Genomic DNA, 119,739 nt, shown 5'->3' on the forward strand with positions numbered 1-119,739 from the left:
GCAATTACCGGAAACAGTTAATTAGAATATATAAAAATAAGGAAAATGGCTATTTAACATTATCTCATGCAATTTTTCAGTTTCAGAAAAAATCAGATAATTTTCGGAGCTGAGATTGAATTGTCTGCCATAGTTTTCTTTCTTAAGAGCTAGGCTTCGAAAATACGGAAAATAGTGTCAACGAGTGTAGTCAGGCGGAAAAAAATGGTAACTAAGGCAGGTAATTCAGTCTATTTCGATACTCCAGGGGCAACAATCACTTTCTCTGCCCAGAACAAAAGTGATTGTAACTGTTGGAGTATCGAGGATAATTTCGAAGCTTTCGTCTATTAAACATCACATAAGGGGTCTTTTCTCTCCTTCTTGATAAACCAGCGTCTTCTTGATGTAACAGACTTCTTCAGACTCTAGCACACATTAATATTAACGTGAAGATGTGTGATCTGTTGAAGTAATTAACTAGAACAATGAGAAAATCATAGAGAGGTCTTTAAGTCAATACTTAATGATGAAAACTCACTTCGGCGAACACATTTAAAATGTCATCGATTGTCACTATGTTCTTCATCACAGGGTATAAAACATTAGTTTGTGGTTGTTATGGCGCTACTGGAACACCTTACAGTCACACAAAAGATATTTTACCGCAAGAGGTACGATTCTGTTGGATGCAGTTCTCATTGCCTCGTTTCATTTGTTGTGTTACTACCACAGTTTTAATAGTACTTAGACTTCAATGGTGTACCCGGATTCTCCATCATGTTACGGGGGCGGGGGGGTGTTCTTGCTTGAGGACTCGCTTTGTGGAGGAGGAAACACACATGACCTCTTTCTCAGATTTTTATTCTCTCCCTCTCTTTCTATCTCCTTCCTCGAGAGTTCTCAACATAGGGTTTCCACGACAGAGTTACGTCCCTCGCACTACAATATATATGTAAAGCATAAAGTCCCTGTATTTACTAAAACAACAAAAACTACTGACATGTTAACATACAAGTAATAATAATACAAATCAAATTCAATAATACTAGGGCATAAATATGAAGTAAGGCAGGCAATAAACAAAAAAATACGAAAATAAGACTAGATGTTCCAGAACGTTCAACATCTTTTTCTCCATCGACATCTGAAACGTAAATTTTGGTTAACCCATTAAAGTGTAATATGAAATAGGCACTGCCTTAAAGCGAGCTCAAGTTGGTCAACAAGATGCACATTTTGAACAGCGTGATCCGTGTCTGCACTGAAGCGTGTTTTTAAAATTGTTCATTTCGCAAGATTTTAACAAAACATTTGCACATACAAATGTACCAATCTATCATCATCATCATCATCATGATCATCATCATCATCATCATCATCATCATCATCATCATCATCATCATCATCATCATCATCATCACATCTTGTTGATCTTCTAGAAAACAATGTATCAAAATGATCAGTCGTGGCACAGTTGTAACACACTTGTCTTTCACCTCGCCGTCCGGGGTTCGATTAAAAAATTCCATACAAAGTATTGAAATTGAGAACTTTTGCTAAAGTACTAGCTTGACGCCTGCACAAAGTTTTGAGTACCGGGTAATTACCTTGAATGGTTTAAGAGAACTGGCCTGAAAAAAAACTGAACTTTGTGATTTGGCCTATCTGTTTCCATGGTAACAGAGAAAGTATTTAAATGGTGAACTTCCCCAATAGCAAAAAATACTACAAGTCTAATAAGTGTAAAAAATGTGAACAATTATCTTGAATGGTTTCAGAGCATTTGCCCAGAAAAACTGAAATTTGTGATGAGGGTCATCGGTTTCAATGGTAACAGTAAATGTATCGATAAAGTCTTTGACAACATATCTAGACTTAAAAATTGATAAAAAAAAAGTTTTCAAAATAAATGTACAAGAGTTTTCCTTTCAGAGTTACATATATTGCAGAGAGGGCTATATATCGATTTTGCTTTTAAAAAAGAGTTTGTAGTCCAAACATTGTGAAATACAATATATTTTTAGTCGGATTTGTAACGGTGGTGGTTATATGTTTAACAAATTCTCATTTATTAACAACAGAATGTTCTCTACCATCGTTTTCTTTTCTCTTTGCTATTGAAGTTTTCGACTAATAGTTATCTTCTCATCGTGCCTTATAAGTGTCTGCTGGAAAATTTCTAAACATTCATATACTTGATCATAATTAATTTCAAACAGTTATCAAAAGAATATCCACATCTAGCAGAATTAATATTGTGAGAAGACAAGACCGGGTTTTCGCCAAATCGGTACCTTTCGGCTGCTTTCGTGTAAGAGACGATGTCGTACGGAAAGTGACGAAAGTTCCCGAAGGTTAAACCGGAAATCAGGTACAGCGGTGCACAATCGTGCTCATATCTTGAATGGTTAAAATTGTAATTTTTCAACGAGATATTCGTTATATGCGTTTAAAACCATTAAAGTATATATTTGTTAAATCCATTTGAAATATTTAAGACTTTTAGTATGATTTCATTTCCACATGACAGCTTGAAACGACAATTTGTCGGTCAAAATCATTTTAATCCATTCAACGGGTCGGCAGTTCTCATTGCGTGCTGCGGTAAGTGTATTGTGGGTAATGAAGTTCCAGCCACACTTCCGTTTAAAGTTGATCGTATGGACAGTTCGTTGGAGTTGAATAACAACACGCACAATACCTTAAAGCGCTCGCTATTAGTATCATTCACGTAGTTTCATTTTACATGTTTGAAATACAGTAAAACTAGTCGATTCCAACGCTTTTCAAAAGGAACTGAACGATATACGAGTTTACCAACAAAATGTTATATTGTGTTTAATACAGTCATAGACACTGTAACCTCTTCGTATGTCATGCATGTTGCTAAAGAGTGAACAGAAGGGGAAGTAACTCTGATCTGAGGGTTCAAATTTTCGCGCTTTTACCGGAACTTTCGAGCAGAAATGATGAAATTTTTCACGGATGTCTTGAAATGGACTGGGATTTTCTCTATTTTATTTTCGCGATTTCAGATTAAAGATTCATACTTTAAGCATACATTACTTATAACCAGTCAACGACGGAAACCAGCGTGCTGCTCTTATGCATTGTGTAGTCATTAAAAAATGAGTATTTAATAAGCAAATAAATTTAACATGCAAAAAAATACTGACATTTTCACGTTATTGTCAATTAACAAACGAAAAACGAACAGAAAAAAAATTTGTAATACTAACCGGGCCGATCTGCCGTTCCCAGATATTGATACGCTGTACTACATGAAACATTCATAACGACAGCGCTTCGCTCACCAACCATGGCGAGTGGCTGACGACATATTATTAATTCAAACCGTTCTTTCATTGTGACAGAGATAAACTGAACAGTACAGAATCGGTTCGGAATGGTGGATTCTATATGTGTATTGTTCTTGTATTTTTTATAACCATTCTGTCTGAAGTGTCTCCATGTCACCCACGTCACAAAGTCCCTCGGCAGGCGAACTGCTGGATTTGATTGGGTGAATGTGTTAATCAGCATTGCTGGTTGTCTTTGAATGTGGTTTCGGTTTGATAAACACTGCCTTCTCGTCGATGACATCTTTTTATTTAGAACATTTTCCGAACATCGCGTGATGGTAATCACCTAGCTTGTCTTGATACTGCTGTATTTACAATAGAAAGTCGGACTGTTGTCTCTCATCATTAAGTTGAAATGATACCAACGCCAATATATTGACTTTTTCGCGGTATCTGAAACCTAAAGGGAATTAAAAACAGACCTGGAACTTACCATTTTTTAGATAACAAACAGACAATAAAGTGATATTCATTAGTGATATTTAACAGGTGCTCTACTAAACTGCCGGACACAAAGAACTGGCTGATGACAAGTCAGACCTCCGTCATCTATCGCAAACTATATAAGTCCTGACAATCACAGGTCTTAACAGTGAAATGTGACGGTTTACGAGGACGATCTTGTATCGATATTGATCAAATATTGTATCCGACTATTTCAAAGTGATTTTATTCTATATTTCTAGTGTCGAACTATTTCTGCCTTTTGAAACGTAAAAGTGGATGAGTTCATCGTGAGGCCTTGCAAAAAGTACGATTTATATTTGCAAGTAGGTGAATAATTCTTGATGATGTAGCCAATCAAAATATGTAATTTGATGATACAAAACATACAAAATAATAGCCATTTTCAGGAAGAAACTGTCGAACAGAGTAAAGTTTGAAGTTGGGATTGAAGGTTTTCAGTGCTAAAGACAGCGTTCAAAGGTATGGGTAGCTTTTGTAGTAAGGAGGTTACCACCTGTAAACAAAACCTCATCACGACCTTTCAAGGTCACAGTGATGGCATTAACTGTATGGCTTTAAGTGACAATGGATATATACTGGTTACAGCTGGGGATGACAAAACAGGAAAGGTTTGGGACGCTAGGTACGGAAAAGGTTTCCGAAGAATGGGCGAACTCACCGGACATACCGGTTACATTACATGTATCCTTATCGTCGGAGGATATATTTTGACCGGAAGCAGTGACAAGACAGTTCGAAAGTGGGATGTGGAGAATAACTTCCAGTCAATTACAATATGTAAAGGCCATATTTCGTTGATTCACAGAATGATTTGTACAGGTGATTTTATCTTTACCAGTAGTTTTGACCATACCTCTAGATGTTTCGATTTCGACACAGGAGAATGCCTGAGGGTGTTCAAAGGACATAAGCGCGCCATCTACCCCCTCGTGTTCATACCAACGCTTGATGAGGATGATGAAGAAGCTGAAGAACAGGATGAAGATATGTCTATTGGGATCCTTTTGACGGGGTCAGCAGATGGCACAGCAAGGTCGTGGAACTGTGATTCAGGACAAACAATTAATATCTTCAAAGGGCATACAGGGCCTGTTACATGCATGGCAACAGATGAATCGAGAACGTTTCTGGTTACCGGAAGTGTAGATACTGATATCCATATTTGGAAGATTTCCTCGGCGAACCTTCTCAAGACCTGTAGTGGACACACAAACACAATTATCTGCTTGCAGGTAGGTCTTCAATCGTGTATTTTCATATCATTCAAATTGTGTGTGTATATATAAAGAGTTAAAAAACATTTTTCTTAAAACTACCAAAACAAAGCATTTTATTTAAATTGTTTAGATGGTCCCTTCTTTTCTATGTCATCTAAGATATCATACTAATTTAACTAACGTTAATTTTAAAAGAACGACAGAAATAATTTCCGAAGTTATACAAGTACTGTTTGACAGCATTTTGATTATAAGTGGTTATATCATAGACATAAACCTATTCTTACCGAGGTTATGATAATAATAAACTTTATTTATTTTACAACAATTGCAAAGCAAGTTTTACCTTTTATAGATATAAACCTATCCATACCATGATTACATCATAGATATAAACCTATCCTTACCGTGGTTATAGATATAAACCTATCCTTACCGTGGTTATAGATATAAACCTATACTTATCGTGGTTATAGATATAAACCTATCCTTACAGTGGTTATAGATGTAAACTTATCCTTACCGTGGTTATAGATATAAACCTATCCTTACCGTGGTTATAGATGTAAACATATCCTTACCGTGGTTATATTATAGATATAAACCTATCCTTACCGTGGTTATAGATATAAACCTATCCTTACCGTGGTTATAGATATAAACCTATACTTACCGTGGTTATAGATATAAACCTATCCTTACCGTGGTTATATCATAGATATAAACCTATCCTTACCGTGGTTATAGATGTAAACATATCCTTACCGTGGTTATAGATATAAACCTATCCTTACCGTGGTTATATTATAGATATAAACCTATCCTTACCGTGGTTATAGATATAAACCTATCCTTACCGTGGTTATATTATAGATATAAACCTATCCTTACCGTGGTTATAGATATAAACCTATCCTTACCGTGGTTATAGATATAAACCTATCCTTACCGTGGTTATATTATAGATATAAACCTATCCTTACCGTGGTTATAGATATAAACCTATCCTTACCGTGGTTATATTATAGATATAAACCTATCCTTACCGTGGTTATAGATATAAACCTATCCTTACCGTGGTTATATTATAGATATAAACCTATCCTTACCGTGGTTATAGATATAAACCTATCCTTACCGTGGTTATAGATATAAACCTATCATTACCGTGGTTATATTATAGATATAAACCTATCCTTACCGTGGTTATAGATATATATCTTTTACATCTGGAATGTATTGATTTTCGAACGTGCACAATGTTTTATATTTAATTTTTATCACATTTTTAAAACAAAATAAGTTTAGATGTTTTTCTCTCAATATGACATTGAAAAATTATTAGCATTGCACAATATCAACAGTTTATATTTTCTGAAGCAAGATATTTAATTCATCGAGCATCTAATATGTTGTCAGAAAGTGAAAACACTGTTACAACGAAGGGTAACGTGATCCTAAATATTGATCCTCGGTCATTGATTATGGAATCAAAATGAACCATTATCACATATATAAAAACATGCTTTTTCGTTCATGAATAAAGCATTTTCATATTTGTTTTTACTTTTTACTTCATGTTTGATTTTACTACGTATAGGTGGGATTTAGTCTGACAAGTGTTAATTTGTCATCAGCATGAACAGGTGTAAGTCACGTGATGAAGTTAAATCACGTGTTACATTTCAGTAAAAGAAAACCAAAATGAAACTGACAGTCAACAAACGTGACCCCGGGGTCAAACTCTTGGTGTTGGTGTCACTGTCCTCGCGCAGGAGAGCTTTCGTACGTCACACACCATGCATACATATCCCAGTGTTCCATCCACATACAGTTAAGTAATCATTAATTGATTAATTAATTATTTTGTGTCTACTCCAACAGACCCATCACAAGCTTGAATCTTAAAACCATTGAGAGTGATTGGAACGAATTCACATCTAATAAACAAAGTCTGAAAGACGTTTTAATCTGTCGAACTTTTCCACCACTATCTACTAGGCCCTAAGAAGGGCTAAAGTCAGCGTTTGTTTTTTTCATAAATGAAATTTTTAATAAAGATTTGTAGGATATTGTTTTTAGTGTGGTTTACAGACACTATTCTCCATTATAATCGTTTCTTTGTTTGTCCTTGTTTTTATGACGGGCTCTGTGACGGATAAACTTCCATTTCCTTTGTTCTGTGTATATAGGTAACAGTTTGTTTATGTACAAAACCAATGGCGGACAGATGATCCCGATGAACCACACAATGTGTAATCACTATATCGATATTGACTTGAAAGCTACACAAGCCGCGTCATTTTACGCTTTACATTACATGATCAATATCAATATTAATATATAAACATAACAGCAATTGTCATGGGCTATCATATCAAACGATCAGTCCTGGGACTATCACTGTTCGTAGTCTTTATAAAGACAGATTGTTAATGATGCTTCGTAGTCTTTATAAAAACAGATTGTTAATGATACTTGGTAGTCTTTATAAAGACAGATTGTTAATGATGCTTTGTAGTCTTTATAAAGGCAGATTGTTAATGATGCTTCGTAGTCTTTATAAAGGCAGATTGTTAATGATGCTTCGTAGTCTTTATGAAGACAGATTTTTAATGACGCTTCGTAGTCTTTATAAAGACAGATTATTAATGCTTCGTAGTCTTTATAAAGACAGATCGTTAATGCTTCGTAGTCTTTATAAAGGCAGATTGTTAATGAAGCTTCGTAGTCTTTATAAAGACAGATCGTTAATGCTTCGTAGTCTTTATAAAGACAGATTATTAATGATGCTTCGTAGTCTTTATAAAGACAGATTGTTAATGATGCTTCGTTGTCTTTATAAAGACCGATTGTTAATGCTTCGTAGTCTTCATAAAGACAGATCGTTAATGATGCTTCGTAGTCTTTATAAAGACAGATTGTTAATGATGCTTCGTAGTCTTTATAAAGACAGATTGTTAATGATGCTTCGTTGTCTTTATAAAGACAGATTGTTAATGATGCTTCGTTGTCTTTATAAAGACAGATTGTTAATGATGCTTCGTAGTCTTTATAAAGACAGATTGTTAATGATGCTTCGTTGTCTTTGTAAAGACAGATTGTTAATGATGCTTCGTAGTCTTTATAAAGACAGATTGTTAATGATGCTTCGTTGTCTTTATAAAGACAGATTGTTAATGATGCTTCGTAGTCTTTATAAAGACAGATTGTTAATACTTCGTAGTCTTTATAAAGACAGATTGTTAATGCTTCGTAGTCTTTATAAAGACAGATTATTAATGATGCTTCGTAGTCTTTATAAAGACAGATTGTTAATGATGCTTCGTAGTCTTTATAAAGACAGATTGTTAATGATGCTTCGTAGTCTTTATAAAGACAGATTGTTAATGATGCTTCGTAGTCTTTATAAAGACAGATAGTTAATGATGCTTCGTAGTTTTTATAAAGACAGATTGTTAATGATGCTTCGTAGTCTTTATAAAGACAGATTGTTAATGCTTCGTAGTCTTTATAAAGACAGATTATTAATGATGCTTCGTAGTCTTTATAAAGACAGATCGTTAATGATGCTTCGTAGTCTTTATAAAGACAGATTATTAATGATGCTTCGTAGTCTTTATAAAGACAGATTGTTAATGCTTCGTAGTCTTTATAAAGACAGATTATTAATGCTTCGTAGTCTTTATAAAGACAGATTGTTAATGATGCTTCGTAGTCTTTATAAAGACAGATTGTTAATGATGCTTCGTAGTCTTTATAAAGACAGATTATTAATGCTTCGTAGTCTTTATAAAGACAGATTGTTAATGATGCTTCGTAGTCTTTATAAAGACAGATTGTTAATGATGCTTTGTAGTCTTTATAAAGACAGATTGTCAATGCTTCGTAGTCTTTATAAAGACCGATTGTTAACGACGCTTCGTAGTCTTTATAAAGACAGATTGTTAATGAAGCTTCGTAGTCTTTATAAAGACAGATTATTAATGCTTCGTAGTCTTTATAAAGACAGATTGTTAATGATGCTTCGTAGTCTTTATAAAGACAGATTGTTAATGCTTCGTAGTCTTTATAAAGACAGATTGTTAATGATGCTTCGTAGTCTTTATAAAGACAGATTATTAATGCTTCGTAGTCTTTATAAAGACAGATTGTTAATGATGCTTCGTAGTCTTTATAAAGACAGATTGTTAATGATGCTTTGTAGTCTTTATAAAGACAGATTGTCAATGCTTCGTAGTCTTTATAAAGACCGATTGTTAACGACGCTTCGTAGTCTTTATAAAGACAGATTGTTAATGCTTCGTAGTCTTTATAAAGACAGATTATTAATGATGCTTCGTAGTCTTTATAAAGACAGATTGTTAATGATGCTTCGTAGTCTTTATAAAGACAGATTGTTAATGCTTCGTAGTCTTTATAAAGACAGATTGTTAATGATGCTTCGTAGTCTTTATAAAGACAGATTGTTAATGATGCTTTGTAGTCTTTATAAAGACAGATTGTAATGATGCTTCGTAGTCTTTATAAAGACCGATTGTTAACGACGCTTCGTAGTCTTTATAAAGACAGATTGTTAATGATGCTTCGTTGTCTTTATAAAGACAGATTGTTAATGCTTCGTAGTCTTTATAAAGACAGATTATTAATGATGCTTCGTAGTCTTTATAAAGACAGATTGTTAATGCTTCGTAGTCTTTATGAAGACAAATTGTTAATGAAGCTTCGTAGTCTTTATAAAGACAGATTATTAATGCTTCGTGGTCTTTATAAAGACAGATTGTTAATGATGCTTCGTAGTCTTTATAAAGACAGATTGTTAATGCTTCGTAGTCTTTATAAAGACAGATTGTTAATGATGCTTCGTAGTCTTTATAAAGACAGATCGTTAATGATGCTTTGTAGTCTTTATAAAGACAGATTGTCAATGCTTCGTAGTCTTTATAAAGACCGATTGTTAACGACGCTTCGAAGTCTTTATAAAGACAGATTGTTAATGACGCTTCGTAGCCTTTATAAAGACAGATTGTTAATGCTGCTGATTGCCGTTAAATGTAATGCCAACAAACACGAATATCATAAACAAAACAGATTGCAATTTATAATAGGAATTGGGAAAATGAGTTGATTAACAGATACTGCACAAATTGTATGAGAAGAAAATGAAAGCACCAACAGATTGTCCATTTTTAGATATTGAATAGATTTTTTGTTCCGATAATTAGCATTTATCAAATCGATAATCATATAGGATTTTCTCTTACAAAAGACAAAAAAGATGATTTATTTATAGGAATATTTTATTTCTCTGTTTATGTTACTTGTGTTATTTATTTCATTTTCTCTATTACATAAACAATTTTTATCGTTTGTTTATCTATATATTCCTAGTATCGAAAACATTTCAAATTATGTTTCTTCTATGAAATAATCGTTTATTTGTTTTTATCTATGAAATATTTAAATTGCTTCTTTTTAAAAGTGACCTTTCCAGGTCAGTGATTTAAGAATAAGTATAGAATTTTAACATTCAATGTTATAATTCATGAACGAATTATCTATTTTATTTGATACGTCTATGTGAGGTAAGAATTGGTGTCGTCTGTAATTAATCTCTCGAATAGTGTACTGGATACGATAAAAATTCCTACAGTAAAAAAAACACTTACACTCTTCTTCCAAGAAAAACTATAGCGATGTACTTACATATATATTATCGATAACACACTGGTGCGGAAGACAAGCAATATGAATATATTATTTCTCAGAGGTCAATAGGTACATTTGTCACAAATAATGGTCTCGGTAACCTAGATTTAACCCACAGTCACGAGACTGGGAGATTACTTAGGTATGATAATCCGAACTGACCACGTGTATATACAATAATCTTCTTTTGTAGTCAGGAGATGTGATGGTCAACTGAGGTGTTCTTCATTCTTTAACGTTTGTGTATATTTGTTTATAAAAGTAAGGAGAGGTACTCTTTAGGCTAGAGCTGTTGTCCTTTTCCTTTTGACAGTGAAATGACAAGAAGATGTTCTGAAATGAAAAAGAAATTTCTAATTATATCATTATTTGTTATCTCCTCTGATAAGTCAAAACGATCATAGTATCAATGGTACGTGTGCCTTACAACATTATAGTATTCTATACTGGTAAATTGTTATTATAATTCAAGTGACAATGTCTTCACAAGTCATGTCAGAAAGGATAAAGGTTTGAATTATCATATCATTCCTTAAAACACAAGTGAAAAAAGAAGACATATTTATATGTTTAAAGCCATGTTAAAAACACAAGTGAAAGAAGGAGAAATATTTATATGTTTAAAGCCATGTTAAAAACAAAAGTGAAAGGAGAAATATTTATATGTTTAAAGCCATGTTAAAAACACAAGTGAAAGGAGGAGAAATATTTATATGTTTAAAGCCTTGTTAAAAACAAAAGAGAAAGGAGAAATATTTATATGTTTAAAGCCATGTTAAAAACACAAGTGAAAGGAGGAGAAATATTTATATGTTTAAAGCCTTGTTAAAAACAAAAGAGAAAGGAGAAATATTTATATGTTTAAAGGCTTGTTAAAAACAAAAGTGAAAGGAGAAATATTTATATGTTTAAAGCCATGTTAAAAACACAAGTGACAAGAGAAATATTTATATGTTTAAAGCCATGTTAAAAACACAAGCGACAAGAGAAATATTTATATGTTTAAAGCCATGTTAAAAACACAAGCGACAAGAGAAATATTTATATGTTTAAAGCCTTGTTAAAAACAAAAGTGAAAGGAGAAATATTTATATGTTTAAAGCCTTGTTAAAAACAAAAGAGAAAGGAGAAATATTTATATGTTTAAAGCCTTGTTAAAAACAAAAGTGAAAGGAGAAATATTTATATGTTTAAAGCCATGTTAAAAACACAAGCGACAAGAGAAATATTTATATGTTTAAAGCCATGTTAAAAACACAAGCGACAAGAGAAATATTTATATGTTTAAAGCCTTGTTAAAAACACAAGTAAACATCACAATTTGATATAGTAATAGTAATAGAAACATTCTTATGTAATTTGTAGGTGATGTTTAAGGAAAACTGCGAAATTTTAAAAAAATAAATAAGAAAGGGGGAAGGGGATTGAGTCAGGAAAACCAATACATTAGTCACATGAGAATTTCTTACTGTGAGATGTAGCTAGCTATTAACACGAGTACCCAATACTGTCATACTAAGAAATGTCATTCTTAGATTTTTTGTGATTAAAATGTCCAAAAATAAAATTCACGACGGAAAAATATCAAAGGATCATTATACATAAAAATAAATAGCTAGTTTTGTGTAAAACTTCACCATAAAGCTGTTATTTCATTAACTTTTGAGTGATATTTGGGGTCTTAAGTCCTAATTTAACAAGGATTCGGAAAACAAAATCGACAGATTCCAATCATTGGATATGAAATATTAAACAAACGTTTAACAAAGTTATCTTTCAAATATTAAACAAGATGTTTGGACCAAATTTTTTTTGTTGACTTTTTACAACGAAGTGGAAGCGATACCTTACAAGCATGCAGATATCTTGATCATTGTGCCTGGAAGATATACACAAACGCCCTATACATGAATCGATATCTTGGTGTCATTTGGGTATTAACACTTCACACAATGGATTTCATTGGAAATTTTGCTTGAAACGCACGTCTAACGTGATATTAAACTTTTGTAAAATTCTGTATCGATCGTGGCGTATCCATGATACTAAGTCAATATTTATAACCTTAACATCTGGGGAGTACGATACAGATATAACTATCGTTAATGCGGTGTTGATGACGTCACTGTTAAATATATACATTAAAGATGTGAATTTTTTATAAGAAATTCCCGTCAACCGAAGAAGCTTTTATCAGGCTGTATGGTTCCTGATGTCTTTAAAACGCTGGTAACAATTACAAAGTAGTTTTTGTTTGTTGAGTTGTCATGTGTTCCTTAAGACATTATATAGAAATTAAACTAATATGAAAACATTTAAAATATTTTTATTGCGAAACTGAGAAAACAAAGCAACTGAAATTTGTTTCCCTCTTCAAAAAATCAATAGCAAATTTATCATTTCCTATAGATAAAGCTGGGTCCTTATTTTTATTATTTCACTGTTTCGACCTGCAGTTTAAACTACAAGTCTACTGGTTCTAATTCATTTTAGATCAGAAAGGGGGTCACGTGATCTATTTGCATACCTTTCTGTCTTATATTTGCAACAAATTTATCAAATCTCGATAATATCCAGATAAAGGCTGCGCGAGTTGAGAACGGATCCCTCTTAGCACTAGATGGAAGTACAGAGGATTATCTTTTTTTTCAAAATTACCAACGTGACACTACATCAGAAATTATTTGAGATCGCCGCAAAGACAAGACAAGCAAACTTCCGATCATGCGCAGTTGTTTTTGTGCGAGGTGGGATGACTTTTGATATTTCTATTATGAACTCTACTACTCTCAATACATATGTTTAAACCAAATATCACTGAGACACAAATAACACACAACAAATGCTTTCTGGAGTTCACGTAATTAAATATAAATAAAACATACTTCACTACCGTTGTAGTAACCATGGCAGCGTTCTAATTACCGACTCCCTAGGGCGGATGTGGTACCCGATGTGAAGACCCTTTTCACTATCTTTGTATCTGTCCCCTATACACTGAAAAAAGCCATTCATCAATAAGTCATTTACAAACTTTTCGCGAGAATTTAATTCTATAAATTCAGAAAAGATTTTGTTCAAGAGAAAACAGGTTAATGAAGATCATGGGAAAGTTTCACGGTCTTCACAACGGTCTAATTAACAAATAAGATAATACTATGTATCTTTGGACGATACCCAATTTAATTATCGTCAAGTTTTTCAAGGCAAGAAAAAATAATAAACTTATCCCATGACAATTAAGAATCGTTATTACTATGTATTTATAGCCTGTGTTGTATAATTGTCTCTCAGAAAGTGGTTCAATTCTATCCAATTTTTCTCTCGTCAAATAGGATTTCTCTTCAACACTTATCAGATAGGACTTCTCTCCAACACTTATCAAATAGGACTTCTCTCCAACACTTATCAAATAGGATTTCTCTTCGACACTTATCAAATAGGACTTCTCTCCAACACTTATCAAATAGGATTTCTCTTCAACACTTATCAAATAGGACTTCTCTCCAACACTTACCAAATAGGATTTCTCTTCAACACTTATCAAATAGGACTTCTCTTCAACACTTATCAAATGGGACTTCTCTTCAACACTTTTTTGACACTAAAATGATATATGCACGTATCATACAAAAACAGTACATTGACATCAATAAACAATGATGTGAAGCCTGGGGTATAATACACCACTCCCTGTCATCGATATTAATATATAGGATGCACTTATATTGTCATGTACAGCTGATGATAAGAAATAATACCACTAATGAAATACTTATCATTATATTGTTACCATTTAGAATGCTATCTTTCATCACGACCAGAAAGGTTTTTTTTTTATTCTGAGTTTGCCTATGCATTTATGATTACCTGAGGTATTTATGATATCATGAACACTTTTGTAAAGTCACCTGAGGTAATTTTGATATCATGAACACTTTTGTAAAGTCACCTGAGGTAATTTTGATATCATGAACACTTTTGTAAAGTCACATGAGGTATTAATGATATCATGAACACTTTTGTAAAGTCACATGAGGTAATTTTGATATCATGAACACTTTTGTAAAGTCACCTGAGGTATTTCTGATGTCATGAACACTTTTGTAAAGTCACCTGAGGTAATTTTGATATCATGAACACTTTTGTAAAGTCACCTGAGGTAATTTTGATGTCATGAACACTTTTGTAAAGTCACCTGAGGTAATTTTGATGTCATGAACACTTTTGTAAAGTCACCTGAGGTAATTTTGATATCATGAACACTTTTGTAAAGTCACCTGAGGTAATTTTGATATCACGAACACTTTTGTAAAGTCACCTGAGGTAATTTTGATATCATGAACACTTTTGTAAAGTCACCTGAGGTAATTTTCATATCATGAACACTTTTGTAAAGTCACCTGAGGTAATTTTGATATCATGAACACTTTTGTAAAGTCACCTGAGGTAATTTTGATATCATGAACACTTTTGTAAAGTCACCTGAGGTAATTTTGATGTCATGAACACTTTTGTAAAGTCACCTAAATTTGTTGTTATGTTGCCGCTCTGTCTAGATTCTATTCACGGAGATAAATCCTATTTTCTTTCTCTAGGTGTCTGGTCATCTACTTTACACAGCAAGTGCTGACGGGACGGTTCGGGAGTGGGTTTACAAGTACGGGGAGTGTTCAATGGTTATGAAGGGCCACACCCACACAGTGTCCAGTGTGAAGGTGGAGACTGTTAGTGAACAGGATAGCACCGGCCGTATTAACACCAAGCGAACAGGTAACCACGTGCATATTTCATTATCATTCTATACCAAGTCAGTTCCTATCAGCTGATTCTATCTTTGATGCTGGCTTTTTCATTCGTTTTGTCCTTCCTAACAGCGTCAATATTTATAGCAAGATCCGCAAATGTTAATCGATCTCATAATCACCAAATATTTACCTTTTGTCGCGTTTTCCGCCGACTTACTGAATATTTCACAAGCTCTTCTCTAATCAGTACTTTAGTACACCTGCCTGTGTTTATGTAAATGTTGTCATTCGTCAAGGTTGATGAGCCTCGTCATTTTAGAGAAATATTTTATTTCAGTTTAACGAGTCAATAGTAAAAGGAATTGAAACGTACAGCCTAGAACAATAACAACAACAAAGCGGAGTATATATATAACAAAGGTCATTATATATTCAAATGTCTCCGCTGGGATTCGAACTTGGGACTTATGGATTAATAATCTGACGCTCAGCCTATCGAGCTGAAGGGAAGTTCTCTGTAGCCGCAGTACATTACGACCCAATGAGTTGTCAGTAGTCGGATGAATGCCCACATGACGTGTCCCTAGTGTAGATTTCTATAGTTAGATGTATGCCATCATGACGTGTCCCCGGTGGAGTTGTCAGTAGTAAGATGTATGCCCACATGACGTGTCCCCAGTGGAGTTGTCAGTAGTCGGATGAATGCCCACATGACGTGTCCTTAGTGTAGATTTCTATAGTTAGATGTATGCCATCATGACGTGTCCCCGGTGGAGTTGTCAGTAGTAAGATGTATGCCCACATGACGTGTCCCCAGTGGAGTTGTCAGTAGTCGGATGAATGCCCACATGACGTGTCCCTAGTGTAGACTTCTATAGTTAGATGTATGCCATCATGACGTGTCCCCGGTGGAGTTGTCAGTAGTAAGATGTATGCCCACATGACGTGTCCCCAGTGGAGTTGTCAGTAGTAAGATGTATGCCCACATGACGTGTCCCTAGTGTAGATTTCTATAGTTAGATGTATGCCCTCATGACGTGTCCCCGGTGGAGTTGTCAGTAGTAAGATGTATGCCCACATGACGTGTCCCCAGTGGAGTTGTCAGTAGTTAGATGTATGTCCACATGACATGTCCCCGGTGGAGTTGTCAGTAGTAAGATGTATGCCCACATGACGTGTCCCCAGTGGAGTTGTCAGTTAGATGTATGCCCACATGACGTGTCCCCGTGGAGTTGTCAGTAGTTAGATGTATGTCCACATGACGTGTCCCCGGTGGAGTTGTCAGTAGTAAGATGTATGCCCACATGACGTGACCCCCGTGGAGTTGTCTAAAGTTAGATGTATGCCCTCATGACGTGTCCCCGGTGGAGTTGTCAGTAGTAAGATGTATGCCCACATGACGTGTCCCCAGTGGAGTTGTCGGTAGTTAGATTTATGCCCACATGACATGTCCCCGGTGGAGTTGTCAGCAGTTAGATGTATGCCCACATGACGTATCCCCTTGGAGTTGTCAGTAGTTAGATGTATGCCCACATGACGTGACCCCGGTGGAGTTGTCTATAGTTAGATGTATGTCCTCATGACGTGTCCCCGGTGGAGTTGTCAGTAGTTAGATGTATGCCCACATGACGTGACCCCCGTGGAGTTGTCTATAGTTAGATTTATGCCCACATGACGTGTCCCCAGTGAAGTTGTCAGTAGTTAGATTTATGCCCACATGACGTGTCCCCGTGGAGTTGTGGGTTGTCTGATGTATGCCCACATGACGTGTCCCCAGTGGAGTTGTCGGTAGTTAGATTTATGCCCACATGACGTGTCCCCAGTGGAGTTGTCAGTAGTCGGATGAATGCCCACATGACGTGTCCCTAGTGTAGACTTCTATAGTTAGATGTATGCCATCATGACGTGCCCCCGTGGAGTTGTCAGTAGTTAGATGTATGCCCACATGACGTGACCCCCGTGGAGTTGTGGGTAGTTTGATGTATGCCCACATGACGTGTCCCCGGTTGAGTTGTCAGTAGTTAGATGTATGCCCACATGACGTGCCCCCGTGGAGTTGTCGGTATTTAGATTTATGCCCACATGACGTGTCCCCAGTGGAGTTGTCAGTTAGATGTATGCCGACATGACGTGCCCCCGGTGGAGTTGTCGGTAGTTCTATGTATGCCGACATGACGTGCCCCCGTGGAGTTGTCAGTAGTTAGATTTATGCCCAAATGACGAGACCCCGGTGGAGTTGTCAGTAGTTAGATTTATGCCCACATGACTTGACCCCGGTGGAGTTGTCAGTAGTTAGATGTATGCCCTAGTCACGTGTCCCTGGTGGACGTTTCTTGTGTCGGTAGCGGTGAGATAACTTATATATAACTCTTTTTCTTTATAGTTTTCACTGGGTGTGGTGACAAGTTAGTTCGAGCGTTCGACCCAGACACAGGCCGTTTAATACGAAGTTTTCCTGGTCATGACAAAGGCATAACGGCTATCAAGGTAAGCTTTTCAAACTGGAATAATATTTCAGATGTGATCATGTACAGTTTACTATTTTCGGAGGGATCTCTTTTTGCTATTTTCGAGGTTGGAACGAAAGCAAAAAATGTATACCGTAGAAATAAGGCCCGTCAAAAGACGGTCCACGTTTTGTTACCATGTTTGATCACTGATATTTTCGGACATTATCCAAAGAGTTATGGCCCCTTAATCAATTACCGAAAACGTCCGCTCCATATCGCAAGTAGTTTTCAGCGGATCAACTTCAAATTTAAAAGGAATGTGAAATACCATGATAGCTCGGAAAGGTTTAATGACCACGCTTTTCGACCGAAAATTATGAAGTTATGACCTTTTATTAAATTACTGAAACAGTGTCTGCTTAACATCTTAATAAACTTTCAACAGATCCACTTCAAACTTGATCGTTTCATTACCATGATTGCTCGGACAAGATTTGCCATTTATTTCATTACAAAAACAGTGTCCACTTGATTTCGAAAGTTATTTTCAACGAATCAAATTTCAATTTTATTGGAAGGTTCATGATAGCTTGTCAAACCTCGATCATGGTCATTTCTGGGAAGTAATTCACTGTGTTCTGTTCCTTTATCCAATCATTAAAACAGTTTCTGATCGAAATCTGGATTAATTTTCAACGTATCAACTTCAAACTTCGTAGGGAGGTTCGTCACCATTATAGTTAGGACAAGTAGGATAACTGACACTTAAGGCCCATAATTTATAGAGTTATGGCCCCTTATTTCATTAATTTGTGACGGATACATTTGGGTATTAAATATCACTTTCCTTTCTTGTTATAAAAATCTCGTTAGACCTTTGACGGGCGTATCATGTACCGTCTCGCTGAACTCTTGTTCTCATTTTTGAGGACATGACATTGTTAACATGGATTGACCAGGATCTACAATAAACATGGTCGATTTAACAGTCGATGAAGCTGAAGACCCATTCTCTTCCACAAAACCAGAGTTTATTCCCCTTTTACTTTTTTCACGAGTCTCCGTGTAAATCTCTTTTTGTTCATATTTTGTCCTATCTTATTGAATTTGAGTTCAGATTAGGATTCTTTTAAAATGTTGGTATTTTCTTGTCGTTTTGATATAGAAAACCAAAGTCCGTTGTTTTAGTTCCTGTAAAGGGAAACCCCTAACGTTGAACATTTGAATGATCGTTATGATCTTTACTGCAGTGTATGTGTTAGAGTTTTCATTGATGTGTGATTTTCTAAAACGAGGCTAAGAAATTTTAGCGAACATTCTTTCCTATATGAATATATAGGTTTAACTGTTCTGTAAATGTTCCATCCCACTTACCCAGGTACACTGAAGAAGTTGGTGAAATATGTGTATCTACGTAAACATGACAGTTCTGGGTTAATCTCTCTGCATATGATTTGTCCTCTATCTTACCCAGGTACAAAAAGGAATGCTGTACAGTGCTTCATATGACGGTACAGTCAAACTCTGGCACGCTTTCGATGTCCCCGTCGAGGAGCGAAACAACAACGATGGCTCACAGGAAAAACGTCCCTCACCTGACTTGAGGAAACGCAAAGTCAGTCATAGTGAAGCATGAGTTATTGTCGATAAGGAACTGAACTACTGTGATATAGCTGACGTTTTGAAGAAGGCAACTATGTTTTTAATATTTTCATCATTATTGTTCATTATTACTTAGTGATTTAAGTTAAATGGAGAAAAAAAAAAACATTTTTAAGAAATCGAGCGGTGATGCTTGTCCTAGTGAATCCTGCATTGGAGGAGGTTAAGCGCTGATAATGGACACTCCAGTAAACAGAGTGGGCGGCAGATATGGACATGACAGTGATAGCGGCCCTACCCATGGACACTGCAGTAAACAAAGTGGGCGGCAGATATAGGCACGACAGTGATAGCGGCCCTACCCATGGACACTACAGTAAACAGAGTAGGACGGCAGATAAAGGCATGACAGTGATAGCGGCCCTACCCATGGACATTGCAGTAAACAGATTGGGCGGCAGATATGTGCATGACAGTGATAGCGGCCCTACCCATGGACATTGCAGTAAACAGAGTGGGCGGCAGATATAGGCATGACAGTGATAGCGGCCCTACCCATGGACATTGCAGTAAACAAAGTGGGCAGCAGATTTGCCCAAGGGCACTGCAGTAAATTTAGGTGACGGGCAGTTACTATGGTGATAACGGCCGTGACCATGGACACTGCAGTAAATAAAGTTGACGGGCAGTTACGATGGTGATAACGGCCCTGACCATGGACACTTTGATAAACAAAGTTGACGAGAAGATATGACGATGATAGCGGCCCCGATAAGGGACAGTGTAGTGAAGGATGACGATTGATAGACGTGGATGTGGCGGTAAAAATCAACTGTTTGTTATGACTAGGACGGTGTTTGTGCCACCGACAATCGATACCTATTGTACACAATGTCGTAGAATGACTGCTATTTGAGTTCCATCGATTGTGGCTGATGACACTTACCTGCGGTAAGAACAGTTATGACTTATGTGTACTTAGGAGGCGACGGTGGATCCAATGTAAGACAGAAATTCTTTCTGTCCTCTGATAAGTGGATATCTAGAAAGCAAAACAACAAACTAAATATGTTACCTCTAGAGTGCTGCAATACCAGGTGCCTCTGTCGCCCTACCCCCTTCTTTCCGCCCTACCCCCTGCTTTCCGCCCTATCCCCTACTTTCCGCCCTACGCCCTGCTTTCCGCCCTATCCCCTGCTTTCCGCCCTATCCCCTACTTTCCGCCCTATCCCCTACTTTCCGCCCTATCCCCTGCTTTCCGCCCTATCCCCTATTTCCACCCTACCCTGCTTTCCGCCCTACCCCCTGCTTTCCGCCCTATCCCCTATTTCCACCCTACCCTGCTTTCCGCCCTACCCCCTGCTTTCCGCCCTATCCCCTACTTTCCGCCCTACGCCCTGCTTTCCGCCCTATCCCCTCCTTTCCCCCCTATCCCCTACTTTCCGCCCTATCCCCTACTTTCCGCTCTACCCCCTACTTTCCGCCCTACCCCCTACTTTCCGCCCTATCCCCTACTTTCCGCCCTATCCCCTACTTTCCGCCCTACCCCCTACTTTCCGCCCTACCCACTACTTTCCATCCCATATAAATAATTTAATCAAAGAGCAGAAAGAAAACACTCATAAGCCATCTGTGTTAACCAGTTATAATACAATTGAAAATCATTCTGAGGTGAGAGTTGTTCAGATTGTGTTTCTGTTCAGACTTCATCAACAGAAAGCTGAGATGTTTTCGTGGGAATCAATTTACGTATTTTTTTTTTTTATTCGCAGACAAATATTGTTGTATAAATATTGATGAAATTTTACGGGAAAGTTTGACGGTCGATATTCTCATTGAGACTTTTCTGTGCGATATGGACCTGTTTGATGCTCGTTAGTTTACCTGTTGGTTCCGTTGCTGTATACCTTGTTTTCATCTGCCATTACTAACTTGAATTGACCATGGTTTACATGGTGGGTGTCCCCGATGAAGCAGAAGACGCTAACTTTTCCAGAACACGTGGTCTTATTTGTATATACTTTTTCAAAGATTTCACTGTACATCTTTCTTCTGTCCATATTTTGGCCCGATTTATTGAATTTGAGTTTGGGTTGTGATTATGTTATATGCTAGTATTTTCTTGTTGTTTAACAGTTCATGGATATGAATTCATGAAGTACGAGTAGTGATTGCACACACGTACATTTAAGGTAGTTTTTTTCTTCTCTATACAAGTACGGGGAAAGTAAAAGCAACAAGAATAACGCTATTTAAGAAAATGAATCAAGCGTTGACTTTTTGTCTGAACATTGATTTCAGTACAGAAAATAGCACTTAATGATGTTTTTGATGTTTGTCGTCTTTGTTGGGGATTTCACTGACTGTATCTTTCAATAGTGATTTCAAACATTGATTCTTATTATTTTCTGGTGTATTTTCATTCCATCGAAGCTTTTTGTATATTCACTGGCTTTAGAACCGTTCCCACTTCTAGCGACTTTGTAACATATCTACTATTACCATTTGTACAAAATCCATGTACATCCTTTGATAAATCCTGACTACAGTTGTTATATTCTGAATGTGTCACGTGCCGTCACCTCAGAAATCGATGGAGTATATAATTTATACGGGTTGGACACAGCCTGTTTAAAACATGCCTGTCGTCATTTTTTCTACATAAACAGTTTGGTATACAATTGCGTGATGGTTCTTTCATTTTTTTTCTATAGTTTTTGTAGATTTTAAAAATTTATTGCTGAAATTGATTATTGTGATATATAATTGATTTCATTAATTGTGTGTCCCTAGAAACAGCTCATCAACTCTACCTACGTTTTAACACCTGCAGTAAATAATTAATATGTGATGTTATATCATTCAGTATTTATTAAGTAGTATGAATTTAAAGATCGATTCTCAATACTGAAGTTTATTCTGAGAAGTGTTCGTTTTAAGTGACAGAAATTCTGATGTCAAAACTGATATTTCGTTCGTGCTACACTCTGAGGCCCAGGACGAATCGGATTTACACGTGTGTAAAAAGTCTGGGGTTGTTTCGAGGGTAGATGATCAGCATCATCTGTACAAGTTTCCATTTGAAAACGTCTGAAAAAGTTATGACAAGTGATACAGAAATTTGAGATGTCGATATTTGCACGTTTAACCCTAAATATCTGAAGGATAGGTTTTTTTCCAGATACTACACCTACCTGAGTTTTAGATGACGTTGAGTACTACAATCCTGACAAGTTTCAGAAAGTTCTATTGTTCCGTCTTAAATCGACCCATATTGCTGCAGTACTCGGCTGTTAGCCGTGTAGACATTCAGAGAAAAAGAAGCCAGGGTTCTCTCCCCTGTCGTTTGATACACTGTATGCTGTCAGCTTATTTTTACAAGCTCTGTCTATTGAATCACACTGTGGATCTTGTACTGGTCTCCATTGCCACAGCTTTCACTCGGGAAAGAAATTACAAACCGTTTCAATAACACATTTTTTAATTTGTGACTCCCTAACTGTTGTTTATTCATTATTTATTTTAACATCTTTTTAAGCCTGTTTCACATCAGCCGTGCGATTTTTCGTCGTACGATTTCCGCCGCAACACAATCACTACCTATTCGCACCCGTCGCACAAAATGCAAATTTGCAAAGCGATCTCCGTACGTTGTTCGCACGGTTGACTCAGGAACCGTACGGTGTTCGACGGTTGAACGTACGAAAAAATAACAACAAAGCGACGAGTTCGCACGGCTGTCACGCGGTTATCCTGATGCTGCCGCACTAATTCTCAAGGCATCCGCAAGACTGCCGTAAGAATTTGCAAAGTTTCTTACGACCACCGCACGGCAAGCACGAATTTGCAAGACAGCTGTACGATGTTCGTGCGATCACCATTAGGAGAAGGAATTATCTCCTCTTGTCCAGACTTTTTGTGTAAAACTCTGGATATTCGCTAAACCACTGCTTAAGTATATTCTCTTGCTGTGAAGTAAAGGCATATTTGTCACTCCTGTACAAGCACGTGCCTTCTTCATCTGAATCCTGGGTTGGTGGTACCTCGGTTGTCTCGGGTTCAATGGGGGGTTCAGCAACCGGAACCTTCCCCTTTCCCTTCTGAGCTCTTTGTTTTGGAGGCATGACCTTCTCTTCTTGAAATCTCGACAGCGACTGATGACGAACAAGACAGACAAACTTTTTAAAAGAGGAGGGATGACGCTAACAAGGTATTTGCGGGGCAGCCGTGCGAATCTATACGTTGTTCGTACGTTCTGCAGCAGTCTTTAGACAGACTTTCACCAGACGCAAGGCATTCGCAGGTCAGCCGCAAGATGTTCGTACGATCACCTTGTAGCCTTCTCAGGATAAACGCAAGTATAAAATCGTACGATTGACGTGCGATGGTCTCAAGGTAGCCATACGGCTGTCGTGTGGCAACCGTGCAGTTGCCGTGCGAACTCCAAAAATCGCAAAGAAAATGAGCATTTTGAAAAAGCAGCTTGCGACGTCTGCGGCGTTGCGAATTTGTAAGACATTCTTACGGAGTCCGCACGAAGTCCTGCGATTTGTCAAAAAATGTTCCCGTCCGGCTGTCGTAAGGCTGATGTGAAACAGGCTTTGAACGTTTTAAAATTCATGTTAATATATTTTGTTTAAAATCAATAAATGTTTGTGATTTTAAGACACAGTGAATATGACAATGCCATACACAGCTCTCAGTTATATTTGTGTATTTGCCTTCGTTTAATGTTAAAGTCATATTTAAGGTACATTTACACGTACTTACAGACCTGTACCTGAACGTGTCCACTGCCTTGATTAAAATCATTTGTCCTAGACTTCAAATTATTTTTCAACCTTGCAAAATCACCTTATATACAAATATATTTTAATTACGTGATCTTCAAAAATATTAATTGAATGGTGTATTTCACTTATAATATTCTAAATATCTGGTCTCGCCTCGTTATTGTAAGTACTGATGACAAGGTGCCCTGATTGTTGGTAATGACGCTTCTGATGTTTTAGGAAGTGATATTGGTTCGGGTAAGATTCTATAAAGTCTTAATCAAGGATTGAGAATTTTTTTGTTAAGCCATTCAGATAAAAAAACAATAATTTCTCTCTCGACAATTTATTTGTTTCCGTCTTTGGTTTCTGTCTATTTATACGTCTACCGAGCATTTATCACTGGTGTTTAGAGTAAGCATTACGACATTGTACTTCTGTTTTGTGATCTATTTTTCGATTTTTTCTTCAATTGTAATTTTTTTGACAGTTTGTTTTCCGTCATTGGTGATATGATGTAATTGTTAATTTCAGTTGATGAAGTTTTATTGACAACATGCTTATCAAACTTTTGTCTTGGCTTATCAAACTTTTGTCTTGGCTTATCAAACTTTTGTCTTGTTTTATCAATCTTTTGTCTTTGCTTATCAAACTTTTGTCTTGGCTTATCAAACTTTTGTCTTGGCTTATCAAACTTTTGTCTTGTTTTATCAATCTTTTGTCTTTGCTTATCAAACTTTTGTCTTGTTTTATCAAACTTTTGTCTTGTCTTAACAAACTTTTGTCTTTGCTTATCAAACTTTTGTCTTGTTTTATCCAACTTTTGTCTTGGCTTATCAAACTTTTGTCTTGTCTTATCAAACTTTTGTCTTGGCTAATCAAACTTTTGTCTTGGCTTATCAAACTTTTGTCTTGGCTAATCAAACTTTTGTCTTGGCTAATCAAACTTTTGTCTTGTTTTATCCAACTTTTGTCTTGTCTTATCAAACTTTTGTCTTGTTTTATCAAACTTTTGTCTTGTTTTATCAAACTTTTGTCTTGGCTAATCAAACTTTTGTCTTGTTTTATCAAACTTTTGTCTTGTTTTATCAAACTTTTGTCTTGTCTTAACAAACTTTTGTCTTTGCTTATCAAACTTTTGTCTTGTTTTATCAAACTGTTGTCTTTGCTTATCAAACTTTTGTCTTGGCTTATCAAACTTTTGTCTTGTTTTATCAAACTTTTGACTTGTCTTATCAAACTTTTGTCTTTGCTTATCAAACTTTTGTCTTGTTTTATCCAACTTTTGTCTTGTTTTATCCAACTTTTGTCTTGGCTTATCAAACTTTTGTCTTGTCTTATCAAACTTTTGTCTTGGCTAATCAAACTTTTGTCTTGGCTTATCAAGTTTGATTGATCTGTAATTGAGAACGGATACCCCATACGATGATACACTGTAAAGGAGGTTGTATAAAGACATCTGTATTCTATCAGATCTAACAGCGGCAGATCTCATTGTTATTAAACAATCACGTCAGTTCATTATTGATTCGGATGGTATAGAACGTGCCACGAATAAAAAACCTACAATATTGATAAAAACTTGTAATTAACACTCGATTATTGCGTCATCGATTTCAGTTCATAACCACAGCTTAGGGAATATCACGTTTTATGTCGGAACAAATGAAACATGAAAACGTTTATTAACGGTATTAGCATCAAAAAGCTAACATCGGGTTGAATATTCTATATCTACATTACAAAAGATTTTTACAATCAGATCGTACGTTTCATCTTTTATCGTTTTACGGTGTATGTTTATTTTGTAATTATTTTATATTTCCAACACCGTCGATATGCGTTTCCTTTTTAATATTTTATAATACATTTCTATGTAGTATAAATTATAGGACTATGTTAGTGTGGTCATGTTTGTCTCTATATAATAACGTTTGTTATGTCTGGTTCAGTAATACATCTACTCTCACTGACAAGTCCTTGTGTATCTCGATCAGTGTTATTTGTTTTTTAATCAATAAAGTTATTTTCTCAATTTTCTCTTTGTGTTTTTTCCCCAATATTGTTACAATACTGACTAATCAGCTAACATCACCAACAACCACATTGGTATCTAACTATGGATTTGTGTTCAGCGATAATCATAAAAAATACAAACGTATCATGTGTTCTGTGTGAAGGATACGACTACTCATTTTTCAATAACATGTCCTTGGCGTTATCGCATGGTCCAGAATTTACACACGTATTTGGCATTCTTTCGATGTCACACAAAATTGAAATTCGTTCACTCTCTCTCTCTCACCCCTCTCTCTCTCTCTCTCTCTCTCTCTCTCTCTCTCTCTCTCTCTCTCTCTCTCTCTCTCTCTCTCTCTCTCTCTCTCTCTCTCTCTCTCTCTCTCTCTCTCTCTCTCTCTCTCTCTCTCTCTCTCTCTCTCTCTCTCTCTCTCTCTCTCCTCTCTCTCTCTCTCTCTCTCTCTCTCTCTCTCTCTCTCTCTCTCTCTCTCTCTCTCTCTCTCTCTCTCTCTCTCTCTCTCTCTCTCTCTCTCTCTCTCTCTCTCTCTCTCTCTCCCTCTCTCTCTTTCTTTATTTATTTGATTTGATCACTTTTGGTTTTACTTCTATCGCCTATATGGTTTCAGCACTTTGGACTGCTAACAGATTGACGAGGACGAACAAGCTTCTTTCATCATTTTACTCTTCCTTATCTAACTTCATCACATAAAAGGATTGTTATCTAATGTATTCCTCTGTGTAATAGTTTGACGTTTTTGTCATATTAGTTACAAACCCTTGAGCGTGTGCCATTGGCTGAGAGAGTCAGAAATTGATTGTGTTGTTATGAGATGGACAATGACGTTACGTCATCATTGGAAATGTCCACCTCTGTTTGTTTTTTTTCGGATTTTTGGTTTTATAACCTGTCAAAATCTAACATTTCAGAGTTATTTAATCAAAAGTATTTCAAATCTAGATTTAGTCCATCAAATCTGGTTTTAATTTATATAATATTTTTATGAAACAGATCTCGAAATATTAAGTTTTGTCAGGCAAAGCTCGCAAAATTAAAAAAAAAATTCTCATGAAATGACAAGTTTGTCTCAATTTTATACAAGTACGTCTGAAGGGAGATAACTCTTGGAATCTCAATAGTTTCATTTGAAAGATTCTGGTGCATAAACAAAGCTATTCGGAAATATTTCTTTAATGCACGCGTAAGGGACATAAAACAGCCTCCCATACAGAACCAGACTGGTTAAATACGTTAGAAACCAAGAAATCGTGGACATGGATCACCTGACAACAACCTGAAGGAATCAAACCAAGGGACCGAGGTGGACATGGATCACCTGACAACAACCTGAAGGAATCAAACCAAGGGACCGAGGTGGACATGGATCACCTGACAACAACCTGAAGGAATCAAACCAAGGGACCGAGGTGGACATGGAACACCTGACAACAACCTGAAGGAATCAAACCAAGGGACCGAGGTGGACATGGATCACCTGACAACAACCTGAAGGAATCAAACCAAGGGACCGAGGTGGACATGGATCACCTGACAACAGCCTGAAGGAATCAAACCAAGGGACCGAGGTGGACATGGATCACCTGACAACAACCTGAAGGAATCAAACCAAGGGACCGAGGTGGACATGGATCACCTGACAACAACCTGAAGGAATCAAACCAAGGGACCGAGGTGGACATGGATCACCTGACAGCAACCTGAAGGAATCAAACCAAGGGACCGAGGTGGACATGGATCACCTGACAGCAACCTGAAGGAATCAAACCAAGGGACCGAGGTGGACATGGTTCACCTGACAGCAACCTGAAGGAATCAAACCAAGGGACCGAGGTGGACATGGATCACCTGACAACAACCTGAAGGAATCAAACCAAGGGACCGAGGTGGACATGGATCACCTGACAACAACCTGAAGGAATCAAACCAAGGGACCGAGGTGGACATGGATCACCTGACAGCAACCTGAAGGAATCAAACCAAGGGACCGAGGTGGACATGGATCACCTGACAGCAACCTGAAGGAATCAAACCAAGGGACCGAGGTGGACATGGTTCACCTGACAACAACCTGAAGGAATCAAACCAAGGGACCGAGGTGGACATGGATCACCTGACAGCAACCTGAAGGAATCAAACCAAGGGACCGAGGTGGACATGGATCACCTGACAACAACCTGAAGGAATCAAACCAAGGGACCGAGGTGGACATGGTCACCTGACAACAACCTGAAGGGACTGGAATCAAACTAAGGGACCGAGGTGGACATAGATCACCTGACAACAACCTGAAGGAATCAAACCAAGGGACCGAGGTGGACATGGATCACCTGACAACAACCTGAAGGAATCAAACCAAGGGACCGAGGTGGACATGGATCACCTGACAGCAACCTGAAGGAATCAAACCAAGGGACCGAGGTGGACATGGATCACCTGACAACAACCTGAAGGAATCAAACCAAGGGACGGAGGTGGACATGGATCACCTGACAACAACCTGAAGGAACTGGAATCAAACCAAGGGACCGAGTCAACAAAATCGTATCATAGCAACACAAATAAACCCAAGGCAACATAAAAACAAACCGAAACAACATAGATACAATCCGAGACAACACAAAAACAAAACAAGCATAAAACCTTGAAAAGTGAAAAAGAAGATGGCCCCCTTTCAAAGTTTTTATTTCTTTTATTGCAATGCAGTTTTAAGGTCATTAAATGAAAAAATAGCATTTTCACCATATTTTTTCCCTTAGTATCCAAGTAGCCTACTATTACATTGTGATAAAATATGCTACTCAGACAAACATAATAAACAACACGGGGAAATAAATTATTTTACTGAAGACGTCTGTACCAGAAAAAAATTGTTTTTAAATCAAGATTTTTTTTTATTATTTTTTAAATTTTTCCTTTGGTCAGAGGAGTACATTCTATGAAAAACTTCCACTTCCATGATAAAAACAAACAAACAAACAAACAAACAAAAAAGCCAAAAGAGCTAAAACAATATTCTCACGTGAGATGCAAAATAACTGATTCTTCTCACACCTCGTTCATATTTCATAAATTGTTTATTGGTTTTCAGAAATCAATAAGTTTCAATTAACGGACTGTTACTTTCCGACAATCAGCGAATCATATTATCGGGAATATTCGATAATTTCCGGAGCGTAAAAAATGGGTGTGTTCTGGTACGAGTAGAGAGAGTTTCCATTTTATGTAAATTATAAAGCTATAAAGTATCTTCGATCTGTCCGATACTGGTCATTAAGGTTGGCCGGAACAGTATAATTTCTCTCGGATGTAAATAACATGGCTGGCCGTGTCCGATCGATGACGCACCTGTGGGGAGGGCCTACACCTGAGTTGACTTACCTGTCCACCTCACCTGTAAATCACGCTCAGGTATCTCATACACCTGTAAATACTTTATAGAGTCATTTGACCATGCAAATAAAATGTGTGTTTTTTTTAAAAGCACGAAGTCGTAAGGGTGAAAGTGAGAAAAGAAAACATCAACATTATAGTCCAAACGAAAAGTTTAGAGCGATATCAGGTGTACTGATAACACAAGAATTAACACTGTCCTTCTCTTTATGTATATATTAATCATCTTCAATATATATTTTTATATATTTTTATTAAAGTTAACCCCCCCCACACACACACACACACGCACGCACGCACGCACGCATTAAACAACTTGCGAAATCGTTCATGTCGTTTTCGCACGAAACAGCATTCATGATTAAATATCTTCGACACAAGAATTTTCCTCTCTAACATTGAATAATGTATTTCTCAAACTTACTAGCTTTTAAATGTTCTGCTTCTTAAAACAACGTTCTTAAATGTTATTGGTCATAGACTAAGAAACCTTCTTGAGTTTAAACAATGATCATTATTGACAATTGACCAATGAATGTTTAAATCACAAATAAATATTTTTTAATTGTCTTCAACACAGTGATGACTTCGATGTTTTTCGTTATAGAATTACTCATTTCTTGTTCTCAAACACCCTTTCTTGTTGTATGAAGGATTTTCCTCCGCCATTTTGAACCTTGTATTGCATGTGGATTTTCGATCCTCAGTTTTATTTATTGAATACGTTTATTTTTATTGCACTTCGAAATTTTTAGAAAACTGAATCTTGAAGTTCCTAATTCGTGAACATTCGAACACTGTTTCTGATTGTTTTCTAACAAATGGCAAAATTCCTAATCATTCAAATAAAATATTTTTGCTTTTAATGAATACGGTAAAAATAAATTATATCTGGGCTATAAGATTGTAACATGGTGTACAACACGCGTATGTATTTCTTTCTCTTAATTAAACAGGCATGTGCCATAAAAATTTTCATCATTTAATTCATATTGTTACACGCGAAACACGCCAGTTCTCGGGGCCGCGATAGCTCAAATAACTAGAGTGTGGGCATGTGTTACCTCGATCCAAGATCCAACACAGTTCGACGCTTGTGTTTTTAAGTAAGCAAAGAAATGGAACGATCTGTGCTGATTTTGTTTGACCTTGGGCAAACAAGTCTTATCAAATTGCTCCGGACGATATGCGACGGACATCTCGCATGCTGTTCATTGTGGTAACCACGCGACCATAAGGCAACCCGCCTCAGTTGACCCTGGCTGTTTTCGTGGCGACATAACTAAAGAACAAATTACTTCAATTATTCTGACAGGGCAAACAGTATCGTAGAGAAAATTTCACAACATAAGTGTCACGTGTCTATGTTATCACAAGATTTTAAAGACAAGTAACGTACACGTTAAATTGAAGAGGTCGAAAAAAGGTCGCTTTAAATCATGTGTATTACCTTTTTCTGCATTATCTGCCGTGTAGTAAATGTCTGCCAGAGGTAATATGTCATTTGTCATCTGCCAGTGGTCATCTGCCAGTGGTTATATGTCAGTGGTCATCTGTCAGTGGTTATATGTCAGTGGTTATATGTCAGTGGTCATCTGTCAGTGGTTATATGTCAGTGGTCATCTGTCAGTGGTCATCTGTCAGTGGTTATATGTCAGTGGTCATATGTCAGTGTTCATCTGTCAGTGGTCATCTGTCAGTGGTCATCTGCCAGTGGTCATCTGTCAGTGGTCATCTGCCAGTGGTCATCTGTCAGTGGTCATCGTTTGTGGTCATCTGCCAGTGGTTATCTGCCAGTCGTCATCTGTCAGTGGTCATCTGTCAGTGGTCATCTGCCAGTGGTCATCTGTCAGTGATCATCTGCCAGAGGTTATATGTTAGTGGCCATCTGTCAGTGGTCATCTGTCAGTGGTCATCTGCCAGTGGTCATCTGCCAGTGGTTATCTGCCAGTCGTCATCTGTCAGTGGTCATCTGCCAGTGGTCATCTGTCAGTGGTCATCTGTCAGTGGTCATCTGTCAGTGGTCATTTGCCAGTGGTCATCTGTCAGTGGTCATCTGTCAGTGGTCATCTGTCAGTGGTCATCTGCCAGTGGTCATCTGTCAGTGATCATCTGCCAGAGGTTATATGTTAGTGGCCATCTGCCAATAGCTCTCATCAAACAGGTTTGGCAGTTGAGAAGTAGTTTTATACTTGTAATAGGGACGAGACTGGTTAAATTCTTTCCGGCACCTGAGTTACATAGAATATGGAACAAGATGATAAGATTAATGATATATTCTGCGATAGAAAATGTATTGTTCAGTTTACTCTGTTGTGTTTTATGGTCGTCATGGTGATCACATCGAGAAATGTTCTATTTCTTTGTGTTATATGTAGCTTTACGTATTTGATGCTCGTTAGTTGGTTCCATTGTTGTATACCTTACTCTCATTTGAGAACGTGACATTACTAACTTGGATTGACCAAGGTTAACATGGCTGCTTTTGATGAAGCAGAAGACGCTTACTCTTCTAGGACACGTGGTCTTATTTTCCTTGTAGTGTTTTAAGGAGTCTTCGTGTAAATCTGTTCTTTTTTCATATTTAGCCCGAGTTTATGGAATTTGAGTTTGGATTTTGATTATATTGCCATGTTGGTACAAATATTTACAAACAATACCATCCCTCCAAGGTCACGCGGCTTCAAGGTCGTACAAAGGGAGGTAACCAGGTAATCAGAAGTAATCAGAAGTAATGAAAAGGCAGAATCGAGAAAGCAAATTTTCCTGGGGAATTCCGACATAGTGAAAATAGACGAGTTGTTTCCCTTCGAACATATTGGAAAACCTCTGTGTTACAGAGAAACGTTTTTCCTCTTGTTCACAGAGAGGGTGGATTTCGGTAGAACTGCCAACTGACCCACAACATGACATGTTTCTCCAGATGACAACGAGAAATCATGATTTTTGTTTTCTTGTTTAGCTCAATATTTGTTATATTCTTCGTTTACACAATATTTAGATCTGGTAGGTATTTTTAGTAATGTTTGGTTATTTACGTCAATGTGTAGGTTTTGATTGATGTAAATAAACCAATGAATGACAACGGTTACTAATGTGGAGACGCGCCCTCTTAATTCAGGCGACATGTGGTGTTATGACAAATCTTTGGATTAAAATCCCATTGGACGAAGAAAAACCAATATTTTGTTCTAAAGGCCTCGATCAGTATGCATTTTACCTAAAGACTTTGCTGACAACCTTGATGGAGTTTATAAAGTGTTGACGTGAAATGCTTGTTCAGTAAGGAAATACATCAACGATCATTCCCGAAATACATCAACGATCATTCATGGAATACATCAACGATCATTCACGGAATACATCAACGATCATTCACGAAATACATCAACGATCATTCACGAAATACATCAACGATCATTCACGGAATACATCAACGATCATTCACGAAATACATCACCGATCATTCACGAAATACATCACCGATCATTCACGAAATACATCACCGATCATTCACGAAATACATCAACGATCATTCATGGAATACATCACCGATCATTCACGAAATACATCAACGATCATTCACGAAATACATCAACGACCATACATCCTCAGACATATGGAATGGAATCATATTACGGTTTTGAATTGATTTTATTTTTTCGTAAATGGTGTTTTATCTTATACATCAAAAATGTATGTGAAATTTCAGATATTGAAAGGACGTTATGCAAATGTACAACATAAAATATTCAGGATTTCATTTTGTAACAGTGTGTCCAGTTTATCACGATATTTGAGTGGAAAATGTTAAAATTATCATTGGTTAAAAATCTATATTTAAATTAGTTCAGCATTTAAGTTTGGATGTATATAGATACGATGTAAAGATAAATGTAACTAAAGAATTTGAATTTAAAACAGGTGTCTAAAATACACAACGATTTAGACATAAAATGTGTCTTAGTCTTGGTTTTTTAAATAATTTATCAATGTTGCATGTAGAGGTTTTGTTACACTAAAAACATAGTTGTTCGATGTTAAATATTTGAGTACATTCAGGTGATGACATTTGCTTAAGAGAAGCTTATCACAAAACTGGTGTTTATTCCCGGACGTCGTTGTTAACACCATTTGTATTAATATAAAGCAATGAATAATTTTACTACATTTAATTATATCAAATGTAAGAACTTTGTAATTGTAATCCCTATCCCCTATGTTAACACCGTCCTATCATTGCAATTCCCAGTCCGTGTGTTGACGCCGTCCCATTATTGTAATCCCCAGCCCCTCTCTTGACACCGTCCTATAATTGTAATCCCCAGCCCTTGTGTTGACGCCGTCCTATTATTGTAATCCCCAGCCATTGTGTTGACGTCGTCCTATTATTGCAATCCCCAGCCTCTGTGTTGACACCGTCCTATTATTGTAATCCCCAGCCCTTGTTTTAACCCCGTCCTATTGTTGTAATTACCAGCCCCTGTGTTGACAATGTCCCACTATTTTAATTATAGGTCCTGTGTTGACGCCATCCTATGATTGTAATCCCCAGTCCCTGTGTTGACACCATCCTATGATTGTAATCCCCAGTCCCTGTGTTGACGCCGTCCTATTATTGTAATCCCCAGCCATTGTGTTGACGTCGTCCTATTATTGTAAACACAAGCCCATGTATTGACACCGTACTTTTATCAAAATCCCAAGCCCCTGTGTTAATGCCGTCCTATTATTTGTTATTCCCAGCCCCTGTGTTGACGCCGTACCATTATTTTAATCCCCAACCCCTGTGTGGACGCCGTCCTATTGTTGTAATCCCCAGCCCTGTGTTGACGCCGTCCCATGATTGTAATCCCAAGCCCTGTATTGACACCGTACTATTATCGAAATCCCCAGCCCCTGTGTTAATGCCGTCCTATTATTCGTTATTCCCAGACCCTGTGTTGACGCCGTTATATAATTGTAATCCCCAGCCCCAGTGTTAATGCCGTCCTATCATTGTAATCCCCAGCCCCTATTTTGACACTTTGCTATTATTGTAATTCCCAGACCCTGTGTTGACACCGTCCTATCATTGTAATCCCCAGCCCCTGTGTTGATGCCGTCCTATGATTGTAATCCCCAGTCCATGTATTGACGCCGTCCTATGATTGTAATCCCCAGCCCCTGTGTTGACGCCGTCCTATTATTGTAATCCCCAGCCCTGTGTTGACGTCGTCCTATGATTGTAATCCCCAGCCCTGTGTTGACGCCGTCCTATGATTGTAATCCCCAGTCCCTGTGTGGACGCAGTCCTATTATTGTAATCCCCAGTCCATGTATTGACACCGTCCTATTATTGTAATCCCCAGCCCTGTGTTGACGCCGTACTATTGTTGTAATTCCAAGCCCTTGCGTTGACGCCGTCTTATTATTGTAATCCCAAGCCCTGTATTGACACCGTACTATTATCGAAATCCCCAGCCCCTGTGTTAATGCCGTCCTATTATTCGTTATTCCCAGACCCTGTGTTGACGCCGTTCTATAATTGTAATCCCCAGCCCCTGTGTTGACGCCGACCTGTTATTGTAATCCCCAGCCCCTATTTTGACACTTTGCTATTATTGTAATTCCCAGCCCCTGTGTTGACACCGTCCTATCATTGTAATCCCCAGCCCCTGTGTTGACACTTTGCTATTATTGTGATTCCCAGCCCCTGTGTTAACGCCGTCCTATCATTGTAATCCCCAGCCCCAGTATTGACACCGTCCTATTATTGTAATACCGAGCATTTGTGTTGACGCCGTCCTATTATTGTTACCCCAGCCCATGTGTTGACGCCGTCCTATTATTGTTATCCCAAACCCCTGTGTTCACGGCGTCCTATTATTGTTATCCCCAGCCCTTGTGTTAATAACGTCCTATTATTGTAATACCAAGCCCCTGTGTTCATGCTGTGCCTATGTTATTGTGATAAGCATTCCCATCCCTAACTTTGACGTATTGCCGATGATAACAGCCTTCAGTTTTTACAACCCCTGTGTTGACACTTATCCGTGATTTAAAATTCTCCGAGTTGGTTCCTTCGTCCCGTGCTCGTGGAATAACTGAGTTGGTGTGAGACTCCCCTATCGTAGTAAACAGGCTCGCTTCATGGGCCGCCAGTGGGTAGTGTTTAGACGTCGCTATGACTACATCTGCTGCAACACTGGGCACAAGGGTAGATCGATGCCACTGCATATCAGAGCCGAAACAATCGAACAAATATTTCTTCCATTCCAAAGATAGCCGTCCCGTGGTTTTATCAAAGAGCCAAATCTCAATCATCACTTTCCAGTTTGATGTCTAGATGTAAAATATAAGCTAACCCGTTATTTGGCCGATGTAGTATTGCTAAGTCTGGTGGTACAGGTGAAAAATCTTGTATACAGGTAGGTATAAGGTAGACTGTATATTGGAAAGGTATCGATTGAAACAATTGATTTGAATTAATTATTCATGTACGCATCGTCCCATGTCGTACAAACTATTAGAGGACGAAGAACACAGTATGGCTGCCTGACGGGAATCCGTTACACGTGACCAGTGAGTTAGGTGACTATGTATGTAAATATAAGTATATACAGACAATTACAATATCGACGTCATCATCATCGACCCGCGAGCCGCATTCAAACTTGGTTCTCAGGTGTACATGCGCACTGCCCGTCATTGGAGCTTTCAATCGTCCTGTGTAGATGATTCCTTGTTTTATTAATGCTGTTTCTGTAGATTGGAATTACAAAAGACCTGACATCCGTACAGCCAGCTCAGGAATAACAAAACAGGAATACCCGTATTTTTATCTCTAAGGTATCATCTAACTGTTTTAGATATACACACTGATATCATGATAACAAATATTTTTTAATGAAAATATGGATTACACAGTTATAAATATGCCAGGTTTATGTGATCATTTCCTGTGAAAATTGGACAGGACAAAAGTGAGAAAGAATATTCTCTTGTCAGTGGAAGTTGATTAAGACTCAGACAATGGGCGGATGTACTTCAAAAAGTAAAAACAAGAAAAACTCATACCTCCTGGAAGTGCACGAGGGTCATGAGATGGGTATCAACTGTATGGCACTCAGTGAAGATGGGTCTGTCATCGCGACCGGAAGTGAAGATAAAACTGCGCGTTTGTGGAGTGCTAAGACTGATTACTGTGAATGTATTGGTATATTGAAAGGTCACGAGGAATATATCAACTGTATCGTCATAGAGGACTGCTATGTGGTGACCGGAAGTGCTGATAAAACTATGCGGAAGTGGGATGTCAGCACGTGTGAATGCGTGCTCATCTGTCGAGGTCATACTTCGGTTATCTACCGAATGATCTGCACGGGGGACTTTCTGTTTACTAGTTCCTACGACAGAACTGCCCGCTGCTGGGATTTCGACAACGGTGAATGTTTGAGAGTATTTCGAGGTCACAAACGAGGGGTATATCCTCTAATATTCATCCCAGCCGACGATGAGGAAGATTTGGCCGAAGACCATGTAGATCTAGATGGCGGCACCGATATTCTAATCACGGGGTCGGCAGATTCCACAGCGAGGTCCTGGAATTTTGAGACAGGGCAGTGTATGAAGGTGTTTAAGGGCCACACAGGGGCTATTACGTGCATGGCAACGGACAATGTCGGTCGTGTACTTTTCACCGGAAGTACCGATAACTCTGTCCGGAGCTGGAACCTTATAAAGGCGGAACCAATTAAGATTTTCGAGGGCCATACAGCGTCTGTGATCTGCATGCAAGTAAGTATACATGTTTTGTAAAGTAATGTTTATATATGCCGAAATTCACAGAGAACATAATACGAGAAATGATGGAACGTTGTTTGAGTAGGATAGAACGTTGTTGAACTTCTTGTTGGTCGCTGGTGCTGGCCTACTGACCACCAGATGTTCCGAAAAGAGAAATGAAACGATGGGGAGGAATACACTTCCGTTACGCATTTTTAGGAGATAATAAGATAAGACGAGATCCGTGGTCTCGATCTCCTTTTTATAAGAAAACAAAATAAGACGAGGCCCGTGGTCTATCTACGACAGTAATATTTCTGATTCAATCAAAGTATATGTGTCTTTGTTTAGATTTAAAACACAAATCTGATACGTCTGAAGGTACACGTTACATAAGTGACAATTTCAAATGTTTCCAGAGGGCAATATGAACTTTTCCGGACAAAAACATTTACAGGAATGGTTCATGGTCTGGCAATTTTCAAAATTGTCACATGGAAAGGTGATTAAAATAACGACTTGACATTTTAGCTAAAGGCCTAAGATAGAATGGGTCCCTATAAGCTGTCTTCAGAATCTTCCTCGAAGTGAATTTGGTAGTAGTTTGTTTTGTTTGTTTTTTGGGGTTATTTATTTATTTATTTATTTTTTGCGAGATAAACATTGATCGATTAATGAAAATAATTAAATATTTTAATCAGAGTGATATATCTACTTACATTTGTATTTTACTTATTTATTTCGATGACATATCAAGTAAGTGTAAGGAGTTTAAATAGCGATATTGTGTGTATATGGATGAATTTAAAAAATGAATACTTCATTGGGACAAGGAGAAGTAGCACTACGTAAATCCCGGGAAAATCTATAATGACTCTCTCATATCCGCCATTTCTTTATCACGCCACGGATTATAGAAGGTCATCGTCTCTAAACCTAAGTCTCAAACTGAAGTCACGTGACAATTAAAATATCGACTGTTCGAACGGAAGTATGGTGTCCGCCATTACATTCCTGTTTAATATTCTACGGTGTAGCATTTACAAAGTCAGATGTGGAGATTTTGTACGGCAGTCATAGTGATCTTACCGAGAAAAAATCTGTTTCTCTTTGTGATGTGAAGCTGGACGTTCGTTATTTTGCCTTTTGGTTCCGTTGTTGAGAACGTGACAATACTTAACAGGATTGACAAAGATTTACATCATGGGTTGTCGATGAAGCAGGAGACGCTTACTTTTGTAGAATACCTGGTCTTATTCTTGTACTTTTTCAGGAGTCTCGTGTAAATCTTTCTTTGGTTCACAGTTTGCTATAGTTGGTGTTGAATTGTGATTTCGTAAACATTTCGATATCTTTTGATGTTTGTGTAGTACCAGATCATGAATTTCCAATTGGAGTAGGAGTGATGAAGACAAATTAAAACCCCTTCGTATAACAAGATTTATATGATAAATATGACCAGCTTTCAGTTGAAATGCCATCTGGATCAATGCAAATTCAAAATAAAAAGCATCAGGTATTTGCCCTTATCGAGTTGGCATGGATGTAGTGCCCTTGATACGGTAAGCTGGAGAAACTAAAAACTGAAATGGAAAATTCACAACAGAAAAGTAGACAATACTCCAGAAATGGAGAGTTTACCATGGGAGAGTAGATAATATATAATATAAAGAATCACTATTCTGGTAAAAATGTTCTACATCGATATGAAGTTGATGGAAATTGATAAAAACAAACTTTATCAATCAGAACATCTCATATGCCTGTTGGTTCCGTTGTTGTATACCTTGTTATCATTTGAGAACGTAACACTACTTACTTGGATTGATCAAGAATAACATGATGGGTGGTGTCGTCGATGAAGCATAAAGCGCTTACTTTTCCGGAACACCTATTCCTATTTCCCTTATAGTTTGTCAGGAGTCTCCATGTAAATCTTTATGTTATTAATATTCTGCATTAGTTTAACTGTACTTGATTGTGATTTTGTTGATATCTTGGTCCTCCCTTATTGGCATCCATAAACAATGATATGAATTACGAGGATGATCACCTACAAGACGATATTGTTATTATTTACTTTATAAGTAATTGAAGTTATTGTCTTGGTGTGAAAATCATTCATCTGACAGAAGCCAAACAGCTGTTATAAGCGAACTTTTTTTGGAAAATAACATTTAAACAGGCGTACCTCTTTCTTTCTATATTAGTGATATTGTGAATGACATTAACTTTACTTATGACAATTACCTGTACTGTTGCCGTTAATACTATCGATAATGATCCTTTAAGAATACATACCTGAACTAATTTGTTGTTAGGAAAATAAAATCAAGTTGGAAAAACTTGTTTCGTTATTATTGTAAAATAAATCAATATTATTAAAGAAGCAAGATTCACACGTTACCTGTAAAACTACAATGATTAAGACAAATACAAGGATAATAAGACCAAGTGTTCCTAAACATAAAGCTTCTTTTGCTGCATCGACCACACCCATCATGTAAATGTTCGTCAATCCAAGTAAGTAATGTCACGTTCACAAATGAGAACAATGTGTACAACAACGGTATCAATGGGCGGATACACAAGCATTAAACCAGGTAAATTAACACAGGCCCCTAGTATTACTGACGTATAATGCAGTCTAAATCATTGTTTGGCTCTACTGTAACTAACTCTAAATTTGTTGTTAAAGGTGCCATTCACTTGTGTGTATTTTGTACAATCTTTATCATTATTCGGTTCTGAAAATTTCTTTGCCATTGTATGTACCTGGGAAAAATTGATATGTCTGAAGCTTGCTTTCCCAACCAATAGATAATAGAGTAAATTCGTTGAATACTGATATAAAGTGTTCATGTACTATGTACAAAGGTTTAATGATGATAGACAGTTAAATACTAGCATGTCTTACGCTGTGTTTGTTTAAAATAGAAACAATTACAATCCTTGCGTTTCATCCTTTTTTGTGTCTTTAAAACTGTCGCTAATTAAGCATTTTAAGTTTCAGTGTTTTATTGTGATCTCGGAGACTTTCTACATACATTACACCCCCTAGGGTAACATATTGACTAGCTGTCGCCGAGTGTCGCACTGATGATTGATCATCTATAATTTAAAATGCAATTAACGCTGTTAAACTGTTCAATACCTAACATAATTAGATAACACAAATACACAAAAACCAATACAGGAATTTCATTTTTATAATATCAGAATTATTATTCTACCATTCGAATTAATGGAGCGTTCAGTCGTTATTAAAAAAGAAAATATTGTTTACGGGAAAACTTTCGTTGCAGCTCAGCTTTTACAATTTCGCTTTTTTGTTAATTGGGTGGAAGCAAAAGAGCGACGAAAGGCTGAAATAAGTAGTTTTAGGGCAAACTTAACGCGGTAGAAGAGAGTAATCATCACGAGTGTTTCCCGATATCTAGTACTTGATAATATTACCACATAATATAGTATTACTTCCTAGTATAGTCTCTGGTATTGGTTTTAGGAGTCGATTCGTGTATGGATGCACTACAAAGTTCTTATCAGCTTTATAAGTAATTCTATTGAAGTATGCTGCATAACTAATAAATAGAAAATTATCACACACAAAAAAAAAGAAGGGGGGGGGGGGGGGGGGGGGGGGGGGGGGGTTTCACCCCTTCAATGAAAATCATACATCGTACACGTTATTAATGACACATATTTGAAATAGATAACACTAATATTTCTCTAATACATAAATTATCATAGGAAAAATGGGAATGATTATCATATCATCTGTAACAGATTAAAATATCAGCAACACTGTAGTTATTGTCACGACAACATTGATTTTTCAGGTTAATTAACATTATATAGTTATTGTCATACAATAATGTGAAACATCAATATGTTTATACACTGGGGTTGTTATTAATGAATTGGCCGAAACATTAACTAAACTGATTTATTATTTCAAAACACTTGTTTCATCATGAATATGTTTATTCATCTTGAACAATTATTTCCTTTTATCAATTAACATTACCGAAGAAAAAATAACGCGCATAAATCACTATTTCATTTATTCGTGAAATTTTAATAGCATTAAACGATAGATTTGGTCCCAAATTGTGACTAAGAAATTACACGTATGTTTAAAATTTAATAATAAAATATTCTCAAATGATAAAAGATCAAAGGGAGAAGTTTCTGAATGGGTTTCTGTCTTTAGTGATACAATCGACCTATATAACAATTAACAAGTGTTTTAATCACCATGGTGATCAATAAATATCACGACATGATACCACTTCCGTTTTGTACAAAATCGTGATAAAAATTCATACTTGTATTGTTTTCTGACGAAATTCTATTTGGTTTCTAATTGGATAAAACTGTAGGATATCAGATCTGTTTATCTCCATAATGATTATTTAGCCCCCAATAATCGTTGTGACACACATCCTACGTTTAAATTCACACACATTTACGTGACTATGTTATTATCTAAAAATACGAAAATCAACAAATTTATTGATATATGGAGCTAATGCACCTCTTTGATCTCGATTTTGAAATGTTTTTTCGATCATTTTGGATTTTCCTCTTTCGCCTCCTTGGTTTTAAAATTTAGGCCCTTAACACCACTGACATGTCATAGGCCAATATGATGCAATATAATTCTAATTATAGATAGCTTTAATTATTTATTTTGAAATTTGTATTAAATAATGATATTTTTACTTTTCTTTTGTACAATTTACCTTATATATATATAAATATATATTCATCATTTCAACATCGACTTCTGATGTAAACAGAATGCGCTACTACAGAAACTATACGAATCATGCTTTTAAAATTACTGATTAAGGCATGTTATATTTTACATATATTTGCATATAAATATTGGTCAAGAATTGGTTTTTGCAAAAGTGTGCCAAACTTGATTGTAATTGACTTTAAAACATTCGGGGTTAATAAAATATTTGAAGTAAAATTGATACACCAAAAAACATCAAAAAATTAAACCAGTACATGTTTGCTGCACCGGTTGAGTATACTGAGATCTACAGTCCTTACCTATAATATGATACACCTTGTGTATAGTACATACTTATTGGACAGTCAGAGGTCTACTGTCCTTACCTATAATGATACACCTTGTGTATAGTACATACTGATTGGACAGTCAGAGATCAACTGTCCTTACCTATAATGATACACCTTGTGTATAGTACATACTGATTGGACAGTCAGAGATCTACTGTCCTTACCTATAATGATACACCTTGTGTATAGTACATACTGATTGGACAGTCAGAGATCTACTGTTCTTACCTATAATAGGATACACCTTGTGTATAGTACATACTGATTGGACAGTCAGAGATCTACTGTCCTTACCTATAATGATACACCTTGTGTATAGTAAATACTGATTGGACAGTCAGAGATCTACTGTCCTTACCTATGCTGATTGGACAGTCAGAGATCAACTGTCCTTACCTATAATGATACACCTTGTGTATAGTACATACTGATTGGACAGTCAGAGATACACCTTGTGTATAGTACATACTGATTGGACAATCAGAGATCAACTGTCCTTACCTATAATGATACACCTTGTGTATAGTACATACTGATTGGACAGTCAGAGGTCTACTGTCCTTACCTATAATGATACACCTTGTGTATAGTACATACTGATTGGACAGTCAGAGATCTACTGTCCTTACCTATGCTGATTGGACAGTCAGAGATCAACTGTCCTTACCTATAATGATACACCTTGTGTATAGTACATACTGATTGGACAGTCAGAGATACACCTTGTGTATAGTACATACTGATTGGACAGTCAGAGATCAACTGTCCTTACCTATAATAGGATACACCTTGTGTATAGTACATACTGACTGGACAGTCAGAGATCAACTGTCCTTACCTATAATAGGATACACCTTGTGTATAGTACATACTGATTGGACAGTCAGAGGTCTACTGTCCTTACCTATAATGATACACCTTGTGTATAGTACATACTGATTGGACAGTCAGAGATCTACTGTTCTTACCTATAATGATACACCTTGTGTATAGTACATACTGATTGGACAGTCAGAGGTCTACTGTCCTTACCTATGCTGATTGGACAGTCAGAGATCAACTGTCCTTACCTATAATGATACACCTTGTGTATAGTACATACTGATTGGACAGTCAGAGGTCTACTGTCCTAACCCTATAATGATACACCTTGTGTATAGTACATACTGATTGGACAGTCAGAGATCTACTGTTCTTACCTATAATGATACACCTTGTGTATAGTACATACTGATTGGACAGTCAGAGATCAACTGTCCTTACCTATAATGATACACCTTGTGTATAGTACATACTGATTGGACAGTCAGAGGTCTACTGTTCTTACCTATAATGATACACCTTGTGTATAGTACATACTGATTGGACAGTCAGAGGTCTACTGTCCTTACCTATGCTGATTGGACAGTCAGAGATCAACTGTCCTTACCTATAATGATACACCTTGTGTATAGTACATACTGATTGGACAGTCAGAGGTCTACTGTCCTTACCTATGCTGATTGGACAGTCAGAGATCAACTGTCCTTACCTATAATGATACACCTTGTGTATAGTACATACTGATTGGACAGTCAGAGGTCTACTGTCCTTACCTATAATGATACACCTTGTGTATAGTACATACTGATTGGACAGTCAGAGATCTACTGTTCTTACCTATAATGATACACCTTGTGTATAGTACATACTTATTGGACAGTCAGAGGTCTACTGTCCTTACCTATAATGATACACCTTGTGTATAGTACATACTGATTGGACAGTCAGAGATCTACTGTTCTTACCTATAATGATACACCTTGTGTATAGTACATACTGATTGGACAGTCAGAGATCAACTGTCCTTACCTATAATAGGATACACCTTGTGTATAGTACATACTGATTGGACAGTCAGAGATCAACTGTCCTTACCTATAATAGGATACACCTTGTGTATAGTACATACTGATTGGACAGTCAGAGATCTACTGTCCTTACCTATAATGATACACCTTGTGTATAGTACATACTAATTGGACAGTCAGAGGTCTACTGTCCTTACCTATAATAGGATACACCTTGTGCATAGTACATACTGATTGGACAGTCAGAGATCTACTGTCCTTACCTATGATATAATACACCTTGTGTATAGTACATACTGATTGGACAGTCAGAGATCTACTGTCCTTACCTATAATGATACACCTTGTGTATAGTACATACTGATTGGACAGTCAGAGATCTATTGTCCTAACCCTATAATATGATACATCTTGTGTATAGTACATACTGATAGGACAGTCAGAGATACACCTTGTGTATAGTACATACTGATTGGACAGTCAGAGGTCTACTGTCCTAACCCTATAATATGATACACCTTGTGTATAGTACATACTGATTGGACAGTCAGAGATCTATTGTCCTAACCCTATAATATGATACACCTTGTGTATAGTACATACTGATTGGACAGTTAAAGATCTACTGTCCTAACCATATTATATGATACACCTTGTGTATAGTATATACTTCGTTTCCTAAACTTGTATTGTAGCTTATAATAATGATCAAATTAATTATTTATTACAAAGCGCTATTCCAGTTTATCTCAAATAAATTATAGATATATAAAGTTAATTGTTCTGTTGCTATTTGATCAATGCACGAGGGAAGAACCTCGAATATACAAGGGTCAGAGAACTTTATAAACCACCACAGCATGACAGACATCTACGGGTCGTGACCTTTCGGTCATGTTATAACTACTCTCGGTGGTATTCGAAAGTGATCGATACCAAACTCATAGGAAACACCTCGTAGTTAATACAGTGTTACCACTGCAGATATCAATAATACAGGTATTTCGATAGGTTTCTAGGTCAACACGCGGACAAACACAGTCTGTACACAATGAAAAACAGACAGGTGAAATATCGACACAATGACAATTACACAGGTAATTTATCGATCACTCCCAATACCAACATCATCTACAGAAATAGAAAAAAATGTTCATTATGTGGGTAATTATAAAATAAACGATGTCATTTTGTATATAAACTATTTATAACTGATACTATATATATATATAATCAATGGGGTATTATCTGTTACATCATCGAGACACAAAATATCACTTTAAGATGGACCTGCAACCGACAGAAGGGATTATGGTGACAATATAAATGATTAATCTTGATTACAATATGTAACTTTGTCTTTGTTTTATGTTCCATGTATCTGACGTAACTTGTGTGATATTTTGTGTCTTGATAATCCGGATTAACTCGAAAATCAGACAATTCACACCCGACGAACATTTGTTTGTCACAGTACCATATCGCACTACACTGTCTATATTACTTAGTAGACTCTGTGTTTATACATTATTTACCATAAACAATCTTATTTCCTTATATTAATTTAGTTTAATATTGATCTTTAAGTATGGTGACATGTTCAAAGACAATATTCGTTTTGTCGTAATTATAATTTTAAAAATGCAACAAAAAGAAACACCTTGTAAAATTGTCATTTTATCAATGACAGGTAATCTGTAAGTTTATGTTCGTTAAGAAATAGTTCAAATGAAAGATAATTCAATGTTATGTAAACAACGAAAGATTGAAACTAAAACTGGTCGTCACAATGGTCTCACATTTCTCCGTGCGATATGAAGTTGGACGTGTTTGATGCTTGTTGATCTAGCTAGTGGCTCCGTTGTTTTTTACCTTGTTGTCAGTCAGGAATGTGACATTACTTTCTTGGATTGCCAAAGGTTTACATAGATGGCGTAGTGAATGAAGCAGAAGACGCTTACTCTACAGGAACACCAGTGCCTGTATTCATGAAACCGTTCTCATGCTCAAGCATGAATTTTGTGCTCAAGTCTTATATCTTGTTTAAGTTAAAAATTAATCAATAAGGCTGATTTTGCCGAAGATTTAAAAGCAATTTTGAAAGGACATCAAGTCAAAGCTATATTCAAGGTTTAAATTTGACATTTGTATTATCTTATATTATTTAGGTGAATTATAAAAAAGTTTGCTTGAGCACAAAATCTTTGCTTGAGCATGAGAATGGTTTCATGAATACGGGTCCTGGTCTTATTCTCCGTGTACTTTTTCAGGAGTCTCTGTGTAAGTAGTCCTTTTGTTCGGATTAGGCTGTTGTTTTATCGAATTGTATCATGTCAGTATGTCGGTAACATTTCTGTGTTAAATTAAAGCAGAATTTTACCAATAAGCATGGTTTAAAATAGATAATGTTTTACAATAATGTTCTATTAACATAAACACCGTTTCTAAGAGCAATATATTCATATGTTGCGATGATAAAACATTTATCAACAAAAATAAACATTGTTGTACAAAATATGATCATTTCGCAACGATTGAAAGCAATATTATATTGAAACAGAAATTATGTTCTATAGTCGCTGACCTATCAAATACAACACCTGTTTTATATATAAAAATATTGTGAAGATTATAATATAGCTATGATTTATAAAATGATGGGAGATACAGTGACACAGATCGATATACAAAATCAAATTGTTTGTGTTCAAACAATGTGTAATATTGGTGCTGACAAATATAGTGAGGTTATATAGGGTTGTGTAGTATCTCTCAGTTACGAAACGTCTAGACATGTTTTGATTTGCGAGAAATTTGTACACTTCATAGAATAGAGTATGAAAAGTGCATACCGTTTACAGTTTTATCAGACTACCAGCCAATACAAACAAAAATATCACTTAATTATCATAGCTGAATGACACATCAATTCAGGTTTATCTTTAAGATATGTGTTAAAAGTGTTGCTTTGTATCACATCCATTACATACATTTAACTCCTTAAAGTACAAAAGTCAAACATAGGATAACGCATGTCTCTTGAGCTATACATATTTAAAACTATATAGCTACGACACCGTAAATTTATCGACTGTTTGCCCCACATTCCATAAGCAGCTAACCAATAAATAATGTGGTAATGGATTTCTCCTCAAAGAAAAATTAGCCGATAAATTTCTGTAATCATTTCTGCTTTCGGAATATGAAGAATATCTGTTCGTGTATGTCGGTAGTCCCATAATCACACGAGCAACCTCTAGTTGTTATTTCATTAATTTGTCTGCATAATCGAGAGTACACCCATCTAAAACCTAACAATATTCATTGATAATGATTTATTGTACAAAATGCAGAATGTTCCCAATAACAAATGTACTTTCTGTCAAAGAGAACCTAAAACAGTGGAACACATCTTTTCTAAATGTTTTTCCTCAGTGCAAATTTTTGAGGAGTTTTGCCACTGGTATTTACACTATGATCCAATTGACCAATATTATTTTAGAGAAATTGACATCTTGTTTGGCAATAAATAGTTCAGTGCTTTTAAACCACTTTCTCCTCCTCACAAAACATCACATATACTACAGTCAAGATAATAATTTGACACCAAACTGATAGGCGTGTAAACCTATTTTCAAAAAAGTAATGACTGCTGAAAAATTTATTGCCTCAAAGAACAACACTATTAGGGATTTTGAGCAAAAATGGGGAATTTTTCCAGATCTTTTTTGTCATCATTTAGGCAATAAAATGGAGTGATGTCCCTTAAAAGTCCCCCTTAATAATAGAAACCCCAACCTTCCCCCTAAAGGCCTCCATCAGTCCAAAGGTCCTTGTTTGTTATTGCAAGATATTTAGTGTGTGTTATGTGTGAAAGGTGTGTGAAAAATTGATCAACTTGCATAAAACAAAACTATATAATGAAGTGTTTGAAAGTGGTGGAAAGTAGTTGTAATAGAAGAATGGAGATCTTTGGGAAAAAAACTATGATAAAAAATAGACAATGTAAATGTTTATATTTTGTACGTATGAATGGTGTATGGTGTGTGGTGTGTGAGAACCCTTCGGTGGAGAGGGCATTATTTGTAAGGGACTGATCTGAGGGCCCCAACCCTGGCAGTCTCAATTATCGCTGGAATAATAAGATATTGTGTAAAAAAATATTCATTTATATCAAGTCTTAATTTCAATATATAACAATGTATAAATCACACGTCGTTGTATTTTTGATGATCCTGATAAACTAATAATTTATTTCTGTATTCAACAAATATTATTATTTATTTACCGTATCCTATTATGCAGTGAAGAGACATTTTCAATCATAACTATTAAGCTAGATATTGAACAGGACAAATTATATGAATATTGCATACACTTAACGATAATTGTATGTGTCTAGACTTTCTATAACAATCCAGAGAAGGCCCAAGTTTCATGTATCTTCCCTTAACTTCAGAAAATAAAAACTTGCGTCAAAAGCCTAGAGTAAGCTCAGAGAAATTCATACAAGTTTCCTTAACTTATGTAATGCCTTTCTATGGGCAATTTTAAGGTAAGGAAAATTCCTTAAATCAGTGAAGATTCGTGAAACATGAGACAGATCAATACTCGTCATGACTGTATAAAATACATCGAAGCTTTTAATTACTATTTTAAAATCAAATTAGGATAGGAAGTCCACATCGAAATCCAGTATCAATCAGTATGCGATTTGTTTATTTTGTATTCCTGTTCAGGTCATAGAACTGCCAGTTTAACATATGGCGCTTGGTATCAAGTGCTTTACAAAATCAAATTTTGATTAAACAAACGTGTCTCGTGTCGTCGTTTGGTATGGCTGTAAAAAAAGCACATATCTTCATCCATCTCAGGCCTCGAATTTAACCATTTTTGTCACTTGCTGAAAACAGCATTAAATTTGTACTTGCTGAAATGACCTTTTACTGTTTATTATCGGAAATCTCCACGTTCAAATACTGTGATTTGTTTTGTGATTTATAATGTATTACCTTGCTTCATCCAATATATATCAACATTAAAGAAGAACTGCTTTGCCCCAATATTTACACTTTGAAAATCAAAACTCAAAATGATTTAATTCTGTGAAATGTTAGGAGTAGACAGGCACTCACAGTTTGCATCTGATGAATCCACTTGCTGAAAAAAGCAAGTCATTATTTTCTCTACTTGCAATTCTCGGATTTCTACTTGCAAATAGCCAAAAAAAGCCTTAAATTCGAGGCCAGCATCTGGACGTCTCGACGTCTATCATGGAAACCTTGCAATAATAACAGAAACATCGAATTAGCCTTAACATATTAATAGTAAGCCCGGATGTAACCATCAAGAAAGAAACAGTTTACAACAGACTAGCCGAAATCAGCTTACTTATAAAGAACGGTATGAATATAAACTCTCTACAAGTCTCTCTTTAAGATCGAAATAAGCAGCTGATGTTGAAGACTCTGTAGTGGCATTGTTTTCAAATCGAAATCAGATCGACATGGTAAAATATTGCAATTTACTTTACAGCAGATCGATAAATCTGAAAATGAAATTAAGGCCAAGGCGTTTGTAAAACAGTAAAATTAAACTTGTCACAACTTATCTGCCGATCACATATGCTTAAACAAGAGTAGAAACAAAATAACAACATGGATAAAGATAAAGTTTGGAAAGAAAATTTGACAAAAATAAATTAAACATTGAATAAACAATTATTGTTGTCTCCTTCGTACATATTGCATGATTCCGTGATCTTACCAAAGTATACAATAAATTGTTATGACGACACATTGTAGGGGTAGTGAAGACAAGGGTAACCTCCACACATGTTAACTTGTACAATAGCCAGAGGAGAATTAATAATTTAAGATAAAACCATTAACATGTTATAGAAAGTGAACACAATATTGGTATATATCCGTGAATAAAATAATGGCTAATTAGTTATGTATAATGTGAAGAAACGAGCATTTTGTGTGGACTAAGTGATCCGGTTCGTATATATTAGTATATAGACATATTGGGGCCATTAACAGAGAGTGGGATAGGCTCAACGATACAGATGTCGAGATAGCATAGCATATAAGTGTAACCTTATCATTACTTATTTACTGATGCAGAAAGTTCACGGATTAATATTTGATACGCATTTCCGGTTTTATATTTAGGCAATAAAAGTACTGCTAAGATATGTACAATATATATACCATAATCTCTTCATAACCACAGGTCTGACGGCATAACATGATTTCTACGTAATGATATGTCTTACGATGGTCAAATAGCCTCCATTATCAGATAAATGATGACAAAATTCATTGAATGATTGGATTTGGTCACCTTCCTCTCTACATTTTGAAATTGCTTTCGATCACTTCGGATTACCCAGAGTCGCCTCCTAGGTTTAAAATTTAGGCATTAGCCCCACTGACGAGTCCTAGAAGGGCAAATCAGCTGTATGTTGTAATTTTGTCAAAATATCGTAAAAGTGATTTCTATAACACGACTGGAGCTAGGGTTGTTATGATACTTGTTTGTTGTGAAACATCATTCTCCTGTTGAGAAACTAGTCACCCGTCGAGAAAAGCACTGATCCACACCGTCATCATATGGACTATGTTGGCGTGTCGATTGTTTCAACACATTTAAATGTTGAATGAATTCGATAAATCAATAACGTTGCACGCGTCAACATCAATCACATAATTACCGTGACTTGTGAAAGAACTCGGATCAGGGGAGACAACTACGTTCATTTGGATAAACTGATGTACATGATTAGCTAGTGAAACCATTAAGAGTATATCATAGGATACTTAATATACCTTAACAGTGAAGCTATAACAGGCCTCTTGTCATGTGATAGTTATTCACGTGACGTGAAATCAGACAATATGGCGGCGTGCGACGGTTCCGCCAATTTATCATCGATCTGATCGTGTGAAATGGCCACGCAACAACAGCGTGATTGATATCGATTTTTGTGCTTTAAAAAATATTCTAAGTTTTAAATTACAAAAAAAAAACAGGTATAAGTAATCTCCCAAATGAATGCAGCACGTGCAGAGAATATTGTGATGTTTACTCTTCGTTAAATTGGGAAAGGCGAAGCCTAAAAAGGAGCAGAGCTTTATAAAACTTTAACGAAAAAGGAATTAGACTAAAATAAAGCATATATACAAAACAGTGTACCTAGACATAGATACTAATTTAATTTATATATTAAACAAATACAATGTTATCCTTGATTTTAACATTGATTTGTTCATACTTATACCGTATTCCGTTTGCATTACTGTATCATGGCGGCCATAAAATTTATTTCCTTCCAAAGTTCACATATATTTTGCAAACTATACTAAGTTGAATGTGGAATAGTCTTGTTTTCTTGTAATGAATGAAGTCGTAAGCAGGACACAGTGTGCACCAAAGCTAAAAAGCTTGCGGTAGGGTCATATAAGGGAAGTAACTGTAATCTCTATCACTGAGCTCGCAAATATTTAGGAAGGCACACAAACGTGTCCCAATGACATATGTATCCAAGAAGGAAGAGTAAGACTCGTCCGCTTGGTATTATAAAAAAATATTGACATTTCCTTCCTGGTTTGTTTCTGAAGTTAAGGTTGACATTGCTGTTAAACATGTTAAATGTGTCACTTCAAAGAACAAATCCTTTATTTATAGATATTGGTTAGGGAATGGGATGTCTGTTCTTCAGTGCATTGGTTTAATATTTTATCATATTCTCACCTCTGTGGCAAGTTCGACTAAGCGACATCACATGACAACAACTCATAGTGGAATAGTTTCAAATTCCTTGCTGAATGAAAAGTAATCCTAAGGCGGTTCCTCTGTTCTTGGTTCTGATATGTAAATCAGACGATGCATCACTTCCTGGTAATAAACTTTTACAGATCAAGGAATTCAAGTCCAGAAAAATATTTGATATTTAATAACTCACAAATACAGTGAAGTAGGCCAGTATGTTTTGGTTTTAACTTAGTTAATCAGTAATATGACGTTTGATATCAATTGTATTTCATTCCTTATAAAATCACAAGAAAAAAAAACACATCGGAATTGAATCCCGAAACAAATGAAGTGTAATTCATATAAATTCGGAATCAAGTTAGGGTAATTCATATAAATATTTGGAAACAAGTAAGTGTAATTTATATAAATCCGGAAACAAGTTAGGGTCATTTATATAAATCCGGAAACAAGTTAGGGTCATTTATATAAATCCGGAAACAAGTTAGGGTCATTTATATAAATCCGGAAACAAGTTAGGGTCATTTATATAAATCCGGAAACAAGTTAGGGTAATTTATATAAATCCGGAAACAAGTTAGGGTAATTTATATAAATCCGGAAACAAGTTAGGGTATCCGGAAACAAGTTAGGGTAATTTATATAAATCCGGAAACAAGTTAGGGTAATTTATTTAAATCCGGAGACACAGCAGATTATTTTTAGCTTGACAAATTAATGTCTAACAAACACAGGATACAACAACACACATATAATCTTTTAGGGTGAGGGGGGAAGTGTCTGTTCGTTTTCTGGTATCATGGCGACAGGTACCAAGGGAGGTAACTGTGCCAGGAATTTAATAACAGATGAACAAATTGCATTTAACTTACAGTGGTCCCAAACAGCCTCTCAGACGACTGTACAGGGAGAAACAACCAATCTATGTTTTAAAATTCTCTTAATTAACATAAACAATGATGATATTTAGAAGAAATCGACTCACTGGATCAGATAACTTATCGCAAACAAACTATACACAATAGTTTAGATATATGAGTTTATAGGACTTTGTTTAGCTGTATTGATAATCCAAACTTTTGATGTATATTAATGTCTAATTGTTTTAGAAATATATTCCTACGTCACACGAGGTACAAATAGTTCACCATGGTGGACGATCCGATCTATAACCCATGATATTGTCGAGGTCGTACCTGAACGTTCATTCTGTTCTATACGACTTGAAAGTCAATTTTATATTGATTATGTCTTAAAAACAATTTTAGAATAAAACATCGTCCATTTAATTATTAAAAGGTTGGTATTGATTTCAACCAACCGTCCATATCCGACTTATCTGTTTGACAAAGGGATGTATTATTGATGAAAACTTGCCTCCATGTCGTCCTTGTTTGACAGTGATGGCGCTGTACAATGTTGGGATGTTTCACTGACGCGTGACAATAGATATACATGTAATCGTTGAAGCGTTTCGTTTTAACCTATCAACACGCATGCTCAGGGTTACACCGACCGTGGAGATATATAATATTGTGACTGGATGAGAAGTAGAATTCTCGATTGTGAAAGTCCTAATCGTTAGTGTAATAATATGGGACAAACGGTAAGGCTTCAACAATGAGACCGGTAAAATGACGGATAGGTACTGAAGAACGTGTATTTTCTGTGACAAGTGTATGAAACTAAACTAATCAAACAGGTGTTCTTCACATTTCAAGGACGGACATTTTCATTTAGCCTTGTCCAAGTACGAAAATATTAGTCTGTTTTGTCGAGTGCAACAGGAAATAAACAATATGGGGAAAGTGGTATCAAAATTGTCAGGATCGAAATCAAAAAAATGTACCTTGATCAAATCTATCGAACAGCATAATGGAAGTATCAACTGCATTGCCACCTGTAAGATCAGCACAGATATTCTGTATCCTAACGCCGGATACGGTACGCACTATCCACCGGCGGAACCAGTTGCCAGCGGAAGTAGGTTTTCACCTGAACAATTTGCATCAAAAACTAAATTTACTCCAGAAGATGAGGAATTAGCCAAGACGAAAACAGGGCATTTATTTGACGAAAGCGATTTCAGTTCAGACGAAGAAAACCAATCAAATGAAAAAGTACCGTTTGAAGACAGGAGCACTTCAAGAAATGAAAAAGTACCGTTTGAGGACAGAAGCACTTCAAGAAAGGAAAAAGTACCGTTTGAGGACAGAAGTACTTCAAGAAATGAAAAAGTACCGTTTGAGGACAGAAGTACTTCAAGAAATGAAAAAGTACCGTTTGAGGACAGAAGTACTTCAAGAAATGAAAAAGTACCGTTTGAGGACAGAAGCACTTCAAGAAATGAAAAAGTACCGTTTGAGGACCAAGGCTCTACAAGATGTGACAGTGGGCCGTTTGAGGACAGAAGTTTTTCAAGAAATGAAAAAGGACAGTTTGCAAGTAGAAACGCCTCAAGGAACGATAACAATTCGTTTCCAAGTGAAAGTGAAAAAGATAATGAATATGAACCCTTGGCGAACGAAATTAATGAGAACCAGGGTGCAGGTCATATTGTTACGCTTGTAGCAACCGGAAGTGACGATTGCACAATCCGTCTGTATGGTCCTGATCCAGATCAACAGGATTTGAGCGAGTACACGTGTTTACACGTGTTTAAAGGTCACGAGAGTTATATATCATGCTTAGTATTTTGGGACGAATTTCTCATAAGCGGAAGTGCAGACAGCACAATCCGGAAATGGGATATAACAAAACACGGAGAAGAGTGTTGTGTTTATACGATACGTGGACACAATGCACTTGTAGAGCGCGTGATGTGTACCGGAAGTCTGATATTTTCCACATCCTATGACCGCACGGCACGATGTTGGGACTTTGCCACTGGAGACCTTCTACGTGTGTTTCTCGGACATAAACAGGCTGTGGTGTCTTTGATATTCATTCCTGGCGATAGTAGTTATGTCGACGAAGATGATCTGGACAGTGATAAAGACTTGTTAATAACAGCATCTTTAGATTGGACCGCACGATCCTGGGATATTCACACAACATACGTCATGAATATTTTCCTGGGTCACAAGGGACCAATCACATGCATGGCAACTGATTCAGAAGCCAAGCATTTGTTCACCGGAAGTACAGACTTGACCGTGCGCATGTGGAAAATAGCGAATGCCTCACATGTTCGAACCTTTAAAGGTCACACCCAACCTATTGTTTGCATGCAGGTAAGTCGAAAGTCATTTGTCGGAGGCATTTTCTAATTCCTCTAAACTGTCCACAGCCTTATCTGGCATTTATAAATGAAGGAACAATATCATGTTGTTAAAAAATAAAAGGAATCTTACAGTTACTTGGGTATCAGCTTTGTTTCAACAATACTGATATATATATATTATATGCCTCCTCAAAATACGAATACAAGATGGTTTGGTTTAAAAAAAATTTAAGTCCTAGTGACATCACTTAAAGACAACCTCCTTTTGTGTGTGAGGTGAATCCTTGTGTTGAGTGTGTTTACATTCGAGAAATTGCTATATGTGTAAGCTTCCTAAACCAGGTTGACATTATAGTGTTACCATAATGAATCGCACTACGGACGGCCACCAGCAGAACACTACACTCGGTCCTGTCTTGCTGACAATCAATTGTGTATGTTTGTCATCAGAAGAATTACATTAAGACCAAAGAGCTGTGGAATATAGAGTTAGTCCAAGTCTCTCAACTTAACTCTTCTACTCTTCAGCAAATTCACAGAACTGTTCTATTTCAAGAGTTAGCTGACGTAGATTTTCATCATCTAAAAAGTCGTGTTACGACCATCGGCATTGTGTTTGGCGTTTCGGATTTCCGCGATTTTATTGAGGGTAAGGGGGAGAAAGGCGAAATTTTCACGGACTCTGCTTACAATGTTTTAAGCTTTTGTTTAGTGGTCACGATTTTATATCATTTTCAGGGTCCCTTACCGAATACCAACTACAGTAACATATAGAACATTACCACCTATCAACTGCTCAGTCATTGTCGGCAATCGTTCTTTTATTCTTAGGAAAACGGTAGGAAATTCTAACTTTTTCAAAATTCTTATTTAGTTAAAAAAAATGCTGAACTTCTAAGGACGGCAGACGTCCTCTAGGAAGACTTTTTTTTTCTTATTTTTTGTTTTATTTTTGTTTTTTGCCTCCCACACTGAACAGAACACTTTCCTCGCTTAGGAAATCTGTCAGGTAGATCAAAAGTCAGGTAATGTTGTTGAGAAAAACATCTTTTTTTTAATCGTGTAAATATTGAACTGCATTTAAACCACTAGAGAAAATGATAATTATGAATTGATAGCGGGAAAAATTGACTTTACTTTCCTCACACTTCAGGCATTCTTGTCTATGACTGGATGTTCATAACAGGTAAAATAACTTGTGCCTCGGTGACGGCGCTAACCATCTTATCAATATTATATAATGCTTTGACGACTGTTTCCATACACCTTTTTATTACATAAACCCGGTACTTCGGTTTTTTTTCTCTTTTCTGTCGATAAACCCCACCAATAGGCTGTCCTTGATCATGCTGTTTAAATAACTGCCCACCAATAGGCTGTCCTTGATCATGCTGTTTAAGTACCTGCCCAACCGGATCTATCAATATGCAACGGAAACCAAAATTGATCGGAATCACGATCACATCGACGCTTTATCACTGACAAATGTCACTGTCATGTAAGGCTCTTGTAACTGTTTGGGAAAGTGATACAACTCAATACATATCGTTCAGTTTGTATACAGAGGTTTAAATTTAAACATGAATATCTTCCTGACTTGGTACCTCTCACAATACACAAAAATCACCAGAACTTTACGATACAATATCTTATTTCATGCTATCTATTGTGTCGGGCACTTATTGTAAATTCTCGTGACTTTTTTCACTTCGATTATATGTATTCAAATATAAAAGTTGAATTCTCAGTTTCACATAATCACTCTTGTTATTACGTCACAGACATTGTATCTAGGCAATTTATTAAGCATCATGAAGATTCAGGAATGAAAGTGCTAATGCTTAATTCGACGTGCTGTTTTAACACTGATGTCGGTCTAAACACACTAGTCGGCTAGCTGATCCCAATACGTCTTCATTACTGATAAGCTAATCGAACCCCGGACCACTAACCTACTATCCACTATACCTCTTGTGCCTCTCGTTATAATCTGAATCAACATTTAAGTCAACTTAAACGTTAAAGACGAGGACAAGATTCGTATCACAAATGCTCCAATTCTTCAATTGGCTATGTTCTTTATTCCGTGCGGTTTTCAGATAAATGAATACGAACCCACGAACCTTGAAATTATTATATCCCTTTTGAGCGTCGCTTGACACAAATTGATACAAATAATGACTTGCAACGTTGATGCTTATTTTTGACTACTTATGACATCATTATTGTTAAGTAATTTATAGATATCAAGGAATTCCTGAATATAGATCTAGGCTCTATCCATACACAGGCAAGGGAGATAATCGGACTCTCATAAAAAGGAGAATATCTCCCCGTTTAAAAATGTGGTCTATATGGGAAAAGGGACAAAACATTTATAAAAGTGGTCTTAATCCCGAAAAGGGAGATCATCATAATTCTAAGACAATTGTCTTTAACGGGAAAGGGAAAGCTCTTCAGGGGCGATAACTCTACTGTTTTGATATTGGGTACGTTTTGTATTTGGAAACAAGGCCCGCGCATGTGGCGAGGTCAATTACTGAGATGATGAGGACGTGGAGATTATTTGCACTACATCTGTCCAGTGAACAATTGGTACACCCTATTAACATTAAGCACATGCAAAAATCATATCGATTTTCTCTTATAATGAAAATATCTATGATAAAAAACCAGAATAGCGTCAAGTTTCCTCCATTAATACAGTACATCAGCTAACCCTTCACTGACTGTAGATTCCAATCTGGAATAAATCTACATATCAACTACAAAGTGGGGACGCCGTAAACCAAACCATCATCTGTGTTTAGGTACAATTATCTGTAATTAGCATGAGTAGGCGGTTGTCCTGTTACGGTCACTGTGAACTTAAAATGTCATTTCTAGCAACCTCATAGAAACAAATCATATTGATTTCTTGGGTAATTTTACCGACCGATTGACCTATTCCGTCATTTATCACCAAGAAATGGTTTTAAGTGGAAAATTGTGTTGACTGGCTTAAACATACATATAATTCTTATCGTATTTATGTATAACAGAATAAAGCCCCTCTAACCCCCTCACCTCCCATCCCCCCCCCCCCCAAAAAAAAAAAAAAAAAACCCACGCACAAATCATAACAAACTCAAAATCAATAATCAAAATATATATTAAAATTGTAAAAGTATGAGATAATATCACTGTTCAATGTTAACTGCTTTGATTCGATTTAGTGACAAATTGCGTTCGATCTCTAACACCTCTATACACTGTAAGTATCTGTCTTTGAAGTCTTATTTGGTCAACACCATGCACGTGTGGCTCAAATGAAAATCCTAGCCTATCAATCAGGATTTTGTGAGATAGGCCGATTGCTATATCCGGATCCAAGCTTGACCTCAATCTTAAAATTCACGGAAGAAAATGTAGGTTAAATAGAGTTAATTTCCTGTCTGTTGGTGAACAAGTGCATGACTTGTACGCATATCTCTGTTTACGATTTTACTGGTACAGAGAGAGAGAGTAAGGAAGTCGATAAACACAACCACACCAGGTATATCTATTTAGACAGAATAAATTATCAATCATTTATATCTACTGGGTACGACATAAAATTCCAAATTACAAAGATATCGAGAAAGTCAGAAGCTCTTAATCAGAAGGGGATGAAAGCTAATTTTTTTTCTGATGCGAAGAGGGGTCAAGTCACGTGATACTCTCTCAGCCGAAATGATTCTAGTATAGGGAAAATGTTTAGAACTTTCAACAAACAATAAACCTTTGAATTCTTGCGAACTCACATTCATCATTGGATCTCGAACCACTTGAGAATGACTGTCTATTGAGCTCGGGATGAACACTGCGACTTACGTCCAAGCTTTATGCCACGCGTGAGGTCGATAACATCATAAGAGATCGATGACTACCCTGTCACGTAGTTACGTTCCCAAAACGAACAAAGAGTTGTATTCTTGATTCTGATGATCTGTTGATTGAAGCTGGTCTTAAACATTCGATCGGGTGAAGCGAATAAAGGTGTATCCAGTTATACCCGTGTGTTTATAGAATTACTTGCGTCTATTTTCCTTCAGAGCAATAATGTTTCAGTGGCTGAGTTTTGTATAATAGGACGACCGCCCGCTGTGTATGTCGTATCGTCCCTAATACAAACAAAGAATAATGGAACTATTACAAACCACTTAACAATGAGTTATCCAAACATAGAACTCCATGTAGTGTGGATTCTCGAGAATATCTCATTCACTTTAACCGACTTTATGTCGTTTCCAAGATAGTTATTGAGTTGTTATAAAGCTGTTATTCAACATGGTTTAATTTCCAAGCACTACTTACGCTGAATTCTACATTACGCATACTCGCCTTACTGAAATATAATATGTTTATTTAATGCAAATCTTTAAAAATGCGAATTTTAAAAAATCAAAACCTGCTAACGAATCGTATAAGTAGATAATTGCTCGGAAGAACAAACATCATTTTCCCACAATTTACTGAAAGGATGGCTTTTGTGGTTGTATTGATGATATAAACCTCAGCCTTGTTCTACAAAGACAGAAAAAGTCAGGCACTTCGGAGCATAGAGACAATGTCATAATATTTATTCAAATGGCCGATATAACATATTCTAATCCGAGATATCACTCATCAAAAAAGATAATCAATTGTACATAATATAAATTACTATAACATGCGGATCTGATTTCTTTTAATTTTATTTTTATTTCTATTGATGTAAAGCAACAAATACGTTTATGCCGTGTTTTTACAAATATTACCAGAGTGTAGTGTCTGATTTGTATAAGAGTTGATGAAAATGAATTTTGAATCAGTGATATCATTTTGAATGTATGGAATGCTTTAAAAGTTTTATATGAGTTGTGAGAGTTTATGAGCTTGTTTATACTGAAACGAAACGATACCTAACTTATGTTTTAATGGTTATTTTTAATGTATGACATGCTTTACCAACTGGTGTTTTACTTCATACTTTTTACGTGAAATGAGAGCAAGAAATGTTCTTTTCATGTTGCAATCGGAATTTCGTTGGCCCGGAAGTCTATGAATGGTTTCTGATAGTTAAATTTCCCTTACTAAATTGGAATGTATGATACAGAATCTCTCTGTCAATATGAAAAGACCTCCCCAGTTGTACACCGGATATAGCTACCATGCCGAACAAACCAATTAAGATATGAATATAAAAATGAGAAAATTACGGAAAGAAACGGCACTGAAACGCTTGAAACAATCTAACGAAAAATCTCAGAAGAGAATTGGTGTTTGAATATTTATATCAGTCCTGCGTGGCCCGATCGAATGGATGGAAGCTATACTTAAATATTCAAAACAATCTTTGAGTTTCATAAGAACTGATTCGTCCATCCAGCGGAACCGGGATGATTTGACATCAAAATTCTTAACGTGTTTTCATACGTGTTTGTTTACTCAACAAATTAACAAAACATTACTTTATTTTGCAGGTTGTCAATAAAATGATGTATACCGGAAGTTCAGACCATACCGGAAGAGCCTGGGTGACCGAGTTTGGCGACTGCACTCGAGTATATAAAGGTCACAAACACACAGTCAGCGTCGTTAAGGTCAGGGATGGGTTAGGTCAGTATCATTTTTTTTCTTTGCTTAATTTTGTACGAATAAAGATAAACATATTAAGTCACGATATTGTTGTATCGATTGGTGAAAAATGTCATTTCTGCAAATTCAACATGTAACAAGAGTTTCGTCCCTTATAATCAGTTCGGGGACAAATGGTGACGTATCAGATTATTGTCATGTAGTCAGCGAAAGCCCTCGCTTGTCAAAGTATCTCATTAAACTTGAAATTATGACATATGAAGATAACGATTTCTCAGAGCAAAGATAAATAGACGGTTCGTCTTCAGAACTAAGCTGTTTTTGTGTGCAATGTTACTTTATCGAATGACGACACTGGGTCTCTTCCAACACGAAAACCCAGACGTAAGTACAATATATTGAGAATTTAAAAACCTTGAGTTGTTTAGCAGTTCAATTATAGTTGGTAATATCGTGACTGCCTAATTTCTCTCATTGTATGATAAAAGGACAGTATTATGTTTTGGCATGCATCATATAAGAAGGAATTTCCTTTGGAGACACACAATCATGAAACCGTGCCGTTTGATCCAGGTGTGCAGGAAACACCTGCACAGTGGCTTGGATACAATTTGGAGCTAGGAAGCTTTATCTTACATTATCTTAAAAATAACTGTTGATTTGGTTTTCTTCCTTTGAAACATGTATATTACGGAACGATGAAACGCGATTGTATGGCTTTCACAATTCAAGTGAAATGAAACTTAAAGTCGAATTAGGTAGAATTATTTATACAAGTTTAGAACAATTTTCATCGATTTTTATACCTGCTGCTACCTGCAGACACAGGTGAGATTCGATCCATGTCGGTAGCACGTGAAATTAAACAACTAGCATTGTCGGACCGTGTTTGATGCCATAGATACATAACCACTGTATACAGTGTGGGGGTCCCACGTGACGTTTTATATTTGCACTGTTTTAGAAACGCATTTAAACATGGAGTCAAAATTCGCATGGAGAGCAATTTAGATACACAAAAGTGGCATACCAATGTCCTAAGTAACACGCGAACACCGAGGTGTGCAAATGAAAATAAAAAAAGGATCTCACATGGAGTGAAATGGATTACATTTTTGAACATGTTTGTACACACTGATCAGAGCTACGTTATTTGGATAAAATGAAAAATAATATCGGTGTGTAACGCCTGTTAACAATACAATTCATACTTGAAAATATGTTTATTTTTCAAAATTAATTGCAAACAATAATCCCAGAATGCACCGCGTTCACAAAGGAACTTTTGATTCGTTCCTGTATACATGTACAAATGTATACTACCCACAATGCACTCTGTTAGAGATTGACACGACATGTCTGACTTACAACACAATTCTCGTGGCGTAAGATATACTACAACAAATTGTAAATCGGTAACTGATCTCAATCATATTGGTAAGTTTATATCTATACACCAAACATCCGTTTCCATATATTTAAACACTAAGGCTAGTCATAGCTTCTAAATCGTCAATGTCCAATAGGCTACTTTTTTTCTCTAATCTAAAACTTTAAAAAATGAATTTCTTTATTTGAATACTAGCATGCCCAAAATAAACCTGATGAAACCCAGTCCAATTCAGTTGGAATTTAGGTACCCTTTTACACACCGTGAGTTGGGTTAGGGTTAGGGTTACACACCGTGAGTTGGGTTAGGGTTAGGGTTGCACACCGTGAGTTGGGTTAGGGTTAGGGTTACACACCGTGAGTTGGGTTAGGGTTAGGGTTACACACCGTGAGTTGGGTTAGGGTTAGGGTTACACACCGTGAGTTGGGTTAGGATTAGGGTTGCACACCGTGAGTTGGGTTAGGGTTAGGGTGACACACCGTGAGTTGGGTTAGGGTTAGGGTGACACACCGTGAGTTGGGTTAGGGTTAGGGTTACACATCGTGAGTTGGGTTAGGGTTAGGGTTACACACCGTGGGTTGGGTTAGGGTTAGGTTACACATCGTGAGTTGTCTTGTTTTAAAACCTTATTTGACATTGACATTGTTTGTAAGCAATAACCATTTTCAGTCTTATTTTTTTTTATCAATCTATTTATCATATATCTATCAATAAAAAAGCTGGTTGTAAATACGAGTGTAAAATCCACTATAGATATAAAACCTTGTTTAATATCTATTCGTTTACTTATAACCATTTGTGCAAATTCCAGTGTATACTGCTTGTGGTGACGGTGTTGCCCGTTGCTATGACGCCAAATCAGGATCGCAGAAACGGGAGTTCAATGGCAGCACGTCATCAGTCAGCGCCCTTCAGGTGATCCGAATGTGCAGTCTTATCGTCTGTCTTTCTTCATTCTTTCAGCCTGTGATCCCTTTGTGACCTTCTGACCTTTACCTGTGCCTAGCTGTGTTTTTCATGTGCATGTTTTATTTCTCTTTCTAGCATGGATTTCCTATTGGACAAATTTTGTTATCTAGGGTACGGTTGTTATAACATAATGCTTTCGTCCGTACGTACGTCCGTCCATCCGTACGCCCAAGGTTTGCGTTGGTTTCAAGTTAACTTTTACTTTTTATAAGAATCGAAGAGCACACACGCTTAATTGACGTAAGTTCACCGAGAAGATCACTACGAAAATGAACAGATGTGATAAGGACACCAAAAATATTTGATTTCAGAAACGTATAGTGCTATTATTTAAACCAACAAGGCTTGAACAAATCATTGGCTGTTCATTGAAACTCATGAAAGTTATCGTCGTGTTCACGTTATACGAGACATCACTTCATCGTGTATAACTGGTGGTCGGTAAAAATCATCAGAAAATCTTACATTTGTACTGAAAGAGACAATATAACACGAGTTCTGATTAGATACAGTTTTAAATACCGCTTCTCCGCCACCATAGAATATAAATTCTAATACATAATACATCCTGCCAATCTCTGTACGGCCGGAATCGTGAGAAACAAAGGATATAGATTAGAATATGTAAATTGTTTAAAAGGCAACTAGAATATGTGTACATGATTCACGCTGCACCTAATTCTTCTTCTTTTGGAATATAACAACGATTTTATCGACGTCATAAAATTAAGTGGTGACGTCACCTTGTGTGAATGACCATCCTGTGTGACCCGTATTGATCACAGAAAAGAATGTCTTTACAATACCATCTTCTATTGAATATTGATTAGTCGCTAGGCTATATAAAGTATATTCATAATATTAATTAGCCGAGAGGGTTTCAAAGTAAATGAATATTCATTAGCCGATAGATTAAGGTGTGTTCATTGCCAACGTCGCAACATTAATATAACATGACAACAGGCTCCAAGGATAGGAAACATATCAGTCAGTGATCAGTAAACACGCACAGAGCTTGTCCATGTGTTCTAGTACTGGGATTGTCCATGTGTTCTAGTACTGGGATTGTCCCTTGTGTTATAGTACTGGGATTGTCCATGTGTTACAGTACTGGGATTGTCCATGTGTTATAGTACTGGGATTGTCCATGTGTTATAGTACTGGGATTGTCCCGTGTGTTATAGTACTGGGATTGTCCCGTATTTTATAGTACTGGGATTGTCCGTGTGTTATAGTACTGGGATTGTCCGTGTGTTACAGTACTGGGATTGTCCCGTGTGTTGTAGTACTGGGATTGTCCATGTGTTACAGTACTGGGATTGTCCATGTGTTATAGTACTGGGATTGTCCATGTGTTATAGTACTGGGATTGTCCCGTGTGTTATAATACTGGGATTGTCCCGTATTTTATAGTACTGGGATTGTCCATGTGTTACAGTACTGGGATTGTCCATGTGTTATAGTACTGGGATTGTCCATGTGTTATAGTACTGGGATTGTCCGTGTGTTATAGTACTGGGATTGTCCGTGTGTTACAGTACTGGGATTGTCCATGTGTTATAGTACTGGGATTGTCCCGTATTTTATAGTACTGGGATTGTCCGTGTGTTATAGTACTGGGATTGTCCGTGTGTTACAGTACTGGGATTGTCCCGTGTGTTGTAGTACTGGGATTGTCCATGTGTTATAGTACTGGGATTGTCCCGTGTGTTATAGTACTGGGATTGTCCGTGTGTTATAGTACTGGGATTGTCCGTGTGTTATAGTACTGGGATTGTCCGTGTGTTATGTACTGGGATTGTGTGTGTTATAGTACTGGGATTGTCCCTGTGTGTTATAGTACTGGGATTGTCCGTGTGTTATAGTACTGGGATTGTCCTGTGTGTTATAGTACTGGGATTGTCCCGTGTACTATAGTACTGGGTGTTAGTTCATTGTGTTATAGTACTGGGATTGTCCCATGTGTTATAGTACTGGGATTGTCCCGTGTGTTATAGTACTGGGATTGTCCCATGTGTTATAGTATTGTCCCGTGTGTTATAGTACTGTGACTGTCCCGTGTGTTATAGTACTGGGATTGTCCCGTGTGTTATAGTACTGGGATTGTCCATGTGTTATAGTACTGGGATTGTCCATGTGTTATAGTACTGTGACTGTCCCGTGTGTTATAGTACTGGAATTGTCCATGTGTTACAGTACTGGGATTGTCCGTGTGTTATAGTACTGGGATTGTCCATGTGTTATAGTACTGGGATTGTCCGTGTGTTATAGTACTGGGATTGTCCCGTGTGTTATAGTACTGGGATTGTCCCGTGTGTTATAGTACTGGGATTGTCCCGTGTGTTATAGTACTGGGATTGTCCTGTGTGTTATAGTACTGGGATTGTCCCGTGTACTATAGTACTGGGTTTGTTCATGTGTTATAGTACTGGGATTGTCCCGTGTGCTATAGTACTGGGATTGTCCATGTGTTATAGTACTGGGATTGTCCATGTGTTATAGTACTGTGACTGTCCCGTGTGTTATAGTACTGGAATTGTCCATGTGTTACAGTACTGGGATTGTCCGTGTGTTATAGTACTGGGATTGTCCATGTGTTATAGTACTGGGATTGTCCGTGTGTTATAGTACTGGGATTGTCCATGTGTTATAGTACTGGGATTGTCCATGTGTTATAGTACTGTGACTGTCCCGTGTGTTATAGTACTGGGATTGTCCCGTGTGTTATAGTACTGGGATTGTCCGTGTGTTATAGTACTGTGACTGTCCCGTGTGTTATAGTACTGGGATTGTCCCGTGTGTTATAGTACTGGGATTGTCCATGTGTTCTAGTACTGGGATTGTCCCGTGTGTTGTAGTACTGGGATTGTCCATGTGTTATAGTACTGGGATTGTCCCGTGTGTTATATAGTACTGGGATTGTCCCGTGTGTTATAGTACTGGGATTGTCCATGTGTTATAGTACTGGGATTGTCCATGTGTTATAGTACTGGGATTGTCCGTGTGTTATAGTACTGGGATTGTCCGTGTGTTACAGTACTGGGATTGTCCCGTGTGTTGTAGTACTGGGATTGTCCATGTGTTACAGTACTGGGATTGTCCATGTGTTATAGTACTGGGATTGTCCATGTGTTATAGTACTGGGATTGTCCTGTGTGTTATAGTACTGGGATTGTCCGTATGTGTTATAGTACTGGGATTGTCCGTGTGTTATAGTACTGGGATTGTCCGTGTGTTACAGTACTGGGATTGTCCCGTGTGTTTTAGTACTGGGATTGTCCATGTGTTATAGTACTGGGATTGTCCGTGTGTTATAGTACTGGGATTGTCCCGTGTGTTATAGTACTGGGATTGTCACGTGTGTTATAGTACTGGGATTGTCCGTGTGTTATAGTACTGGGATTGTCCGTGTGTTACAGTACTGGGATTGTCCCGTGTGTTATAGTACTGGGATTGTCCGTGTGTTATAGTACTGGGATTGTCCCGTGTGTTATATAGTACTGGGATTGTCCCATGTGTTATAGTACTGGGATTGTCCCGTGTGTTATAGTACTGGGATTGTCCCATGTGTTATAGTACTGGGATTGTCCCGTGTGTTATAGTACTGGGATTGTCCGTGTGTTATAGTACTGGGATTGTCCCGTGTGTTATATAGTACTGGGATTGTCCCATGTGTTATAGTACTGGGATTGTCCCGTGTGCTATAGTACTGGGATTGTCATGTGTTATAGTACTGGGATTGTCCGTGTGTTATAGTACTGGGATTGTCCATGTGTTATAGTACTGGGATTGTCCGTGTGTTATAGTACTGGGATTGTCCATGTGTTATAGTACTGGGATTGTCCCGTGTGTTATATAGTACTGGGATTGTCCCGTGTGTTATAGTACTGGGATTGTCCATGTGTTATAGTACTGGGATTGTCCGTGTGTTATAGTACTGGGATTGTCCCGTGTGTTATAGTACTGGGATTGTCCATGTGTTATAGTACTGGGATTGTCCGTGTGTTATAGTACTGGGATTGTCCCGTGTGTTATAGTACTGGGATTGTCCCGTGTGTTATAGTACTGGGATTGTCCGTGTGTTATAGTACTGGGATTGTCCCGTGTGTTATAGTACTGGGATTGTCCCGTGTGTTATAGTACTGTGACTGTCCCGTGTGTTATAGTACTGGGATTGTCCATGTGTTATAGTACTGGGATTGTCCGTGTGTTATAGTATTGTGACTGTCCCGTGTGTTATAGTACTGGGATTGTCCCGTGTGTTATAGTACTGTGACTGTCCCGTGTGTGTGTTATAGTACTGGGATTGTCCGTGTGTTATAGTACTGGGATTGTGTGTTATAGTACTGGGATTGTCCGTGTGTTTTATTACTTGGTATGTCCCTTGTGTTATAGTACTGGGTTTGTCCCGTGTGTTATAGTACTGGGATTGTCCGTGTGTTATAGTACTGGGATTGTCCGTGTGTTATAGTACTGGGATTGTCCGTGTGTTATAGTCCCTGTGGTGTGTCCTGTGTGTTATAGTACTGGGATTGTGTGTTATAGTACTGGGATTGTCCGTGTGTTATAGTACTGGGATTGTCCCGTGTGTTATAGTACTGGGATTGTCCGTGTGTTATATTGTACTGTTATAGTACTGGGATTGTCCGTGTGTTATAGTACTGGGATTGTCCATGTGTGTTATAGTACTGGGATTGTCCGTGTGTTATAGTACTGGGATTGTCCTGTGTGTTGTACTGGGATTGTCCGTGTGTTGTGTGTTATAGTACTGGGATTGTCCGTGTGTTATAGTACTGGGATTGTCCTGTGTGTTATAGTACTGTGTCCCGTGTGTTATAGTACTGGGATTGTCCGTGTGTTATAGTACTGGGACTGTCCCGTGTGTTATGTCCCGTGTGTTATAGTACTGGGATTGTCCATGTGTTATAGTACTGTGACTGTCCCGTGTGTTATAGTACTGGGATTGTCCATGTGTTATAGTACTGGGATTGTCCGTGTGTTATAGTACTGGGATTGTCCATGTGTTATAGTACTGGGATTGTCCGTGTGTTATAGTACTGGAATTGTCCATGTGTTATAGTACTGGGATTGTCCATGTGTTATAGTACCGTGACTGTCCCGTGTGTTATAGTACTGGGATTGTCCGTGTGTTATAGTACTGGGTGTGTGTGTTATAGTACTGGGATTGTCCATGTGTTATAGTACTGTGACTAGTACTGGGATTGTCCGTGTGTTATAGTACTGGGATTGTCCGTGTGTTATAGTACTGGGATTGTCCGTGTGTTATAGTACTGGGATTGTCCATGTGTTATAGTACGTGTGTTATAGTACTGGATTGTCCCTGGGATTGTGTGTTATAGTACTGGGATTGTCCGTGTGTTATAGTACTGTGTCTGTCCCGTGTGTTATAGTACTGGGATTGTCCCGTGTGTTATAGTACTGGGATTGTCCCGTGTGTTATAGTACTGGGATTGTCCGTGTGTTATAGTACTGTCCATGTGAGTACTGGGATTGTCCCTGTGTGTTATAGTACTGGGATTGTACTGGGATTGTCCATGTGTTATAGTACTGGGATTGTCCGTGTGTTATAGTATTGTGACTGTCCCGTGTGTTATAGTACTGGGATTGTCCCGTGTGTTATAGTACTGTGACTGTCCCGTGTGTTATAGTACTGTGACTGTCCCGTGTGTTATAGTACTGGGATTGTCCCGTGTGTTATAGTACTGGGATTGTCCATGTGTTATAGTACTGTGACTGTCCATATGTTATAGTACTGTGACTGTCCCGTGTGTTATAGTACTGGGATTGTCCATGTGTTATAGTACTGGGATTGTCCATGTGTTATAGTACTGTGACTGTCCATGTGTTATAGTACTGTGACTGTCCATGTGTTATAGTACTGTGACTGTCCCGTGTGTTATAGTACTGGGATTGTCCGTGTGTTATAGTACTGTGACTGTCCATGTGTTATAGTACTGTGACTGTCCATGTGTTATAGTACTGTGACTGTCCATGTGTTATAGTACTGTGATTGTCCCATGTTCTTTATCTTTCCTGATTTCGTAAACTCGGGGAAATTTTAAGAATCCGTTTTTTCAATGTTTGCTTTAGCTGGCATGTAGGCTATGTATGTATGTATCTACCTTTAACTTTCAGGCCCCAGTTATTTAAAGGTTAGTTAGATTTTAATAGTGGTAAGTGAAAAAAATCACAGTCTTTCCAAGTAATACTCAAAAAATGTCACTTATCTGAACAGCTGTGTAATTATAAAAAAAAATGTTCCTAATTTTAATTTATTCATATTTTAGAAGTTTCCCTAACCACTAATGAACACTAAGCTTTGAACAACTGGGGCCAAATCTCCTTGTTGCATGTATTTATTTCAGGTCGGTGTCATGTCTTATTGGACTACAATTGTAGTATCTAAATGTATACTCATGTGTTCAAAGCAAGAATGATCATCGTTTTAAAGTTCTGAGGTTAACGGCAACAAAACTGAAACATACACTAGGTGTACATGTACATATAGCGCTTAGTACCGTGTTTGATTCTCTAATTCAGTGTAAAATTTTCAATCCGACTCTTCACAACATTGATAGAAATAAGATCAGCGATAAATGTTTGTATTACTGGTAATAAAAGCTTACATCTACATAGTACATCAACATTTCTACCTGTATGGTACAAAACGTTTTACTGTAAAACTATATAATAGTATAGGATTCATTTCGGCTTCTGAAACCAAGCACAAATATTCATTGCAGTGCCAAGCTGTCGTAGGAGCGTTTTAATTAAAAGTGGGAAAACATGTTTATCATTTAAAAGTTCAGACATGATCACCATGCAAAAAATGTTTTGAACACACGAGTACGTCTTTATCCTCTTTGCAGACTATTTTCTTCCCTGTCTCTGTCTGTACGTTGCTCTCTTACTTCCTACTTTGTGTGTTCTGTAGTCTACACTGGCTCTGGAGACTCCACTGTAAGACAGTACGACACAAAAACGGCTTGTTTAATGCATATATTCCAGGACACAGAGACATCTGTAAGCTGTCTGGAGGTATGGCACATGTGTAGTATGTGAAACACATGTGTGTCACAAATTGGTACTGCACTATGTCACGTGATATATACAATATATCACAAGATTGTGACAGGTATGAACACGTGTTACACGTTTGATAAAGAAAGGACACGTGTCACGATCACTATATCGTGAATCATGCAATTCATTACAGGTGTGTCAAAACTTAATGTGTGTACATGTATCACCATATCACCTTAATGTCACACATTCATGTAAGACAGGTTATATATGTGACACGCATATCACATGTTCACTACAGATAACACAACACACCGTTACAGGTGTGACACATATCACATGTTCACTACAGGTAACACAACACACCGTTACAGGTGTGGTACATATCACATGTTCACTACAGATAAGACAACACACCGTTACATGTGTGACACATATCACCTGTTCACTACAGATAAGACAACACACCATTACACGTGTGACACATATCACATGTTCTCTACAGATAAGACAACACACCATTACACGTGTGACACATATCACATGTTCGCTACAGATAAGACAACACACCGTTACACGTGTGACACATATCACATGTTCGCTACAGATAAGATAACACACCGTTACACGTGTAACACATATCACATGTTCACTTCAGATAGGACAACACACTGTTACAGGTGTGACACATATCACATGTTCACTACAGATAACACAACACACCGTTACAGGTGTGAAACACATATCACATGTTCACTACAGATACGACAACACACCGTTATAGATTCACTACAGATACGACAACACACCGTTATAGGTGTGACACATATCACATGTTCACTACACATAGGACAACACACATTTACATGTGTAACACACATATCACATGTTCACTACAGATACGACAACACACCGTTAGAGGTGTGACACACATCACATGTTCACCACAGTTAAGGCACAACACCGTTACACGTGTGATAAATATCACATGTTCACTACAGATAAGGCAACACACAGTTACAAGTGTGACACATATCACATGTTCGCTACAGATAAGGCAACACACCGTTAAAGGTAAAGCATATATTCACAACACGCAAGACAACACACAGTTATAAGGTAAAGCACATGCTCACAAGACAGGTGTAGCTCACACCACTCCTGATGCACGATTGCACCGTCACTATAGATATATCGATATACAAGCTCGCAGAGGATATAAAATATTCATCATTCTCCTTGCTCTGTTGTGGGGACATGGCTGTCACTATCGATTGCAATGCTAATTTTCTTTTCATTTGGATATTTCTGAATTAATATTGACAATTCCATTTTCAGATATATATTAAATTCTTGGTATATTTCTTGCATCATTTCAAATATCAAGGGGAGATAATTCTTAAGCTATAACATGGGAGGGTGTAATATCAAGGGGCCCGCTTGGGCCGCTTGCGAACAAAAACATAAGATGGTCAAAATGTTCACATATTCTCTCAGAATGGAATTGCCATTAATATTTGGCACCAATGGCGGAGGACATAGCAGCAAATAATCTCGGTCACCAAGACGCTTCATCGCGCGTGAGGAAAATAAGGGTCTGGCTGACCGAGATTATGCGATAAGTCTATTACCCGGCAAACCTATAGTGATTGTCAGAAAAAATAAGTTAATAAAAACAAAACATCATGACCTAGTAAGGAACACAGTAAATACGTTATCCAACCAAGGAAGAGTTCCTTAAACTTCAGGTTAAATAAATATTGGAGCCAAATATTTGTCAGGTTTGTTTATCGAAATGAAATACACTATTGCTGATATTAGGATCTCTCCACCTGACTTTTACAATATTTGTACTAACAGATCAAGATAATGTCATTCTGATACATTATGAGTTTAAGGGGAGATAATTCTGATACATAGGAATGACATGAGAAAACAATACGGGACAGTTTTTGTCAAATGTATGTCTAGGGGAAGGTAACTCTGATATAATTACTGATAAAACAGGGGAAATTATATGTAATGGGCCAGATGCCATTTTGTGTACGTCACATCTATTTTCTAATTTCTCCCCTTCCTTCTTATTCTAACCTGCTACTTTCGGTTTGTGTAAGATGTTGGCCTATGTATGTACTGTTCTAAACTTCCCTTGTGCTGTTCCAGGTCGTAGATGGTCGTCTGTTCACTGGGTCGTTTGATGGTTGTCTAAGGGTCTGGGACGCCACGGGAATAAAGGAGGAGACCGTGTTTGGAAAGGAGGAAAATAAGGAAAAAGAAGTGAAGGAAAACGGTCAGACTAAAGGCGGGATTCCGGATAATCAGGTCGACAACAACCAAAACAACAACAAAATTATGATTGACTAGGATTTTCCAACATTCGACCTGCAGTATCCTTTGGCTGTGCCAAATGAGAAAAATTGACCTCTAGTCCCAACTTGGTTGTGAACTCTGGCACAATACCGTATGACTTTTTGTCGCCATTTGACTCTGACCTCTGTTATGATAAATTGACATTTTTTGTGTTCGTAGAGAGATGACTGTAAGTTTTAAATGGCTGGCTGGTGACGCCATAGTCACGTGTTAGTACCGTGGTGTTTACATTCGACTGACTGTTGTTATCAACAGTCTAGTATTTATTGTACAGTGGATTTTGTTTGTGTTTATAGATTATTTCAAGTGATCATCTAGATAAACTTGCTTTTGTATTTTTTTAGATAAGATGTACTGAAAATTCCAGTAGCTCTGTAATATAACCCTCACCCCAACACACTTAGAAGATTTAATTTCTTCAAATGTGCGCAAACTACAAGGGTTTCATGTTAATGATTTCGTCCCTATCGAGTCAATAGCTAAATTTAAAAAATATATCTAAATCATTCCACTTCTTAAGTAATGAAGGAGACAGCTTCAGAGGAGAGGTGTGTAGATTTTGTAAACTATCAAAACATTAACTAGAATTATTAACAGCTTGGGCGAAAATGGGACACTTTATATCTATCGCAGGGAAAGTCGCTTTAAAGTTTCCGTGTTCTGTCCTTGACTCGATTTTTATAAATCATTTCGTCTAGTTCTATGCAGTAGTCATCATAGATTTGTTGTAAAAATGGCGGTTCTTACTCCATCTGTATATATCATGCCAGCGCACGACTGTCCTTTCGTTAGCTTGTCATATGACGTCATATAAGAGTAACGTCTTGTAGTTGGACTTGGCAAGATGATTACTGAAGAAAGGTCAAAGGTCATTATATTCTTCTGCTTCACACGTTAGGGAGTTTTTTTTCTCGACTATCAAAAATCATAATGTGTCTAGTAGTTACTAAAGTTTGCCCCCCATTACTTACGTCACTTCCGGCTTGGAACTAATGTTTGTAACTCTGTTCAGGCGGTTGTACAAAGTGAATCTTTACAGTTTAATCTAGTTACGTAAGAATCAAGAACATTGTTTCATTTCGTGATGGGATCTTACTTAGAGGAAGCGTTCATAAACACACTTCTGTCACGTGATCATTATTGAGTGGTTAGATAGGTTGTCAATGTCATATATTCGGGTTCTTATAATAGATCGTGCACCATGATAGTGATGTCTACGGCGATGGAAGAATTCACAGAATTCTGAAGTCGTGCTTAAAGGGAGATAATCGAAAGTGAAACCCATTTTATGTCATCGTCATCGTCGATATGGTAAGGTTAACCTGAGCGAGGTCACCTTTTGCGCTAGATTCAATTTCAGATAACTTGTAGCCTGTTAACATGCGTGTGTTCGTGATAAAGCGCGAGGCCGCGTGGTTTAGGCGTCTGATCGCCTTTATCGCCTTTACCTCTGGGTCGCCGGTTCGAGACCTTCGTGCCATAGTCGGCAGAAATGGCCGGAAGTTGGTGATTTTTTCTCCGGGAACTTCAGTTTTCTTCCACCACCCAAACCTGGCACGTCCTTAAATGACCTTGGCTGTTATCAGGACGTAAACCAATTATAATAAAATAGTATAATCGCGTGGGACAGTATTAAAACCACCAAAGGTTCAAAACCCATGAATGGAGGACAAACAATAACACAAGGCGAATCAGGATATGTCACAAATAATAAATGTTTATGTCTGTAACTGCTTATACGAAGGTCACACATATGTAAACAAGGGAAGCAACCCACAGATCTTCGCCCACAAACGAATTTTTATCGACACTGATCTAAATATTCATGTCTTTGGCGATTCCTCGTGTTTTTTGTTACGTAAGTGAGTAGTTAGGTGTAAATGTATGATTAGTAAAAATTTTTAAAGAATTCCTACATCATTATGCATGTGCGAATATATGTATATTATACTGCTGACTATCATATCACTGTTCTGTTCGAATTATTCATGCATTGAACCAATTGGTTAGAATATTAAGGAAAGAATCCTTTCCTATACAAACTTTTTATTAATTTTTTGGTAAACGAGTAGAAAAGTTATAATTAAAAATGAATTTATCGGTGTTTTTTTAAAAATACATGTAATTGTAAAGAAAATCATATATTTTTCGTTTAAATGGAATTTCTAATTTGGGAAACACAAATGTAGTATATTTGACGTCATCCAGTTAATTTTTATTATTCTAGTGAAATCATTTTAGCGTGAATTATCTTTTAGCAATATATACTAATGGTAAACTAACAGGGATATTTAAGTGCAGTAACAGCAATTTAGAAGTATTCATATTTTAAGTATAGAAATAGTTCAACAAATATCATGTTTCGGGGCCAATCATCATTTAGATACTTTAGATATTTTAGTACATTTCACTTTAATTCGATAGTGCTTAATGATAATTGCTAAAGTTAGTGTCTGTTTCTGCTACTGATAAGTGTACTGCTGTAGCATGTTGAGTGTAACTAGAAACTAGTTTTGATTCCCAGACGTGGTAACGTTCATTGTACACTGTCTCATCTATAAAAATATGTATTTATGTTGAATAATTATTCCGCCTTTTTGTAATGCATGAGTTATCCGCTCTTGTGTTGTTACGTCATTTGTTTGTGGGAGTAACGTCATGAGAAACGACGTAATTTTCCTCACGCAAACTAATGACATAATGATCAATTATACATGCTCACATTACGAAAAAACGGAATTTATGCTTAAAATCTTTATTACAAGTATCCAAGAAGTAACATACGAACAAAACTTCATATTTTTGCAAACTGTTCGATATCATAATCCCTGGAGCGTTGTATTTTAGATTCAAACTTCAAGATAGTAACATATAGCATTCGTTTACTAATAGCATGTAGATTTGGTGACTAAGATCTAAAATTAATGTTCCTGTCAATTTTTCTCCCACTTTATAAACGTCAATAGTGAAGAATTATACCATTATCACATTGGAAATATAAACGGTATACTTCCTAAGGATTTGGCGAGGATTTCCTGGTTTTAAATAGTAAGGAACAAGAGAAAAGTGTTCGTCAATCCATTGTACCATACACTTGATAAAGATTCAGGTTAAAGACAGCAGTGATTTAACAAACAAAAATCATACTGATAACGTATTAGTGAAATCGCTCTATGTCGACTAACGGTGAGCGCGAGATCAAATACCACGTGGCGTGCATTGTTACCTTATAAACTCGATTTGACTTTGTAGGCAAGCTGGGTCGATTCGCGTGTATCCCAGCCAATTTTTGAGTATATTACATTTGTGGATATGTGTACTTGAGCAGGTTGGTCATTGTAATTTGAGGAAATTCCTTGATTTCATGTGTATACTACCGTGATTTTAATCTATTTACAGAATGTTTTGATGATGTAATCTCTATTTGAGTCTTCTGACATAACAATGTTTAGTCGATCTGAGTCCGTTAACCTGACTAGCTAACTCGATTTGAGTTACATACCTGACTAGCTAACTCGATTTGAGTTACATACCTGACTAGTTAACTCGATTTGAGTGTGTTAATGTCACTTTCGAAGTATGTTAACTCGATTTGAGCGTGGTAACGTTGCTTTCGGAGTGTGCTTACTCGATTTGAGTGTGGTAACGTCACTTTGGAAGTATGCTAACTCGATTTGAGTGTGGTAACGTCACTTTCGAAGTATACTAACTCGATTTGACCTTGCAGTCTTAAGGTACTTACACGAACTTGAGTGAACTGCTTTGGTTTTTCAGTGTGACCATTTGCAGTTAAGATATCATTTCTTAAACAGGTATGCTAACTCTATTTGAATGTTCTTACCTTTCATATAACTTGTCATATTTAGTGTAAAAACTCTACGTCCTATGTGTGAACTCAGTTTTAGAGTAAAACTTTTCAAACACATAATTGAAGTATGCATGTTTCTGGAGTTTGACGATATTTCTATTGGATTGTTTACTTTTTTTTTACGTCATCATTTTGTCTTATTCTTAGATAAGCCAACATCTATTGTAAATTCAATTAGATATACTTAGAACTATGCTTGATGTAAAGTTTTAAGTAAATATTTGCTGGTGACTCATTTTGCTTTTGAAACAAGTAGCCTTCCGAGTGGGTCGTTGTGCTACATCTCCCAAAACCCGCCCTAATGAAAGTTTTTAATGAAATAGAAATAACAATACTTAATTACTGTTAATTTCTCCATCACTAAATTTTTCTTTAGAAAGTTCATCTTGCATGTTTCCATGCGCTATTGAAAGTGAAATCATATTATTTATACAAAGTTTTTTTGCTCTATAGTCACTCCGCTTCAGATGACGTTCTGTGCCACTGAAAAACCGTCTTTCACAGGGTTAATGACGCTATATCGGTTATTCTAATACCACAAAGACTGGCATTGATTAAGTCACCTTAATTAAAATAAAAATTTGGAAAATATATTACCCGATCGGTTCGCCAGTCGTAACAATTCTTTTTATTTATTTCTAGAATTAACAATACCTGTTCAAACTTTTACACAGATGGTTTTAGAAATTGCGTACCAGTCCGTAAGTCAAACCACAATTTTTTTTTTAGAAAATCATCCTGGAATTTAGCAAGGTAACAAATTTCCTTGCTTTCGAAATTAAAATCGTCGAAGTATTTGTCATCAGGTTACCGATGTCGATGGCTGAAATCTGCCTAAGCTTGGCGTTCAACCAGACGAATGTATAAATTTATTTTGTTATAATAAACGTTAATTGGTTGTTAACATGTGTCATTTTGTTGTTTTTTTCATCTGATCCACTGCAGGTAAGCTTACCGTTATGTCGTCGTCCGTCCGTCTTAAAAACGCTCGCCTCCATTTTGAAAAGATGCATCATTCCCAATTCTACCATGCTGTTAACAGAACACGATAGTAGTCTCTTTTTCTTTATCTGATCCACGGTTAGCTTACCACTATGTAGTCCGTACGTCCGTCTTAAAAACGCTCGCCTCCATATCGAATAAAAACAAGACATCCAAGTGGGATTTTGTTTTTCAGATCATTTTAAATATGGGACAATGCTTAACTAGGTACCAAGAGGAAGCTAAATATGGAATTTGAGAAGGATCATGTCACAGCGATAACAAACTACTGTATTACTGTCGACATCCAAGATGGCTGCCTGTGGGCCACCTTGATTTCACATCAGTTCAAAAAAGGTACACTGCACAACTAGGGACCAAGGGGAAGCTCCATATGAAATTTGACAAAGATCCATCCAGTACTTTCCCAGAAATAGCGGTAACAAACTTTTACTTCCAAAATCCAAGTTTGCTGACAAGCGGTCATGTTGATTTCAGAAGTCCAAAAAAGTACAATGCACAATTAGGGACCAAGGGGAAACTGCATATGAAATTTGACAAAGATCCATCCAGTACTTTCCCAGAAATAGCGGTAACAAACTTTTACTTTCAAACTCCAAGATGGCCTCTTGAATTCGAATCAGTCCAAAAAAGGAACAGTGCACAACTAGGGACCAAGGGGAACCTGCATATGAAATTTGAGAAAGATCCACCCTGTACTTTTCCAGAAATAGCGGTAACAAGAATTGTTTACGGACGGACGGACCACTCCTCCCTTCAGTGTTTGACCCTGAAGACCACAACCCAGGTTCAATATCCCCGAGGAAGCAACTCAATCTCCTATAGCTTCTACCCTTGGAGTGGTTAACGACACAAATCTGTATTAAGGAGTAATGATAAACACCGTCACCTCTGTGGTTCGAATTTGCGACCCTTCGATCACTAGTCGGACTCTATACTGCTCGACTACAGGGAAATCCCCACTACTCGAGGCTAGTTCTCTCAACGTCTTCACTAGAATGCTTCCTACTGGTCATTTGTTTGATGGTAACCATCACCGAAATGTCCCACCCGAATCTTCTACTGGTTGTGTTATAAGATGAAGGTGACCGTGTAGTCACTGAAATGTCACATTCTAATCTTCTACTGGTTGTGTTATAAGATGAAGGTGACCGAGTAGTCACCGAAACGTCAGTCTTATCTTTTAATGGTTGTGTTATAAGTATTTTTATTGTTTTTTAACATTTTCAACCTTATGGACAGACAGCCACAACAGACAAGCTTGAAGAATAAGTTTGCCAAACAGAGATTAGGCCTGCATCAGATCCGTGACAGAATTTGAGAAAACGTGATTACAAGCTTTAGTTATGAAGCCAAAAATGAAATTTGTTTAAAACTGAGGGATATCGCGGTTCAAGATAAAAACACAGGCATACAGTCCCGTATCACTTATCTCGGACATCTTAACACCAAATCTGGACAAAATCCAATTATTACAGGAGGGTAGGATTTTAAAGAATTTGAGTTATTTCACCTACTAGGACTCGCCCTTTACTACCCAAGGGTTGAGACCCATTGTTCATACCAAACTGATTCCCCTTCACCAAAGAATGCGGCAGACCAAATTTGGGCAAAATCCAATTATTCCCACAGGATTTCATGTACACAGAAAATAAATTTTTATAAAGCCTGCTACCTTAGAAATCTGTGGACAACTCCAACAATATGAAAATAATGTCCCCAACCTTTCTAAATAGGTTTAAAATACAATGTCAAAAGGTCTACAAGAGTCAACTTCAGTGCCCAGTTACCTTGTCCATACAACGTGGTTTGGATAAACAAAACAACATTTGTTTTATTACAAAAATGCCATCTTTATTTCATTAAATAGAGCATGCATATACACTATTTCTAAATGTGACTTGATCTACAAGTAATCTATTTCATAAAGAACTGACGACAGTATTTGTATATTGCATTAACAACCTTAATTTCATCTGTGTAACATTTGTCTACGAATCAGAATAAAGAGCCGAGAAAGAAAGAAATTGTAAAAACATAATAAAAGTCTATTTCTAATATAAACTAACTAAAATGTAAAGACAGGCAAAAAAAATCATTTCGAAAATAATTACAGAAATATATATACAATAATATGATGGATGAACATGACTTTATACCAAAATGATGCAATACAATAGCTGGATGGATACAATACTCGCCTATACTGATCAATAATTATCTGATATGTAGGACTCAGACTTAGTAGGCACATGCGATTAAAATAAGTTTTAAAATCACATCACAACAGTTAAGTTAAAATCTTTGAAGATAAAAAGTGACTGGTATTAAAACACAGCATTAGACTTATTGGACCTTTATTTTTGCATTACCAGAAATCTAAAATGACTATAATCTGAGTGATTTCAATACAACCAATAGATTCAAAATGTGATTTGTTTCAAACACCAAGTATTATTTTTGATAGGAATGGAATTTAAAATATTGTGATATATTCCTTTTGAAGTATGGATGGATGCGAATTGGAATGACTGAATATTTACAAACAATATTTACTATTTTAACCTCTGGTCCAGCAGGTGCCCACCCACCAAGTCTCTCAACACAAAATTCTCCCCCTAATTTTGTCTCCACAACCTTAATCCAAAATGAATATCATACACTTAATTTTTTTTAACAGTTAAAGGTTAATGCGTTATCATGGATTAGAACTTAAATTTTCACTGAATTTCCTTCTTGTAACAAAGAACATATTGAAAAAAGTTTTTTTCAGAATTTATGAAACAAGAGACAGTTTTTCTGAGAGACCTGATGAAGTGTTAAGAGAGTGAATAGTGATGTGTACAAAATGTGGGTGTTTTTTTTTTTATTTGGTTATCACCAAAGATGAGTAATTTATGACAACAATATCCAAGTAGTTATGTTAAATGTTTAAATACAAGTGAATGAAACATGACTTTCTCCGACACGTACATTACAGATCCTCTTGGCTATGGTGTAAATGACAACAGTTTGGAAATTCTGAATACAGGTTTTCAATAGGTCCTTCTTGCTGTGTAATATAACCTGATCTGTTAAATATCAGACCACTTTTGTGTCCTCAATAAAACATACTGCCTATATGAATTAAAATCATGACATAATTGTTTCATACCAAAAAAAATTCCATGATGGACATGTTTGAGAACTGAAGACTTTGTATTGTCCCTCAGACTCAAATGGATGTGTTGGTATATAATTATTATTTGTTATCCAAGAATTTTCCACAACTCTCATGGAGAAGTTCTTTTTATAGACACACAAACACAAGATGAGGTTCATGAAACATAACACTGATTTGAGAAATGGGATTGTTCCAATATCATTCCTGGACTTTAGATCCACTTAATCTGTCCATGTTTTTGGCTGCACACAAGTGTTTATAAAACTGACTCCGATGATGTTGAGAGAATGTCTTTCCTAGTTTGGTAGACGTGTCATGTTCACAGATCTGTATCATACCAGTTGTCCATGTTTCCTTGACTTCCTCCTTGTTGAGGGGGCAGAGACGGCTCCAGGGTTTCGAAATTCAGTTCTCCAGATTGTGGTGGTGCCCCGAGATCAGGTATGTTGTCCATAGGGCCACCATACTGGCTACCATGGTGACTTCCAATTTCAAGTCCCTGCATGGAGTCTATGGGCACTTGGGGCTCATAACCTAGCAATACAAAGAATTGAATCAGTGAACAGAAAAACTAAATTTCATTAATCCTTGATATGAATTTTATCATCCCCAATACCCTTTTCTGCACCCCTGCAACACTTCAAGGCAAAATTGAAGGTTCCATGTGTGACACCTTGTGAATAAAACGAAAAGACTAATTTGATGTACATCAAACAAGAATCTAGGTGTCAAAACGGCTTGTTGAACTGGCTCTGAAGTTAGGTGTTCTTCCTTTGTAATCTGCAAAGGAGCCTATAAGTCTTTAATTGGTCAGTTTTCATAACCTGAAGCCAGTTCTAGACCAATCAAATTACTTTGCTTGTGCCTTCAGTTTTGCAATTAACTGTTCCATGGGTGCAGAGAGGGAAAGTGATCGTAACCCCTGGAGTTGTTGAGGATGGTTCCAGTGGTACAGAGAGGGAAAGTGATCATAACCCCTGGAGTATCGAGGATGGTTCCAGTGGTAGAGAGAGAGAAAGTGATTGTAACCCCTGGAGTTGTTGAGGATGGTTCCAGTGGTACAGAGAGGGAAAGTGATCGTAACCCCTGGAGTTGTTGAGGATGGTTCCAGTGGTACAGAGAGGGAAAGTGATCATAACCCCTGGAGTATCGAGGATGGTTCCAGGGGTACAGAGAGGGAAAGTGATCGTAACCCCTGGAGTATCGAGGATGGTTCCAGGGGTACAGCGAGGGAAAGTGATCGTAACCCCTGGATTATCGAGGATGGTTCCAGGGGTACAGAGAGGGAAAGTGATCGTAACCCCTGGAGTATTGAGGATTTAATTTACATGTGGAAAGATCTAAAACCTAAATTAGTAGCACCCTAAAATTACTGATTACTTGTTTAAATATCAAAGCAAAGTTTACATAAATAGAACAAGTGATCCACAAATCTTTTGTTTAATACGTGGCTCAGACATCCAAGGAAGGTACTAAGAACATCATCGAGCGGTGCAGCCCATCTGTGGAAACCGCGAATGATGGATAAGGATTTCATCATTGCCACAACAATCTATGTTATTCAGGACTCTCAATATTCTGGAGTTTTTATTTAAGACCTAAGTTTGAATATAACCTTGAAGTATTATCAAGTTAAAGGATTATCCAGAAGTAGACATCATAGGAGATGAAACAGGAACTATATTTACAATCTCTCTGCATATTCGATGTCAATGTTTGATAATAAAAAGAGAGGTGAATAAAGGAATTTACACATCACCTGTACCCTCAAAGTGCTCAGTTATTTCATATGTCACACATAATATTATCTATTAAAAGGGCCTCTAATACCCAATACAAATATTTAGAACATGGCTAAGTATCGCTAAGTGTCGCTAAGTAACAGTTGTGATGTAAAATGTTGAGAAGGAAGTGTATAATGTGTGCTCACCCCTGCTCATGTCGTGTTGACTTCCGCTGTGCATGCTGCCCTGGCTGCCGTGATGCTGAGGCTGATACATTTGATCTCTGTATGAATCGTCGTGTCCCATCATACCAACATCGTCAAAACCTGGAGGCTGTACATAGAGAAAGTATTCATTAGTCCTTGTAACTTGGGGAGTTTATAATGTACAACTGATACAGTGTTCATTTGTCCTTGTAACTTGAGGAGTTGATAATGTACAACTAGCACGATTGTCAATGTCCATTAATATCTGAATGTTCATTAGAAGCATTTGTAAAAAAGATCTGTATCTGTAAGATTTTGTTAACCGACTATGTTGTTCCTAGAAACTCACTGAACTTAGCTTATAAAAACATGTACTCTGCAAACAAGTCAAAAATGTTCTTTGAAGCCAGCAAAAATTTAATTTCTACACATGGAAAGTGCTAAATATGTTCTACCAATAATTAGAATTGATAGTTTTTTTTTTGTTTAAAATTCACATTACTTCTATTAAGAGTAATATTTTTTGTAAGTCAAATTCCAAAGTTTTTCTTTTTCATCCTAAAGTGAAAAATAATTTTGAGTGCACAATTTTCCATTTTGTTACTTTAATTCAAACTTTAAATTTGCCCATGTAATACTGTTTTGTATACAGGTCACTAGTGTAATATACCATTGAGCCGCCTTTGATGACAGAATTTGTTTTCATTTCATTTTCATTTTGTGAAACTTGAACCTTACTTAAAATTGGCTAAACTTACCTCAGTCCAGGATGCAATGTTCTGGTCCCCTCTGAATAAAGAGCTGGTCAGTTCAACAGACAGTCTCTTTTTGTAATCCTGGGGCTTATCCTCAGACATACGGAAAAGCACTGCAGCAGCATATGTTGCTGAAAACAAGTAAATAAAATTATCTATGTGAATCAAACAAAATGGCAATATTCATTATTGTTTGAGAGTACACACAAGACCCGAATTACTTCATGTTTGAACTTGGTTACCTCCCCTTAGACTATGACCATTTCCTTCATGTTACAACTTGGTTACCTCCCCTTACAGAAGACAATGACTATTTCCTTTTACTTGTCGGATTTATCTCCCTTTACTTACCAACTCCCTCGTTCCTAGAGTGCAGCAGTTCTGTTAGAGGTGCTGTGGCCCCTTCTTGTTCTATCAGCTCGGCACCCTCCTTGTCAGCTGCCAGCTCACACAGGACTCCTGCAGCCACACGCTGTATGTTTTCTATTGGTGAGTACAGCAACTGTGGAAGCAGATTAAAACATGAGTTACAAAAATTCTAATGTAGTCAATTTCTGACTACAAAGAGCCTAGATGTTTGTTCTGGGACAATAATACATATCTTATTAGTATAGTATTCTCTTCAAAACAATCCCAAATGAGAAAATACATTTGCTTTGTATGAAAAATCAAAATGTTGTGAAATGACTTGCGGATGATTAGGCACAACTTGTTAGAATGAGATGCAACGCTACCTGTACAAATAGTGGGATACAGTTGAGTCCCCTGATGACAGCGCGGTTGTGAGCCTCGCGGGCAAGGATGTGTAAAGCTCCAACAGTTCCTTCCACTATCTCCTCCATTCGTACTCCATCAACATATCCAGATCCTTGTCCATTTGAACTGATCGAGGCTCGCTGCAATAAGTAATACAACTTAGTATAGGATTACAAACACCAGTTATCTGAAAACACTAGTTTGTGAAAAAATATCTTCCACGTTCTCAAAATAAAAATGTTCAGCAGTTTTTCCATTTTTTTGTTTTGTTGAAAATTTGAATTAAGAAAGCTAATCAGTGTTACAGCTTTCAATATTTTTGTTGTAATCTATTTAAATATCAATAGTAGAAGCACTTTGAAAGGTAATCTAAACCTTCTAGACATTTTCTCCCATAAATTTCACATATGACAAGTTATAAAAGGGACATTGTCCTCACCCTCTGTGTGTCTTGGTGAGCTCTGATTAACAGATGTACGATACGAGGGAGGGCACCGTGTTCCCTGAGTGGGGCATGGTTGGCTGGGCAGAGGGCCAGATTCCTTATGAGGCCTACAACTGCTTTAATCAGAGGCCAGCGGCTTGGAGGATGGAGAAGTTTGACCAGGACTGGTAGACCATAGTGAAGACGCACTGCATTTTGGGCCATCTCAGATTCTGGATGTCTGCTTGTCAAATGGCGTAGGGCGCATACCTGAAGAATTAACACAAAAATTGAATAAAGGAATCTTTGTTGATAAATGGCTGACATTTCTACATCAAAGATAGGTGTGGGTATACTATACACCTTTTATATAACAATTGGAACAAGGCATTACTATGATACAAATTGCTTAACTCCCTTTTATAATGGCATGCTGAAACAAACTCAGGATATTGACCAAAATGTGATCAAAATCAGTTGCTAGTGATGACAAAAAGTGAACATATGGTTGTATGAAAGGCTATAACCCCTCCGTGACGGGATAATAACAACCTAGATTAAATAATTCACTTAAAGTATTAAAGGAAGGAAACAATACTTACTGCTGGTTCTGTGATGTCCTCCCGATCACCAGCCTGTAAGATGGTCCGTACTAGAGCCTCAATACCTCCAACCTGGCAGACTATCACCTTATTCCTCTGGTTGTTACAAGTCAAATTAGACAGAATACCTGCAGCACAGGTCACCACATTGAGATCATTGGATGACAAGAGTTGTACCAACATCTGTAGTAGTCCTTCCAAGTTATCCTACAAACAAGAAATTCATCAAAATGTCACAACTGTAATGCTGAACTGATATTTCAAAGTCAAAATAAGTTCTCATTGAAAATAGCAATAAATTTACCTTTTCAGAAATTTCTCCATTCAAATATGTAACCCTCCCAACATTTGTTACAAAATATTGAACCTTTTTTATCATACATTTCTGCATTTTCTAAAGTCTCTGACTATAAAACAATTATCTTTTAAAAATTTTCAATTTGAATACAAGTTTTTCTTTTTTTATTTTATTTCTTAAGGCAAGTTTAGCAAAGATATGAAGTAGATAATATTACGTACACATTTGGTAGCAGCATCAGACAGATTTCTGATTGTCCAAAGACAGTTCTGTACAAGACGCTGACTTTGGTGTCCAAGGTTCATGGCTAACGCCTGCATACCTCCTACATGGTGAAAAGAAACATAATAAATACAAAGTGTTTCCAAAAAAATTTCTCTTCAAAATGACAAGTGCACCCCCCCCCCCCCCCCCCCATTTTTTTTTGGATAGTTGGCACGATTTACCTTTGCTTATTAATTGTAACAAAAATCTAAGGTATTATGATGGTTGTCTTACTTACCAGCTTCAACAACAGCCGGTTTGTTACTAGAGCAGACTGATAAAACCTTGAGAACACGAGACGTGGTCCATAGCAGTTTTTCGTATGTGTATGAGCGCATGATTCGTACCAGCTCTCCAGGACCTCCGCTTGCCAAGATTATCAGCTGAAAGATAAATTGAAACAATGAGTATCACTGAGCTATTTGTCCGTGTATTATTTAGTCACAGCTGTGACAACTTGATAACTTTTACATTTCAATGAAAAAAGGGAACTTATGTTCTTATTCATTTATTCATTACTCAAAATCTAAAAACTTTCAACAAATACATCATTTAGGGGTAATTTTATTACAGCACTCTTCACGCTTGAGATACTGCGCTTACAAGCGATTGCACTAATTGCAGTGTTACAGATTGTGTGTCAACAATTGCAAATGCATGTATTTCAGTGATAAATCTACATGCTTGTTCGGAGTCTTGTTATCATAAAAACATTTTTTTGAGATTCATATGTCTTCTACTTCGATCTTACAATGTGGGACACTTTAATTCTAGCAATTAAGTTGAAAAGAACTCATGAACACATATGGTAGATGGACCACTAGTATTTGTTCTAAAGTGATATGGCGCCAAAATTTGATTCCAGTTAGTATATTTAGAAGTACATTCTTTGTACATATAAATAAAGTTTCTTAAAGTATTTTCCTAATAAGGCTTAAGTTATGTTCTTCACATGTCTTTAAAGCGAGGAAACAAACTTCAGACAAAGAATGACTTGGATGAATTTCTGGACAATATCCTAAAAATTTAAAGAGAGCATCATAAAGACCACTTTAAAGCAATTTCTAGTTAGCAGATCATGTTACACACCTTGCTTTCCTGGTTGCCATAGGCCAGAATTTGTAGACAGTCTGTGGTGATGGCAAGGAATTTCACATTATTCCTCTGAAGCAATGCTACCATTTTTTGTAAACCTCCTGCAAGTCGAACGGCCATCTTGGATCCATCTTGATGCAAGAGAAGGTTGTGCAGTGTCGTAATGGCATAAAATAGGACAGATTCAATCGGTGAACTGAAAAAGAAGAGATACAATGAGCATGCTGACAAACCCCAGGATTTTGTACACTTTCAAAATTGTATTGTAAATATACTCATACATAAAGGGTGACATCATAAAAATGTTTTCTATATAGTAAACTGACCTTGAAGCCATAACAATGTCATCTAAGGTATTCTGATACACGACCTTAAGTTTATCAATGACAATGATATCCTTGACATAGTGGTGATCTTAAAATTTAAACAAACAACCCAAAATAAGGTATTCTCAAAATAGCTTGATCAAAATTCTTTCAGGACTGACACTAGAGAGATGTAGTTGGATGAAAATCCCTTCAGAAAATTAAATGAAGGTACTATATATAGTCTCTAAATCTGTTGATTTTAAATCTTTAAGCATAAACTCTGTGAAGACAATATCAAACCCGATCTTTATATGAAGTTTTATCAAAATCCGTGAGGACAGAAATACTGTAAATTTATTAACTTTTGTGGGCAAGTTTTCTTTTCATTGACATAGTGGGTCCGTGAATCATGAATCCAAGAAATGTTTAAATTAGTATAAAGTTTTGAGCTATATATATCCACAAAATCTAGTGCCAATAAAACAGTAATTTTTGAAAAACCAGGAAAATATAGCCCCACAAAAATATATAATTTTACAGTATAATCGATTCTTGAAGGGATGAAATAGGACAAACTTAGGTAACATACAACCAACAACAAATTTGTTAATGGCACATCCAACAGTTAAACTTTTTAATAACGTAACACCATCCAAATTTACCTCAATAACTTGACAAGTGCAGGTATTCCGCCAGACTTAAATATGGCCAGAAGTCCCTGTCGATGGTGAGAGAGATTGTGCAGGGTGCCAGCTGCACATCGCGTTGTCTCCATATCGTTGGTGTTGCTCATGGCACGAACAAGAGCTGCTACCATTTGTGGGGAATTCATGATAGCATGACGACTAGCCTCTTTCTTGGACAACTGATGGACCATCATGGCAGCCTGACTGACCACAACCTGGTCTTCATCGTTCAAAAGCTTGGTCAGTTCTGGAATTGCCCTTGTAGCAAGATCTGCATCATCCTATCAAAACACAAAGAAAAGATAACTCTTGTCCCGCTTATGTACCAGAGACCACTACATCATGAATTCTTCTTGAAGGGTAAATTGTGCAAGACCTAATGTTACCAACAACTTCCATTTCCATTCAAGTCAATATGACTGCATTAACTTGCTAATGAAGTTTGTGCTAGAAAGACAGTCTAATAGAACACAACCTTCGTCATAACATTACTTGATGTCAAATGTGTTAGGTACTATACTGGAGAAAATTTCTGCCATGTTTACCTGGTAGTTGATGAGGTTAATGACGGCATGTTTCAGCATCTGTGATGGTTCTGCCAGTCTCTGGACAGCAGTTGGCTCGTCAGGGTGGAGCTGGGTAGATGGAATCTGCATGCCCTCATCAAGAGTTTCTGGGAACATGGCATCCCTTACACGCTGGGTACGTGTCTGGTTCAGCTGTCGACTAACCTCTGTAACCAAAATCAATAATTATCAAATCTTCTCTTATTTCTTTCTTATTTCAAATCTTGTTTTCATGTTCGAATTCTGATGCATTTTCATCAAAATTATCTATCATTATCAGCATATGACTTAGTCTAGAGAAAAAGTTTAATCTTTTATTTCTACAGACTACATACCGTCCACCTGCTCCTGTGTATAGCCAGGATTATAGGTCTGGTCCCAGTCAAACATCATCCTTGAAGTGTCCATATTGTCCTGAGTGGCGGTTGGCTCCTCCATCTCGTCCTTCATCCCCCCCTTACTACTGATGGATGGGGCTTGTGTAGTGGCACCAGAATGGATTCCAGAATCCTGCATGTACGTGTTCTGTGACCACATCATGGTCTCTTGTTGTTTATTTTCACGCATGTCCGGTAGGTCCATGTAGTTTCCACTTCCCTGATTCACTACAAGTAGAAAACGATAATCAGAAAACTTGAATTTCATGAAAACATTCTGGGCTCTCAAGAACCGGAGACCTAAGTTCAAATATACAGCCAATCTCTATTTGACATTAGCACTTTCACAGCTTCAAAGACAAAAAATGACGCAAAATGCACAGCAGAGTCCTATTTGATGCAATGACTTTTGCCTTGTGTAGCTGGATATTAGCTTTACAGGGCCAATCAATCTAGATCATCCTTGACATCCTATATTACATTGATAGTAATCCCTTTACTGTCTGGGTATTAAACAGTTGACAACAACATAAAAAGGTCACTTCATGAAGGTAAGCTTATACATTCAGATATGTTAGAGCTTAAAGCGTATATATTTCAACATGATGGAGCAAAGTTTTCTAATTTATAACTGGCCAAACCAATTTTTGTATCAACCAAATTTTGTATGTTAAAATGGTTTGTATGGAGCTGTTTTTTTTTGCTACAACACTAGTACTGTTTCCTATGTCACCCATGACAAATGCATGTATGCCATCCACTTGCTTTCAGACTCAGAAACAATTTTGACTTTCTACTTAAATAGCTATCCGACACCTTGATGCTAAAAAACATGTTTCAAAGTTTACCATTTATTTCTTCAGCCATCTTCTACATCTTTCAATGAATTTCACTGCATTGTTTAAACATCAATTCTATGCCCAAATTGATTTTTATTTTCTTCTTATGATTGTTATGTTAACCAAATAATACCTCATATGGAAATTGAAGTTATGAAAATTCAAATTACAATTTTGCTTCAAGTTTAATCAACTCACTTACCTAGAATTTGCATAAAAATAATATAACTGACATCTTTCTTATGCATAATGTAAATTTCATTTTCCCTAAAACACAGAAAAATATTATGGTACCGATGACCAATTATAAAAAAATCACAATGGATTATCGCAACATGATTAGATGTGATTAAATTCAATGTCTGTACCCTAGTTTTCACCTCAGAAAAAGCTTTGTAAACAAAGGATGTACAGTTTTTTTTATTATAAAGAATAGCATGAATACACAGTATATGGTCACCTCTTGAAATCTTATCCCCAATTAAAGAACAGTAGGTTTTAAAGGTCATTCTTACAACTAATTACACAATTAAAGCTTGAGTTGATCAAATCAAGATTGATCTAAATGTACAGATTATTTATTGATATACATTTATCTAATAGACTAGTACAGCTATCACATTGTGAATGTGTGGCAGGGTGCTTGGGAAACATTTCTTTTATAATGCTTAACATCACAAGTATAACCAAACTATGGCAGTTTCAGATGTTTTTGCATCATAAATCATTTATTTCATTAAATCTGAATTTGAGGAAATTTGCAGTGTAAATTGTTCTATGAATTCACTGATCATTCCACACATGTATTTGATAATGTCTAATAAAAAAAGAAGTTCTTTTCCCCACCAGGAACTTTTTTCCCAAGGGGAGATAATCATTTGTTCATGTTGTGACGCCCTTTCACCCTTGACTGGTTCTATTCCCACAGGCAGTACGGTTGTAGCACTAATGTAATTAGCCTGGGCGTAGTGATGCTGTGTCTAGTTACATATGTTTTATAAATTATGCCACCATATTAATATCCCCAGGGGGCCCTGCTCACATTGCTGTCTGGGTATTGAAGTCATTCATGTTGTTTAGAGGCACATATGGGGAAACAAGAAATATAAACTATATAGGTATAAACATAACAGTGACAATTAAGGTTTTATTATGAAAAGGAAAAAAAAGAGAAATTTGGGAAGAATTTTCAATGAAGCTCACTAGAAAAAAACTATTATAGAGAAATAAATACAACTAAATTATTTTGTTATTTTAGAAAATTTCTTTGCATTTTAATATCTCTGAATTTTTTCTTCTTATAAAAAACTTTCCTATTGCGCCTCTTTGACTCTTGTATGACACTCCTCATGTATTTCACAGCTAAGTGAAAATTACGATGCTTCAGCTACATTTCCTTTACTTTCTCAACCTACCACACTCATTCTGGTGTTACAGTCTCAACATACTACACCTGTGTTACACTAATCATTCTGGCGTTACTTTCTCGACCTACTACACCTGTGTTACACTATATAAACTCACTCATTCTGGTGTTACAGTCTCAACATACTACACCTGTGTTACACTAATCATTCTGGCGTTACTTTCTCGACCTACTACACCTGTGTTACACTATATAAACTCACTCATTCTGGTGTTACTGCCTCAACCTACTACACCTGTGTTACACTATATAAACAAAATCATTCTGGTGTTACTGTCTCAACCTTCTACACTGTGTTACACTATATAAACTCACTAATTCTGTTGTTACTGTCTCAACCTACTACACCTGTGTTACACTATATAAACTCACTCATTCTGGTGTTACAGTCTCAACATACTACACCTGTGTTACACTAATCATTCTGGCGTTACTTTCTCGACCTACTACACCTGTGTTACACTATATAAACTCACTCATTCTGGTGTTACAGTCTCAACATACTACACCTGTGTAACACTAATCATTCTGGCGTTACTTTCTCGACCTACTACACCTGTGTTACACTATATAAACTCACTCATTCTGGTGTTACTGCCTCAACCTACTACACCTGTATTACACTATATAAACAAAATCATTCTGGTGTTACTGTCTCAACCTTCTACACTGTGTTACACTATATAAACTCACTAATTCTGTTGTTACTGTCTCAACCTACTACACCTGTGTTACACTATATAAACTCACTCATTCTGGTGTTACTGCCTCCCCCTCCTGAGTTCATCTGGTAGGTACTCATGGTTCAAATTGGGTTCTCCTTGAGTCTGCAAAATACAAAAATATATCATACAATGAATATTTGAATTAAAGATATTCACGTACAATAGCATTTTTTCGTTAGATCTTTTTCGGAAATTGCATTTTTTCTTTTTGTTTCATAATTCATCCAACTGAAGCAAGATACAAAATGTAATACAACATGCTTTGGAAATTTCTGTTGATAAAATCACATTTACACATCAAATAAACAATTTTGTGGAGCATCTTTTTCCAATTTAGATACAAGCACCATTGTGATGATGTTTATTTGGAATATTGTAGGAAATGTAAATGTTCTAGCTGCCTCGGACCAGTGCAAGACTGTTGTGTGAATTTGACTTGGCGTCATTCGGCCTGGCAGCCATACGGTTCTCTCCTCAGAACTTTGTCGGTATCTTAACCAGCATCAGAAACAGAACATGTTTATGGCTCACAAATTTGGAGCAAAATAAGAATTAATTAGTGTGGTACTGATGGAGATAAGAGTTTGCTGGAGTTTGGGTTTTGATATTTGGAAATGCAGAATATATGTATTTCATATTCTACACATTTTAACTGAGCTTGTTAATATTCTTCACAAGTGTTTTATTGAAGTTAAGAAAATTTATAGTCGCCACAGCTGAAAACACATTTTAAAAGAAATCAATTTTGCAACACAAAACAAAACTTTTGTTGTCATCCAGTTGCTTTTACCGGAATTGTCGGTATAAAACCAACCATAAGAGTGACTTCTAAGCATCGAGACTGAAATACTAAACACCGGTTTGAACAAAGGACCACACCAATTTTCCGACAAGTTCAATCGTACCGTTTACACTTCCTGTAAAGTGTAACAGGGGCTCAATTACATCCATTTTTTTCATGTGCACAATTTTTAAAAGCTGATTATCTGCAAGATTACCCTTACAATTTCCTTAAAACTTCTCAACTCTGACGCGAAATTACTCAAGATCAAAGCAACACCGATATTATGTAGGTCGGTAGATTGTATCTATTGATCCATCCTGTTAGTGGTAATACAGAGTTTTTACAATGAACAATAAAACTTTTTATATTAAATAATTGTGGTATGCATAAATACTTATTTCAGTGAATTTCTTCACAAGGAATTACAAATAGGATTTTATATATACAGAGTAATGTTCAACAGTGTTATTCCCAAACGCTATTAATCTTTTCAATTTTTGCATGAAAAACTTCAATTCACTTCTAAATTAAATTTCCATCATTTGCTTTGCATTTACTCTACACTGATGTTTTAAAAGTCTATGAAATTTGAATAACACTCGCTTGAATGAAAAAAGTTTGACCCAAGCTTACACCAGTTTAATTTAAAAAAAAAAGACAATTAATCTTCACTAGGCTTTGAAAACTGCTTGAATATATTTAAATATATAAGGATGGGCTTGAGACTGTGATAATATTATGTGCTGATAAACTATGAGTAATTCTATTCTTATCTCCAATCTCTGACAGAAGGCTGAAACCCACCTCCGGAAATTACACACTTCAACGACCTCAGCTCACCTAGTGCAAAGTATATGTGTAACCTTGCGAAGCAGAAATTCACAGGTCAGGTGGAAAAGTCTAGACAACATTTCATCCTAACAGTAGGGACTGAGAATTCACTTCATGGTTGTTGATGGTAGGAAAAGTTACTTACATTGACCACCTGGATTTGTAAATCAACAATACAACTAAAACCTACCAACCTGCACCTCTTCTTCTTTTATAGAGTACCTGTCATTAAATTTAAACACCTTATATATCTTACTTCTTACCTAATAACACAGGAATTAATCTAACCCTGCTGGTATGATTTCCTCTTTCAAATCTAATTGAAAATATACTAAACATGGGAATATTTCTCAAAAACAGGGATTTCTTATCCAAAGAGAAATTAGTTTATTTTATTTACCATATTTTCGAATCATGTCGCCATGAAAAAGAAATCTCAATCTAACCTCAACATTGTCATATTTTATTCATGTAATCTTCATGTATGTCATGTAAATTTCCTCTATCCCTCTTGATTTCTGGCTAAAAAGGCTCTCCAATTTCTTCATTTCACAAAAATAGGTAAAAGAAATACTTTTCCACAAGTAGTATTTCCCAAATTCTAGATTAACCCAGGACTGTTTATGTGAATTTTAATTCAGATCCAATAAATCTTTAACATGAAGAAACAGATTTTTGAGACTTTGTATATGACATGTGAACAAAGACTAATACAATGTGTAAACATCTAACGCTTCATTCATAAAGTCCATAGAGCTATTCTTGGCATCAGGTGGGGGAACTGTTGCCAAGAAATAGGGCAATGGGACAGCCTCTTTTTTTTTATTGCGTTCACTTAAGATAATTCCAAGTGGTAACATTTCTTTGGTGAAATATTCAATTATTTGAAGATACTCTTTAAATTAGTTTGCACCACAAAGCAGACCCTCAACAAAATATCACCCCTCCAACTTTTCCTCACCGTGGCGATGCCAGAACTACAATATGGGATCTCCTGCATGTGCACAAGTTTTAGGGCCACTCTACTACCCTAAACACATTCAAAATACAGAAGTGTGACCCGCTAGATTTCCACACAGACCTCTGATTGTATGGTAGTACCCCTACAGACCCTTTGGAGTTCCTTTTTATAGATCCTGGCATACAGCCAAACCTGCCACAGATCAAAAGATTTCTTTAGATAACCAAGGTGTCAACAAACCTCTAGGTCCAAAATTCCCCTTTTTGGGCCCCTATCCTTTCATCAATTAGTGTCATGGTGAGATCATTTACAACATGAAATACTACTGGTATTATGCCCACAACATAATGCATAACAAACCTTTCAGCCATGTGGCATGAGGTACAAAATGGGATAAATTAAGCGAAAAAAAAATTGTTGGGTGTATTTTTTTTTCTTTATGGTATTTAGATATATTGTGGGCATACGATCAATAATGAAACAAGGTTTATAATATCTTTATGACAGATCTTACAGTGATATAAAAAATATGCCACAGAAAAAAGTTCAGTACATAACCAACTGGCAGTGTCATATCCAATTATACATAACAAAACAGTGACCCACACCTCAATCTGTTAGCATACTCCCTCTTCAATATGTAATATTAGTAAAATCTATTACCACTTGGCTAAAAATATTTACTTATTCTACTAGTAGATTATGTCATCCCTACACCAAATATTTATATGCTGGTAAAAATGTTCTATTAATTTACTGAAGCATGGAAGCCTATAAAGGCCTCCTGTCCCCTACATAATACTCTATTAATCAATTACCAATAGGACAGATCAATTTAACAATCAGTTGGTCATTTTTATCACCATTTGACCATAGCAGGAAAACTTGTGAGAATTAAGGTTTATAGCCAAACTAAAGTTAACAACCTTGCAGATAATTTTCAATATGAAATGCAAGCTTGATATATATTAAAGTTTTCATATTGGATTTTATTTTGTGAATGTTTTAGTACATCTCTCAATTTACGTTATGATCTAACGACAATATTACATCATAATTGTGTGAGAAAGGATAAACAATTTATGGTTTATTAAGGTTTATACCATATTTATCCTAATTGGTGTAATTACACTGACTCACTTAGTGTACAAAATTATCACCGTTAGCTCAATGGTCTTACCTTGTAAAACAGCTCCTTCCATACAAATGAAAATCTCTGGACTAAAAATCAATTACAAACACAAGTGTCACTGCTTACTGATTAATTCACATCTGGATTTTTTTATCCATTTCTCAATAAATCACATTATAAAAACTAGATCTACTTTCCGTGCTGAATTTTTAAATGTCCGTTCACAATTCCTGATATATACACATGACCATAATCTGAACATCACTTTTTTTCAAGTTGTGCAATTCAAACTGATCCTTCCTAAAATTCATTTAAATAAACTTATCAAATAGTATATCCATCCTCTTCAAGATTTCTTTTAAACACACTTGAAAAATCCACAGTACTCTCTCTGGCTGTGTGTAGGTGTTTACTTCAGTCCTACATCACTTGGTTCAAAACCATAAAAATGTCAAAATATAAACAAGAGTATACCTCTTGGGGGTCACACAAAAGTATAAGCGTTATTCTTTACGTAAACTTTTCTAGCGTGATGACTAAGTCAGATTATTCATTGAAAGTTTAAATACTTTTCCTTGTAGATTTTCAATGGGTTAAATGAGGGAGGTAGAGGAATCTGCCTATTTGCATATCAATTCACTTGACATGTGTCAGATCTCACCTTTGACCTATTAAAGCTGTCACTACACTGAGGCCACAACATGGGGGTTTTAATAAATTTTAAAACTAAAACTCTTATAGTTATTTCAATAAAGGTTCCCAATAACTAAAAATTACTGTTTCCAAAAATTCTGTCAGATAATTATGCTTTAACACACTGAACGAGTATAATCATTGAAAAATGGAAAAAACATTACCACTGGTGCATTTACTTCAGCCAAGCAGAATGCGAATATATTGTTTCATAATTCCACACCCTGCCAATTGGTGGTTTTTAGTAGAATTTTTTTAAAGTATGTCTATCTACAGCTGTAAAACACTTTTTAAGATATATATATTTTTTAAGGAATGTTATTTTTAGTTGATTTGATCAACATTTTAAGTTAACAATGCCTTTCCTGCTCCTTAAAAATGATGAGATCCAAAGATAGAAAACAATCACACTTAATTATATTTACAATTTGACTAAAAAATCCTAAAGGGTACAGTGTCTATAATAAACAAACACTGGTACCCGCAACCAATCTCCTGAAATATGCATGTCCATCTCAAATTTTCCATAATATTCATCCTGCAGTATCATGCATAAAACCTTACCTTAAAATCTATTTGTGTAAACAATTCAATCAATGAATTTGGAAATTTCTTTTCCTGATTTTCCTCCAGAAACAATTAGCACCAGGTTGGTTAGAACTAACACAGATACACAGCATTCAGTTTCCTTAGAAACTATAGATACCAAGTCTAACAGGGTCTGCAACTTCTCTCCTCCAATGTAGAAACTGATCTGAAGTTGATATCAGATATTCTCAGTTTTATTATTTTTCAGGTGAAATGTATTCTGTCACTTGCTGGTAAACAATGATCAGTCCACAATCCTGTTTTTATGGTTTTACAAGTTGCCAACAAAACCAGTCAGTTGTGACAACCGATTGACATGTCACAAAACTTAAATCTACCTGTTGGAAGCATGCTCACCGATATGTTAACTGCATGACCTGCTGTTAAACATTAATCAGTTACTGCCCACTCACCTGTGAAGTTGAATGAACACAACTCCTTTGGGTTTTGTGGTAATTTACACCACTGATATACAGTTCTATTATAAAGATTAAGATGCTGATGTTGCCGTGTTTATACTATAGTCAGCCTGACGTTGTACATCTCTTAGCAGTGTAACCTCTAGGTTTACCTGACCTACAATAATTAGGGATGTTACAGTGCAGTTCTTAGCTAAGTGAAAATGGCTGTTATAGTACCATAGGTCCTGTTATTTTGCTTTTCATCTGACATGTTTTCAATTATACTGATAAAATGTTTCATTTTACCTTAATTTCCAAGACATGAGCTAAGTAAAATTATGAGTACATACATTTCTATATGCCTGTTCTACATCCAATGTCCATTAGGTTACTACAAAGTCTTTCAATTGTAGAAAATAAATTTTCATCCCTTTTGTGCCTGTCCATGGCTTCTATATGCCTGTTCTATATCCTATGTCCATTAGGTTACTACAAAGTCTTTCAATTGTAGAATATAAAATTGTATCCCTTTCCTCATTTTAACCTTTGATGTGCCTGCCATGGCTTCTATCAAGTTTCAATAGGGAAACCTGACCACCCTTACTTGCAGACATAGACTGGTCGAGATCAAAAAGCCATGGATACAATCTAGGTCACACAGAGTATGGTCCATCATTGGATTTGAATTGAAGGAAGAGGAAACTGAAAATAATTGTAACACCCCGGACAATGGAAGACGGCAGAGTTTTGAAGTGATATCTAATCATCGATAGTTTAAATAGTTTAAATAAAGTCGTCATACTATTTTTAATTATATCTTTCTCTATCATGCAAAACAAATTGTTCAAGTTTCTGTAAAAAAGAATATTCAGCAAGCTGATGATGGACTGGTGACATACATTTAAATCAATACCATGTTATGGCCATGGCCTATATTAAGTATGACAGCAGTTCAATAATTATTGTAAATGTTTAAATGTGTAGCATTCCTCAGATACCTAAATGAGCTGATCATGTAATTAACGATTGGTACTAATCAATTTAAAAACAGAGATGATTGCATCTCTTTTATGTAAGCAAACGCTGCATACCAATTCTTGTCCAACAAATGCCAAACCATTTTGTTTACACCAAAATAAAACAACTAGTTGTGAATCAATATGGATAAACCATGGAAGAGAACTAGATACAGAAACAGACAAAGCAATTTAACGTGTATTGTCTGAACTAAAACATTTTAAATACAAATTTCTAAAGAATGGGACACAAAATTTCACAACTGATCACATTCCCTTTCTCCAACATACAAGGATACAAGCTTAAGCAAGCAATGTATCTATATACATGGATACAAGCAATGTATAGATAGAGCAGTTATGCAATATCTAGTAAACAATATCTTAAATTTTAATAAGAGAGGGAGGGAAATCCAGTAACACTGCTTGCTAAGACGAATTCAATTTTCAAATCTGATTGCCATATTAGAGTAAAATAAATCTAAATTTACTTTCTCACAGAAAAGTTGTGTCTTTTGGCTTACTGTTTTCCTGGACAAAGGACAGTTTTCATTCTACAACATCACTTATAATGTTGTAACATGCATGTAAATGATTGCACAAAATGGTTGTGATCATTCAGACGTTCATCAGGTTTGGGGGAGTTTTTTAATGACATGTATAGAATTGAGGCGACTATTGAGGCCAAAAAACCTATCACAACAGTAAAATTTCTATTGAATATTGCGAGTCAAGTGACTATTGCAATACTATCATGATAGTTTTTTAAACTTTAAAATATGTTAAAATTGTGTTTTCTAACCCAGAAGCAGTCATAATCCATTTAAATGTATCGGAATGCTCAGTTTAGAAAATGCTAAAATCATAAAAGATATTTACAATTTTCATACAATGAAGTAGACTGCACATTGATATTTGTTATTCTTTTAATGCATACACTAGCTATTCTGTTTTGTTGTGAAACTCACTGCTGGACTCTAGACTTATCTTTATCTAAACCTTAGTTTCACAATAAATTATTTTAATCACTTTACTAAGTTTTGTGCTTGTTGAGTAAATGAAGATGCCTATAATTTCACAAACGGTGGTTTAATTGGAATCAGTATTTTAACATTTCCAATTAATTTTCATGTAACAAAAAAATCTGCCCTGCAACCAGCTTTCGCTTTTTTATTGAGAATCTTCTGCCATGTTTTTTTATTGAAATGGATCATTTCAAGAATGGGTCCAAAACATGGACCTGGAATTAATGAACTTGCCACCTCCCCTACTATATATTTCATTAGATCATACTGGAAACAGTAACAATGTAAAACTTAGTTAAGATATAAACTCTCATACAACTTTTGCTTAAAATTCTGTTTCCATTTTAAGCAGGTAATGGTGACATTGTTGTATTTAGTACTAACCCAGGGCTCTCACACCCTATTTTGGGACCTGGGCCCTTAGAATTGGGAAAAATAGTGGCGTTTTCCTTAGATTAGGGAAAACTTGGGGTCTAAATTGGGAAAAAAAGATACTATTTTGCATTGGATATGGGACCGAATATCAGCCCCAAATCTGGAAGATCATGAGCCCTGTAACCCCATTGAGGTTCCAAAAGAGGCTTTCCAAAAATAAAAGGTTTGCAGTTCTAAGGCAATAAGTTGGTGAAAACTCTTGATTTCAAGTAGAATTTGTGTTTATTTATAAAACTATCATTAATAATCTGATAGCTAAACAAACTATTGTGATAGTTTTTGTCATGAAAATATGCGAATGACCTATTGCTATTGAGAGCAGAGCTATTGATAAACTATTGATAATTTGACCCACTGTTACACTACTGATGACCAGGAAAACTTGACCATTACAAAAAAGCAGGTAGCAATAAGAGTAAATTTTTACCGACATCATGCCATCATGTTATATGTGTTTATTATTGGTACTGTATTAAATTATTAGAAATATATATGTCGTTCCTGTGTATATGGGTCACCATTACACTGACTGACCTGACTGCCTCTGTTTAATACTTATTGTTTCAAATATTAAGGTATTACTTTGCCATTCGTGTTATTGAGTTTTGTCACACAAATTGATTAAATCTGCCTTTTTTGGCATATAGCTTGATAACTGGGTGAAGTTCTGTGTAAGTTATAAATACATAAGGACATAGTATAGAGTTTATTTTCAATAATTCAATGTTATATAATTAGTCCCATTTAAACTAGGTATATCAGTGTTTGTTGTCAGTTTGTGACAGTATCGGTATTGATACTGTTAGATATGTGGCACAGATAAGCCGGTAATGTTTGTAGGCAAGTCCTTTTCCAAAATTTTAGTCCTATTACTAATAGATATGGTGGGTCTTCAAAATTTAAAAGTCCAAAAGGAAAATCATGAGCCCAAGACTTAATATCAGAGTCAGAAAAATTCACGAAGCTTTGTAAATATGTCTTAATAAAAATAATATTGGTCTTGAACTCTCAAAGTTTGGTCATGCATTTTCAACAGCTAACTATAACCCCTAAAAAATTCACAGCAATATCTTTCTGACCCCATTTCCTAACTACAGCATTTTGAAGTACTCACAATATATATTTGAATTTAGAGTGGTTACATTTGACTATTTAAGGAATTTAATTTTAAAATTATGTACAAACATGCAATGGATATATATATATTCAATTCAAATGGCAAACATTTATCTTTTCTTGAAGGTTGGTGCAGAAACTGTTGATAGTGAATTTTCCTTTGTGTGTATTTGAAATTTTCAGACATTTCAGCTTTAGTATGTTGGGGTCCAAGAAACATGGTCACCTTAGCAATCAGGTTTTGTATGTAGTAGGTCTCATACAGTGGACATGGTAAGAGATTTGGAGCGTAGGTGTGAAGAAATTATTAACGAAGACGTTTGGAGAGAAGAGTTGAAGGGATCATTGTTTAGGTGCAAGCTCTTCAATTTAATTCAACAATTTAGTTGATAATTTACTGTAACTTTTGATAAAAAAAGTAATGAAAGTTTAGTTGTAGGCCTATGACATGTTTTCAGCTTGTATGTAGTATCTTGCCAATAAATTATTTTATACCGCCATTGCGTTCTCGATGACCCCGTACAGAGAAGCACATTGGTCCAGACGTTACAATACACAACACAACGTGTTGAACGAATGCTATGTTACTATCCTATTTCACTTGAGCGATGTTTTCTCAAGAAAACAAAACAATTGATTGCAAACATGCTACCATGGCCTTACCAAATACTGATGATATTTCGCACAAGAAATAATATGAAATTCAAAATAAACAAAGAACCTTATCATTCAGCTCCCCTTATCAAGACCACCTTTACCGACTTCGCAGCCTCTTGTAAATTTTGCTGCATATATCTCTCTTATTGCTATTTTTCTAATACATACCGAAAATGCAAAGCCTCCTCGAACCAAAGGTGGCCTCCGAAACCGTCTATGAACTACAGGACTGTTTTTAGGTGAGTTTTTCTGCACAACCAATTTTCGAATTCACAACATTCAAATTCCAAGATGGCGTTCTGAACTGACGGGGCATGCGCTCTTCGCCGGGCACCTGTCATCAAACCGCATCACGCATGATATTTAAGTGTAAGGATATAGTTCCACATTATTTTTCATAAAAGTCGGAAATTAATACTTGGTAGCAGCATTTCCTTGATGCATTGATATAATATTATATGCTGTTAACCTCCTTATTTAAGAAATTATATCTACGATGAAGTTGTAGAAGAAAGTAGACTTTGATATCAATACGCGTAAACAACTAATCGACGAAGAATGTCAATCGAGATGGCCCACCCCGTGAGACAGCACCAACCCATGATTTCTGCGAGAAATAATCAATAAGCGTTTTCGGTGTTGATTTAATTGTAACTATGATTCAGTGACAGCTAGAGTTGCACAAGTCACGATGGGACTGCTGTCGACATAATAAAATTTGAAATACTTTCATAATTTGTGTAATTGTCTACGAAATTATGCAATATAATAACTGTAATATAAAAACATAAAGTAAAAGGGTAAATAACTCTTACATCCTTTTTTAAATAATCAGTTGAGGAATATTTAATATACAAAGATGTATAATTGTATGGAGGTGATTAATATATATTATGTGAGTTGTTTATCAAATTTGACTGAATGCTTTAAAAAAAGTTTACAGAATCACCGACTAGTAGTTGATTAAATAAAAATATAAGCCGTGACAAAAACAGAGTAAAGTCAAATGACACACAAATAAAGCTGTTAGTAACGACGCAATCAGCCATTACATGTTGAAGATACCGTATTGTCTCCTAAAAAGAATATTATTGCAATCTTAACGGCCCGTCAACACATAAAAGGTCTTTAGGGTTATCAACCGGTAAAACGCACAGCGATCCAAAAAGAAAATAACATTAAAGAAAACTAAACAGTAAAAGACACGTGCTAAAATTCTTAAATGGCTATATTATCACAAAAGATCAAAATAGTTGTCTCAATAGTATCAAAAAACGATGGAAATTAGTTAAATGCCGCTATGTAAAGGGAGGGGAAAGGGGGCAGCGCTGTCCTTAATTAGTAGGCACTACCATTGAAAACAATTTTGAATGGTTAGTTATTAAATATGAACATAACTATGGTACATTTCATCGCTCATTGATATGTAATCTGGATTTCAGGGCCCTAGAATCCTACTTTTTATCAAATTACATAAATTTATATCATGCTCTATGTGAAAATAAAAATATTGAAAAAAATGCTGTGGAATTTGTCTAGTATTTTGAAATATTTCAAAACTTGTCTTATATTTTGAGATGTTTCTAAATTATGTTATGATCATTCTTTAGTCAGCAATTAATTTTATCTAATAAACGGGTTTTAGATCCACCGTCACGGCTTATCGGCCTTTCAGCGGACGAGTTGATCATGTCATCAATATTAGATTTAATGATGCGAATGTAAGCGTTAAAAAGACAATATTAAATTAAAATTTATAAAGTGCGCATTCAATGAATATTTGTGAGAGGTTTGGAATGAACGCTCTCGCAGCGACACAGAAAACTAGAAAAAAAAAATCTTCACAGAATAGAAGTTGTTATAAAAACGTTAGTTAGATTCCAGGACAGGGTGTTTTCTTGAGACATGGGTACAGTGTGTAATTATAGCTTTGTAAACATTTAGATTTAGATATCTTTGTGTCAATAACAATGCCAATAATTAGAGGAAATTAAATCAGCTAATAATAAAACAAAAATATACACAGTATACCGAGAGATTTACGAGTATTTACCACTTGTGATTTATATAATAAAGAAGACGAGTTTCGTTTTATATTGAAATGTCCTCATTACACAGACACGACAAAGAAATTTGGGGGAAAAGCACCTAGTATGTTTAAACTAATAGAACTTTGTAATGTAAAAAACACAAAAGAATTTACTAAATTTTCTAAATATAACAAAGCTGCTTACGTTTTAAGAGCCAACAGTTTGCTCTCCCCTGGTTTGTATTGTGTCTGTAATCATGTGTTTGTATATTGTTATAAATGTTTTGTCTGTAATCATGTGTTTGTATATTGTTATAAATGTTTTGTCTGTAATCATGTGTTTGTTTTTTTGTTATAAACCTGTTTTGTCTGTAATCATGTGTTTGTATATTGTATTGTGTCTGTAATCATGTGTTTGTATATTGTTATAAATGTTTTGTCTGTAATCATGTGTTTGTTTATTGTTATAAATGTTTTGTCTGTAATCATGTGTTTGTATATTGTTATAAATGTTTTGTCTGTAATCATGTGTTTGTATATTGTTATAAATGTTTTGTCTGTAATCATGTGTTTGTATATTGTTATAAATGTTTTGTCTGTAATCATGTGTTTGTATATTGTTATAAATGTTTTGTCTGTAATCATGTGTTTGTTTATTGTTATAAACCTGTTTTGTCTGTAATCATGTGTTTGTATATTGTTATAAATGTTTTGTCTGATGTGTTTGTATATTGTTATAAATGTGTGTTTGTATATTGTTATAAATGTTTTGTCTGTAATCTGTTATAAATGTTTTGTCTGTATGTGTTTGTATATTGTTATAAATGTTTTGTCTGTAATCATGTGTTTGTATATTGTTATAAATGTTTTGTCTGTTATATTGTTAATGTTTTGTCTGTAATCATGTGTTTGTATATTGTTATAAATGTGTTTGTATATTGTTATAAATGTTTTGTCTGTAATCATGTGTTTGTATATTGTTATAAATGTATATTGTTATTGTCTGTAAACATGTGTTTCATATTGTTATAAATGTTTTGTCTTTAATCATGTGTTTGTATATTGATAAATGTTTTATGTCTGTAATCATGTGTTTGTATATTGTTATAAATGTTTTATGTCTGTAATCATGTGTTTGTATATTGTTATAAATGTTTTATGTCTGTAATCATGTGTTTGTATATTGTTATAAATGTTTTATGTCTGTAATCATGTGTTTGTATATTGTTATAAATGTTTTATGTCTGTAATCATGTGTTTGTATATTGTTATATATGGTTTATGTTTTTACGTTCCTGTATCCGACGAGTCAACTGACTTAAGGTAATAAAGAAATTGAAACTAGCATGAAGTGTAAGAGAGAATATTGTTAGTGACGTAGTAATAATGTATACTTAAACATACACTCGACTTCCATCGAGATATTTTTCTCACTTTTGTTTTTACTTCACTTCGCCCCCTGCTCCCACCTCTCCCCTCTCGCCCCCTCCCCCCACCTACGCCCCTGGACTCTCTCTTGTAAATATACAATTCATAAAATCATGTGCTAGTTATTGATTGTTACAGATTTTAATCTGGAACAATGGACGCCATTTTGCATTAAGTATTTTCATCGCTAATATCTTTCCAGCTTGCATATTACAGCAAAACGGTTGATTTTTTTATTGTGTAAGTCATCAGATTTTATGGTATAAACATTGGCACAGTGGTGTTATGGACGGACTGATCAATATAATTAGATCCATATATCGTACTATCGTGTTACTCGCTATGTTATTACAACGTAATTCGTTATCACCAATGTGTGATTTTTGTCTGTTTGTAAATGATAAGGGAAGCTAGTATGTAAACAACTACATCCTCGATACTCCAGTGGTCCTGGGACATGCCATGGTAAGATTTCTTTGAAGGTTCAAGTGCGACATCTTGTGCACGAAAAGACTAGTTTGACCCTTTGATGTGATCAAACGAATCTTTGAAGTTGGGTGTCTCTCCTTCGCTATCTTCAAAGGGAGCCTATCAGCCTGTGATTGGTCAGTTTTTTCTCTTGTAATCAAAAAACTTCAATTTTGCCATGACAATGTTCATGGAGTGCAGAGAACGAAAGTTGTCGTAGCCGTTAGAGTATCGAGGATGAAACTGTAATGGTAAGAGTTATAGATCGTATTTATTTATTAGTTTATGATGATGTATGCGGACGACGAGGGTTTATTCTGTGAAGACGCCAATAATCCCCAAGTTTGTTGACCTCAACATCGCTACCTGCACTTCTGGAACATTTCATGGCAATGTGAAGTCACATGCTAATTAATTCGATTGGTCTAGAACAGGTTTCAGGAGTGAATATAACTAAACACAGACTTATACGCTCCTTTTGAAGTTTACAAAGGAGCGACACCCAACTTCAAAGCCATTACAGCACACCGTTATCCGACCTCGAGATTCGTGTGATGTACATCAAATGTTTATACTACATTGTAGTATTCTCGTCTTATCTGCAATGTGTCACGTACACATGTGTAATGTGTAGAATTCGTATAGTCCTGGTCTTGCAATTTGGGGAAGGGCGATAACTCAGTCAGCTTTGTAGCGATGAGATGTCTTGAGTAACTCTATTTTTTGAGGAGGAGAAATTGTAATTAGTTGGGAAATCGAAGAAAGACAAAGAACGTAGACCAAAGAGTTGATTTTGTGTCAATGATACCCCGCGAAACACGTTTGCCGGGTATATTAATTTGGGCTCCGTGCGTGCGCACGTGCGTCCTCCCGAGGGCTTTCTGGGCTAAAACCGCTTCAAAATCGTTCAGCTCAACTTCACAAAACTTGCTATATATATTGAACTAGTGCCCTAGTTGTGCCTTTTGATATGGACGACATTTCATTTTTTCAAATTATTTGTTTGTGTTACCATGGAAACAGTAAAAAAGTGTTTACTTTGCTTTCCAGGCTCCGTTTCACTCAACATAACTTTCTGTCTTATTAGTCTAGTGCCCTAGATGTGCCTTTTGCTATTGACATTTCATTTTGCATATTTCTTGTGTTACCATGGAAACAAAGCAAAAAAATCCACACAAAATTATTCTTAACTTTTCTTTCTGGGCTACAACTTCGAAATCATTACACTCCACAAAACGTACTGTATATATTAGGTAAGTGTCTTAATTGTGCCTGTTCTTATTGATGACATTTTATTAATTATCCTACTTCCTGTGACTTCTTGTGTTACTCCAGAGCTGATAAAGTGTTGCATAAATTTGTTCACTGACAATACCAAGCTCTATTCATGCTATTCGATTGGCAGAGTCCTCAGATGTTATCAGATATTTAGAAGCCCTGAGGCTGTTACACAGAGTCCTCAGATGTTATCAGATATTTAGAAGCCCTGAGGCTGTTACACAGAGTCCTCAGATGTTATCAGATATTTAGAAGCCCTGAGGCTGTTACACAGAGTCCTCAGATGTTATCGGATATTTAGAAGCCCTGAGGCTGTTACACAATTGAGGATTTCTGTGGTTTGGTTCTTGAGGAAGGACAGCTTATGAAAAAACAGAAAATGAACTCATGCCAAAGTTTATTACAGGACTACCAAAAGAGTTAGTTTTTGTATGTTCGTGCTGGCTCTCCGACAACTTTAGACCAGGCCATATCTAAAGCAAAGATAGCTGAGAGTTGTGTTGTATGGGGCGACAACCCAGTTTGTGCTGTACCACAGCCCCTTCTCAGAGATCGATGAACTGAAAACACAGGTAAAGTCTTTGACGGACAGGATATCAACACTAATGAATCAACAACCTCGTCCTCATCAACAAACATATCAACTACATTCGGGCGGAATTCACAGTCAAGGCTACGGCCGTGGTAGCAAACGTAAGACAGAATGTTTTGATTGCCATGGTCTTGGTCACATGCAACGACTGTGTAGCTGGAAAGATGCTAGTGAGCCTGCATCTGGCATCCAGAGCCAGATCTGTTTTTAGTACGGACACCCAGCATTTCAGTGCCGGCAATTTATCCAACACTGCACAGGCCATTTTCACAGAATGATTATCGCAAAGGAAACTCCAACCACCCGAGGAGAGACAGGCCCAACTCCTCAGGGACCAAAAGTAAATGTTGCTGATATTTGGTCAACTTCTGACAATTCGAACCAACATTTTACAACCGAGAGCACAAAACCACACACACACTTTTTGTTACTCCCAGTGGAAATTAATAGCCTTAATTAATAGCCTTAAAATTGCAGCTCTTCTGGACACCGGTTGCACTTTAAATATTGTCAGTGAAGATTTCTTTTCCTGCGTTTCTCAACATCTCAATTTGAATATAAACCTTCTGACAACAACGAAGTAACTCTGGCTAATAATCAGAATATCGATCTTATTGGCACTGTAACCATTCATGTATGCGTCCATGTTATACCGGTTCATATTTTGCCTTATACTTCACATCCTCAGAGTTTAGGAACTGGTTATCTGCAGAAAGAAGGAGTGTGATCATAGACTTTGCTCAAAATACCTATTCTTTTGGACCAAACCCTGTCAGAAGCCTATGTAGAACACAATCATATCTGCCAATTTGGAAACGGTAATATAGGGAACAGTTCCAAACCATGTGCTTTATGGATTTCAAAGCAGTTGCACAGGTAGTGCATATAGTGCACATAAGCATCACTTGGTAGCAAAGACATAAAAGATCATTTCTAACGCGAATGCGGTTCCTACTAAAGTCTTGAATGTTAGGTTTAATCCGGTTACCATTTTAGAAGGGACAATCAAGGCTCACTTCGCTTACACATCGACTGATGATAAAAGTTCTCTTTTGTCAGATAATTTTGTTGAAAAATACCCAACCCAGCGCCAGTCAGAATAGTGAGTCAGATAGCTTCTTTTTTCTAACATCGACATACCTTCACATTTGTTTACACAGCTACAGCTAAAAAATTCCCGTTGGAAGCATAAACAGTTGTCACTGTAGATTCGCCAGATTTAGGCTACACGGTTGTCGTTACCCATTAGATCTGTTTAAGCCAGATGCAATACCTAAACATCAGCCACCATATTGACTTCCGCTTGACAAGCGCGACGTTTTGCGACACTAGTTGGATGACCTGCGTTAAGAAATAATAGTACCAGTTAATGAGGCGCAGGAAAGCATAACAAGCTACGAGGTTCTTGTTCCAAAGCGAGGTAAAGACAGCACACCAACGCTACCAGTCACCAAAGACTCATGTCTTTCTCAGTTTCGATCTTTGTGTAGATACCGGAACTCGACAAACACAAAACACCTAACCTACTACAAGAACTGACTAAATCATTCTCTGACTAATCTCTTCATTTCTTTACTTCTATCAATCTGTCTTCAGGCTTTCCCCAAATGCCCATTGACTCCAACAATGCAAGATTGACAGCCTTCAATACCTGTTGTGGATCCTTCCAGTTTCAACGCCTGAACATAGGACTAAGTTTAGCCCCAAGCACACAATTCAACTTCTTATGGACAAGGTTCTTCGTGGACTCACATTGACGATAGTTCATCAGTTCTTCAACTTTTTCGCATCATTTCACAAACATAAAGGAAATGTTTAAGAAACTGACGTCGTCTAAACTGAAATTAGGATCAAGGAAAGGCTCATTTGCGCTGGGGTCATGTATATTCCTCGGTCACAAAATTTCCAGGCAAATCTACCCAATCAAAGGAATACGAAGAATCTTTGGAATGTTTAACTGGTTTCGAAATATATTCCGAATTGTAGTTCTGTTGCAGAACCGTTGTATCGTCTGACAAGAAAAGGAATCACTTTTCAGTGGACATCGTCACAGGCAGAAGCATTAAAGCGACTTAAGGAATTTCTAATGAATTCAGACGTCTTGGCATTTCCAAACAACAGTGAGTCTTTTATTCAAGCAGTGGCATTTCCATAGGTTGTACAACAGTGATAGTAAAACTTTTATACAAGCTACCAACGATCATACAGACCTATAAAGTTAAACCTTTAAGGTATGGTTACAGTTCTATTGGACTGTTAGTTTGATGTCCAAGGACTGCACTTCTTCGTGGAGTGTGATCACCAGGCTCTCAGAGCACTGTTACTCCAACAATTCAACTTTAGTGTATAAACTTGTTGTTGAAATGATAGTGCCAGATGCATTATCCCGCTGCATGGAAGAAAATTTAGTTGATCCTGTTCAAAGCGCTGCTGAGGATGTTCCCTTCTGTACTTGTACAGCCGACAACGTTGGTGACATTCATCACACTGGAGAACATCGCCTTGGAGATATCATAGGACATTGTTCACCTGAAAATGAGTCACATGATCAGGTGAATAATACATAGTCAGCATTTCAGAAGTTTCCTGTCTTTGTTATTGCATCTGAGACAGTCCTTATTGACGATGAGGATAATTGCTTTGATGGTGATTCCGAAGGCCAGATTCACGATAAGTCTGGCAAGCGTCGACGAACACGTTACATCAGACATCCTTCTGTATCGCCGACACATCCAACAATTTGTGCTTGCAGAAGCCGACCCAAGTGAGGAAAGAATACTTCCATTCCCGAGACTGCTGTTTCAGTTTATACTGACTGCCACAGCTATCTCAGAGATTGATTGTCAGGATAACAGACAGCGGCCAATGTCTAAGGACAATCACATTATCTATGTAGTACCTACACAGGAAGATGTTTAAGAACATGGACAATTCGGCGTATGCACACAGCCGTTTTATCGTATCAACAGACACCGATCAGCCCGGTGATACCTTAGAAGACAACACTGTCGTTGCACGTGGCGTATCAACAGACAACGATTTGCCATAGGCTCTTGCAAAGTTGGTACAAAAAGTAATAAAAGAACTAGTGGAAGTCAATGTTTTGCCAGAAAATATCTGCAAACCTCAACGAAATGATTCCAGCTTTGGACCAATTATAGCCTATACGGAGAATCAATTACCGCCAGGTGCATGTCCCCGTAAAGCGTCTTGAAGACTGCTTTTGAAGTCTTATTATATTTCGGTAGATGAAATGCTTTATCATTTATGTGTTGCCAAAGCAAAGAAAATCACTTCAGTACTTCCAGCTTGATTTAACACAGGCAACGGTCAGATCTGTTCTTTATCTTTATCATGATTCTGCTTTGGAAGGACATGGTGATATCCTGCATACCATTGATATTATAAAGGAACATTACTGTTTTCCCAAATTGTCTGTTATTATAACGGAGTATGTACGCTCATTTCCTCAGTGTCAAGCAATCAAGATCACAAAAACTCATACCAATGCTGGCATTCAGATGTATCCTTCTCCTTCTAAGCTCTATGAAGTTTGTGAAATTGATATATATGGACTCATATCACGTTCATAAAGAGGACGTGCCTTCATATTTACAGCAGTGGACATGTTCAGCAAATATTTATTTGCTCTTCCTATTCCTTCCAAAGATGCTATCTATTTGACAGCGAGTTTGTATAGGTTAATTACCACCTACGGAACCTGCCAGACATAAGTTTCTGACCAAGGCACGGAGTAACTTGATGTCAACAATGACTTCACCTCGAATTTCGCACACCATTGTATGGGTCTGTTGAAAGAACACATCGTACACGCGCTGAAAGGCTCACTCCATGCTTCAAGAACGGATATCAGTGGGACACAGTTTTATCGTCCTTCCTATTTTCAATGACTAGTACAGTGAATAGCACACTAGGCTATTCACCATTAGAAAAAGTGTATGGAAATCCACTACGTTTCTCATTGTCACAACTTGTTGCTGCTAGCAACTTCCGGGAGTGTCCTACAGACGTTCATGTATATATTACAGATATTACCAAGCACATTGCCATCATTCGGGCAGAATCCTAGGACAACGCTATTAAAGCTAAGGTTGCTCTCCAGGGCAGGATAAATGTAAAAACTAAACCTTTATATATTAGTCCAGGGATTATCTATACAATGTACATGGCTAAGGACCCTACAAGACAAGGACAAAAACTACAAGATCGTTTCGTAGGCTAACTTGTAGTTGTTAATTTTCTAAGTTCATACAAGATATCTTTGCGCATTATGGAAACCAACAAGGTTCCTCTACGACCTGTCCATATCAATAGAGTTAGGATGGCTTATATCCGCGCAACGGACCCGGTCATCTTCTTTGGACATGCCTCAGAACCTTCGGTCTGTAACGATGCCAGTTCTAATCTTTGTAGTTGTCATGAGTCGGAGAATGGTCATGCTGATAACAACAGGGACTCTTCAGCTTGTTATTCAAAGTTCTACTGATGATGCAAAACAGCCGGCGTCACCAGTACACTCGGATCATTCTTTTACATCTAATCGTAGTATTGTACAAGACCATTGTGATCAGTCTACAAAGTAGAACACATTAGATTCTAATAATCTTTCTGTTGGGACCACCTGCCGCATGTCAACTGTTCCAAGCCCTACAACTTGTAGACAGGTGAAGGAAACTTCTAAAGATGACACCAATGAGAGTGTGCGAACACTTCCAGTTGCTACCAGACCAGAACGCACCGTTCGAAAACTGTTTGATTCCTCAATGCTGATGTCTTATCCTCTATCAGTGCCTCTGGGAAAGTACAGCGGGTTTTGAAAAAAAAAGAAAAAAAAGGACATAAAGGGCGAACAGGCACAAAACGCCATTTGGCTGTAAACACCAGAAAAACCCTCAACTACTTGTTTAGAATGGATGTTCGTGTATATCAGCAACGTGTGTTTGTTGACGATTATGAACATATTCAATTTTGTATGTGAAGCATTTACTGGTATTAAGCTTCCGGTCGGTGCGCATGCGTCAAGGTTCTCCTGAAAGGCAACATGGTCTTGGTGTTCGATGATACCAATGATACAAAGCGAACATGACAAAGGAAAAACAAACTTTGTTGTACAAAAAGTGTAGGGGACCAAGGACGTTTCCTTGTGGGATACCTATAAAAGAAACAGACACCTTCGCCATCTACAGCAGTGGCGTAGGAAAGTGAGGGGGCAATCCCCCGGGAGCAACCCCCTCCCACTTCCTACGCCACTGGAATGATTCAGACGGTGAAAAAGAGGATTTTCCGAAATTTTCTCACGTGACCACGACAAATGGAATTTGTAAAATTACTTTGATAAATTCTGTTTTTTTCCCATTTAGTAAAAAGAAAAAGTAGCAAGAAATTGCCGGTATGAGCGCATTTTCAAATTAGGGTTGAAAACCAACCACTAACACATCTGACTCAACAAGCTCAAAACCAACCACAACAATGTTTAAACATGGTCTAAATGACTTAAAGAAAAATGACGTTTCTAAAAATGACTTAAAGAAAAAACATTCTATAATGTAATGAGCGGCCTCGCAAGCTCGACTATCTCCTTATTGCTGACCCATGAATTGAACGTCTCTGGATAACCCTTCCACTTGACCAGCGACCTCGTTTTACCCTTCTTGACGACTTTTTCTATCCTGTATACCTCTTGGCTCGTCTTCTGCAACTCGGGTTCGTAGAAGGTACCCCTATTTTCTTACCCGAGTTGGTCGCTAATCTTATACGTTACGGGCGACGTGCGTTGTACCGCCGTTATCGTGAATACTTCTTCCGTCCATCTCGATTGATAGCCCTTCTCAAAGGTTTTCTTTTTCTTGCTTATCCGCACGGCGTCTCCGACGGAAAACTTGGGGTGAATTATCCTAGGCTCATCATGGTTGGGGTATAGATTCATCCACACTCGGGTTTCATTTTTCTTCTTGCTGGCTTCGGTGGGTGTATGTTTTGTTGACGAGTGTGTCGTATTATTGTACTGATCGACAAGTTCGTCGAGCACATTGATGTAGACACTCGTGGAATTGGAGGAAAAATATTTCCACATTTTTTCCTTCATCGTTCTGATCCATCTCTCCACCACACTCGATTTTTCCTCGTTTTCAATCGAGTTAACTCGACTAAACTCTGCACGTCTTTATTGTAAAACTCTTTGCCCTTATCCACCCAAATCTTTTTCGGTTTCCTCCCCTTGAGTATCTTTTTCAGTGCAGCTGCGACCGATTTCCCCGTTTTATCTTTTAATGGCACTAACCAACCGTACTTGGAGAAAATGTCGATAACGGCAAGGAGATACTTGGTGCCGCGATTAAATTTCGAGAATGCCTGCATGTCTACCAAATCTGCGGCCCAAATTTCATCGATGCCATTAACACGTACCCTCCTTCTCTCAAACTTTTTTCTCACGGGTCTGTGTAATTCTTCAGCCAATGCTTTGAGTGCTGTAGGTGTTGAGCTCATCTCCTCAACCTGCTGCTTTTTTTCCCCTCCCACTGCCATTCCAAACCTCATCTTAGTGCCAATGATCTTGTCCACAATAGATCTACCCAACCTCTCTCTAAGTGTAGGGTTAACAATTCCACCCAGTTCAGCTAACATATTCTTGTCACATACCCTATTTCTTGTATTAGTGTCCTTGTTTTTCAAGTAACACACATCGTGATGGTATGCGGCATTATCAACCCTGTTGATAGGTTTACTCCATTCCTTTGGTGTGAGGTCTGGTTTCAGCCTTTTACCGAGATTAGTCCCAGGTCCCGTAAAATTATGTCCCAGGAGATGCATTTCAAACGGTAAATGATTGATGGCTTCATTCACCATTGATCCGCCTACAAATTGTGTTTTTGTAGTCCCACACACGACACATTTACCCCGTTTCATATTTCGTCCATTTTTAGAAACAGTTTTTTGAACATCAGTGGTTCTTTTACATTTTAGGCAATACATTTTTTAATATATTTATATAATTTTTTAAAAATATTTTTTTAAATACACCGCCTTAAAATGTTTACCAAGGAGATTTCAAATGCCTCGTAGAAATAATTTTTCTCGAATTTGCATGAGGGATGCCCCCGTGGGTCCCGCTATTTCTCCGAGTAACGTCTGAACGAGTAAAAACTCAAAGTAAATCGTCTCTTTCGACAACTGATTGTCTTTGAACGGGGAGAGGGCCGCCTCCGTATTGTGAACGGGAAAGAGACTCTCTACAAACTTTTTCTGCCCCCAGGTCTGCGGCGATCCCACACGTCGCCATTTTTCCTTCATGGCGACGCGGTTGGCATGAAATTTAGACGTCTGATTTATCGCCTCGACCGGTGATATTTTTTTCCCGTAAGCCAGCACGGCGGCGACCAACATGCCGGCGCGTCCGTGACCGCCCTTGCAATGGATGTAAATTTTTTTACCCGCGTTTAACATTTCGCAAACGTCCACCACCAACATGCAAAATTTCACGAGGTCCTTGGGCACCGAGCGGTCGGGCACCGGATGGAAAACGGTCTTGCTGGTAGACGAGACGGCGTACGGCCTCGTCTTTTTCTCACGCCCGTTGGTCAGGTTGACAAATACGGTGACACCCCATTCTTCGAGGGCGGTAACGTCTTTTTGTGTAGGCCAGGCCCCGAATAGACCCGAGTTGCAGAAAAAACGAACAAGTGGCTGTGATATATTTCTTTTCCAACATTATTTTTTATATAAAAAAAATGTATTATAATTAAAAACATGGAAGTGAAAGATTTATTGTGGAATGAAATGGTATCAAAACGGTTCAATCACAAGCTTCTGCCAAAAAGCATAAGGGGAGTGATTGTAGGCAAATCGGGGTGTGATAAAACCACACTTTTGCTCAATCTTTTACTGAGACCGGGTTGGCTTGACTATAACAAGCTAGCAGTATTCGGCAAGAGTCTATTCCAACCCGAATACCGTATCCTCAAGAAAGCTTTTGAAGAGAAATTGCCAGAAGAAGCTATTATGCGCTTGTTTGACCTGCGCGATGAGGTAATGAGGTTAGATGTGTCACCCGCAGCGCTTGTTGAGGTATGGTCTAAAGAGATTAAAGACAAGTTTGACATTCAATGCTGCTTTTACGAATCTGCCGAAGATGTCCCAGACCCCCATGATTTAAGTTCCGAAAACAAGTATTTAATGATATTTGATGATTTGCTGTTGGAGAAACAGAATAAATGCGAGTCTTACTATATTCGTGGAAGACACAGCAATGTAGATTGTTTTTACCTTTCACAAAACTACTTCAAGCTACCACGCCAAAAGATAAGAGAAAATGCAAACTTTATCTGCTTGATCCCACAAGACCTGAATAATATCAACCATATCTATAATGATCATGTGAGTCAAGACATCTCAAAAGATGAATTCAAAGGTCTGTGCAAGGTAGCATGGGAAAAACCACATGGGTTCGTAGTGATCGATCTGACCAGTAACAGGCAGAATGGTAAAAAAAAATCGAACCAATACTTGAAAAAATAGCTAAAAACACTGAGCCTAAAAGCTCGTTTCAGATTGTCCTGAATAGCAACAAGACAAGATTTAGAACTAGGTTCAATCCACCGATCCAACTCGACAAAAAGAAAAAGCACGAGATGGCACTCGTCAATCGCGAGACTTACTACTCTTTTCCTAGCATTGATGCGAGTAGTAATTATTTTAGATACTCGCCCGATGGCGGAACAACGTGGTTCGAAATTTATTTACCAGAAGGTATCTATAACATCGATGACATTAACGACACAATTCAACAAAAGATGAGGCAGAATGGACACTATGGCAGTATCAATGAGGAATATTACGTTACAATTTCTGCAAACACGAACACACTAAAGACTGTCCTTATTTTAGATAATAATTACCAAGTAGACTTTAGGCATCCCAACTCCATTTCCAGTGTATTAGGATTTAACCACGACATTTACGCACTAGGATTTCAGGAGTCTGAAAATGTCGTCAACATTTTTAGTATTGTCAGCTTGCATGTTAATGTTGACAATATCTCAGGGAGCTACGTTAATGGAGCTTCACAACACACGATATACTCCTTCTTTCCAAATGTCACCCCTGGACATAAAATAATTGAAACACCACGAAATTTGGTGTATCTTCCCGTGACACTAGACACCATACACAGTCTTGAGACTTCACTCACCGACCAAAATGGCACGCTGCTAAATTTAAGAGGAGATAATTTATCATTGAGGTTTCACATCAGACAAGTGTAATAAAAAAAATATTCGTATATATAAAATGTCACGATACACAAATGTTAAATTGAATGTTTCAGAAGGGCAGAGACAAAAATTACGAGAGGCCCTTCAAAACGGTTGTCCTGTCAGTGTCCGTTTTGGTCACGAAGATTTGAACGGTGAAGATGTCTTAGCACTGACAGACAGACAAGTGAAGAGACTAGCCAAAGCCTATGAAGGTGGTAAAGGAATAACCATCAAAATGAGTAAAGCTCAACTCAAACACAATATGAAAGTTGAGGGCGGTTTCCTTGGGATGCTTGCTGGTTTGGCAGCGCGTGCATTGCCTGTTTTGGCAAAGACGGTACTTCCAGCATTAGGCATTGGCGCTCTTTCTGGTTTGGCTAGTTCGGGAGTGCAAAAGGTGGTTGGGAACGGGTTGTATCTCAAGAAAGGAGGTTGTGTTTGCCAGATAGAGACAGACGGAAAAGGACTTTATTTAGGACCCGCGACCGGTTCGGGTCTAGAAGCCGTTGGTGATGGACTTTATATAAATAAAGAAAGGAGATGGTATAATGGGAAGGGTCTTATCCTGGGACCTAACAGCCCATTCAACAACATTCCGATCCTCGGTGCAATATTATGAGTGTTTCATGCATACGTGGTCATGAACATATATATATATATATATATATTAAAAAAATATATATATATTAAAAAAGAATGCCTGTTCACAAATTTGGTGTAAAACCGAAAAATTAGTATAACTTGCCAAGACAGCCGAAAACGATTTACTGAATACCGGTAATGGATGTAAAACATCCTCCACTGAAGGTGCAACCAGTAACGTGGGAAATTTTCAATCAAAATAAACTTACCATCGGACCAAAAGAAAATAAAACGATTAGATTAAGGTTTGGATTGAGGATGACTAATGGTATGGTTTTAAGGACACTAAAGCAAAGCCTTAAAATGAGGCAATGCAGTATACAAAATGAAGCCATTCTCGAAAGTGTTGATGATATGGTGATAAACATCGCGAACAATTCGAACGGGGTTGTTGTCATTGAGGAAAACGAGCCTCTATGTCTCATACATTATATGACATAAAAAAAATCTCACACATATACAAATATGGAAATCAACAAAGTGAATAATGATACGGCGCTTTATCCAAAGTTGCCAACAGCTCCCCCCTGAAGATGAGGGACAAGGTTATCGTTTACAGAAAATTAACGAGATTTAGAGGACGGGACCGCTTACGCAAACGATGATAACGTTACACTGACGAATAATGCTCTCATGTATCTTTTCAGCAACATCAAGTACCAGCTTTCAGGACAGGAGATTGAATCTCTCTTTTTTTCATCCAGGACAGGGTACAACGATGCTTGGTCTGTTGAAATATCCATATGACTTCTCCAAGTCGCAGGGTTTGAATCAATTGTGGTACAAGGACACATCAGCTGCAGCATCTGCAGCTGCAGCAGCAGGCAATGCCGGATTTAGCGTTCGCCAATCCTATATAATCAAATCTCCTGATCCAAAGGGCACATTTAGTTTCAGAGTACCACTCGAGCACATCTTTGGATTTTGCGAAGACTATGACAAAATTGTGTATGGTATGAAACAAACCCTGACTCTGGTGCGGAAAACGGACAACGATGCGATCTTCAGGAATGCAAATGTTGATGATGGGGGAAATTACCCTCGAAAAGGTGTCGTGGTTTATGCCTCATGTACTACCCGCAGATGCTCAAAAATTTAAGCTTTACAAGATACTCGATTCAAATGCGCTTCTACCCGTAATGTACAGGATCAGGCAATGTGAATCCATCTCCGTACCACAGTCAACTAGCTTCACCTGGAGACTATCTGTCAAATCAGCGCCTGAAAGACCGCGCTATATCATTGTCGGTTTCCAAACTGACAAAGACGGTGACCAAGAGCAGAATTCGTCCATCTTTGACAACGTCAATGTGAGGAATATATTTGTCATGCTAAACTCGGCTAGATACCCCGCAGTTGACTACAACCTCTCCTTTCCCAAACAGCAATTCAGTCGGGCGTACGGTGATGCAGCAGCCTTCAGGTCCAAGTTTTACAACATGGACGAGTTGGTGTCAAACCCCAACATCACCCCCGCCGATAACAAGACTCTTTTCCCACTGTTTGTTTTCGACGTCAGCAAGCAGAGTGAGCGACTGAAGACCGCAGTCACTGACATCCAAATAAAAACTCAGCTCAATGCCAACGTGCCAGCGGGTACCGAAGCATTTGCTGTTGTGATTAGTGACAAGATGATAAACTTCAAGACCGATGGGAAGAAGGTAAACGTTGTATATAGCTAGATTTCTACATTTCTTGAAAATGACTTTAAGAAAATAAAAATCTATAATTAAAAAAAACAATGTTGAAACTGTCTGAATTGAAAACAATTCTTCGTGAGAATAAAATCAAAGGTTATTCTCATTGCGGCAAGAAGCGGCTGATCGAGCTGTTGAAAGGAAAGGAATTAATACCAGAGGAACCACCCAAACCAGTGAAGACAAAGAAAGAGGTAGATCCAATGGCAGTTAGAAATAACCCAAAACCTGTTGTGTTGAGGGATGTTGATACTGGAGAGGAGATTACATTTCCATCCATTTATAAGGCATCTCAATTCATAGACAAATCCTCGAGGATAATAACCTTTTGGGATGGAAGGGTGTGGAAAAACAAGTAAGAGATTAAAGTGGGTGACCCCAGAGGAATTAGCAAGATGTATGCAAAAAAAATGTTGTATGTGGGTTAACATATACAACATTCATGAAAAAATGATTTTTTTTGAAAATGGCTTATAGAAAAAAAAATCTATATATAATAAAAACAATGAGTCTTTTCAGAAGAATTAGTAATGCGGCTATGAATGCTGCAACAAACATTGCTAGAGGAGCAAGACGACTGGCATCGGCTTTCATCCCACAGAGGAATCCTCCAGATCAAAATTTCTTAGATGCAGATGTACCTAGCATCAATGTGCCGACTCTTCAACCTGTCCTTATCCCTACAACCAGGGACAAGGTTAAACAAAAAGTAAATAAATCGATCAAAGCTGCTGTAGATTGGGTTGAATGGCTGCATGATGTAGACAGAGAAGTTGTTAAAAAGGCCCCAT

General features: G+C 36.9%; 4 protein-coding genes across 6 annotated transcripts; 3 read left to right on the forward strand and 1 right to left on the reverse strand.

The window, feature by feature from the left end:
• Nucleotides 1-4,273: 4,273 nt before the first annotated feature.
• LOC132561705 (WD repeat-containing protein 86-like) lies at nucleotides 4,274-19,572 on the forward strand. The gene is made up of 4 exons (XM_060226403.1): nucleotides 4,274-5,044; nucleotides 15,337-15,511; nucleotides 17,870-17,973; nucleotides 19,411-19,572. The coding sequence occupies exons 1-4, from the start codon at nucleotides 4,274-4,276 to the stop codon at nucleotides 19,570-19,572; spliced, it is 1,212 nt and encodes a 403-aa protein (XP_060082386.1).
• A 17,177-nt stretch (nucleotides 19,573-36,749) lies between these two features.
• On the forward strand, nucleotides 36,750-72,813 carry LOC132561722 (WD repeat-containing protein 86-like). Its single transcript, XM_060226425.1, has 5 exons — nucleotides 36,750-37,514; nucleotides 60,932-61,067; nucleotides 63,248-63,322; nucleotides 70,361-70,464; nucleotides 72,613-72,813. The coding sequence occupies exons 1-5, from the start codon at nucleotides 36,750-36,752 to the stop codon at nucleotides 72,811-72,813; spliced, it is 1,281 nt and encodes a 426-aa protein (XP_060082408.1).
• Nucleotides 72,814-79,523: 6,710 nt separating this feature from the next.
• Nucleotides 79,524-101,837, reverse strand: LOC132561713 (catenin beta-like). 3 transcript variants are annotated; one of them, XM_060226412.1, is made up of 15 exons: nucleotides 101,711-101,837; nucleotides 91,929-92,005; nucleotides 88,872-89,141; nucleotides 88,516-88,703; nucleotides 87,947-88,251; nucleotides 86,971-87,172; nucleotides 86,120-86,264; nucleotides 85,839-85,942; nucleotides 85,320-85,526; nucleotides 84,733-84,987; nucleotides 84,272-84,433; nucleotides 83,889-84,039; nucleotides 83,541-83,668; nucleotides 82,783-82,909; nucleotides 79,524-81,386 (listed from the first exon to the last, which is right to left on the reverse strand). In XM_060226412.1, exons 2-15 carry the CDS (start codon nucleotides 91,978-91,980, stop codon nucleotides 81,172-81,174), a joined length of 2,511 nt encoding a protein of 836 aa, XP_060082395.1. In that variant the 5' UTR covers nucleotides 91,981-92,005; nucleotides 101,711-101,837; the 3' UTR covers nucleotides 79,524-81,171. The 3 variants fall into 3 exon arrangements, with proteins under 3 accessions (XP_060082395.1, XP_060082397.1, XP_060082396.1); XM_060226414.1 differs by lacking the exons at nucleotides 91,929-92,005; nucleotides 101,711-101,837 and adding an exon at nucleotides 91,381-91,396; XM_060226413.1 differs by lacking the exons at nucleotides 91,929-92,005; nucleotides 101,711-101,837 and adding an exon at nucleotides 91,173-91,182.
• Nucleotides 101,838-118,390: 16,553 nt separating this feature from the next.
• LOC132561706 (uncharacterized) lies at nucleotides 118,391-118,933 on the forward strand. Its single transcript, XM_060226404.1, has one exon. The coding sequence runs from the start codon at nucleotides 118,391-118,393 to the stop codon at nucleotides 118,931-118,933; it is 543 nt and encodes a 180-aa protein (XP_060082387.1).
• Nucleotides 118,934-119,739: the final 806 nt, after the last annotated feature.

Source organism: Ylistrum balloti, unplaced genomic scaffold, assembly GCF_031769215.1.
Source record: "Ylistrum balloti isolate Yb309-2 unplaced genomic scaffold, AGI_CSIRO_Ybal_v1 Utg371268, whole genome shotgun sequence".
In the NCBI taxonomy this organism is placed as follows: Eukaryota; Metazoa; Mollusca; class Bivalvia; order Pectinida; family Pectinidae; genus Ylistrum; species Ylistrum balloti.

Coding starts and splice junctions, on each gene's coding strand:
- LOC132561705 (XM_060226403.1), top strand. CDS start 4,274: ATGGGTAGCTTTTGTAGTAAGGAGGTTACCACCTGTAAACAAAACCTC. Junction 5,045..15,336: donor ACACAATTATCTGCTTGCAG/GTAGGTCTTCAA, acceptor TTCTTTCTCTAG/GTGTCTGGTCATCTACTTTA. Junction 17,974..19,410: donor AAGGCATAACGGCTATCAAG/GTAAGCTTTTCA, acceptor TATCTTACCCAG/GTACAAAAAGGAATGCTGTA.
- LOC132561722 (XM_060226425.1), top strand. CDS start 36,750: ATGGGCGGATGTACTTCAAAAAGTAAAAACAAGAAAAACTCATACCTC. Junction 37,515..60,931: donor CGTCTGTGATCTGCATGCAA/GTAAGTATACAT, acceptor TTTATTTTGCAG/GTTGTCAATAAAATGATGTA. Junction 61,068..63,247: donor TAAGGTCAGGGATGGGTTAG/GTCAGTATCATT, acceptor TGCAAATTCCAG/TGTATACTGCTTGTGGTGAC.
- LOC132561706 (XM_060226404.1), top strand. CDS start 118,391: ATGTACAGGATCAGGCAATGTGAATCCATCTCCGTACCACAGTCAACT.
- LOC132561713 (XM_060226412.1), bottom strand. CDS start 91,980: ATGAGTACCTACCAGATGAACTCAGGAGGGGGAGGCAGTAACACCAGA. Junction 88,704..88,871: donor TACACAGGAGCAGGTGGACG/GTATGTAGTCTG, acceptor TTTTGGTTACAG/AGGTTAGTCGACAGCTGAAC. Junction 83,669..83,888: donor CTCTAGGAACGAGGGAGTTG/GTAAGTAAAGGG, acceptor ACTTGTTTTCAG/CAACATATGCTGCTGCAGTG.